General features: G+C 33.2%; 3 protein-coding genes across 6 annotated transcripts; 1 reads left to right on the top strand and 2 right to left on the bottom strand.

Moving 5' to 3' along the window:
* Nucleotides 1–24900: 24900 nt before the first annotated feature.
* On the bottom strand, nucleotides 24901–51213 carry LOC143246826 (treslin-like). 2 transcript variants are annotated; one of them, XM_076494009.1, is made up of 12 exons: nucleotides 50118–51213; nucleotides 48667–49016; nucleotides 47782–48070; nucleotides 40067–40298; nucleotides 39218–39332; nucleotides 38320–38438; nucleotides 36077–36322; nucleotides 35665–35807; nucleotides 30999–31108; nucleotides 29602–29683; nucleotides 28877–28959; nucleotides 24901–25120 (listed from the first exon to the last, which is right to left on the bottom strand). In XM_076494009.1, the coding sequence occupies exons 1-12, from the start codon at nucleotides 50868–50870 to the stop codon at nucleotides 24916–24918; spliced, it is 2727 nt and encodes a 908-aa protein (XP_076350124.1). In that variant the 5' UTR covers nucleotides 50871–51213; the 3' UTR covers nucleotides 24901–24915. The 2 variants fall into 2 exon arrangements, with proteins under 2 accessions (XP_076350124.1, XP_076350125.1); XM_076494010.1 differs by having other exon boundaries at nucleotides 40124–40298; nucleotides 50118–51064.
* Nucleotides 51214–51217: 4 nt separating this feature from the next.
* Nucleotides 51218–60957, top strand: blw (ATP synthase subunit alpha blw, mitochondrial). Its single transcript, XM_076494011.1, has 10 exons — nucleotides 51218–51397; nucleotides 53051–53126; nucleotides 54402–54571; nucleotides 55961–56134; nucleotides 56364–56530; nucleotides 58072–58220; nucleotides 58889–59040; nucleotides 59673–60005; nucleotides 60139–60283; nucleotides 60486–60957. The coding sequence occupies exons 1-10, from the start codon at nucleotides 51326–51328 to the stop codon at nucleotides 60716–60718; spliced, it is 1671 nt and encodes a 556-aa protein (XP_076350126.1). The 5' UTR covers nucleotides 51218–51325; the 3' UTR covers nucleotides 60719–60957.
* A 556-nt stretch (nucleotides 60958–61513) lies between these two features.
* Nucleotides 61514–99028, bottom strand: LOC143246825 (uncharacterized). 3 transcript variants are annotated; one of them, XR_013026181.1, is made up of 12 exons: nucleotides 98731–99026; nucleotides 92904–95886; nucleotides 73792–73877; nucleotides 73210–73274; nucleotides 70722–70792; nucleotides 67793–67856; nucleotides 67090–67219; nucleotides 66084–66234; nucleotides 65517–65574; nucleotides 64978–65109; nucleotides 63173–63389; nucleotides 61514–62652 (listed from the first exon to the last, which is right to left on the bottom strand). XR_013026181.1 is itself a non-coding variant. In XM_076494007.1 (12 exons), the coding sequence occupies exons 2-12, from the start codon at nucleotides 95879–95881 to the stop codon at nucleotides 62572–62574; spliced, it is 3921 nt and encodes a 1306-aa protein (XP_076350122.1). In that variant the 5' UTR covers nucleotides 95882–95886; nucleotides 98731–99025; the 3' UTR covers nucleotides 61514–62571. The 3 variants fall into 3 exon arrangements, 2 of the variants coding, with proteins under 2 accessions (XP_076350122.1, XP_076350123.1); XM_076494007.1 differs by having other exon boundaries at nucleotides 63285–63389; nucleotides 98731–99025; XM_076494008.1 differs by lacking the exon at nucleotides 63173–63389 and having other exon boundaries at nucleotides 98731–99028.
* Nucleotides 99029–116819: the final 17791 nt, after the last annotated feature.

The raw sequence follows: 116819 nt of genomic DNA, 5'->3' as shown, positions 1-116819 counted from the left end.
GTTTCTAATCTGGGTAAATGTGTATCAGTGTAGAAGTTTACAAAAGCATGTAATAAGGTATGCTGTGTCACTAAGTTTCTAATCTGGGTGAATGTGTATCATCAGTGTAGAAGTTTACAAAAGCATGTAATAAGGTATGCTGTGTCACTAAGTTTCTAATCTAGGTAAATGTGTATCAGTGTAGAAGTTTACAAAAGCATGTAATAAGGTATGCTGTGTCACTAAGTTTCTAATCTGGGTAAATGTGTCATCAGTGTAGAAGTTTACAAAAGCATGTAATAAGGTATGGTGTGTCACTAAGTTTCTAATCTAGGTAAATGTGTATCAGTGTAGAAGTTTACAAAAGCATGTAATAAGGTATGCTGTGTCACTAAGTTTCTAATCTGGGTAAATGTGTATCAGTGTAGAAGTTTACAAAAGCATGTAATAAGGTATGGTGTGTCACTAAGTTTCTAATCTGGGTAAATGTGTATCAGTGTAGAAGTTTACAAAAGCATGTAATAAGGTATGGTGTGTCACTAAGTTTCTAATCTGGGTAAATGTGTATCAGTGTAGAAGTTTACAAAAGCATGTAATAAGGTATGGTGTGTCACTAAGTTTCTAATCTGGGTAAATGTGTATCAGTGTAGAAGTTTACAAAAGCATGTAATAAGGTATGGTGTGTCACTAAGTTTCTAATCTGGGTAAATGTGTATCAGTGTAGAAGTTTACAAAAGCATGTAATAAGGTATGCTGTGTCACTAAGTTTCTAATCTGGGTGAATGTGTATCATCAGTGTAGAAGTTTACAAAAGCATGTAATAAGGTATGCTGTGTCACTAAGTTTCTAATCTGGGTAAATGTGTATCAGTGTAGAAGTTTACAAAAGCATGTAATAAGGTATGGTGTGTCACTAAGTTTCTAATCTGGGTAAATGTGTATCAGTGTAGAAGTTTAGCATGTAATAAGGTATGCTGTGTTACTAAGTTTCTAATCTGGGAAAATGTGTATCAGTGTAGAAGTTTACAAAAGCATGTAATAAGGTATGCTGTGTCACTAAGTTTCTAATCTGGGTAAATGTGTATCAGTGTAGAAGTTTACAAAAGCATGTAATAAGGTATGGTGTGTCACTAAGTTTCTAATCTGGGTAAATGTGTATCAGTGTAGAAGTTTACAAAAGCATGTAATAAGGTATGCTGTGTCACTAAGTTTCTAATCTGGGTAAATGTGTATCAGTGTAGAAGTTTATAAAAGCATGTAATAAGGTATGGTGTGTCACTAAGTTTCTAATCTGGGTAAATGTGTATCAGTGTAGAAGTTTACAAAAGCATGTAATAAGGTATGCTGTGTCACTAAGTTTCTAATCTGGGTAAATGTGTATCAGTGTAGAAGTTTACAAAAGCATGTAATAAGGTATGGTGTGTCACTAAGTTTCTAATCTGGGTAAATGTGTATCAGTGTAGAAGTTTACAAAAGCATGTAATAAGGTATGCTGTGTCACTAAGTTTCTAATCTGGGTAAATGTGTATCAGTGTAGAAGTTTACAAAAGCATGTAATAAGGTATGCTGTGTCACTAAGTTTCTAATCTGGGTAAATGTATCATCAGTGTAGAAGTTTACAAAAGCATGTAATAAGGTATGGTGTGTCACTAAGTTTCTAATCTGGGTAAATGTGTATCAGTGTAGAAGTTTACAAAAGCATGTAATAAGGTATGCTGTGTCACTAAGTTTCTAATCTGGGTAAATGTGTATCAGTGTAGAAGTTTACAAAAGCATGTAATAAGGTATGCTGTGTCACTAAGTTTCTAATCTGGGTAAATGTGTATCAGTGTAGAAGTTTACAAAAGCATGTAATAAGGTATGCTGTGTCACTAAGTTTCTAATCTGGGTAAATGTGTATCAGTGTAGAAGTTTACAAAAGCATGTAATAAGGTATGGTGTGTCACTAAGTTTCTAATCTGGGTAAATGTGTATCAGTGTAGAAGTTTACAAAAGCATGTAATAAGGTATGCTGTGTTACTAAGTTTCTAATCTGGGTAAATGTGTATCAGTGTAGAAGTTTACAAAAGCATGTAATAAGGTATGCTGTGTCACTAAGTTTCTAATCTGGGTGAATGTGTATCATCAGTGTAGAAGTTTACAAAAGCATGTAATAAGGTATGGTGTGTCACTAAGTTTCTAATCTGGGTAAATGTGTATCAGTGTAGAAGTTTACAAAAGCATGTAATAAGGTATGCTGTGTCACTAAGTTTCTAATCTGGGTAAATGTGTATCAGTGTAGAAGTTTACAAAAGCATGTAATAAGGTATGCTGTGTCACTAAGTTTCTAATCTGGGTAAATGTGTATCAGTGTAGAAGTTTACAAAAGCATGTAATAAGGTATGCTGTGTCACTAAGTTTCTAATCTGGGTAAATGTGTATCAGTGTAGAAGTTTACAAAAGCATGTAATAAGGTATGGTGTGTCACTAAGTTTCTAATCTAGGTAAATGTGTATCAGTGTAGAAGTTTACAAAAGCATGTAATAAGGTATGCTGTGTCACTAAGTTTCTAATCTGGGTAAATGTGTATCAGTGTAGAAGTTTACAAAAGCATGTAATAAGGTATGCTGTGTCACTAAGTTTCTAATCTGGGTAAATGTGTATCAGTGTAGAAGTTTACAAAAGCATGTAATAAGGTATGGTGTGTCACTAAGTTTCTAATCTGGGTAAATGTGTATCAGTGTAGAAGTTTACAAAAGCATGTAATAAGGTATGTGTGTGTCACTAAGTTTCTAATCTGGGTAAATGTGTATCAGTGTAGAAGTTTACAAAAGCATGTAATAAGGTATGCTGTGTCACTAAGTTTCTAATCTGGGTAAATGTGTATCAGTGTAGAAGTTTACAAAAGCATGTAATAAGGTATGCTGTGTCACTAAGTTTCTAATCTGGGTAAATGTGTATCAGTGTAGAAGTTTACAAAAGCATGTAATAAGGTATGCTGTGTCACTAAGTTTCTAATCTGGGTAAATGTGTATCAGTGTAGAAGTTTACAAAAGCATGTAATAAGGTATGCTGTGTCACTAAGTTTCTAATCTGGGTAAATGTGTATCAGTGTAGAAGTTTACAAAAGCATGTAATAAGGTATGCTGTGTCACTAAGTTTCTAATCTGGGTAAATGTGTATCAGTGTAGAAGTTTACAAAAGCATGTAATAAGGTATGCTGTGTCACTAAGTTTCTAATCTGGGTAAATGTGTATCAGTGTAGAAGTTTACAAAAGCATGTAATAAGGTATGCTGTGTCACTAAGTTTCTAATCTGGGTAAATGTGTATCAGTGTAGAAGTTTACAAAAGCATGTAATAAGGTATGCTGTGTCACTAAGTTTCTAATCTGGGTAAATGTGTATCAGTGTAGAAGTTTACAAAAGCATGTAATAAGGTATGGTGTGTCACTAAGTTTCTAATCTGGGTAAATGTGTATCAGTGTAGAAGTTTACAAAAGCATGTAATAAGGTATGCTGTGTCACTAAGTTTCTAATCTGGGTAAATGTGTATCAGTGTAGAAGTTTACAAAAGCATGTAATAAGGTATGCTGTGTCACTAAGTTTCTAATCTGGGTAAATGTGTATCATCAGTGTAGAAGTTTACAAAAGCAAGTAATAAGGTATGGTGTGTCACTAAGTTTCTAATCTGGGTAAATGTGTATCAGTGTAGAAGTTTACAAAAGCATGTAATAAGGTATGCTGTGTCACTAAGTTTCTAATCTGGGTAAATGTGTATCAGTGTAGAAGTTTACAAAAGCATGTAATAAGGTATGCTGTGTCACTAAGTTTCTAATCTGGGTAAATGTGTATCAGTGTAGAAGTTTACAAAAGCATGTAATAAGGTATGCTGTGTCACTAAGTTTCTAATCTGGGTAAATGTGTCATCAGTGTAGAAGTTTACAAAAGCATGTAATAAGGTATGGTGTGTCACTAAGTTTCTAATCTGGGTAAATGTGTATCAGTGTAGAAGTTTACAAAAGCATGTAATAAGGTATGCTGTGTCACTAAGTTTCTAATCTGGGTAAATGTGTATCAGTGTAGAAGTTTACAAAAGCATGTAATAAGGTATGTTTCTAATCTAGGTAAATGTGTCACTAAGTTTCTAATCTGGGTAAATGTGTATCAGTGTAGAAGTTTACAAAAGCATGTAATAAGGTATGGTGTGTCACTAAGTTTCTAATCTGGGTAAATGTGTATCAGTGTAGAAGTTTACAAAAGCATGTAATAAGGTATGGTGTGTCACTAAGTTTCTAATCTGGGTAAATGTGTATCAGTGTAGAAGTTTACAAAAGCATGTAATAAGGTATGCTGTGTCACTAAGTTTCTAATCTGGGTAAATGTGTATCAGTGTAGAAGTTTACAAAAGCATGTAATAAGGTATGCTGTGTCACTAAGTTTCTAATCTGGGTAAATGTGTATCATCAGTGTAGAAGTTTACAAAAGCATGTAATAAGGTATGGTGTGTCACTAAGTTTCTAATCTGGGTAAATGTGTATCAGTGTAGAAGTTTACAAAAGCATGTAATAAGGTATGCTGTGTCACTAAGTTTCTAATCTGGGTAAATGTGTATCAGTGTAGAAGTTTACAAAAGCATGTAATAAGGTATGGTGTGTCACTAAGTTTCTAATCTGGGTAAATGTGTATCAGTGTAGAAGTTTACAAAAGCATGTAATAAGGTATGCTGTGTCACTAAGTTTCTAATCTGGGTAAATGTGTATCAGTGTAGAAGTTTACAAAAGCATGTAATAAGGTATGCTGTGTCACTAAGTTTCTAATCTGGGTAAATGTGTATCAGTGTAGAAGTTTACAAAAGCATGTAATAAGGTATGCTGTGTCACTAAGTTTCTAATCTGGGTAAATGTGTATCAGTGTAGAAGTTTACAAAAGCATGTAATAAGGTATGCTGTGTCACTAAGTTTCTAATCTGGGTAAATGTGTATCAGTGTAGAAGTTTACAAAAGCATGTAATAAGGTATGGTGTGTCACTAAGTTTCTAATCTGGGTAAATGTGTATCAGTGTAGAAGTTTACAAAAGCATGTAATAAGGTATGGTGTGTCACTAAGTTTCTAATCTGGGTAAATGTGTATCAGTGTAGAAGTTTACAAAAGCATGTAATAAGGTATGGTGTGTCACTAAGTTTCTAATCTGGGTAAATGTGTATCAGTGTAGAAGTTTACAAAAGCATGTAATAAGGTATGCTGTGTCACTAAGTTTCTAATCTGGGTAAATGTGTATCAGTGTAGAAGTTTACAAAAGCATGTAATAAGGTATGGTGTGTCACTAAGTTTCTAATCTGGGTAAATGTGTATCAGTGTAGAAGTTTACAAAAGCATGTAATAAGGTATGCTGTGTCACTAAGTTTCTAATCTGGGTAAATGTGTATCAGTGTAGAAGTTTACAAAAGCATGTAATAAGGTATGCTGTGTCACTAAGTTTCTAATCTGGGTAAATGTGTATCAGTGTAGAAGTTTACAAAAGCATGTAATAAGGTATGGTGTGTCACTAAGTTTCTAATCTGGGTAAATGTGTATCAGTGTAGAAGTTTACAAAAGCATGTAATAAGGTATGCTGTGTCACTAAGTTTCTAATCTGGGTAAATGTGTATCAGTGTAGAAGTTTACAAAAGCATGTAATAAGGTATGGTGTGTCACTAAGTTTCTAATCTGGGTAAATGTGTATCAGTGTAGAAGTTTACAAAAGCATGTAATAAGGTATGCTGTGTCACTAAGTTTCTAATCTGGGTAAATGTGTATCAGTGTAGAAGTTTACAAAAGCATGTAATAAGGTATGCTGTGTCACTAAGTTTCTAATCTGGGTAAATGTGTATCAGTGTAGAAGTTTACAAAAGCATGTAATAAGGTATGCTGTGTCACTAAGTTTCTAATCTGGGTAAATGTGTATCAGTGTAGAAGTTTACAAAAGCATGTAATAAGGTATGCTGTGTCACTAAGTTTCTAATCTGGGTAAATGTGTATCAGTGTAGAAGTTTACAAAAGCATGTAATAAGGTATGCTGTGTCACTAAGTTTCTAATCTGGGTAAATGTGTATCAGTGTAGAAGTTTACAAAAGCATGTAATAAGGTATGGTGTGTCACTAAGTTTCTAATCTGGGTAAATGTGTATCAGTGTAGAAGTTTACAAAAGCATGTAATAAGGTATGCTGTGTCACTAAGTTTCTAATCTGGGTAAATGTGTATCAGTGTAGAAGTTTACAAAAGCATGTAATAAGGTATGCTGTGTCACTAAGTTTCTAATCTGGGTAAATGTGTATCAGTGTAGAAGTTTACAAAAGCATGTAATAAGGTATGCTGTGTCACTAAGTTTCTAATCTGGGTAAATGTGTATCAGTGTAGAAGTTTACAAAAGCATGTAATAAGGTATGCTGTGTCACTAAGTTTCTAATCTGGGTAAATGTGTATCAGTGTAGAAGTTTACAAAAGCATGTAATAAGGTATGGTGTGTCACTAAGTTTCTAATCTGGGTAAATGTGTATCAGTGTAGAAGTTTACAAAAGCATGTAATAAGGTATGCTGTGTCACTAAGTTTCTAATCTGGGTAAATGTGTATCAGTGTAGAAGTTTACAAAAGCATGTAATAAGGTATGCTGTGTCACTAAGTTTCTAATCTGGGTAAATGTGTATCAGTGTAGAAGTTTACAAAAGCATGTAATAAGGTATGGTGTGTCACTAAGTTTCTAATCTGGGTAAATGTGTATCAGTGTAGAAGTTTACAAAAGCATGTAATAAGGTATGGTGTGTCACTAAGTTTCTAATCTGGGTAAATGTGTATCAGTGTAGAAGTTTACAAAAGCATGTAATAAGGTATGCTGTGTCACTAAGTTTCTAATCTGGGTAAATGTGTATCAGTGTAGAAGTTTACAAAAGCATGTAATAAGGTATGCTGTGTCACTAAGTTTCTAATCTGGGTAAATGTGTATCAGTGTAGAAGTTTACAAAAGCATGTAATAAGGTATGGTGTGTCACTAAGTTTCTAATCTGGGTAAATGTGTATCAGTGTAGAAGTTTACAAAAGCATGTAATAAGGTATGCTGTGTCACTAAGTTTCTAATCTGGGTAAATGTGTATCAGTGTAGAAGTTTACAAAAGCATGTAATAAGGTATGCTGTGTCACTAAGTTTCTAATCTGGGTAAATGTGTATCAGTGTAGAAGTTTACAAAAGCATGTAATAAGGTATGCTGTGTCACTAAGTTTCTAATCTGGGTAAATGTGTATCAGTGTAGAAGTTTACAAAAGCATGTAATAAGGTATGGTGTGTCACTAAGTTTCTAATCTGGGTAAATGTGTATCAGTGTAGAAGTTTACAAAAGCATGTAATAAGGTATGCTGTGTCACTAAGTTTCTAATCTGGGTAAATGTGTATCAGTGTAGAAGTTTACAAAAGCATGTAATAAGGTATGGTGTGTCACTAAGTTTCTAATCTGGGTAAATGTGTATCAGTGTAGAAGTTTACAAAAGCATGTAATAAGGTATGGTGTGTCACTAAGTTTCTAATCTGGGTAAATGTGTATCAGTGTAGAAGTTTACAAAAGCATGTAATAAGGTATGCTGTGTCACTAAGTTTCTAATCTGGGTAAATGTGTATCAGTGTAGAAGTTTACAAAAGCATGTAATAAGGTATGGTGTGTCACTAAATTTCTAATCTGGGTAAATGTGTATCAGTGTAGAAGTTTACAAAAGCATGTAATAAGGTATGGTGTGTCACTAAGTTTCTAATCTGGGTAAATGTGTATCAGTGTAGAAGTTTACAAAAGCATGTAATAAGGTATGCTGTGTCACTAAGTTTCTAATCTGGGTAAATGTGTATCAGTGTAGAAGTTTACAAAAGCATGTAATAAGGTATGGTGTGTCACTAAGTTTCTAATCTGGGTAAATGTGTATCAGTGTAGAAGTTTACAAAAGCATGTAATAAGGTATGCTGTGTCACTAAGTTTCTAATCTGGGTAAATGTGTATCAGTGTAGAAGTTTACAAAAGCATGTAATAAGGTATGCTGTGTTACTAAGTTACTAATCTGGGTAAATGTGTATCATCAGTGTAGAAGTTTACAAAAGCATGTAATAAGGTATGCTGTGTCACTAAGTTTCTAATCTGGGTAAATGTGTATCAGTGTAGAAGTTTACAAAAGCATGTAATAAGGTATGCTGTGTCACTAAGTTTCTAATCTGGGTAAATGTGTATCAGTGTAGAAGTTTACAAAAGCATGTAATAAGGTATGCTGTGTCACTAAGTTTCTAATCTGGGTAAATGTGTATCAGTGTAGAAGTTTACAAAAGCATGTAATAAGGTATGCTGTGTCACTAAGTTTCTAATCTGGGTAAATGTGTATCAGTGTAGAAGTTTACAAAAGCATGTAATAAGGTATGGTGTGTCACTAAGTTTCTAATCTGGGTAAATGTGTATCAGTGTAGAAGTTTACAAAAGCATGTAATAAGGTATGGTGTGTCACTAAATTTCTAATCTGGGTAAATGTGTATCAGTGTAGAAGTTTACAAAAGCATGTAATAAGGTATGCTGTGTCACTAAGTTTCTAATCTGGGTAAATGTGTATCAGTGTAGAAGTTTACAAAAGCATGTAATAAGGTATGGTGTGTCACTAAGTTTCTAATCTGGGTAAATGTGTATCAGTGTAGAAGTTTACAAAAGCATGTAATAAGGTATGGTGTGTCACTAAGTTTCTAATCTGGGTAAATGTGTATCAGTGTAGAAGTTTACAAAAGCATGTAATAAGGTATGCTGTGTCACTAAGTTTCTAATCTGGGTAAATGTGTATCAGTGTAGAAGTTTACAAAAGCATGTAATAAGGTATGGTGTGTCACTAAGTTTCTAATCTGGGTAAATGTGTATCAGTGTAGAAGTTTACAAAAGCATGTAATAAGGTATGCTGTGTCACTAAGTTTCTAATCTGGGTAAATGTGTATCAGTGTAGAAGTTTACAAAAGCATGTAATAAGGTATGCTGTGTCACTAAGTTTCTAATCTGGGTAAATGTGTATCAGTGTAGAAGTTTACAAAAGCATGTAATAAGGTATGCTGTGTCACTAAGTTTCTAATCTGGGTAAATGTGTATCAGTGTAGAAGTTTACAAAAGCATGTAATAAGGTATGGTGTGTCACTAAGTTTCTAATCTGGGTAAATGTGTATCAGTGTAGAAGTTTACAAAAGCATGTAATAAGGTATGGTGTGTCACTAAGTTTCTAATCTGGGTAAATGTGTATCAGTGTAGAAGTTTACAAAAGCATGTAATAAGGTATGCTGTGTCACTAAGTTTCTAATCTGGGTAAATGTGTATCAGTGTAGAAGTTTACAAAAGCATGTAATAAGGTATGCTGTGTCACTAAGTTTCTAATCTGGGTAAATGTGTATCAGTGTAGAAGTTTACAAAAGCATGTAATAAGGTATGGTGTGTCACTAAGTTTCTAATCTGGGTAAATGTGTATCAGTGTAGAAGTTTACAAAAGCATGTAATAAGGTATGCTGTGTCACTAAGTTTCTAATCTGGGTAAATGTGTATCAGTGTAGAAGTTTACAAAAGCATGTAATAAGGTATGCTGTGTCACTAAGTTTCTAATCTGGGTAAATGTGTATCAGTGTAGAAGTTTACAAAAGCATGTAATAAGGTATGCTGTGTCACTAAGTTTCTAATCTGGGTAAATGTGTATCAGTGTAGAAGTTTACAAAAGCATGTAATAAGGTATGCTGTGTCACTAAGTTTCTAATCTGGGTAAATGTGTATCAGTGTAGAAGTTTACAAAAGCATGTAATAAGGTATGCTGTGTCACTAAGTTTCTAATCTGGGTAAATGTGTATCAGTGTAGAAGTTTACAAAAGCATGTAATAAGGTATGCTGTGTCACTAAGTTTCTAATCTGGGTAAATGTGTATCAGTGTAGAAGTTTACAAAAGCATGTAATAAGGTATGCTGTGTCACTAAGTTTCTAATCTGGGTAAATGTGTATCAGTGTAGAAGTTTACAAAAGCATGTAATAAGGTATGGTGTGTCACTAAGTTTCTAATCTGGGTAAATGTGTATCAGTGTAGAAGTTTACAAAAGCATGTAATAAGGTATGCTGTGTCACTAAGTTTCTAATCTGGGTAAATGTGTATCAGTGTAGAAGTTTACAAAAGCATGTAATAAGGTATGCTGTGTCACTAAGTTTCTAATCTGGGTAAATGTGTATCAGTGTAGAAGTTTACAAAAGCATGTAATAAGGTATGCTGTGTCACTAAGTTTCTAATCTGGGTAAATGTGTATCAGTGTAGAAGTTTACAAAAGCATGTAATAAGGTATGCTGTGTCACTAAGTTTCTAATCTGGGTAAATGTGTATCAGTGTAGAAGTTTACAAAAGCATGTAATAAGGTATGCTGTGTCACTAAGTTTCTAATCTGGGTAAATGTGTATCAGTGTAGAAGTTTACAAAAGCATGTAATAAGGTATGCTGTGTCACTAAGTTTCTAATCTGGGTAAATGTGTATCAGTGTAGAAGTTTACAAAAGCATGTAATAAGGTATGGTGTGTCACTAAGTTTCTAATCTGGGTAAATGTGTATCAGTGTAGAAGTTTACAAAAGCATGTAATAAGGTATGGTGTGTCACTAAGTTTCTAATCTGGGTAAATGTGTATCAGTGTAGAAGTTTACAAAAGCATGTAATAAGGTATGCTGTGTCACTAAGTTTCTAATCTGGGTAAATGTGTATCAGTGTAGAAGTTTACAAAAGCATGTAATAAGGTATGCTGTGTCACTAAGTTTCTAATCTGGGTAAATGTGTATATCAGTGTAGAAGTTTACAAAAGCATGTAATAAGGTATGGTGTGTCACTAAGTTTCTAATCTGGGTAAATGTGTATCAGTGTAGAAGTTTACAAAAGCATGTAATAAGGTATGGTGTGTCACTAAGTTTCTAATCTGGGTAAATGTGTATCAGTGTAGAAGTTTACAAAAGCATGTAATAAGGTATGCTGTGTCACTAAGTTTCTAATCTGGGTAAATGTGTATCAGTGTAGAAGTTTACAAAAGCATGTAATAAGGTATGGTGTGTCACTAAGTTTCTAATCTGGGTAAATGTGTATCAGTGTAGAAGTTTACAAAAGCATGTAATAAGGTATGGTGTGTCACTAAGTTTCTAATCTGGGTAAATGTGTATCAGTGTAGAAGTTTACAAAAGCATGTAATAAGGTATGCTGTGTCACTAAGTTTCTAATCTGGGTAAATGTGTATCAGTGTAGAAGTTTACAAAAGCATGTAATAAGGTATGCTGTGTCACTAAGTTTCTAATCTGGGTAAATGTGTATCAGTGTAGAAGTTTACAAAAGCATGTAATAAGGTATGGTGTGTCACTAAGTTTCTAATCTGGGTAAATGTGTATCAGTGTAGAAGTTTACAAAAGCATGTAATAAGGTATGCTGTGTCACTAAGTTTCTAATCTGGGTAAATGTGTATCAGTGTAGAAGTTTACAAAAGCATGTAATAAGGTATGGTGTGTCACTAAGTTTCTAATCTGGGTAAATGTGTATCAGTGTAGAAGTTTACAAAAGCATGTAATAAGGTATGCTGTGTCACTAAGTTTCTAATCTGGGTAAATGTGTATCAGTGTAGAAGTTTACAAAAGCATGTAATAAGGTATGGTGTGTCACTAAGTTTCTAATCTGGGTAAATGTGTATCAGTGTAGAAGTTTACAAAAGCATGTAATAAGGTATGCTGTGTCACTAAGTTTCTAATCTGGGTAAATGTGTATCAGTGTAGAAGTTTACAAAAGCATGTAATAAGGTATGCTGTGTCACTAAGTTTCTAATCTGGGTAAATGTGTATCAGTGTAGAAGTTTACAAAAGCATGTAATAAGGTATGGTGTGTCACTAAGTTTCTAATCTGGGTAAATGTGTATCAGTGTAGAAGTTTACAAAAGCATGTAATAAGGTATGGTGTGTCACTAAGTTTCTAATCTGGGTAAATGTGTATCAGTGTAGAAGTTTACAAAAGCATGTAATAAGGTATGGTGTGTCACTAAGTTTCTAATCTGGGTAAATGTGTATCAGTGTAGAAGTTTACAAAAGCATGTAATAAGGTATGCTGTGTCACTAAGTTTCTAATCTGGGTAAATGTGTATCAGTGTAGAAGTTTACAAAAGCATGTAATAAGGTATGCTGTGTCACTAAGTTTCTAATCTGGGTAAATGTGTATCAGTGTAGAAGTTTACAAAAGCATGTAATAAGGTATGGTGTGTCACTAAGTTTCTAATCTGGGTAAATGTGTATCAGTGTAGAAGTTTACAAAAGCATGTAATAAGGTATGCTGTGTCACTAAGTTTCTAATCTGGGTAAATGTGTATCAGTGTAGAAGTTTACAAAAGCATGTAATAAGGTATGCTGTGTCACTAAGTTTCTAATCTGGGTAAATGTGTATCAGTGTAGAAGTTTACAAAAGCATGTAATAAGGTATGCTGTGTCACTAAGTTTCTAATCTGGGTAAATGTGTATCAGTGTAGAAGTTTACAAAAGCATGTAATAAGGTATGCTGTGTCACTAAGTTTCTAATCTGGGTAAATGTGTATCAGTGTAGAAGTTTACAAAAGCATGTAATAAGGTATGCTGTGTCACTAAGTTTCTAATCTGGGTAAATGTGTATCAGTGTAGAAGTTTACAAAAGCATGTAATAAGGTATGCTGTGTCACTAAGTTTCTAATCTGGGTAAATGTGTATCAGTGTAGAAGTTTACAAAAGCATGTAATAAGGTATGGTGTGTCACTAAGTTTCTAATCTGGGTAAATGTGTATCAGTGTAGAAGTTTACAAAAGCATGTAATAAGGTATGGTGTGTCACTAAGTTTCTAATCTGGGTAAATGTGTATCAGTGTAGAAGTTTACAAAAGCATGTAATAAGGTATGCTGTGTCACTAAGTTTCTAATCTGGGTAAATGTGTATCAGTGTAGAAGTTTACAAAAGCATGTAATAAGGTATGGTGTGTCACTAAGTTTCTAATCTGGGTAAATGTGTATCAGTGTAGAAGTTTACAAAAGCATGTAATAAGGTATGGTGTGTCACTAAGTTTCTAATCTGGGTAAATGTGTATCAGTGTAGAAGTTTACAAAAGCATGTAATAAGGTATGCTGTGTCACTAAGTTTCTAATCTGGGTAAATGTGTATCAGTGTAGAAGTTTACAAAAGCATGTAATAAGGTATGCTGTGTCACTAAGTTTCTAATCTGGGTAAATGTGTATCAGTGTAGAAGTTTACAAAAGCATGTAATAAGGTATGCTGTGTCACTAAGTTTCTAATCTGGGTAAATGTGTATCAGTGTAGAAGTTTACAAAAGCATGTAATAAGGTATGCTGTGTCACTAAGTTTCTAATCTGGGTAAATGTGTATCAGTGTAGAAGTTTACAAAAGCATGTAATAAGGTATGCTGTGTCACTAAGTTTCTAATCTGGGTAAATGTGTATCAGTGTAGAAGTTTACAAAAGCATGTAATAAGGTATGGTGTGTCACTAAGTTTCTAATCTGGGTAAATGTGTATCAGTGTAGAAGTTTACAAAAGCATGTAATAAGGTATGCTGTGTCACTAAGTTTCTAATCTGGGTAAATGTGTATCAGTGTAGAAGTTTACAAAAGCATGTAATAAGGTATGCTGTGTCACTAAGTTTCTAATCTGGGTAAATGTGTATCAGTGTAGAAGTTTACAAAAGCATGTAATAAGGTATGGTGTGTCACTAAGTTTCTAATCTGGGTAAATGTGTATCAGTGTAGAAGTTTACAAAAGCATGTAATAAGGTATGCTGTGTCACTAAGTTTCTAATCTGGGTAAATGTGTATCAGTGTAGAAGTTTACAAAAGCATGTAATAAGGTATGGTGTGTCACTAAGTTTCTAATCTGGGTAAATGTGTATCAGTGTAGAAGTTTACAAAAGCATGTAATAAGGTATGGTGTGTCACTAAGTTTCTAATCTGGGTAAATGTGTATCAGTGTAGAAGTTTACAAAAGCATGTAATAAGGTATGGTGTGTCACTAAGTTTCTAATCTGGGTAAATGTGTATCAGTGTAGAAGTTTACAAAAGCATGTAATAAGGTATGCTGTGTCACTAAGTTTCTAATCTGGGTAAATGTGTATCAGTGTAGAAGTTTACAAAAGCATGTAATAAGGTATGCTGTGTCACTAAGTTTCTAATCTGGGTAAATGTGTATCAGTGTAGAAGTTTACAAAAGCATGTAATAAGGTATGGTGTGTCACTAAGTTTCTAATCTGGGTAAATGTGTATCAGTGTAGAAGTTTACAAAAGCATGTAATAAGGTATGCTGTGTCACTAAGTTTCTAATCTGGGTAAATGTGTATCAGTGTAGAAGTTTACAAAAGCATGTAATAAGGTATGGTGTGTCACTAAGTTTCTAATCTGGGTAAATGTGTATCAGTGTAGAAGTTTACAAAAGCATGTAATAAGGTATGGTGTGTCACTAAGTTTCTAATCTGGGTAAATGTGTATCAGTGTAGAAGTTTACAAAAGCATGTAATAAGGTATGCTGTGTCACTAAGTTTCTAATCTGGGTAAATGTGTATCAGTGTAGAAGTTTACAAAAGCATGTAATAAGGTATGCTGTGTCACTAAGTTTCTAATCTGGGTAAATGTGTATCAGTGTAGAAGTTTACAAAAGCATGTAATAAGGTATGGTGTGTCACTAAATTTCTAATCTGGGTAAATGTGTATCAGTGTAGAAGTTTACAAAAGCATGTAATAAGGTATGCTGTGTCACTAAGTTTCTAATCTGGGTAAATGTGTATCAGTGTAGAAGTTTACAAAAGCATGTAATAAGGTATGGTGTGTCACTAAGTTTCTAATCTGGGTAAATGTGTATCAGTGTAGAAGTTTACAAAAGCAAGTAATAAGGTATGATTGCCACTAAGTTTCTAATCTGGGTAAATGTGTATCAGTGTAGAAGTTTACAAAAGCATGTAATAAGGTATGCTGTGTCACTAAGTTTCTAATCTGGGTAAATGTGTATCAGTGTAGAAGTTTACAAAAGCATGTAATAAGGTATGGTGTGTCACTAAGTTTCTAATCTAGGTAAATGTGTATCAGTGTAGAAGTTTACAAAAGCATGTAATAAGGTATGCTGTGTCACTAAGTTTCTAATCTGGGTAAATGTGTATCAGTGTAGAAGTTTACAAAAGCATGTAATAAGGTATGGTGTGTCACTAAGTTTCTAATCTGGGTAAATGTGTATCAGTGTAGAAGTTTACAAAAGCATGTAATAAGGTATGGTGTGTCACTAAGTTTCTAATCTGGGTAAATGTGTATCAGTGTAGAAGTTTACAAAAGCATGTAATAAGGTATGCTGTGTCACTAAGTTTCTAATCTGGGTAAATGTGTATCAGTGTAGAAGTTTACAAAAGCATGTAATAAGGTATGCTGTGTCACTAAGTTTCTAATCTGGGTAAATGTGTATCAGTGTAGAAGTTTACAAAAGCATGTAATAAGGTATGGTGTGTCACTAAGTTTCTAATCTGGGTAAATGTGTATCAGTGTAGAAGTTTACAAAAGCATGTAATAAGGTATGCTGTGTCACTAAGTTTCTAATCTGGGTAAATGTGTATCAGTGTAGAAGTTTACAAAAGCATGTAATAAGGTATGCTGTGTCACTAAGTTTCTAATCTGGGTAAATGTGTATCAGTGTAGAAGTTTACAAAAGCATGTAATAAGGTATGCTGTGTCACTAAGTTTCTAATCTGGGTAAATGTGTATCAGTGTAGAAGTTTACAAAAGCATGTAATAAGGTATGGTGTGTCACTAAGTTTCTAATCTGGGTAAATGTGTATCAGTGTAGAAGTTTACAAAAGCATGTAATAAGGTATGGTGTGTCACTAAGTTTCTAATCTGGGTAAATGTGTATCAGTGTAGAAGTTTACAAAAGCATGTAATAAGGTATGCTGTGTCACTAAGTTTCTAATCTGGGTAAATGTGTATCAGTGTAGAAGTTTACAAAAGCATGTAATAAGGTATGCTGTGTCACTAAGTTTCTAATCTGGGTAAATGTGTATCAGTGTAGAAGTTTACAAAAGCATGTAATAAGGTATGGTGTGTCACTAAGTTTCTAATCTGGGTAAATGTGTATCAGTGTAGAAGTTTACAAAAGCATGTAATAAGGTATGGTGTGTCACTAAGTTTCTAATCTGGGTAAATGTGTATCAGTGTAGAAGTTTACAAAAGCATGTAATAAGGTATGGTGTGTCACTAAGTTTCTAATCTGGGTAAATGTGTATCAGTGTAGAAGTTTACAAAAGCATGTAATAAGGTATGCTGTGTCACTAAGTTTCTAATCTGGGTAAATGTGTATCAGTGTAGAAGTTTACAAAAGCATGTAATAAGGTATGGTGTGTCACTAAGTTTCTAATCTGGGTAAATGTGTATCAGTGTAGAAGTTTACAAAAGCATGTAATAAGGTATGGTGTGTCACTAAGTTTCTAATCTGGGTAAATGTGTATCAGTGTAGAAGTTTACAAAAGCATGTAATAAGGTATGCTGTGTCACTAAGTTTCTAATCTGGGTAAATGTGTATCAGTGTAGAAGTTTACAAAAGCATGTAATAAGGTATGCTGTGTCACTAAGTTTCTAATCTCGGTAAATGTGTATCAGTGTAGAAGTTTACAAAAGCATGTAATAAGGTATGGTGTGTCACTAAATTTCTAATCTGGGTAAATGTGTATCAGTGTAGAAGTTTACAAAAGCATGTAATAAGGTATGCTGTGTCACTAAGTTTCTAATCTGGGTAAATGTGTATCAGTGTAGAAGTTTACAAAAGCATGTAATAAGGTATGGTGTGTCACTAAGTTTCTAATCTGGGTAAATGTGTATCAGTGTAGAAGTTTACAAAAGCATGTAATAAGGTATGGCTGTGTCACTAAGTTTCTAATCTGGGTAAATGTGTATCAGTGTAGAAGTTTACAAAAGCATGTAATAAGGTATGGCTGTGTCACTAAGTTTCTAATCTAGGTAAATGTGTATCAGTGTAGAAGTTTACAAAAGCATGTAATAAGGTATGGTGTGTCACTAAGTTTCTAATCTGGGTAAATGTGTATCAGTGTAGAAGTTTACAAAAGCATGTAATAAGGTATGGTGTGTCACTAAGTTTCTAATCTGGGTAAATGTGTATCAGTGTAGAAGTTTACAAAAGCATGTAATAAGGTATGCTGTGTCACTAAGTTTCTAATCTGGGTAAATGTGTATCAGTGTAGAAGTTTACAAAAGCATGTAATAAGGTATGCTGTGTCACTAAGTTTCTAATCTGGGTAAATGTGTATCAGTGTAGAAGTTTACAAAAGCATGTAATAAGGTATGGTGTGTCACTAAGTTTCTAATCTGGGTAAATGTGTATCAGTGTAGAAGTTTACAAAAGCATGTAATAAGGTATGCTGTGTCACTAAGTTTCTAATCTGGGTAAATGTGTATCAGTGTAGAAGTTTACAAAAGCATGTAATAAGGTATGCTGTGTCACTAAGTTTCTAATCTGGGTAAATGTGTATCAGTGTAGAAGTTTACAAAAGCATGTAATAAGGTATGCTGTGTCACTAAGTTTCTAATCTGGGTAAATGTGTATCAGTGTAGAAGTTTACAAAAGCATGTAATAAGGTATGCTGTGTCACTAAGTTTCTAATCTGGGTAAATGTGTATCAGTGTAGAAGTTTACAAAAGCATGTAATAAGGTATGCTGTGTCACTAAGTTTCTAATCTGGGTAAATGTGTATCAGTGTAGAAGTTTACAAAAGCATGTAATAAGGTATGGTGTGTCACTAAGTTTCTAATCTGGGTAAATGTGTATCAGTGTAGAAGTTTACAAAAGCATGTAATAAGGTATGGTGTGTCACTAAGTTTCTAATCTGGGTAAATGTGTATCAGTGTAGAAGTTTACAAAAGCATGTAATAAGGTATGGTGTGTCACTAAGTTTCTAATCTGGGTAAATGTGTATCAGTGTAGAAGTTTACAAAAGCATGTAATAAGGTATGCTGTGTCACTAAGTTTCTAATCTGGGTAAATGTGTATCAGTGTAGAAGTTTACAAAAGCATGTAATAAGGTATGGTGTGTCACTAAGTTTCTAATCTGGGTAAATGTGTATCAGTGTAGAAGTTTACAAAAGCATGTAATAAGGTATGCTGTGTCACTAAGTTTCTAATCTGGGTAAATGTGTATCAGTGTAGAAGTTTACAAAAGCATGTAATAAGGTATGCTGTGTCACTAAGTTTCTAATCTGGGTAAATGTGTATCAGTGTAGAAGTTTACAAAAGCATGTAATAAGGTATGGTGTGTCACTAAGTTTCTAATCTGGGTAAATGTGTATCAGTGTAGAAGTTTACAAAAGCATGTAATAAGGTATGCTGTGTCACTAAGTTTCTAATCTGGGTAAATGTGTATCAGTGTAGAAGTTTACAAAAGCATGTAATAAGGTATGCTGTGTCACTAAGTTTCTAATCTGGGTAAATGTGTATCAGTGTAGAAGTTTACAAAAGCATGTAATAAGGTATGCTGTGTCACTAAGTTTCTAATCTGGGTAAATGTGTATCAGTGTAGAAGTTTACAAAAGCATGTAATAAGGTATGTGTGTGTCACTAAGTTTCTAATCTGGGTAAATGTGTATCAGTGTAGAAGTTTACAAAAGCATGTAATAAGGTATGCTGTGTCACTAAGTTTCTAATCTGGGTAAATGTGTATCAGTGTAGAAGTTTACAAAAGCATGTAATAAGGTATGCTGTGTCACTAAGTTTCTAATCTGGGTAAATGTGTATCAGTGTAGAAGTTTACAAAAGCATGTAATAAGGTATGGTGTGTCACTAAGTTTCTAATCTGGGTAAATGTGTATCAGTGTAGAAGTTTACAAAAGCATGTAATAAGGTATGCTGTGTCACTAAGTTTCTAATCTGGGTAAATGTGTATCAGTGTAGAAGTTTACAAAAGCATGTAATAAGGTATGGTGTGTCACTAAGTTTCTAATCTGGGTAAATGTGTATCAGTGTAGAAGTTTACAAAAGCATGTAATAAGGTATGCTGTGTCACTAAGTTTCTAATCTGGGTAAATGTGTATCAGTGTAGAAGTTTACAAAAGCATGTAATAAGGTATGCTGTGTCACTAAGTTTCTAATCTGGGTAAATGTGTATCAGTGTAGAAGTTTACAAAAGCATGTAATAAGGTATGCTGTGTCACTAAGTTTCTAATCTGGGTAAATGTGTATCAGTGTAGAAGTTTACAAAAGCATGTAATAAGGTATGGTGTGTCACTAAGTTTCTAATCTGGGTAAATGTGTATCAGTGTAGAAGTTTACAAAAGCATGTAATAAGGTATGCTGTGTCACTAAGTTTCTAATCTGGGTAAATGTGTATCAGTGTAGAAGTTTACAAAAGCATGTAATAAGGTATGGTGTGTCACTAAGTTTCTAATCTGGGTAAATGTGTATCAGTGTAGAAGTTTACAAAAGCATGTAATAAGGTATGCTGTGTCACTAAGTTTCTAATCTGGGTAAATGTGTATCAGTGTAGAAGTTTACAAAAGCATGTAATAAGGTATGGTGTGTCACTAAGTTTCTAATCTGGGTAAATGTGTATCAGTGTAGAAGTTTACAAAAGCATGTAATAAGGTATGGTGTGTCACTAAGTTTCTAATCTGGGTAAATGTGTATCAGTGTAGAAGTTTACAAAAGCATGTAATAAGGTATGGTGTGTCACTAAGTTTCTAATCTGGGTAAATGTGTATCAGTGTAGAAGTTTACAAAAGCATGTAATAAGGTATGCTGTGTCACTAAGTTTCTAATCTGGGTAAATGTGTATCAGTGTAGAAGTTTACAAAAAGCATGTAATAAGGTATGCATCAGTGTGTCAAAACTAAGTTTCTAATCTGGGTAAATGTGTATCAGTGTAGAAGTTTACAAAAGCATGTAATAAGGTATGGTGTGTCACTAAGTTTCTAATCTGGGTAAATGTGTATCAGTGTAGAAGTTTACAAAAGCATGTAATAAGGTATGCTGTGTCACTAAGTTTCTAATCTGGGTAAATGTGTATCAGTGTAGAAGTTTACAAAAGCATGTAATAAGGTATGGTGTGTCACTAAGTTTCTAATCTGGGTAAATGTGTATCAGTGTAGAAGTTTACAAAAGCATGTAATAAGGTATGCTGTGTCACTAAGTTTCTAATCTGGGTAAATGTGTATCAGTGTAGAAGTTTACAAAAGCATGTAATAAGGTATGGTGTGTCACTAAGTTTCTAATCTGGGTAAATGTGTATCAGTGTAGAAGTTTACAAAAGCATGTAATAAGGTATGGTGTGTCACTAAGTTTCTAATCTGGGTAAATGTGTATCAGTGTAGAAGTTTACAAAAGCATGTAATAAGGTATGCTGTGTCACTAAGTTTCTAATCTGGGTAAATGTGTATCAGTGTAGAAGTTTACAAAAGCATGTAATAAGGTATGCTGTGTCACTAAGTTTCTAATCTGGGTAAATGTGTATATCAGTGTAGAAGTTTACAAAAGCATGTAATAAGGTATGGTGTGTCACTAAGTTTCTAATCTGGGTAAATGTGTATCAGTGTAGAAGTTTACAAAAGCATGTAATAAGGTATGCTGTGTCACTAAGTTTCTAATCTGGGTAAATGTGTATCAGTGTAGAAGTTTACAAAAGCATGTAATAAGGTATGGTGTGTCACTAAGTTTCTAATCTGGGTAAATGTGTATCAGTGTAGAAGTTTACAAAAGCATGTAATAAGGTATGCTGTGTCACTAAGTTTCTAATCTGGGTAAATGTGTATCAGTGTAGAAGTTTACAAAAGCATGTAATAAGGTATGCTGTGTCACTAAGTTTCTAATCTGGGTAAATGTGTATCAGTGTAGAAGTTTACAAAAGCATGTAATAAGGTATGGTGTGTCACTAAGTTTCTAATCTGGGTAAATGTGTATCAGTGTAGAAGTTTACAAAAGCATGTAATAAGGTATGCTGTGTCACTAAGTTTCTAATCTGGGTAAATGTGTATCAGTGTAGAAGTTTACAAAAGCATGTAATAAGGTATGGTGTGTCACTAAGTTTCTAATCTGGGTAAATGTGTATCAGTGTAGAAGTTTACAAAAGCATGTAATAAGGTATGCTGTGTCACTAAGTTTCTAATCTGGGTAAATGTGTATCAGTGTAGAAGTTTACAAAAGCATGTAATAAGGTATGGTGTGTCACTAAGTTTCTAATCTGGGTAAATGTGTATCAGTGTAGAAGTTTACAAAAGCATGTAATAAGGTATGGTGTGTCACTAAGTTTCTAATCTGGGTAAATGTGTATCAGTCTAGAAGTTTACAAAAGCATGTAATAAGGTATGCTGTGTTACTAAGTTTCTAATCTGGGTAAATGTGTATCAGTGTAGAAGTTTACAAATGCATGTAATAAGGTATGCTGTGTCACTAAGTTTCTAATCTGGGTAAATGTGTATCAGTGTAGAAGTTTACAAAAGCATGTAATAAGGTATGGTGTGTCACTAAATTTCTAATCTGGGTAAATGTGTATCAGTGTAGAAGTTTACAAAAGCATGTAATAAGGTATGCTGTGTCACTAAGTTTCTAATCTGGGTAAATGTGTATCAGTGTAGAAGTTTACAAAAGCATGTAATAAGGTATGGTGTGTCACTAAGTTTCTAATCTGGGTAAATGTGTATCAGTGTAGAAGTTTACAAAAGCATGTAATAAGGTATGGTGTGTCACTAAGTTTCTAATCTGGGTAAATGTGTATCAGTGTAGAAGTTTACAAAAGCATGTAATAAGGTATGGTGTGTCACTAAGTTTCTAATCTGGGTAAATGTGTATCATCAGTGTAGAAGTTTACAAAAGCATGTAATAAGGTATGGTGTGTCACTAAGTTTCTAATCTGGGTAAATGTGTATCAGTGTAGAAGTTTACAAAAGCATGTAATAAGGTATGCTGTGTCACTAAGTTTCTAATCTGGGTAAATGTGCATCAGTGTAGAAGTTTACAAAAGCATGTAATAAGGTATGGTGTGTCACTAAGTTTCTAATCTAGGTAAATGTGTATCAGTGTAGAAGTTTACAAAAGCATGTAATAAGGTATGGTGTGTCACTAAGTTTCTAATCTAGGTAAATGTGTATCAGTGTAGAAGTTTACAAAAGCATGTAATAAGGTATGCTGTGTCACTAAGTTTCTAATCTGGGTAAATGTGTATCAGTGTAGAAGTTTACAAAAGCATGTAATAAGGTATGGTGTGTCACTAAGTTTCTAATCTGGGTAAATGTGTATCAGTGTAGAAGTTTACAAAAGCATGTAATAAGGTATGGTGTGTCACTAAGTTTCTAATCTGGGTAAATGTGTATCAGTGTAGAAGTTTACAAAAGCATGTAATAAGGTATGCTGTGTCACTAAGTTTCTAATCTGGGTAAATGTGTATCAGTGTAGAAGTTTACAAAAGCATGTAATAAGGTATGGTGTGTCACTAAGTTTCTAATCTGGGTAAATGTGTATCAGTGTAGAAGTTTACAAAAGCATGTAATAAGGTATGCTGTGTCACTAAGTTTCTAATCTGGGTAAATGTGTATCAGTGTAGAAGTTTACAAAAGCATGTAATAAGGTATGGTGTGTCACTAAGTTTCTAATCTGGGTAAATGTGTATCAGTGTAGAAGTTTACAAAAGCATGTAATAAGGTATGCTGTGTCACTAAGTTTCTAATCTAGGTAAATGTGTATCAGTGTAGAAGTTTACAAAAGCATGTAATAAGGTATGCTGTGTCACTAAGTTTCTAATCTGGGTAAATGTGTATCATCAGTGTAGAAGTTTACAAAAGCATGTAATAAGGTATGGTGTGTCACTAAGTTTCTAATCTGGGTAAATGTGTATCAGTGTAGAAGTTTACAAAAGCATGTAATAAGGTATGGTGTGTCACTAAGTTTCTAATCTGGGTAAATGTGTATCAGTGTAGAAGTTTACAAAAGCATGTAATAAGGTATGGTGTGTTACTAAGTTTCTAATCTAGATAAATGTGTATCAGTGTAGAAGTTTACAAAAGCAAGTAATAAGGTATGATTGTCACTAAGTTTCTAATCTGGGTAAATGTGTATCAGTGTAGAAGTTTACAAAAGCATGTAATAAGGTATGGTGTGTCACTAAATTTCTAATCTGGGTAAATGTGCATCAGTGTAGAAGTTTACAAAAGCATGTAATAAGGTATGGTGTGTCACTAAGTTTCTAATCTGGGTAAATGTGTATCAGTGTAGAAGTTTACAAAAGCATGTAATAAGGTATGCTGTGTCACTAAGTTTCTAATCTGGGTGAATGTGTATATCAGTGTAGAAGTTTACAAAAGCATGTAATAAGGTATGCTGTGTCACTAAGTTTCTAATCTGGGTAAATGTGTATCAGTGTAGAAGTTTACAAAAGCATGTAATAAGGTATGCTGTGTCACTAAGTTTCTAATCTGGGTGAATGTGTATGATCAGTGTAGACGTTTACAAAAGCATGTAATAAGGTATGCTGTGTCACCAAGTTTCTAATCTGGGTAAATGTGTATCAGTGTAGAAGTTTACAAAAGCATGTAATAAGGTATGCTGTGTCACTAAGTTTCTAATCTGGGTGAATGTGTATCATCAGTGTAGAAGTTTACAAAAGCATGTAATAAGGTATGGTGTGTCACTAAGTTTCTAATCTAGGTAAATGTGTATCAGTGTAGAAGTTTACAAAAGCATGTAATAAGGTATGCTGTGTTACTAAGTTTCTAATCTAGGTAAATGTGTATCAGTGTAGAAGTTTACAAAAGCACGTAATAAGGTATGGTGTGTTACTAAGTTTCTAATCTGGGTAAATGTGTATCAGTGTAGAAGTTTACAAAAGCACGTAATAAGGTATGGTGTGTCACTAAATTTCTAATCTGGGTAAATGTGCATCAGTGTAGAAGTTTACAAAAGCATGTAATAAGGTATGGTGTGTCACTAAGTTTCTAATCTAGGTAAATGTGTATCAGTGTAGAAGTTTACAAAAGCATGTAATAAGGTATGGTGTGTCACTAAGTTTCTAATCTGGGTAAATGTGCATCAGTGTAGAAGTTTACAAAAGCATGTAATAAGGTATGGTGTGTCACTAAGTTTCTAATCTGGGTAAATGTGTATCAGTGTAGAAGTTTACAAAAGCATGTAATAAGGTATGCTGTGTCACTAAGTTTCTAATCTGGGTGAATGTGTATCATCAGTGTAGAAGTTTACAAAAGCATGTAATAAGGTATGGTGTGTCACTAAGTTTCTAATCTAGGTAAATGTGTATCAGTGTAGAAGTTTACAAAAGCATGTAATAAGGTATGCTGTGTCACTAAGCTCTAATCTGGGTGAATGTGCATCAGTGTTGAAGTTTACACAAAGCTAACGTAATAAGGTATGGTGTATTACTAAGCTCTAATCCGGTAAATGTGCATCAGTGTAGAAGTTTACAATAAGGTATGGTGTGTTACTAATTTTCTATCTAGATAAATATGTATCAATGTAGAAGTTTACAAAAGCATGTAATAAGGTATGCTGTGTTACTAAGTTACTAATCTGGGTAAATGTGTATCATAAGTGTAGAAGTTTACAAAAGCATGTAATAAGGTATGCTGTGTCACTAAGTTTCTAATCTGGGTGAATGTGTATCAGTGTTGAAGTTTACAAAAGCACGTAATAAGGTATGGTGTATTACTAAGTTTCTAATCTGGGTAAATGTGTATCAGTGTAGAAGTTTACAATAAGGTATGGTGTGTTACTAATTTTCTATCTAGATAAATGTGTATCAGTGTAGAAGTTTACAAAAGCATGTAATAAGGTATGCTGTGTTACTAAGTTTCTAATCTAGGTAAATGTGTATCAGTGTAGAAGTTTAGAAAAGCATGTAATAAGGTATGCTGTGTTACTAAGTTTCTTTACCTCCTTTCATGTCTAGAAGTCACACTGTCTGTGCTACCAGATGATACTGAGTCTGGAACATACTTCTCTGGGAAAAGATCTTCTCCCAGAAATTTGGACTGGTTGTTCAGAGGTTTCTCTGGAGAGCAAAGTTCGGGAAAGATTGGGATGTTTAGTTCGTCACCTAATTCCAACAAAATATCTTTCAAGTTGTGGCTGTAACTGGAAATACAAACCAAATTTTAATACATAAACAATTGTTTTTTTAAAACTAGATACCCTTATATATTATTATAAACTTAGATGGACCAGATTAATTTAAGATATAATTTAAAACGGAATATTTATTACACCAAACAAGTAATAAGATCTTAAATGTACCAGGAATCATTCTTCCTTGGTGTAACACAGTTGTGTTAAGGTTATTGCAACATGCATGTCAGTAGGATTAGCTTTTCACATGCACCCAACTGTAATCTAAGGTTGATGAAGATAAAAGATGGAAAACTAGCTTCATTAATACAAGTAATACAAAGTAAAGTTTTACAAATTTGATTCTGTGTCAGCATTATTACATAATATCAAATGGACAGTCAGAGTTAAGCCTAGATATTTAATAATGACCTTTCCAAACACAATAGAAAAGTAACATTTAAAACAATTACTAAAGTCTCAGTGTGAATGTTTGATAATAATACATGGTTTATCTTATTGAATTACAAAAACAACACTGACTGGCAATATTTTAAATTTGAGTTGAATTCATTCAACACCAGATGGATTCTGTAAAATAAAATATTTTTATAAGTGACATTTGTATGAATTCTCAGTTTTAGAAACATTTACATTTCTCTGTAAAATGTTCCTTAAAAACAAATATGATTTCCTGTGGTGAGATTTCATTATTATATATCACGTCTTTCTAGATTAAAGTAAAAATTTGTAATAGATTTTATTTTGTAAAACTGTGTTTTTCATTCTACTACATGTAGTTTATTGTGACTGATATACAGTAAACATAATGCTTAAAAAGTTTTCTAAATAAACCAACTTTATTATTTCTCAATCAAAAGTTTCCATTAATACATTCAACACCTGTTTTTACATTTGTTTATATAAAACTTGATACAGCTGGGTGTAAAATTATCAACTAAACTTGATATAGCTGGATGTAAAATTATCAATTCAACTTGATACAGTTGGGTGTAAAATGATCAATTAAACTTCATACAGCTGGATGTAAAATGATCAATTAAACTTGATACAGTTGGGTGTAAAATTATCAATTAAACTTGATACAGCTGGATGTAAAATTATCAATTCAACTTGATGCAGCTGGGTGTAAAATTATCAATTAAACTTGATGCAGCTGGGTGTAAAATCATCAATTACACTTGATACAGTTGGGTGTAAAATCATCAATTAAACTTGATACAGCTGGGTGTAAAATCATCAATTAAACTTGATACAGCTGGGTGTAAAATCATCAATTAAACTTGATACAGTTGAGTGTAAAATCATCAATTAAACTTGATACAGTTGGATGTAAAATCATCAATTAAACTTGATACAGTTGGATGTAAAATGATCAATTAAACTTCATACAGCTGGATGTAAAATGATCAATTAAACTTCATACAGCTGGATGTAAAATGATCAATTAAACTTCATACAGCTGGATGTAAAATAATCAATTAAACTTGATACAGTTGGGTGTAAAATCATCAATTAAACTTGATACAGTTGGGTGTAAATCATCAATTAAACTTGATACAGTTGGGTGTAAAATCATCAATTAAACTTGATACAGTTGGGTGTAAAATCATCAATTACACTTGATACAGTTGGGTGTAAAATCCTCAATTAAACTTGATACAGTTGGGTGCAAAATCATCAATTAAACTTGATACAGTTGGGTGTAAAATTATCAATTAAACTTGATGCAGTTGAGTGTAAAATGATCAATTAAACTTCATACAGTTGGGTGTAAAATGATCAATTAAACTTCATACAGCTGGATGTAAAATCATCAATTAAACTTGATACAGTTGGGTATAAAATCATCAATTAAACTTGATACAGTTGGGTGTAAAATCATCAATTAAACTTGATACAGTTGGGTGTAAAATCATCAATTAAACTTGATACAGTTGGGTGTAAAATCATCAATTAAACTTGATACAGCTGGATGTAAAATTATCAATTAAACTTGATACAGTTTGTTACCATCTCTATGCAAGTCTCCACTAAACTAACAACCTATCAAAAAGCCAAGTTTAATCACCTTGTTACCATCTCTATGCAAGTCTTCACTAAACCAACAATCTATCATCAAGCCACGTTTTACCATGTCATTACTATCTCCATGCAAGTCTCCACTAAACCAACAATCTATCATCAAGCCAAGTTTTACCACATCATTACTATCTCCATGCAAGTCTCCACTACACCAACGATCTATCATCAAGCCAAGTTTTACCACGTCATTACTGTCTCTATGCAAGTCTCCACTAAACTAACAATCTATCATCAAGCCAAGTTTTACCACGTCGTTACTATCTCTATGCAAGTCTCCACTAAACTAATAATCTATCATCAAGCCAAGTTTTACCACATCGTTACTATCTCTGTGCAAGTCTCCACTAAATGAACAATCTATCATCAAGCAAAGATTTAACCAATGAATATTTTTATCTCGTGAGGCAGTTCTCTAAAGAATGGATTCACTCTGCCATGTGACTTAGGATTAACTTGTTTGTATGTGAACCACAACAAACAGTTTAATGTCTCATAGAATGAACGTACGGACTCCAATAAAGAACTTTACAATTTAGTGTGGTTTTTAGATATGGTCAACCTCACCTGAAACTGTATGTAAACAACCTCACTCAATAGATACTGCCCTAATCTACAGTTCTCAGGTTATCATGGGTTTACTTTTTTTCCTCATGTGAACTAATAGCTTTTAATCTGACAACTGCATGTATATATGTAAAAATGGCTCATTTGGGTTGAGAAAAGATTTTACGTAGAGGAGCGAACAATGTTTCGAACCTTCTTTGGTCATCGGTGAACCTGACAGTGACCAAAGAAGGTCGAAACATTGTTCACTCCTCTACGTAAAAACTTTTCTCAACCCAAACTAGCCATTTTTACATATATTTGTTTCTCTACAAGTGGGTTTTCTTGACATCACTGATGACAACTGCATGCTTATTGGTTATATATCCATAAATTCAGTTAATTTCAAAATTACATCCAATACTTGGTGAACCTGAGTTCACCAAACTCAGTTCACCAAATTATACCAACTCTGGAGCAGAAACAAGTAAGATTAAATAAAATGAAACTCTTTAATTTTGAATATGATTTTATTTTCTAGTTTTTAAAGATATAAATTACTCTAATTAAACTTTAACAGTTTGCTATCTGATAATTTTATCCTGCTACTTGATGTGTGTGTTTATAATAAACAAAACATAAGTATATAATGTCCGGGATTGTCCCTGATGGTAACATGTGACAACTGTGGAATTTTTATCTGAAAAACACCTTTAATAACCTTGCAATATCACCTTCCTGTACAATACAATTTCCAAGATATAAAAGGCTAAACTACTGAAACTTTCTTTGTAAATCACCTCGCATATAACAAACAAAACATATTAAACTGTAAATTAAAGTACAATAATTCATATACATACTTTATTTATGCCAACAAATAAAAACTAAAAAACTTATTTCATTATGAAGCCTGTTTATAAGTTAACATAGTTAAGTGTTTACTTTATCCTTGTTTAATCTGGAGATGGGACAGTGGGTGTAGTTGCAAATACTCGAAGTTTTCAATCTTTATACTAGTGCATGTTTTAAGATAACATTTCACATTTATATACTGTTATTTAATATTTTAGGTAAAACTTTTAGATTATGAAGAATACAACCCTTAAATAACTACTGAAAATTAAATCTACTCACTTGTCTTTCACAGTCTCCAAAAGGAACTCATTTAGCACTGATGGTCCAGAGAGGAAAGACATGGTTCTCAGCAATCCTACTATCTGATATAAAGAAACCAAAACCTAATGAAGTATATGCTTCTTAATGTTCGTAAAGAAACTAAAACCTAATGAAATATACTTTCTAACATACATAAAGAAACCAAAACCTAATGAAATATACTTCCTATCATTCATAAAGAAACCAAAACCTAATGAAATATACTTCCTATCATTCATAAAGAAACTAAAACCTAATGAAATATAGTTCCTGACATTCATAAGCTAAAACCTAATGAAATATAGTTCCTGACATTCATAAGCTAAAACCTAATGAAATATAGTTCCTAACATTCATAAGCTAAAACCTAATGAAATATAGTTCCTGACATTCATAAGCTAAAACCTAATGAAATATAGTTCCTAATATTCATAAGCTAAAACCTAATGAAATATAGTTCCTAACATTCATAAGCTAAAACCTAATGAAATATAGTTCCTAACATTCATAAGCTAAAACCTAATGAAATATAGTTCCTGACATTCATAAAGAAACTAAAATATAATGAAATATAGTTCTTAATGACATTTGCAAGAAAACCACACTGTAAAATATGCAGAAAACTTAACTGTTTGTAAAATAATCACTGTTTCAAAAGTGAGTAATAAAGGAATATTAACATGGTAATAATATCAAACATTCACCTTTTTAACGGTTTCTTCCACTGTACTTTCAGAAGGCATAGCAGCTTCCATTTCTAGAGCAAACAGTGCCTGTATTTTATACCTAACAAGAACAAAATGTGTGTATACATGTTCTAATATGCAAAAACACCAATTTAACTCTACATGTGAAGTAGGCATTTCAACATAATTCTTGAACGTAAAACATGTTTATGTTTTATCTATTTCAAGATATCTTTATTCATAAAATCAATACTAGGAACAAAACTTACTACTGACAATATCATTATTCATAAAAACAATACCAGGAACTGAACTTGCTACTGACAATATCATTATTCATAAAAACAATACTAGGAACTGAACTTGCTACTGACAATATCATTATTCATAAAAACAATACCAGGAACTGAACTTGCTACTGACAATATCATTATTCATAAAAACAATACCAGGAACTGAACATGCTACTGACAATATCATTATTCATAAAAACAATACCAGGAACTGAACATGCTACTGACAATATCATTATTCATAAAAACAATACCAGGAACTGAACATGCTACTGACAATATCATTATTCATAAAAACAATACCAGGAACTGAACTTGCTACTGACAATATCATTATTCATAAAAACAATACTAGGAACTGAAGTTACTACTATGAAATATTCTTCTGCTTTGTTCATTTATTGTGTTAAACTAGTAGAAAAATTGCTTTAAGACCCTTGGTCACAAAAAACAGACCTCTATAGGCTTCATGCTAAGTTTTTTAAATATTATGCCCCAGGTGGTGCTGACTGGTAGAAATAAACTTATGGATTTTATTATTCAGAATATTTTTTTCAGATTTGAAATCCAGAAAGTATGAAAGAGATACAGCTGTATATAACAGTGATGGTTTTAAAAGTTTCACTGTGTCCATCTTCTCCACAATCAATACCATACACCTTACTTTGTTCTAACCTAATTTGATTTTGACTTCTCAGGGCACTTGTTCTCATCACTACACTTTCAGCATCATTTCTTCCCTTCCAGTTAATATGATTTCCTTGATTTGAATCAAAATCTAAAGGTAAACAGCACCTAAAAAAATCTACTTTCTCTATCTTTATATTCTTGGCATTTCACAGATTTAACTAACAAGTATATTTTTTCAATTAGAAGAAGATTTTTAGATTGTATTATCCGATCACAGTTAGGTTGTCTGGCACCTCTGATCTTTCTTTATTTTAAAATTGGGTCAGTTCTTCATGACCAGAGGTCTTAATACAAAATTAAAAAGTGAACAATGTTAAAATTATTGTACTTTATTTTAAATATATTAAAATAGTACATATATGTACTGTTAAAAAGCATACAAGGATTCCTTAGACTAACTAATTATCAGGTTAAACCAGCTCTGACACTCACTCTTTAATTCTTTTGTTCTTTGCTCCTGGTTCTAAGTTTTCTTCATATTTGGTATTAATTTGTTTAGCACTCAATAGGAAGTGTTTGTCCATTAACTCTCGAGCAGCAACCTAAGAACATTTATGTATGAACACACTGAGGTTTCAATACACTCGTCACAACCTAAGAACATTTATGTATGAACACACTGAAGTTTCAATACACTCGTCACAACCTAAGAACATTTATGTATGAATACAATACTTAAACTATACCTAGCTAGGATTTTAGTTTTTCATAAATTGTTGTCCAAAACTGAGAAAAAAAAGTTTTTATTCTATAAAAGCTGATTAACTAGTTACCAGCTTCACCTTCTGCTGTTGAAAACATTTCATGTTAAAATTTCAAACTTCTACAAATAACTGACAAACCAGTTTAACATCACTGATGACAAATCAGGTTATCATCAGTGATGATGTATTTTAAAGAGAGATTCACAGATTTAATATGTGACAAAACACATTAATATCTTCTTTAACTAGAAGTAAAGTATTTTGTGGTAGAGTAAGGGAAAAACAACAAACACTAATATCTTCTTTAACTGGAAGAAGTATAGTATCTTCTGGTAGAGTTAGGAAAAAACAACAAACACTAATATCTTCTTTAACTGGAAGAAGTATAGTATCTTCTGGTAGAGTTAGGAAAAAACAACAAACACTAATATCTTCTTTAACTGGAAGAAGTATAGTATCTTCTGGTAGAGTTAGGAAAAACAACAAACACTAATATCTTCTTTAATTGGAAGAAGTATAGTATCTTCTGGTAGAGTTAGGAAAAAACAACAAACACTAATATCTTCTTTAACTGGAAGAAGTATAGTATCTTCTGGTAGAGTTAGGAAAAAACAACAAACACTAATATCTTCTTTAACTGGAAGAAGTATAGTATCTTCTGGTAGAGTTAGGAAAAAACAACAAACACTAATATCTTCTTTAACTGGAAGAAGTATGATATCTTCTGGTAAAGTTAGGAACAAACAACATTTCAATGTAAAATTGGGACCACGTGACTCTTCCATTCTATGTTAACATTTCACATACCAATAGATATTCAGATATTACACAAACATTTTTTGATATAAATTACTGGCACTTGTGTTATAGTTAAAAATACAACAAATAAATAAAACTATAATTTACACAGTTTAAACCTTTACTGAAGTCATATGATTTCCACTTAGAAATGACACTACATGTACAAGTTTTGACATGATCTTTAGAAGTTACTTACAAGACCTACTTTATATATTTTACCCCTGGTCACATTGCTTCACTATTATTTGCATATTTCATTAATCAAAGTTTATTTTATATCTTACCATATATCAGAATATTGACTTTCTGAACTTTTATCTCCATCCAATCCTTCTTTGGTTTTCTGTATTTCATTATTTCTAATATTTCATGCTATAATACTACTAGGCTGAGATATATTAAAGTTTTTTGCCATAATATTGTATGTTGGATGACTTTCATGTGTCCGTGTTTATGTCACATGACTCTTATATGAATAGTTTTGAAAAGGAAGCTTTCAGTAGAAGATAGAGAGTAAAGAGTTCGACTCATGAGTAAATTTGATGAAAATTGTTTAGACTTACCAGTTATAAATAAAATAGAAGATAACTCAGTTTACAGAATGTTATAGGTTGTTTTTATACTGCCACACATAGAATGATGTCATATAAAACTGTCTTCACACATTTATAGGTTTAACCAATTATTAATTAGCTATATAGTTGTTAAAAACAGATTTGAATATAGTTGACATTAAGAAACTGAACAAAGGTGCACAAACATTTAAAAATATTACATTAAGAAACTTAACAAAGGTGCACAAACATTTAAAAATATTACATTAAGAAACTTAACAAAGGTGCACAAATATTTAAAAATATTACATTAAGAAACTGAACAAAGGTGCACAAATATTTAAAAACATTACATTAAGAAACTTAACAAAGGTGCACAAATATTTAAAAATATTACATTAAAAAACTAGGTTTATCTGATGTTCCAAGTCAATTATATAAAGCATTAGAATTTTGATACTATGCCCTTGTACAAATTAATTGAAACAAGAAGGTAAATTACGATTTTTTCAAGTTTTTGCAATTTATTTCTGAGAATCCAAAAATTACTCGCAAATTAATACGATATGACTGCTTTTATTTTTCAGAAGATCATTAATCCGCTTTCACATCGAGTCCATGAGTTGACTGCAATCTTTACTAATTTTTGGATTGCGGTACCACACCTCAATCAGCTTATCTTTCATAGTACAGTCTTTTCCCCGAAGTCTTTCTTTACAAATCGCCCAAAGATTTTCAATAGGATTTAAGTCCAGAGAGTTCTCAGACCAGTCCAGCACCTTTGTTTGCATTGTAGTCATAAAATTCTTCACAAGTTTCAATGTGTGGCATGGAGCCAGATCTTGCTGAAAAATGCCAGATCCATCTGGAAATCTCTTTTTCAATTCTGGAACGATTCTTCTCTGCAAAACTTCGATGTACTGTGGTCCTTGCATCATACCTTCTACGATAGGTAAGCCTCCGACGCCATAGTAGTTGTGAAAGCTCCAAAACATCTTCTTCAAGGGATGTTTTACAAAGTGATTGATGTGAGATTCTCGAAGTTTCTCACCTGGAGATCTGCGAACATGTAGACTTCTTTGACCCTGTACGAAGAAATGAGTCTCGTCACTAAATAACACCTTCCTCCACTGTTCTTGCATCCAGTTCTTGTATTTCAGACCCCATTGATACTGTTTTTTCTTCATTGAGTTTGTAAGAAGTTGTTTTTTGACTGGTCTCCTTGCCCTTCTAACACAATTTTGAATGATGTAATATTCCTCAACATTTAGTCATATATCCCAAAAATAGATTGACCATTACTGCAAAACACAGCTAATGACGCAATCTGTGTGAAAAAATGACTATTAAAGGAAATCAGCGAGCCTACACCGGCTGCCATGCTGAAAATATTGTAAAATGACCATTTGTTTCAATTATTTTGCACAAGGATGTATCTTCAAACCAATAAATGAGATAAAGATATAAGAGGGAATCCAACATGTAAAATAGAACTCACAGGTATTTACAAGATAAAATGTGGTATGTAATAATATTTATATTGGCTAAACTAAATGAAATTTAAAATACAGATTACAAGAACATAAAGGTTTCAGAGAAATCTCATATATATCCTCAAACATATTAAAGCTATCCAACATACAATATTATGGCAAACTAACTAATCTCAGTCTAGTAGTATTACAGAAATAATGAAATACAAAAACAAAAGAAATAAGTACAGAAAAAACCCAGCAAGTCAATATGTTGATATGAAATAAATGTTGACCAAGAAAATATGCAAATAATAGTGTGACCAGGGATAAAGTAGGTCTTGTAAATAACTTCTAAAGATGACATAGATTATGTCAAAACTTGTACATGTAAGGTGTTATTTTAAACTGTGTAAATTTTTTATTGTAATGTTAGATACGTACGTGTTCAAAAAGTTATTTTATGACAAATATGGAAACATTCATTGAGAAAAATAATTAAGAACTTTTGTAATGACGAAAAACCACTTAAAATAAAAATGTATCCTCAAGATAGGCATGTAAAGGTATTAAAAAACTTTAATTACAATAAAACACAGAACCATCTTAGGTCACCTTCAGGCTAACAAAGAAGGTCAAAATGTTGTTCTGTACTTTATTTAAATAAAAGTTTTAATATCCTTACCAGCTATCTTGGGAACACATTTAAGAACTTTATTTCTTATCAAAAACGTGTTTTAGAGATCAAATATAAATCAAATAAATTTTAATACAATATTCCAGTTCCAATAAATATTTGTTAGAAAAATAGTGTGTGTGTGTTAGTACACATGGTATATCTACTCTTGTGTCAGCTATTTCAACTTCTACTAAAACAATTTTTACACAGGAATGTGACGTATGTGTCAGTACATGTTTAACATGGTGCATCTAATCCTGTGTTGTCTATTTTCGTTCCTAATAAAACAGGAATGTGACGTACGTGTTTAACATGGTGCATCTAATCCTGTGTTGTCTATTTTCGTTCCTAATAAAACAGGAATGTGACGTACGTGTTTAACATGGTGCATCTAATCCTGTGTTGTCTATTTTCGTTCCTAATAAAACAGGAATGTGTCAGCATATTTAACATAGTGCATCTAATCCTGTGCTGTCTATTTTCGTTCCTAATAAAACAGGAATGTGTCAGCATATTTAACATAGTGCATCTAATCCTGTGCTGTCTATTTTCGTTCCTAATAAAACAGGAATGTGACGTACGTGTCAGTATGTGTTTAACATGGTGCATCTAATCCTGTGTTGTCTATTTTCGTTCCTAATAAAACAGGAATGTGACGTATGTGTCAGTATGTGTTTAACATGGTGCATCTAATCCTGTGTTGTCTATTTTTGTTCCTAATAAAACAGGAATGTGTCAGCATATTTAACATAGTGCACAGTGTTATCCATTCCCATGTCATCTTTACTTTCTTCTACTAAAACAGGAATGTGATATATGTATTATCATGTTTAACATGGTTTAAGATATTAAAACAACTGTTACATCAACCAGTGCATCAAAACATACCTCAAACTGTTTCTTGTCCTTCACAAAGTACAAAACCAAGTTGACAAGAGTTTGAACAGATGAGAGAAGTGACGTTTCTCCTTCGATAGCCATGTTATAAACTTCTTTCAAGTGTGATACTAGCTGGTTTTCATCGGTGAAACCTGTATGAAGTGAAAAAAAATGAAATTAATGAACTAAAGCTGAACTAAGCTATAAGGCCCAAATTTTTAATAATTAACTGGAGTTTCAAGTTTAGTATAAGGTCTTAAAATCAGAGACAAAACAAAGTCTCATAAACAATACAGCTATTTGGATGGAAATTTGTACTTAAAACTCTGACTAAATTTCTAATATGTTGTTCATCTATTTCACAAGTCCGACTAAACTTCTAATATGTTGTCCACATACTTATATACTTCAAAAGCCTCACCTTGGCCAGTCAAATCTGTACTGGAGATGATCTGTTTCTTATCTGATTGTCCTTTGGCTACTTCCTGAATCTTTTGAGAACTCTTGCAGAACTCTACATCACCTAGCTGTTTATACTTGGTGGAAATATTTCTTTTCTGAGTGTTGACACTTTTATGCACCATATTTGCTGATCGAAGTGACACATTAAGAGTTACACTACGGCATTTTCTCAGCCTGGGGCTTCTCCGCACTTCACAGAAGGTTGCTTCACAAATAACAATGAAAGTAAAAATGAAATGTCTTATTCAATTTAATTGTACATCTTAATTCAGTATCAATTACATAAATACAGTAACAATATATTCACTCACAAAAAAAAATCAAAACAAGAAAATGTATAACTTGGGTAAGTGTTACACACACACAAACACAAAATAAATAACAAAAATTATTTATGAGGATTTAATAATATTTGATGTTATATTTAGTAAGTAGACACAAGATGATACTTGTATTAGATTACAGTGTGTACATTAGTTAATATTCAAGATACAACATTTACATTAGATAGCAGTGTTTACATTAGTTAATATAAAAGATCACATTTGTATTAGATTACAGTGTGTACATTAGTTAATATACAAGATTACATTTCTATTAGGTCACAGTGTGTACATTAGTTAATATACAAGATCACATTTGTATTAGATCAGTGTGTACATTAAATAATACACAAGACAACATTTATATTAGATTACAGTGTGTACATTACTTATGACAGAATGTTAATAGACACAGCTGTAGTGTGTACATTACTTATGACAGAATGTCAATAGACACAGCTGTAGTGTGTACATTACTTAAGACAATGTTAACAGACACAGCTATAGTGTGTACATTACTTAAGACAATGTTAACAGACACAGCTATAGTGTGTACATTACTTAAGACAATGTTAACAGACACAGCTATAGTGTGTACATTACTTAAGACAATGTTAACAGACACAGCTATAGTGTGTACATTACTTAAGACAATGTTAACAGACACAGCTATAGTGTGTACATTACTTAAGACAATGTTAACAGACACAGCTATAGTGTGTACATTACTTAAGACAATGTTAACAGACACAGCTATAGTGTGTACATTACTTAAGACAATGGTAACAGACACAGCTATAGTGTGTACATTACTTAAGACAATGGTAACAGACACAGCTATAGTGTGTACATTACTTAAGACAATGGTAACAGACACAGCTATAGTGTGTACATTACTTAAGACAATGTTAACAGACACAGCTATAGTGAGTACATTACTTAAGACAATTGTAACAGACACAGCTATAGTGTGTAGATTACTTAAGACAATGTTAACAGACACAGCTATAGTGTGTACATTACTTAAGACAATTGTAACAGACACAGCAAAAATGTGTACATTACTTAAGACAATGTTAACAGACACAGCTATAGTGTGTACATTACTTAAGACAATTGTAACAGACACAGCTATAGTGTGTACATTACTTAAGACAATGGTAACAGACACAGCTATAGTGTGTACATTACTTAAGACAATGGTAACAGACACAGCTATAGTGTGTACATTACTTAAGACAATGGTAACAGACACAGCTATAGTGTGTACATTACTTAAGACAATGGTAACAGACACAGCTATAGTGTGTACATTACTTAAGACAATGTTAACAGACACAGCTATAGTGTGTACATTACTTAAGACAATGTTAACAGACACAGCTATAGTGTGTACATTACTTAAGACAATGTTAACAGAGACAGCTATAGTGTGTATATTACTTAAGTGTTAACAGACACAGCATTACTTAAGACAATGTTAACAGACACAACTATAGTGTACATTACTTAAGACAATGTTAACAGACACAGCTAGTGTGTACATTACTTAAGACAATGTTAACAGACACAGCTATAGTGTGTACATTACTTAAGACATTGTTAACAGACACAGCTATAGTGTGTACATTAGTTAAGACAATGTTAACAGACACAGCTATAGTGTGTACATTACTTAAAACAATGGTAACAGACACAGCTATAGTGTGTACATTACTTAAGACAATGGTAACAGACACAGGTATAGTGTGTACATTACTTAAGACATTGTTAACAGACACAGCTATAGTGTGTACATTACTTAAGACATTGTTAACAGACACAGCTATAGTGTGTACATTACTTAAGACAATGTTAATGCACATTAATGATCAATCACCTTGCTCTGATTTAGCTTTTTCTTTGACTTTCCAAGAAGAACCTTTGAGACTTGGATACTTTGGTCTGTAAAGGATCTGAAGAGCCTGAAGCATCTTACTGTCTTCTCTAGTAACATCCCTGGAAGTAAATAACCAAATTAGTGTCACAAATAATTGTTGTTTTGGAATTTTGCACAAAGCTACTCGAGGGCTATCTGTGCTAGCCATCCCTAATTTTGCAGTGTAAGACTAGAGGGAAGGCAGCTAGTCATCACCACCCACCGCCAACTCTTGGGTTACTCTTTTACCAACGAATAGTGGGATTGACCGTCACATTATACACCCCCACGGCTGGGAGGCGAAGCGTGTTTAGCGCGACGCGGGCGCGAACCCGCGACCCTCGGATTACGAGTCTCACGCCTTACGCGCTAGGCCATGCCGGGCCGTCACAAATAAAATGAAATATGTTATTGGCTTTGATACATATCTTACATGTGTATGAAGAAAGGTCTGTTATTATATGAACAATACTGACATGTTAGTGACAGTACTATTAGAATATTACATGGTTTAAAAACATTGAACCAAAGAAAGGTTTGTTATTATATGAACAATATTGACATGCTAGTGATAGTACTACTAAAATATTACATGGTTTAAAAACATTGAACCAAAATGTTTATTCTTCATTACTGTTAACAATTTATGTGTATGTATATACTGTAGTTGTCTCTTTTCTCAACATAATGGACCTCTATCAACAAAGATCTGAGCAGACTGTTTGGTATAGGAAATTTAAAACACAATAATATTCAATACTCCTAATAAAAAAACAGACTGGAAATCAACCTGTGACTAATGAAATCAACAAAAGGAATACAGAAGTGTTAAATAAACAATCGTTGATAAAATAATAACCTGCATCCACTTAGTTTCTCCTGAAGCTCCAAGTCGATAGGTTGCGAAGGAAACCACGATTCTAGCGAAGACGACTGAAAATTCTGAAACTGTTCACAGGTAGTGTCTTCTTGATCTAACATAAAAATTTACTTTTATATCACAGCTTACTCCTTATAAAACTAAAACTTATGATTACACTACTATTAACTTACATCATTACCTGAATACAATAACTAGTTCTTTAGTGTAGATTCTAAGTATTTCACAGAGCTGTTCCTTTTAAATAGAAATATGTACATATAAATATTGTTTTAAAAGATAATAACTGTCATTTAAACAGAACCTATGTAGTTAAAATATGTTAGAGGTTACATTAGGGATAGAGTTGAGTAGTTACTAATGCTACTAGATTAAATTAGGAATGGTTAAGTTGGGTACTTTGTTATCATCACAGATTAGATTAGGGATAAGGTTGGGTACTTTGTTATAATCATAGATTAAATTAGGGATAAGGTTGGGTACTTTGTTATCATCATAGATTAAATTCGGGATATAGTCGAGTATTTTGTTATCCTTAGATTAAATTAGGTATAAGGTTGGGTACTTTGTAATGGTGATACATTAAATTAGAGATATGGTTTAGTACTTAATGCTGATAAATTATGGATAAGATTGAGTACCTTCTAACAGCTATGATAACAGCACAAACACTGATATTTCCTACTAACTTTATATTTATCAATCAGTAATACATTAAAGTAATTTTTGATTTGACAAAAGAAGCTCTTAAAATTGTAACAATGATCAACCATTCCTACATAGTGTGTATGGGTTTAACTCTGTTACACACAGAAACAATCAGGTTACCTTTCTGGGACTGGTAATTAGTGAGAAGACTTTCTACAACAGCCTTTGTACACTGACCTCCAAATTGGGATAAACTTTCTTCTTGTTTAGCAAAGATGCTGCAAGTTTGTTTGTACATTGTGTCAGTGTCCACTGGTGATAAAATACTCAATGTGGCCGATGAAGAGGTCAGAGGACACAAAACACCACACACAGACACCCTATTGTCCGACTCCTCAGTGCATTCTACAAGCTAAAATAAATTTTGTGTATTCAATACCACTCACATAAATCTAAACAACTATTAAAATGCTAGGATGTCAACATTTTACCTTATAAGAAACAGCTGACTGTATATAAAACATGTAGTTCAAGTTAAAATTATATTACTTTATCATGAAATATCTTCTGCTATCACACACTGAACTAATGTCATTGTTCTTATGAAAATAATACTCAATGTTCTGTGTTTTCCAACACAAAAGTACCTATCAACCTTTTCACACTGTGAAAAAAAATTTCAAAAACAGAATTTTTTACTTAGTTTTCAAAATGTTTAATAAATTTCCAATCCCCAGATTGATTGATTGATTTAGTGTTTTATGGCACAAAGCAGCGAGGCTATCTGCACCAGACATTCGGAAAAAATGTAAAAAAAAATAAAATAAATGTAGTAATAGAGATAGATGGAAATGAAGGTAAAACAAAAAAGTATAAAACCAATGTTGACACCTAGTCTACAATGTTAAGATAGAAGGCAGAGTATAAGAAGTTGTAAGGTATTTACTCTAGCAAAAAGGTAATGATCATAACCCACCAGGAAGACTAATAGGTAAGTTCAAGAACCACCGTCAGTCACCTGAAGTTGGTCTTTCCAGTCCTGGTTCCGGGTTATGTGTCATAGCAACCAGTATCAAAATGTAAAAGAATAGAAGTTTTAAAAGATACATAGCAAAATTGTAATAATGAGTAGCCAAATGTCCAGTAAAAATATAAAAGTTAAGTAAATGGAGTAAAATTTGTAAAAGTAATTGAAGATAAAAGCAAAACGGCAATTAAAACAGAAAATGGCGTAAAAACCAATGTTGACATCCAGTCAACAAAGTTGTAAAGAACTACCTGTAGCAGAATGGTAATGATCATAACCCGCCAGGAAGACTAACAGGTAAGTATGAAAACCACCGTCAGTCACCTGAAGTTGGTCTTTCCAGTCCTGGTTCCGGGTTATGAGTCAATATGGCCAGTACTAAAAAGTTAAGTAGTAAAAGTGTGAAAGGATATGCAGCAAAAGTATAATAACAACTCGCCAGGACGACTAACGAGTAGTTCAAACAGTAGCGTTAGTCACCTGAAGTTGGCCTTTCCAGTCCTGGTGTTGAGTTATTTAATGTTCTGGCCATTGTCCAATGTCAAATTGAAGGAGAGAGATTAAAACTGTAAAAAAGGAACCACAATTAAAAAGGTGTAATGAATAAATATGCAACACTTAAATGAGATTAAAATGATTAATGGCCATTAAAAAATTAAAAACATTATCAAGGTGGACAGTCACCATCACCAATAACTCTGTCCAATGCTACAGACTGACCCTGGGAAAAAATATGTTTAAAATATTGCCGTCGTTGAGAATTGTAACGATGGTAAGAAAGTAAAACGTGGCTGATAGTGATTTGAGTGTTACACAAACTACACATTGGTGCATCAGTTCCAGATAAAAGAAAATGATGAGTTAAAAAACTGTGACCAATGCATAGCCTAGTGAGAACAACTTCCTCCTTCCGAACTTTACGGAAGCTAGATGGCCAAAGTCCAATTTTGGGTGTGATTTGAAAAAGTTTGTTGTCACGTTGCTCACTCCAAGTGGACTGCCAGCTGGCACGGAGCCGAGCCTTGAAGACAACACCATAGTCCATGTACGGAATAGGCATAGGAGTGATGGTGCTGAAGCAGACATATTTAGCTGCCATGTCTGCAAGCTCCTTCCCGCGAATACCAACATGGCCTGGTATCCAGAAAAACTGGATTGAAGTAGCTGCTGATGAGAAATGGGCCAGTCGGTTTAGAATATCAGCGAGAATAGGATGTGAGCTAACGTGTAGCGATTCCAAGGCAAGTATAGAACTAAGCAAATCAGTATAAATAGTGCAATTGGAGTACTGCTCAGCTGCAATATGATCCAGAAAAAGAGATATGGCATACAGTTCAGCAGTGAACACAAAAGCTGTAGAAGGGATTCTGCACGCAACTACTGACCCATAGCAAACCATAGCAGAGCCCACTGAATTACCTGATTTGGAACCATCTGTATAAATGGGAACTGAATGATTGTTTGAAAGATATTCATTGAATAAAAGACAGTACTTCCAATCTGGAGTATTTTTTAGGTGACTGAAAGAAAGGTCACATTTGGGGGCTGTAATAAGCCATGGTGGGATGGGCCAACCTGTGGAATCTGCAATGTTATCAAAGGACAGACCCAATTCATCCAATTGCGCCCGGATGTGAAGGCCAAACGGAGCAATGACAGATCGTCTGTTCTGAAAAAGTACTGCCCACCGAGGAAGGAAAACACATTTCCAGGTGGGATGCTTTGATAAGGAATGAAGTTTCGAAGTATATTGTAAAGATAGTTGCAAACGGCGAAGGTGTAGGGAAGGTTCATGAGATTCAATGTATATACTTTGAACTGGAGAGGTACGGAAAGCCCCAGTGCAGAGTCGAAGTCCTTGGTAATGAATGGGGTCCAGCATCTTTAAGGCCGAGGGTCTGGCAGAGCCATAGATCATTGATCCATAATCGAGTTTCGATCTAATAAGAGCGAGATATACCTTTAACATTGAACAGCGATCTGCCCCCCAACTGGTAGAAGAGAGAACACGGAGGATGTTCAGTGCTCTTGTGCATTTGACCCGAAGCTGCTTTAAGTGTGGTATAAAGGTCAGTTTACGATCAAAGATAAGCCCCAAGAACTTGGTCTCGGGACCACTGGCAGCAAAACTTCACCGATATGAAGTTCAGGATCAGGGTGAATACCCGTCGACGGCAAAAGTGCATGCATACAGTTTTGAGAGAGAGAAATTAAAGCCGTTCGCCAGAGTCCACTTCCGTACACAATTGAGGGCAGTTTGTAGTTGCCGCTCAATATATCTCATGTTTGACGACTGACATGAGATGTGAAAGTCGTCAACATACAGCCCATTCGCAACAGTGAGAGGGAGTTGTTCAGTGATGGCATTTATCTTTATATTGAAGAGTGTAACACTCAATACACAGCCTTGAGGGACTCCAAGTTCTTGTACAAAAGAACGGGAAAGTGTCGAACCCACACGAACTTGGAATCTCCTGTCCATTAAAAAATTTTTAATAAACATGGGTAGATGGCCACGTAACCCATATGTATGGAGGTCTCGTAAAACGCCATACCTCCATGTTGTGTCGTAAGCCTTCTCTATGTCAAAGAATACTGATACAAGATGTTGGCGGTTGAGAAAGGCTTCTCTGATAGATGTTTCAAGACAAATTAGGTGGTCTGTGGTGGAGTGCTGTCGACGGAACCCACACTGGGTGGGTGAGAGGAGGTTGTTTGATTCAAGGAACCAAACAAGACGAGCATTAACCATCCTTTCTAATGTCTTACAGAGACAGCTCGTCAAAGCAATTGGACGGTAGTTTGAAGGAATCTTGGGATCTTTCCCTGGCTTAGAGAAAGGTAAAATAATAGCCTGGCACCAGGCATCAGGAGAAACATTCTCCTTCCAGATCTGGTTGAAAACAATCAGAAGGACATCAAGAGAACCAGGAGATAGATGGTGCAGCATGTCATAATGAATATCATCAGGTCCAACAGACGTACTGGCAGACCGATGAAGGGCCACTTTTAGTTCCACCAGGGTAAAGGGACAATTATAGTCAAAGAAACAGTCAGTTCGAAAGGAAAGAGGTGATCGCTCTGCCCGAGTCTTGATGGCCAGAAAGGTGGAGGAGCAAGCAGAAGTGCTAGATACCCGGCAAAAGCTTTCACCTAGAGTGTTAGCGATGTTCCGAACATCAGTCACATCCTGACCATCAGAGAGTAAGATCGAGAGGGGGATAAAATTGTAGTGCCCATTAAGCTTTCGAATCCTGTCCCATATGATCTTGGAACTAGTGGTAGAAGATATGCTGGTTGTGAACTTAATCCAAGATTCCTTCTGGCTTTGACGTCTTTCCCACCTAGCATGTGCACGGGCCCGTTGGAAAGCAACCCGGTTTGAAAGTGTGGGATATCTACGAAAGGTATCCCAGGCCCGCTTTTGAGCCTTCCGTGCTAAGTGGCAAGCAGGATTCCACCAAGGATGAGGATATCGTGGAAAACGTGTCGAGGTTTTAGGAATACACTGAGCAGCTGCATGTGTAATACAGTCAGTTACTGCTGCTACACAGTCGTCTATTGATAGTTGATTTACGATGGGAGGATCAAGTTCTGCGAGAGCAGTGAAAGTGAACCAGTCTGCCTGATCCAGCTTCCACCGGGGCACGCGGGTAGGGTGGCATCGACCACGGCCAGTCTCTCTCAAAAGGATCGGAATCACTGCCTGGTGGATTACTGTCAACCCTCCATGAAAAATGGGAGAATAATGAAGGGGAGCAAACTGAGAGATCAATAGCGGTAAAGAACTGACTAGGTGCATGAAAGTAAGTGGAAGAACCAGTATTGAAAAGAGAAAGATTGTGATCAGAGAGCATCCACTCTACAGATCGGCCCCTCCCATCAATAATAGCACTTCCCCAGAGGGGATGATGTCCATTAAAATCCCCTAGGATTAGAAATGGAGATGGCAATTGTTCAACGAGAGCATCAAGATCTGATTGATCATATGTCTCTCCAGGTGACAGGTACAGAGAACAAACAGTGATGGTATGACCCAAGGAAACACAGATGGCTACAGCCTCCAAGGGTGTGTTGAGTGACAAAGACAGGGTGGGCACGTGTTGATCAACCAACAGTACCACCCCTCCATGTACTCGACCATCACACAACCTGTCATTTCTGTACAGAGAACACTGCCGAATGGAGACAGTATCAGCAGTTTTGAGAAATGTTTCTTGTAAAGAAAGACAAACAGAATGGTAGGAAGCAATCAGCGTTTTGATATCATCCAGATTAGAACGGAAACCTCGACAGTTCCATTGTATCAAGGTGGCCATTTTTAAGAACGGGTAGGTGAAGTGGCTGGAGAACCCTTCGGTTTACGACCACGTCTTTTTTTCTTTACTGTCTTTAGTCGGAGGAGGTCTATCAACCTCCATGGATCCTGCTCTGGGTCAGGTGGGCAGGTTTTTGTTATTGGAAGGGGAATCCAGTGACTGAGGACGCGAACGAATAATTGTTTTGTCTCTTGTGGTGGGAGAAAAAGATGTATCAGAAGAAATGCCTGTATTTGAAACTGAAGGACGTGGATCTTGAGGTTTGTTGGAAGGTATGGGAGGAATAGAGATGGGTATGGAAGTCGATTCATCAACCTTTTTAACCACGGAGGTCAAAGGGCTTTTCATTTGTTTTGAAAACGATTCTCTTGGAGGCACAGAGAGATCTGTCTGCACTCCCACTGTAGTTGTGGAATGAAGTGCAGCAGCATATGTCCGAGATGGAGTTGTGGACAGCAATTTCCGAGCCTCAGGATAACTAATGTTATGTGTCGTTTTCAAACGCTGCACCTCTTTTTCCTCCAACCATTTTGGGCAAGAATGAAAGTAAGAGGGGTGAGAACCATTGCAGTTTACGCAATGTGGGTTCATGTCACAGTCATAGGCATCATGGTCCTTGCCTCCACAACGAGCACATGTCAGGGAACCACGACAAGATGTCTTTGAGTGGCCGAATCTCTGACATTGGAAACATCGAATAGGGTTTGGTATGTATGGCCGAACCCTGCAAATGAGATAACCTGCCTTGATGGTGGCAGGTGCACGTGGTGAAGTAAATGTTAAAATGAGGGTATTTGTTGGCAGTGTAACTCCATCTTTGCAGTGGAGATGCCTCACTGAAGAAACTCCTTGAGTGGAGAGACCAGCGAGAATCTCTGACTCGGGAACGTTCTTCAAATCTCTTTCAACAATAACTCCTCGTGAAGAATTCAAGGTAGCATGGGGTGTAACCTCAATAGGTATATCCCCAATTGCCTTTGAATTCAAGAGGAGTTCACTGTGTTGGGATGTGGATGTTTCAACCAATATATCACCAGATCGAAGTTTCTTTACTGACTTTGGAGAGCCAGCAAGTCCCTCTAGTCCCTTTTGAATAAAAAAAAGGGGACATGTGCCCTAAAGGTTTTTCCGAAAGAGAATGTAATATAAGAAAATGAGGTAATGCGTGTGTTACTGATGTTGAAGATTGCTGTTCTGAGTATTCAAGACGTGGTCGCTACCCATTGACTGTTTTTTACAATTTTATTTAAATTTTTAGAGGATCCATAGGAAAAAGAAAAAATTTCGGTACCCACTGACCCCACCCACCATGGAGCCCTACAAGGGGACACACTACAAAGTCACGCAAGGACAATGCAGCAACACCAGGGTTTCGTGAGCACTATACCCAAACACCAGCATCAGGCACAATGTCCACAACACCTGTTGAGAACTTCCAACACTGGTACTTGGTTGACTCTAGCCCAAGTGGACCAGCCGAATGACCCAAGGGGGGCCACCCAAAGGCCGCCCATCTACAGGAATTCGAGGCCAAAGTGGTGTGTTAGGGTTGGACCCCTCAACCACCAGGATCCTCTCCTCCCCTTCACAGGTCGCCACGCACGGCAAACACGTGGGTGGATGTTTAGATCCCAGAGAAGGTAACCAGATAGAACAGAACCTTCTCTGGTAGGTCCCGTCACCACGTACAGGAATCCACACCGAGGGGTCCAATCCCCAGCTTTCACTAAAAGTCTTAAGAGAAAATATTTTCCATCATTCCAAACTACACAAGCAACTTTTAATTACTGGGAACATCTTCATAATCTAGGATTGGTAGCCTTTAATAACTGGAAACATCCTGAGGATGTAGAACTAGTAACTTTAAATCAGGAACTTGGACTTGTAATAATTAATGACTGGAAACACCCTGAGAATCTGGGACTGGTAATCTTTAATCACTGAAAAGTGGAATACAAAAAACACCAACTTAAATGGAATAATAAAAAACACCAAGCTAAATGGAATAACAAAAAACACCAACTTATGTGAAATAACAAAAAACACGAAGCTAAATGGACTAACAAAAAACACCAACTTAAATGGAATAACAAAAAACACCAACTTAAATGGAATAACAAAAACACCAACTTAAATGGAATAACAAAAAACACCAACTTAAATGGAATAACAAAAAACACCAACTTAAATGGAATAACAAAAAACACCAACTTAAATGGAATAACAAAAAACACCAAGCTAAATGGAATAATAAAAAACACTAAAGTGTAATGACAAAAATCACTAATTTTTTAACTGATTATTTACATGAAATTAAGACATTTAATAACAATTCTGATTACTCAATTATTGGACCAATAAATAACTGATGTAATATTTGCTTACGGGAAATTGATTGGTCAATAGCCCAGCTCTAACAGCTAGTTGGGAGAATAAATTTTTGTTTTTTTACAATAAAAATAAAAAATGACTTCCCAATAATCTTAACACATGTGATCTCACAACCACTGTGTTGAAATATCCTCATTAGGGTACTTATTAAAACTCACCAGTATTTGTCCACAAGTAGCTAGCTCAACCATTAATGAAGAGAAGCTTGTCTGTTGCTCTGTTGAACAATCAGAAACAGGGTAACATAAAAAGATGCACTTTCCAACTGACAATAATAGTTTGGTGTTTCTTGGTACCAGTCTTTTCACTGTTATAATGTTCCACTGGAAGAGGCCCGTGGTATAAGGAAGAGAGACGCAAGTCTCCATGCTGAGTTCTGGTTGAAAACCTACATCTTTGGTATTCATACACACAAACTCCTTCTTAGGAAGATTACAAAGTCTAATGCTAAAAGAAAACACAAACTTTTGTATGCAGCTCTTATTAAAATCTTGTAGAATTAAAAAAAAAGACAGCCCTAAATGAAAAGAGATATGATAAGAAATGGAGTTAAATTCATTAGAAAGATCCAAAAACTTTGGGATTGTGGTATTTTGACAACAGGTAATTTTATTGTACAGTGATGCATCAATACAGGTTATTGGCTTCAGAAATTTAGGAAGAGACAAACATTTGGAATTTACTGTTTGTTAGTTCTTGTTACAAAATAAACTTTACATTTGTTTCAAAGAAATTGTTTTTTCTCTCTGTCTGTAGTAGCTGAAAATCAGTTGTTCTGGACCATCTTAAATTATTGAAGAACAGCTGTATTTACCTTGTTCTTAAAATAATTCATAGGTCAGCTGGTGTTTAACAATTTGAATACCTCAATATTTAAACCATTAACTTATTTACTTACCAATTGTATTGTGCTTCAATACCAATCTCATTACATTCATAACCTTCAAGTTGGAAATAAAAAATATTGAAATACTCTATTAGCAATATATCACCTCGTACTAAATTAAAAACCACGTACAGAATAACAGTCATGAAAAACTTACTTTACGAGTTCTTGTTTCACGATGTTTAACTTCCAAAACAATGGCCTTTGTGATCCAGAATTTAAAATCAATGAAACAGTTTTGGATTTGGTAGCACTGTTTAGTTGCTCTCTTTGATTCTTGTCTCTGCCTAGGTAAAAAGCTGCAACTGTTGTTATAGGAAGAATTAGACTGCAGTGTGGATTCCAATATCCTTTACCTTCTATTTCATCTCTATAAATACACTGGTTATAAACACTGCAAGTAGGATGGAGGTGGGAAGATGGAGAGAAAGCCTGAAGAGGAATAACACCACCATCCACAAATGACAGAGACTTGTGCATCAAATTAATTCCAAATGATGGATCATCCTAAGCATACAAAAACTGATATTTAGTACTTGTGTCTTAAAGACGTTTTGAAAAAAACAAAACTAGAATGTTTGATACCAAATGCTAGGATCACACTTCAACAGACTATAGATAAACCTCTACATGTTGTATCATAATCTGATAAACAGAATATTAATTGAAGCAAATAATTAACTTTTACTTTCTTCCATCTAACCTCACTCTAGTAAACTAAGTTGTCTTTCCCAACACACCCATCAATATGATTTTCTTATGCACTTTTTTGTGTAGCATATGACAATATTGTTCATGTAATAACAAACCATTCTTCGTGGTTCAACATCAAGATAACAGCATTAATTCTGAGCCGGTGAAAAGAAAGAATTGAAAAGTTTAAAAATGATAGGGCTCCTGAATTAGATAAAGGTTTTGAAGGAAAATTGGATATGCAAGTCACTTGTTATATTTTTTGTCAGTCCTTAAATACTGAGATAATACTAGAGGATTGGCCATTAGCTGATACAACTCCTCTCTTCAAGGAAAGTGATAAAAATTGTCCCAGTAATTATACATGCATTACTCTTACATCAGCTGTGGGAAAAGTTTTGGAAAATCTATTAAAAGATACTTTGCAAAATCATTTAACAAAGTTACTGAGGAATTAGTGGAAGCAAACATCTGACAGGAGGCTCTAGAGTGGAGTCTATAATTTCCTGGAAAATAAATGATAGGTTTAAGTTTTTATTTTTCTTAGGCTTGTATAGGAGTGCAAGGCAGACCTTGAGAAATAAAATAGTCAACTACTACAGTTATTTTTTCAACTGCTAACTACATAAACTGAATCTTGTATTTTAATGAAAAAAGAGGAAGGTTATACTATTACGATAACTGAATTTCCAAGACATAAAAATTTGTATCTTCTTAAGTTAACACTAAGATGTATCAGCTATTGTCAACAAGAAAATAACACACATATAACATTTAAATATGTTGATACAATACATTTAAAATAACACACATATAACATTTAAATATGTTGATACAATACATTTAAAATAACACACATATAACATTTAAATATGTTGATACAATGCATTTAAAAAACATTTAATGTTTAATTACCTCATAATCTTCATTTTCTTTTGTTGATAATTCTTTCTTAAACAGCAATACTGAAGTGTCTAACCAAAATAATCTAACTTTTGCCTCGTTACGTAGAACAGAAAATAAGGCCTTAGGTAAAAAAGAATCTAATAACTTTCTAGGTCCAGAAGATATCTGTAATTTCTGTCCACAGAAACGTTGTACTTCTTGAACTGACAAAGGACACACTGATATTACAAATATATAGTTTTCTTTCGGGCATTCTTCGCAGTACTTTCTGTTTCCCTTGTATTTCACAGGAGATATTATATCAGGGGTGTCCCACTGGAAATCACATAAAACGTTTTTTAAAGCATAATGTAGAACGTTTGCTGTTGTTTTTCCTTCTGTTACATTAAACATTTTACTGGAAATATTTTCCGAATGTGCTATGCCTTCTTCTTTACACTTTATATCAGTATCGTATTTTATTATATTAGATTCCACAGCACACCTGAATTCATTAACAGTGTCAGCTGAAAAAATTCTAAATCCCCGTTTTTCTGCTTGTTTAACTGAAAAACCAAGACTGTTGAAAAACGTATAACCCCACGAAAAAGAACCATTAAAATCCGACCTTCCAAGAAACGTTAACAGCTTTAAACACGCATGCTGTATAATATGTATAGCAAAAGATTTTCGTTGATCCACGAACTGAGGTTGGTCATAATGTAGGCTTAAAGAAGCCTGGTCAATTAAAAACACAATTCGTCGAGGATTTCTAGAAGCCATAATAGATAAATAAGATCACTTCACTAGAAACATACTTTTTTAAAAACTTTGTTGTTGGTAATCTTTACATTACTCACTGCAGTTAAAATATATATATATAAAGTTAAAAACACTACCTCTCATTACCAGTTTCGAATTTGAAGTTCACGGACCCACAGAAACTAGATAAACGGTGGCGCAATCGTCGATTAAGTTGTCTTATTTCAAAAGATACTAATTTAAAAAATTATATTCTCTTTTAATTGTCTGAAAGAAAATTATATTAAATAAAAATAAGATAGTACAAACTAAACTTTATAGAACAGAGAGCATATTTAAGAAATGAAGCTAAATATAGACTGCGGGGTCTACAAAAGTTGCCACATAGTTGTATCGGTAACCTTCTCTTTTGATCAAGGGGACGTGAGGACTAGTAATCGAGCGGTTAGTTGTAATAACTTGGGTTGTATTGAAATATGGCTTTGTTTTCTGCTCGACTGGTCACTTATGTGGCCAGACAAATTCCAAAGCATTCAACAAAAGTGAAGGTATGCATGAAATACAATATTAAATGAATTAATTAATGTTTGTTGCTTTAATTTTAACACCATAACGTAATTGGCGTAGGTTATCTCGGGCAGCGATAAGACGAAGAAGTTAAGCCTAACAATAAAATATTAGCTATGAAATTACTAAGTATAATATTAATAATTAAGTTAGTATTACTTATATTTCTTTAATTTAACACGAGTATTTTAATCTCATTGAGTAAGTGCGTATGTTAATTTATTTCATTTGCATAATATTTGGTGAGGCATGATTACTACTAGTCTACATCTTATATATATGTAAAAACGGCTGGTTTGGGTTAAGAAATATTTTTCTTTACAAGTGGGTTTTCTCGTCATCACTGATTATTAGTCTACATTTTAAATTTTAAGCATTAACGTGGTCTGCAGATAAGAAGGGGTCATTTGGTCGTTCTTGCGCACCCACCTTTGAAACGTATGAGCATTTAAACCCAACCTTTGTTGTTGTTTTTTATTTATTTCAGGAAATAATCAAGTTAAAGTTAAACCTTTGTAGAACGGGGTATTAATGCAGATTATAACAGAAATATGTAACACTAAGGAACAACTTTAACATGTTTTTACTGTCTTTATCAAGTACTTGGGTTGGGTACCTTCCAGTTAATTAGTTTACATATATCCCCCGTCTGGATAGTACTAAACTTATCTGTTAGGTGGGGATTATGGATTCACTGTAAAGGTTTTCAAAGATATTTTTGAGATGACTATAAATGGAATGATATTTCTGATGACCATCCAACTGCAGAAATATGTTTAGACCTCTTATACAAGTGTGTGTATTATGCATATGAGAGAGCTGGGAATACTTATATTCAGGTGGTTTAGGCTTGAAGTCATGATACCTGGTTTTTGATTTACATTTTAAGAACAGAGACTTTAATATTTATTGCCAAGTTAAAGGTTTTATATGTATCTTGATGCCTTATTTGTAACTCTAGTAATTCTATCTCTATTAATTTGAAAGTTTGATAATTTTATATTGCTTTCTAAATGTGGATTCTGTGTTGGTAAACTATTCTTACATATATTACAAGTTGTAAATTATCTCTGAAGTGTACTCTTGTGAAATATCTTTTTGGGAGTTGTATTGGTTTACTTTCTTGACTATACTTGTTACATTCTAAGCTGTTGTAAGGTGTCCAGGATCATCCTTCAATATTGGTTTCTTTTGACAAAGTTAGAAATGTTAGACTGGCAGATTTTCAGCACACTGCACTTGGATTCATTGCTAATATCTATGTTGTAGAAGAATACAGTAGTAAGATTGGTTCCTAATATAAATTGATGTCATTTGTGCTGTAACATTACTGATTACCAAAAGAAATGTTGCAGGATGGACTTTGTAAAACCATATTACAATAGGTTTATAATGTGATAACTTTTCACAAGTTGTCAAAATTTGAATAAAGTTGTATACTTTTGAATAGGACCTGAATGTGAGCTATGTTTTTAGGACATCAACATTCCAGTTAACTTGTAACTTGAAATGGATTACTTTATTTACAGGTGTATGTTATTTAAACAAGGTGTTGTTTTTTATTATTCTCATTTCTTATAAGATTATTATTCTGTGCAACTGAACACTAAATGTCTATAAACATTTCCCTCTAGATATCCAACAGCTATCTGTCCACTTACCTTGCAGGTAGAAACTTCTCAACAACACAGTATGCTGCTGCAGGACCAGGTAAATGTTTTATTTGGTATTTGGGTTTAGAATTTCAAGTTAGATACTTTCTTTCTAAAGCTCAGAATGAATGGTTTTTGTAGTTTTATTATGGTGTCTTGCTGTATTAAACTTAATAGAGGTATAATGTATGTCTTTATTGTTATTTGTTAAACAGTATATGTGACAGTACTGTTTCTTTTGGTTTAACCTTGTATTTAGCATGGTTGTTATTGACCAAACTCAGTGTACCTCCTGCACTGGAAATAATGGAATACAGTAATAAAGGTCCATCTTTCAAAAGCTCTTATGTTGAAAGGTTTTTATTCATTCTTACTTGAAGTACTGTGTACTGTCTACATATCTATTCACAGCAAGGCTACTTGGATGAATTGGTGATAAAATGTTACTTTGCAGATAGGTTAAAAGCTTTCAGCTTTTTTCTTAAGAAAAGAAGTGTAAAAGGTGATTTTAAAGAAAGATTTCTTTGTTTTTGTTGTAGTTGCAAGGTTCAGGTGATGTTTGAAAGCTGTGAAAAAGTAGTTTTAATCTTAACATGAAAACCACCCTGTGGTCAGAGCCTTAGTCACACTCTGACTCTAAATTCATGAACAGATCTGTAATAAAACAATAATTATAAAACAAACTAGTTTACTTGTGTGTGCAGAAGACTTCCAGTATGTATTGTGATGATAGTTACAAGCTGAGAATGTCAAGCTAAAATGAGAAGTTGTTTGTTTCAAATGGTTCTGTTAAACTCCTGCATTGTCTTGTGTTTGTTTTTGTTCTTTGGAAAGTATTATGTTTGTAGAACTACATTAAATATTTACTGTTCAATAATGAATTCTTCCATGGTGTTGATAGGTTTGTGTATTACGTATCAGTTAGTGTGAAATACATTTTAATAATTATTAGTTCCTATAGTCAGTGATTACTGTTCAATTTCAAGTGTTTGGAGTTAGTGTCGATTTCCAGATATGGAATTATTTTCAGAAAGTATGTATGTGTGTAGTGTTATATACTGTGATATAAGAAATAGAGAACTTGTAGTTTCAGTTCATCTGGAATGTATCATTTAATACAAGCATATATAGAAAATGTTTCACATACTTTGTTTATGTGTACTTTATAAGTTTGTTTTTTTTAATTGGTAATCCTTCATATGTGTTGTAAGTTGTATTGTCATGCATATTTTTCTAATCTTTATATTAAAATTTTTCTTTTTAAAGTTTTATGAAATTCTCAGTTTTCTATCATTTCTGCTATTCAGAGACTTGTTCTGTGTCTTTTACTCAGGTTCTGCTGAAGTTTCTTCTATTCTGGAAGAGAGGATCCTTGGCCATGTCCCTACTGCCAACATGGAAGAAACTGGAAGGGTTCTTTCTATTGGTGATGGAATTGCTCGTGTATATGGCTTAAAGAACATTCAAACTGAAGAGATGGTTGAATTTTCTAGTGGTTTAAAAGTAAGTTAGAAGGTTCTGCCTTGTCTTTTTTTAAATTTATTGAAAAACAGTTGTGTGACCTTGAAATACATATGTCCATATTGTTAAAGGTCTCATGAACTTGTCATTGTTCTGATCCTTCTATCCAAAGAACTTAAAAATGTATATTAAAAAAAGTAAGAAGAGATCTAAAGATAAGAACCATACTATTTCTAAAATGTATTTTAAAGGTAATTATTCTTGTACACAAGTCTAAAATTAAGTTTTTCTATCTCAGAATTACAATAAAATAGTAATAATTTACTGTACAAGATTAAAAACTGTAAAAACTTGCTGATACTATAAATCAGTCACAAACACTTTTTGCATGTTTCAGTGTACCCTGATTTGTATAAATACCAGATGACAAAGAATTTCATGTCATCTACTGACATTTCCGTCAGGTCTGCCATCCTTATTGGACAATCAACATGTGAGAAGAAAAATGTAATATTTACAAATTAAATAGTTATAGTAAGAAAACTATAACAAGCAAATATAGGTTAATAGGTCAGCTTGTGGTGAGACAGTTAAATAGTTTTCATGTAGTTAAACTTTTCTATTATATATTCCTCATGGAAGTAACCACAGCCACATTTTTATATGGTAGTTTCAAAAAAGTTTATTATTCATGTGGTGATGTTTTGTCAATAAACACTTCAGAAAGAGTAAAATGGCTTTCTTTCTTTATACTAGTTTATAATGTATGTGAAACGGTCCTTTGTGGGTGGTACCAAGTTTTAAGTTTATGACCAATATTTATGGTAATTATTTTTTACATTACAACATGATTTTTATTTTAGTTTTGTGGGGCTGTCAACAAACATTTTAAAGTAGGCAGAGTTGGAACTAGAATTTTCTGAGTGTTTCAGGTTGAAACTGGTGACTAAACTGTAGATTATTGTAATCTTGGAAGGTTGTATTTACCCATTCCTTGTTCTTATGTAACTTTTCCTGTACTGTTTATTTTAAACATCCGTTTGTGTATGTAAGATGGCAGCTTCTTGACTGTAATACTGAGACCAAATGACTGGTGTGTAGTCGTTTTTACGATAACTGTGGTAACATGCAAATCATTGTTACTCTTTGTAAGTAAGATATTTAGGTGTGTGGTTGATCAGTTTGAAAACTGATTATAAAGATTGTTTCAGAAACTGATTGAATATATTAAATGGAACTTTCCAGTTGATGATATTTGAAGTTGTAAATCAAAAGGAAGTATGTTTATTGTTTAATTTTTGTAAGTGTCTTACAGCATAGGTAAATGATAGGAAGAAAATCATATTGTTTGGTTTGAACTGTGAGAAGGGAAATATCAAGGGATTCCTTTTTCTGGAAATGGTTAATAATATGTATTACTTTGGGTTACAGGGTATGGCCTTGAACTTGGAGCCCGACAACGTAGGTATTGTAGTGTTTGGTAACGACAAGTTGATAAAGGAAGGTGATATTGTGAAGCGAACAGGTGCCATTGTAGACGTACCAGTTGGGACAGAATTGCTAGGTCGGGTTGTTGATGCTTTAGGGAATCCGATTGATGGTAAGGTGAGTGTTTATTTGATAAAATGGTTGGAGCTCCACATGGCAAGATAAGTTTACTGTTCTTAATAGTTTATTACTGAGTTGTTTTAATAATTGAATAGTCTTCTCATTCTGAACTTGTAAAAAGAACAACAACAAAATCAAGACTTTTAATTCCAAAGGTTAATATTCTGTGATTGTCAACTGATCTTCTACGGCACAGAATCCTTAATATTGAAGACATTTCTCTCAGGGTCCAGTTGCTTGCACCAGACGAGCCCGTGTTGGCTTGAAAGCGCCAGGTATTATTCCTCGAATCTCTGTAAAGGAACCTATGCTGACAGGTATTAAGGCTGTTGACAGTTTAGTTCCTATTGGTCGGGGACAACGAGAACTTATCATTGGTGACAGACAAACAGGGTGAGAAAGTTAAAAATCTGTAATATATTATTTTAAAATATACTATTTTATTCAGGTTGCACATGAACAATGTTATTTTTTGAAATAAAGATTTGATAACTTTAAAAAACAAAATGTAACTAATAGTTTTTCTGTTTGCTTATTTAGTATAAAATATGCATGGTTGTTTTGTAAGGATAAAAGATGGAAAACATTGTTCTATTCAAAGTACTGGTGTTGCACAGTAGGTCACAATCCAGAACAGCTATGCAAAATTTCATTCACCAACTTTGGATGTTTCTGATATGACACATGGTTAGTGTGGTTCAACTATGTCTTGCACATATGTCATCATGAGGCAACCCTCCACCAAACTATAGCTTCTCATTAGGCTGTGAAGCAGTGCATGTGTTTTTCACTTATGCTCTTTTTTAGTCTTTTTGTTTTTTTCAATGCATTGATTTACTCTGTTTATTCATTTGCAATAGTTAGTTTTGTCTGGTGGTAGTTTGTTGTCATAACTTTTTGTTTCAGGATTGTTTTATCATTTCTGACTTTGTTTTATGGTCTAAGATGATTTTTGAAGCTTTTGTTTGACAACTTGTGGTATTATTCCTCCTACTTCAAATGCCATTACTGACTTCTGGTTTGGGGGTGTAAAGTGTGGATTTTTCAGCTATCATTTTTTGGGGGAATGATCGTTATATAAAGTCCCCTTTTTCTTAACAGTGTTCAAGATCCTCCTGCATATACTGAATCTATTCATGAAAAGGAGAATTTTGACAATTTTTTTTATCTACCTTCTTGCTTAGCTATGTCTTCCTCGGCATTTCCTGCAAACTTTACTTGTCTTTGCCTTTTTGTATTGTTCCATTTTCATGTGATGGTTGAATGATGATATTGCTTCTTTTTTAACATGACACCCACATATACCATGAGAATAAATGAATCTAGTTTCATGTTACAGTTTGAAGTCATTCTCAAATGAACAAAGTAGTAAATTAGATTTTTTTCTTTTATGGTTATGAGGTCAGTCAATTGATCAATGTTTTATTGAGTTAGGGAACAGAAAATAAAATATATGGTTTTACATGAAGCTCACTTTTTGTACATGGATTATTCAAACAACAGTCAGTATATTAATGGACAAATAATTTTCAGTTTGTGAGAAATACTTTATATTAAAAGGTCAGTAGTACCAAAACTGGAAAGACTGTTTTTAAATGGGTACAAAGAGGTTACGTGGTTGGTCAAATTGACCAAGTTAGTGTTGAGAGTTAATCTGTGCTGGAGAAAACTGAACCTAGTGCTTCAAGTTTAAGAATTTAGTGAGCACTAGTTAGCATAACTATATTATAACAAATTATATGCTTGTACTGAAGCACAAAACAAATCGTCATTTTAGTTGTAAATAAGTACTTCTTGTAGAACATTATTGTGTGTATTTTGAAAGTAGAAATACATCCAGTCAAATAACAAAATCACCCTCATATAATGTTTAAATGATTGTTCCAGCTTCACTGAGACAGTCATAAAGTTTTTACAGTTGTTTTGAATTTTAGGAAAACTGCTATTGCTATTGATGGAATCATCAACCAGAAACGGTTCAACGATGGAACCGACGAGAAAAAGAAGCTGTATTGTTTCTACGTTGCAATTGGTCAGAAGAGAAGTACAGTTGCACAGATTGTAAAACGTTTGACAGATGCAGGTATGTAATTAACAGCCGTCACCTAGTCTAGGTTCTTGTTCGCTTCATGCTCTGACAGGTGCGGGTACTTGTTTAACAGCCGTCGTTTAGTTCTAGGTTCTTGTTAGCTTTGTACTGTGGCAGATGCAAGTACTTGATTAACAGTCGTCGTCTAGTTCTAGGTTCTTGTTAGCTTTGTGCTGTGGCAGATGCAAGTACTTGATTAACAGTCATCGTCTAGTCCTATGTTCTTATTAGCTTCGTACTGTGGCAGATGCAAGTACTTGATTAACAGCCGTCGCCTAGTCCTGGGTTCTTGTTAGCTTCGTACTGTGGTAGGTGCGGGTACTTAATTAACAGCTGTCGTCTAGTCCTAGGTTCTTGTTAGCTTCATGCTATATTTTAATTCATAACTGCTGATATTTCATCTTCTCATCAAGTTGATGTTGGAAAATGCCCTTTATTTATTAATATTTAAAATATAATAATGGGCACTAGTGCTTGGAGTTAATTAGCTGTTTGTTTGCATTTTACTGTGTAATAAATATAACTGTATGAAATCCTAAAGTATGTGAAAAACTGTGTTAATAAAGTATAATAATAAGTAGTAAACATTCACTGCATGCAGGCCTTACAAAATAATCTTATGGTGTACATACAACAGAGTTTAACTTGTTTGAACATTACAGATGCCATGAAGTATACAGTTATTGTTAGTGCCACGGCTTCAGATGCTGCCCCTCTGCAGTATTTGGCCCCTTACTCTGCTTGTGCCATGGGGGAGTACTTTCGAGATAACGGAATGCATGCTTTGATCATCTATGATGACTTATCAAAACAGGTGACTATTTGAGCCGATTTGTTATGTGTCTTTTAGTAAAACTACTAGTTTGTCCCACTGGAGTCAACAGATAAGTCTCCTCTACCATAGGCTATAATGCTTGTAAGTGCAGTCATAACCTTGGATTAGAGAACCTCTTAAAAGAAAATGGTCATAACAAAGAATAAAAATTACTTAGATCATGTTTTTAAAATCATTTATATTCAACTTTCAAGTCTTTAAAGACCACATGTTTTAAAATTTTTTAAAGTTGTGTATACCTCTGGGAAGTATAGCTCCATCTTGTATTGTTTTTTAAAAGTTGTCTCCAGCCAGTTATTTTGTTTCTCACATTGACATTCCAACGGGACAAGGGTAAGAACTTTTTATTTTAGCCATAAATCATTGAATAAGAAGTTTTCTACTGGAATTATTCCCTATGAAGACAGTAAATAGTATATTAGAATTTACAATAAGTTAGGAACTTTTATGTTATCTACAATTTGGTTGTTTGACATTAACACAGAAGTTATTAGAGTTAACTAGAATTTTAACTAGTGGTTCACTCTTATTAATTTTGAGAAATAATTATTTCTAGTAATTAAAAGGCAAACCTGTGTAGTCTTCAGAACCTCTTATCTTTTTATATGCAGGCTGTTGCGTATCGTCAGATGTCTCTTCTACTGAGGCGTCCACCTGGCCGTGAAGCTTATCCCGGTGACGTGTTCTACCTACACTCTCGTCTGCTGGAGAGAGCTGCCAAAATGAATGATCAGTTTGGAGGAGGGTCACTGACAGCCCTTCCTGTTATTGAGACCCAAGCAGGGGATGTGTCTGCTTACATCCCAACTAATGTTATTTCCATCACTGATGGACAAATTTTCTTGGAAACTGAACTGTTTTACAAAGGCATTCGGCCTGCGATCAACGTAGGTCTGTCCGTGAGTCGGGTGGGCTCAGCTGCTCAAACTAAAGCCATGAAGCAGGTACACCTGTCTTCAATTTTTCTCATTCCCTACTTTAGCTGTAGTTGAAGTTTTTAGCTTTAGGTACACTTAGAAGTTGTAAGTTTCACTTCATCAGAATATTTGTGGTACAGTTGTTACTTGTCTTCACCAGGTGGCAGGCTCAATGAAACTAGAGTTAGCCCAGTATCGTGAAGTAGCAGCCTTCGCTCAGTTTGGTTCAGATTTAGATGCATCCACTCAACAACTTCTTAACCGAGGGGTTCGACTCACCGAACTGTTGAAACAGGGACAGTACGGTGAGTAATGTGTGCACGTGTTGCCAGACTGTTGAAAGAAATTTAGTTTAAGGTCTTTACATTTAAGTGAAAAAGTATAAAATTTGAATGTTACAAATATTGCATTAAATTTATTATATGCTATATTAAACACATCTATACTGATGTTAATGTATAACATGAGACAGTATGTTTTAGTAATTGAATTAATCATGTTTTCTAGATCCTATGGCTATTGAGGATCAAGTAGCGGTCATCTACACTGGTGTTCGAGGTTACTTGGATAAACTTGATCCTTCAGCCATCAACAAGTTTGAGAAGGAATTCTTGCAACACATACGTAGCACCCAGCGGGAACTGCTTCAAACAATAGCAACAGAAGGAATGATCAGTGAAGATAGCGATGCCAAGCTAAAGAAATTGGTTTCAAGCTTCTTAGAAACTTTCCAACCATAGAGGGAATTAAAGCACATAGATAAGGCACCATAATTCATTCTCAAAAAGTTTGTTATTTAGAGGGATCAATCCTTTAGTAAGTCTGGTTACTGTAGCTGTAATTAAAGGGAACATTCATATTAAAATGAAATGTTTCCGTAAGCTATTTTGTAATGTATTGTAAATTTTCTAGAGGGTGAAGTGAAACGGAGTTTCATCACACTAACCTCGTTTTAATTAAAGAACACTTTTCAGTTGAAGTGAAAGATTTTGTTTTCTGGAATACATTAGGTAGAGTTGTAAAACTTTAATACAAATTCAGACTAAGTTGTAAACATGAATTAATAAAGCATACAATGGAACTATTCTTAGGCACTACATTCTGTTAGTTTTATCCATGAGCTTGCTCCATCTCAACTGGTAATATTAGTTTGGTGTTTATGTAACCTCCTAAGCCATTGCTGCTAAATCAAGAGATGGTGGAATAAAATACATACACAGTCATGGTAGTGCACAGGGGGCCCCAGGTTTATTAATGCTTCAAATAAGAAATCTGTAAATTAACATGCATCATAAAGCAGGCTCAGTGATAGTTGTTGTAGTAGAAAACGCTACATTACCCTGCACTGGTCCTGTTTTGGTGTTTATAATGTGATGAACATTCATGGCTAAATGTTGTATATAAAGCAGTATCCCACCACGGCCACTTTATTCCAAACAGTGTATGTGTAAATTAAATCTTTAGTTAACTATTATGTAATAGTAAATGACATTCATATTTTACATTAAAGAAAGAACTGACACTGTACAAAAGTGTAGTTACAAATTACCAAAATAAATTTTAATCAAATACAAGACAATTTCTTTGAACTTCAAACTGTATGTTTAGATTGGATATGACCAACTCATCTTTCATGTCTTCCCTATTAAGAAATAACCTCCAACCCAATTCTTTTAAAGTATATGACCCTTACATATTAATAAACTTCTGCTAATATTAGCAACACATGGTACATTTTGTAAACACTATTTACCTTATTCTCATATGACAATATAATTCTAGTAACCCTCCTGCACACAATACTCCAGCTGTACATACAAGTTTAAATCCCATATGCTATTAGCAACACCACACTGATACATTATACCAAGATCTCTCTCTTTCATAACATTAAGGATATCCCCATCCAAATTATAACCCAAACAGCAGCAATCTCCAATATCTTAATGTCATCAGAAAACCTACTGAAAAGATAATGTTCAAATCTGGTACACAACCTTTATATCTCTCAAACCATACACACAGTTAGAAGTACAAAGGTTTTCTAGCTTCTTGTTTGAGGGTGCAAGGTTAATTGCAACTGGTTTTCTCTATTCACCTTACCACAATGTAGGGGCTAGAAGATGGTACAGTCGAAACTTTTAATTTCAGATGAAATATATCTGGTGCTTTTTCTACCTTTAACTAGGTTTATGTTAATCATGTGTTTATTTCTCAAACCTTACTTGTATTTACTGCTTAACTGATTTATTTAACAGAATACAGTACTAGTAATGAAAGATTACATGTAATTTAATAAATGTAGTTCAAGCACCTCTCATTAAGAGAGAAAAAGGCAAGTAGGAAGGTCAGTCAACTTCTGATGGTGGCAACACTGTCCTTACAAAAATAAAGAATTTGGTAAAAAATTATGAACGTTAAATGTATCTTTGGAACACTAGAATTCTCTGTATCTTCTATTCTGTAAAGTGAAGGTGCTTGTGGTAATAACTAGGTGATGTCTCCTACAACCACAAGACTGTCTGTGATCACGACCAATTGATTCAATATTGTTCTCTTCCTTTTCCTCTAAAGACCTGGTAGTTTCTACTGTCTAAAATGAACAATGATTAAAAATCGTCTCTGCTTCTTCCAAAGAAATTCCTTGTTCGAATGACAGTGCTTTAATGATTGCCTATTATGGTAAAAGGCCAAACATTAAATAAACAAGGTTTTCAACTTTCACTGCAGACACATTGTAACCTAACAATAACATCTTGTTTTTAAACCAGTTATTATTATACATTTCAGTATGACATTACAGTTGGGACTTGTGCAAAAATAGGCCACACAAAATTCAAAGTAATATGCTTATGCCTTCTTGTGCCATAAATTAAAATAATTATTTTATTTGACACCACTTTCAAGAAAATCTAGAATTCTCTTTAGTGATCTACTCCATTCTGTCATTAAACTATTCTGAGGTAGAATATTTAGTGAAATTTACATCATTGTTCAAAATTTATTTTATAGTGATAGTAAACTAGAGTAGGTGTCTGGTTCTTTGGGTACAAGTCTTGTCAGTCAAAACAAAGTAAAATTATAACTGTGTAGTCTACATAACTGAAATATCAAATATAAATTATTTATTTGATTGTTATGGCTTTTTAAATAGGTACAGTAGAATAGGTCTATTGGTATTTATCAGCTCCTACCTTATATATTTTTTGTTGCATTTGAAATGAATCTTCAAATTTAAGACAACTAATAATGTTTCCTTTTAATTCATCCTCTGTATTTCTCTTAAGAATTTTCCAAGCACATTACCTCGGGAACCCACACTTCAAAGATGTAAGCCATAACATCCAGGGATGTACCAGGTTCACAACTGGTTTTAAAAAGTTGAAGACAGTACTCAGATACTTCTTCTTGCTGTAGGTTAAAGCACTATTAATGTTAACTATGAATGAATCAAAGAACTTTGTGTGTGTATATTATATATAAAAATTCTACAGTTTCCAAATTGTTAAGTCTTATATTTTAAAGATGCGACACAAAACATTCAATCCACAATTTTTAGATATTTATCCTTCTATAATTAATGGAGTTATTATTGTAGCTGGATGATCATAGTAACTAATACAAAAGAATAAAATGGTTTGAAATAGAATATCTAAACACAACACCAAAAATTACACTTTTATTGTATAAACAAGGGTTAAAAATTTCAAAACTACATGTTTTAAAAACTTGTACACAGTATCCATATTCTGACTTCAATAACACATTCAACCTAGTTTATATCATTGTAGTCAACTATTAAACTGATATAATTATTTATAAGTGATATTTACGTATGGTTAAGTTAGAACATTATTTGTAAGTTCATAAAACTCTTCACAACAACATGTTGGTTAGTGTTTACAATTAATGTCATATCTTCAAACCTCTATCTATATTTGTCCTACACCCAAAACATTCTGACTATAGAATTAATATTATATTTCACCAGCTTCAAACAGCATAATAGGTTTTCAACTTTTGTAAACATCAGAATTTATCCCTATGAATCTATAGTTTAACTATGGGGTTAAATAAAAGACAATCATATTCTCACAGCAAGGATATATTATAGAGTTAAACATTTGTAAAACGAAGACAAACAACGATGGAGGTTTGAAACTTCTGTAAAATAAACTATGCTCTTATTAATGTTATACTTTTTAAATTCCCACAATTGGATGATGTGTATTGTATCCACAATAAAAGGGCAGGTCTTCTATTTACTACTAACCTTTCACCTATGAAACTTTAGCACCTATTTATAGAATTTATCTATGCTGTATTAAAATATCACATTTACGAGTTTGAGGAAGGATTTTCTATGCACTTGTGACCTACACCTATAACCTCAAGAAGGCATTTGTAAAATCAAAGACACCACACAAAGTTGTAGTTAAATAAAACAAACTTTAGAACAGCAGTAAACCATTGGGTCACCTTTAGTGTATAAGGCTGATATTATTAAAGTTAGAAAGGTTGGGCCTGATGTACTAACATCACATTCAACATAAAAAACCCTTGTGACTTAGCAGCCACAAATAGCTCGTTGTGTAGTTTTGAACTTAATAATTAACTTACATGCAAATGTTGGGACAGTGATGTCGAGAAACCTACTTGTTGAGAAATTTATATGCAAAAACGGCTCGTTGGGGTTGAGAAAATATTTTACATAGAAGAGCGAACAACGTTTCGACCTTCTATGTAAAATATTTTCTCAACCCAAACGAGCCGTTTTTGCATACAAATGTTGGGACAGTGAACCAGGTGATTATAACATTGAACATTTGATTTTCATTATCAGGTCATAATTACTTATCAAAACCTGGATACAAAGTAAGTATAGTACATGGTTGAAACATATAACCTGGGCACAAAGTAGAGTACATGGTTTAAACACATAATCTAGATACAAAGTAAGTATAGTACATGGTTTAAACACAGAACCTGATTACAGTACCTCTTCTTCTTCATCTATAGGACCAAACCAAGACACTTGTTTTATCTGGTTTCTCACAGATGGCACCACTGAATGAAACTTTGTGTGTCTGTCACTAGGTATTGTCCCACTGTAAACTCCTAGCAGGTGAGTCTACACAGGTGATATGGTTATGGAGTCAAGGTGTCTGATTATTTATGCAAATTCAAACTGTTAACATACCATACCTGATGTTTGCATTGCATTAACTGTAATCTGTTTTTAAATATTTTATTAACCTCATCTTGTAAATACTGTAGTAGCTGTAACATGTTAAATATTCCTTTCACCCCATAATGTAACATTGTAGTAATTGTAGTGTACTCATTTTACAGAATATTATACAAAATATCCTATTGACTCTAACAAGAAGTAGAACACTTGAATGGATTACAGAGTTTGTAAAAGTATATCATTTATAATTTCCTGAAAGACACATAAAATGTTAATGTTTTATCCAGAAATCAATAATTAGTAGTAAAACATTTTACATAAAAAGGTTTTGGTGTTTCCAAACATACCTGAACTTGGCCAGTTTTGATAAAATTCACTAATTTCAGGCTTTCTTTCTCTTTTGTTCTGTATAACAAAAACTATAGTTAGTTAGAGCAGTAATTCTCTAAACTAAAGAATTAATAAGTATCTCAAGGGGTGTAAACTTATCGGAACTATTCTTGAATTCTCAGACTTAGAGAACTGTTCACTATAGTAGATACAACTGAAAAGCACACATATATTGAGAACTATCACAATCATTTTCTGTAAACAATTTGACGTACAACGTAAGTAATAACATTAAGCTTGAATATTTCAAAAATATGTCATTTCTTAATCCTTAAAAAAAACTTTTATACAACACAGGACATAAACATTTAAGAAACAGAAGATGTTAGAAACTTCTTAATGCCATTTACACAACAGTATGTACATAATAGAAGTAGAAACAAAAAATTAGTAAGTATATAAAACAGTGAAAGTTTTCACAAACTACATTGGTAGATGTACTAGTCTGTGTTACCTCTGGCACAGCAACATCACCTGGTGGGTGAAATATGTAATTTAAAAGTCTACTGGGAAGCAGCACTTGCCTCAGGTTACTTTGATTCTCAGGACTTCCTTCTGTTTCTCTACAAACACAGTCTTCTTCCAAGGATGTAGGACAAGATGGACACAGCACTGATTGAGATTCCTTTCCTAATTCTCTTGTGTTTCCCACTTCCGAGAGGTACTCTGGCAGATCTAAAAAATATTACTTCACTTTAAAATGATCAACTTATGACATTATGTGGGTGGAACTAACTTGAAGACAAAGAGTGGTTTGTTATACCTTTCTAATGATGTTGCTGGGTGTCCACCTCTAGGTGGTGTCAATTTGAAGACAAAGAATATAGTTTTCATATAGTTTTAAATGATGTTGTAGGACTTCTGACTGTCAAATGTACTGACCTTAGTTCCATAATACAAGAAACTTTGGTACATTAATGTACAATATTTAGATATGAACAGATAAGTCTCTTGCAGATAACCTACCATATTTAAAACGTTCACATATAGGTGGTCAGTACATCTATAAGTTTGAAACTTTAGTTACACTAAAAGTAACAACTACTCTCAGACTAAAAACTATTGGTGCAAATGAGATGTGCTAATACATCATGTTATGTAACTAACAGAACAAACTACATACGGTTTTGTTAACTCAGACATGAGAGAACGGGTCACACGGTTATCAAACCTGTGATTAGTTATACATCAGAACAGTTACATGGTTATAATACCAAGGATAAGTTACACATGACAGAAAAGTTACATGGTTATAATACCAGGGATTAGTTACACATGACAGAACAGTTACATGGATATGCTACCAGGAATTAGTTATACATCAGAACAGTTGCATGGTTATAATACCAAGGATTAGTTACACATGACAGAACAGTTACATGGATATAATACCAAGGACTAGTTACCTGTGTCAGAAGACTCTACATGGTTATGGTAAATGTGATTAGTTTCACATGTTCACAACATATGAGATTCACTTTGTCTTTTCAGTGTTTAAAATTAAAAACAAATATTAGCTGAAGCTCATACCTTCATCTCGTGTTTCAAAGAACTGCTGTGCATCAACTTTATATCCAAGGCAGCGTTTCCTCAGAAAATCCTCAGCCCGTTGAACGGCTTTTGCTAGAGCTATGGCATCCTCAGGCTGCTGAGGCAAACTCTTAGGAAAAAATCAAAGAAATCAATTTCCTATGCCAGTTGTAGTTATTCACATAAATCCTACATTTAAATCTTTGTGAAATCAGTTACTACCCTTAAGAGAAAATATCATTGAAGTTATCAAGTATGTGCTAAGGATTCACGTTTGATTTTAATAAGACTGTCACGTCAAACCCGTGTACTATACAAAGGTAGGCATTCATTAATGTTCACTGTCATATATTTTATAATTGTTTTAAAGGATTTCATTCATTCCTTAGCAGCCACTCAAGATCTGATTTCAAAACTGGGATAGCTTAGAATTCACCAATACAGTAAATTTAGTAAAGCAAAATGAAAGAAAAAACCTTAATAACACGTTTGTATCATTGAAAAACAAATTCAACTCTCAAACTTTTTGTTGTGCCTGAAAGTTTAGCTCTAAAAGACAAAAACTTTAACAGCGTTAGGGAAGAATTTTAACCAAAGGAACTTAGGCCAAAGAAGGAGATATGTCTACAATGGTCTTGAGTTTATATTTATTCCTTTGATACACAAATAGTAATTTTATTTATCAAACAAAAGCAGCCCTTACCAAGTACTTTTTATTTTTTTCTGCACTTTCAAAGGTTTTTATCTTCTTCATTGAAACTCTAATTCTGAGAGAAATATTTAAAGAAATTCATTAATAACATTTTAAGATTTTATTATTTGATAAATCAGTAAAATAACCAGAAAATGGTGCATTATAATACAAATATTACAAATATCCTGTAACACACAATATACATTCAAACAGTACATTATAATTCAAATATTACAAACATCCTGTCACACATATTCTACATTCAAGCTACATTATCTGAATTATAAGTAACAGATTCACATATCTACATCACATTTTTCTTATTTCACACAATAAATAAAATAAAAACCTGGTTTCAAAAGAGATTTAATTATATTAGACATTATTATGGTTTTGTTTGTTCTTGAATGTAGTGTGAACACTACATGAGGACTACCTACACTAGAGATCCCTTAATTTAACAGCGTAAGACAAGAGGGAAGGCAGCTAGTCATCACCACCTTGCACCAACTCTTGGACTACTCATCTACCAATGAATAATGGAATTGACCATGAAATTACAATGCCCCCATAGCTGAAATGGTGAGCATGTTTGGTATTATGGGGATTCAAACTCATGACCCTCAGATTACGAGTTGAGTGCCTTAACCAACTGGCCATGCCAGACTATTATGACTATGGTACTGACACATGATTAACTTATTTCAGGCATCAGTAAATACACTGCATGGTTAAGAAAATTGTGTAAAACAGCATAAAAACTATTATATACAATAACAACAATGTTTACAATGTTTCCAGGCCCACATACTCAGAGAGGCCCCTAATGTTGTTTAATAAATCACTGAAATGTCTGAAAATCAATTAATGTATGGAGTTCCTAATTTAAAACACATTCACAGGGGTTATAATCATGTTACCAAACTACCTGTACATACATATCACCTGACCCCCTACTTGTACAGCTGTAAATCTATGGATTCACAACACTAAAATCAGGGGTTCGATTCCCCTCAGTGGGCTCTGCAGATAGCCTGATGTGGCTTTGCTATAAGAAAACATGTCTGAAAAAAACATGGAACATAAAACAGCCACACTTCTGGGGCTCTATATTTAACACATTGAAACTATATTGAGTTTTAAAACAGCCACACTTCTAGGGTTCTATATTTAGCATGTGGTAGTTGTTGGGAGCTATAAGGTCTACTGTGACAATTATGTTCTATGTGGCGAGGTGTACATACACATAAAGTAATGACAAGTTGTTAAACGACCTTATTCATCATTAAAAATAGTTATTAGAAATTGTAAGTAAAGTTTCTCTAACTTTTATTTCTCTATATTTACTGAATACATTCTTGTAATTATACATAGTTTAATAATTTTATTTGAGTTTCTTTATCAAATTCATTAACTATTAATTTTTGATCCAGTATTTCACCATTAATAATAAAATATTGTGTATTACTAGTTTTACAATATATAAATAATTATTTAGTTATAACAGGAGGGTGTGATACATTACTATTAAAAGAAGGTAAAACAAACTAGGGTACATTTTATAATCCCACATTATAGTTTTTACCATGAAATCTTTTAAATTGCTGCAGCATTATTTGTTCAAGTTGTTTTTGTTTTGGTTTGTTTTATAAGTTATAACAAACTAATATACACACACACACACACACACACATTTTTAACTTTAATTACAACTAACTGCAGCTGTTGTCACCAACTTAGATTATACAGTGCATAGAATGTTATGATGAAATGTCTACAGACATAGGAAATACATACATACTTCTCAGTATTTGGTAAATAATCTTGAAACATTTCTTTTTTACCTGTCTTTATATTTTCACATATAATTTATTATCCTTTTCTGTCTTCCAGCACTGTTATTTATTGATATCACTTCAATGGTCTGTCCAATATTTCCATACAGTGGGCAGAAAAACTTCAGCCCTTGGCAGAATTTGTGTTGCTTACATATTACACTATCTCTTGTAACCCAAACAGGCACTGGTTTATATATCAAAACAAGTTTTAACCTTTCATATATGCATCTTAAAATACAAATGACACATAATTAAATAGCATATAAAGCTCAAACCTAAATACAATACAACTGTCTAACTAACACATATCTAGGTTAGAAACAAGGATAGAGCAGTGTGACTAGTTGTCTGTACAATTCTTCACACCAATTTTAAAGTAACAGTTAGTAGCATTCCTTCCATTGGTTATGAACATCTAGCTGAACAAATTAATATTGGTTGAGAAACTGAAAGGAAAAGGTAGAAAGTGGACATGGCAGCTTCAAGAGTTGAGGGTCAGACAACTCCTTTCTCTGACCGTACCCTTTGAAACTTCAAAGGTGGAGGCATAAACAAAGAAATTAATGCTGAATTTTTCTATATGTGTCTAATGTCAAGAACTATCCAAACTATAAACACAAAAGTTTAACATGTTGTGGATCATGACGAAATGAAGGTTTATTTAGAAATAAAACTATAATTTAAATTTTGCAACATTCATCATCAAACAGATTAATTAAATTTTAATTAGTAAAATCTCGTTATATGCACAGGAAATGGTTACTGTAAGAAAGGAATTAGTTTAGAAGATGGGTCAGCCTATATGGATGAATAGGTTCCTTTCTGCCCCTAAACATCATATGTTAGGTTATGAAAATACAATTTGCAAATGGAACAAATACACTTCATAAATGAATCATAGTCAACACTGTTTCTTCAGTGTGGATTCAGAGCATTGGATCAACCCAATGCACATTCAGTAAAACAATAAACAGGAATATGGGAGTCAATAGGTCACCTCAGTGCCAGGCTTACAAAAGACTTACTTGGCCATGCCAGTTTATCTAATTATGTTCTTTTATTATTAACTTTGCCACATTTAAAATAAAGACTTTACATACCCAGAGCTTACTTGGGCCAGGCCAATAAAATGTATCGAAACTTTCTTTAATTTGATATAAATCCGACGAATCTACAGGAAGAGAAACATTCTTTAAATAACTACTATACCCAGAGCTTATTTCTTCCAGGCCAATAAAACACACCAGACTTTACATCACAGAAGACACTTCTTTTCACTACAAGTAAAACTGAAATTATAATCTTAACATAGAGACTTAATGGATTTCTTGGCTCGCCATACCTTTTGCTGTGGACTACACTTTCATATTCAAGACTTGTATCTCACACATTATATTTTCAATTTTACCTTTGGCGACAATAAACCTGTAATATGATTTTTAAAATGGTGGTCTACCTTGCAATATTGAATAATAAATTAGGGACAACATATTATTCATGCACCTGAGTTACTTTAGGTTACTATATAATATGTTAAAATAGACCTAAAAAATCCTACAAACTTTAAGGTTAAACCCAATAAACCTGTGGAAAGTGGAACCTCATTAGATAATTCAATGAAAAGAAGAAAATATTTATCTCCAGGAGCCAGGTACTTTTTATTTAAACTCAAATGAAATATAACACAAGACATTTTCTGAACAGTTTTTGTTAGAGTATCTCAAATGAAAAGAAAAAAAATCTTAAAAATCAGATTTACAGAATGTTGGATAAACAACATAACTTTTAAAAGCAATTTTAATTACAGAAACATTTATTAAATTAAGAGCAAAATACCTAGGTAAGGTATAGATAGCATAGATAACACTGAATAGATAAAGAGAAAAATAACTAGGTAACTATGTAAGGTAACAAACATAGATAACACTGAATAAATAAAGAGAAAAATAACTACATAGGGTAACATGCATAGATAACACTGAATAAATAAAGACCAAAATAACTATGTAAGGTAACAAACATAGATAACACTGAATAAATAAAGAGAAAAATAACTACATAGGGTAACATGCATAGATAACACTGAATAAATAAAGAGCAAAATAACTAGGTAAGGTAACAAGCAAAGATAACACTGAATAAATAAAGAGCAAAATAACTAGGTAAGGTAACAAGCATAGATAACAGTGAATAAATAGAGAGTAAAATAACAAGGTAAGGTAACAAGCAAAGATAACACTGAATAAATAGAGAGCAAAACAACTAGGTAAGGTAACAAGCAAAGATAACACTGAATAAATAAAGAGCAAAATAACTAGGTAAAATAACAATCATAGATAACAATGAATAAATAAAGAGAAAAATAACTAGGTAAGGTAACAAGCATAGATAACACTGAATAAATAGAGAGCAAAATAACTAGGTTAGGTAACAAGCACAGATAACACTGAATAAATAAAGAGCAAAATAACTAGGGTAGGTAAAAAGCATAGATAACAATGAATAAATAAAGAGCAAAATAACTAGATAAGGTAACAAGCACAGATAACACTGAATAAATAAAGAGCAAAATAACTAGGTAAGGTAACAAGCATAGATAACACTGAATAAATAAAGAGCAAAATAACTAGGTAAGGTAACAAGCACAGATAACACTGAATAAATAAAGAGCAAAATAACTAGGTTAGGTAACAAGCATAGATAACACTGAATAAATAAAGAGCAAAATAACTAAATAAGGTAACAAGCACAGATAACACTGAATAAATAAAGAGCAAAATAACTAGGTAAGGTAACAAGCATAGATAACACTGAATAAATAAAGAGCAAAATAACTAGGTAAGGTAACAAGCATAGATAACACTGAATAAATAAAGAGCAAAATAACTAGGTAAGGTAACAAGCATAGATAACACTGAATAAATAAAGAGCAAAATAACTAGGTTAGGTAAAAAGCATAGATAACACTGAATAAGTAAAGAGCAAAATAACTAGGTAAGTTAACAAACATAGATAACACTGAATAAATAAAGAGCAAAATAATTAGGTAAGATAGCAAACATAGATAACACTGAATAAATAAAGAGAAAAATAACTAGGTAAGGTAACAAGGATAGATAACACTGAATAAATAGAGAGCAAAATAACTAGGTTAAGTAACAAGCACAGACAACACTGAATAAATAAAGAGCAAAATAACTAGGTTAGGTAAAAAGCATAGATAACACTGAATAAGTAAAGAGCAAAATAACTAGGTTAGGTAAAAAGCATAGATAACACTGAATAAGTAAAGAGCAAAATAACTAGGTAAGGTAACAAGCACAGATAACACTGAATAAATAAAGAGCAAAATAACTAGGTAAGGTAACAAGCACAGATAACACTGAATAAATAAAGAGCAAAATAACTAGGTAAGTTAACAAACATAGATAACACTGAATAAATAAAGAGAAAAATAACTAGGTAAGATAACAAACATAGATAACACTGAATAAATAAAGAGAAAAATAACTAGGTAAGATAACAAGCAAAGATAACAATGAATAAATAAACAGCAAAGTAACCTGTAAATAAATTAAACTGACTTACGACTGCTGGCCAATAGAGTTTTTTAATAGAAACCCATACAATATCGTCTTTCTTAAAGCCTAGGGCTAAAGAAGAAATAAAAATATTTGTACTGTTTTAATTACTTCCACCAATCATGACTTACTGTATTATAATCAAAAAATAAGAAATAAAAATATTTGTACTGTTTTAATTAGTTTAACCAATCATGACTGACTGTATTGTTATCAAAAAATAAGAAACAAAAATATTTGTACTGTTTTAATTACTTCTGCCAATCATGACTTACTGTATTATAATCAAAAACTAAGAAAAAAAATGATGAAATTTCCCTTTGAATATAAAAGTTAAAAAATAATTAAATTTTTATTTTAAAAAACTCCACTCAGAGCATTGTTACTTTCTTAAAATGTTTATTATGAGAATATTTTAAATTAATTCACAATTACAATACATTAACATAAATAATTACACAGAACTTTGAAATATATTGATAGAAATAGAAAATATTAAATAGTTTTAACATTTAAGATTCAATACATCAATGAGTTCTTGTAAAGACAACATTCAAATACTTTCAAAGAAACACTAGCAAGTCAATACCATTTTTAATTGGGGTATCAAATGCTGGGGGAAGATCATCCTCAGTGTCATCTTCAGTGTAACTGTTCACCTTAATTCCTTCTTGTCTAAAGAGATGGCATTTCTGTATAAGTTTTTTTCTTTTAAAAGACAGTTACCTTAAAAATTATTCAACTAAAAACAAATGGAATGAAGCTACATCTGTCATCTAGTATGAACATGCTCTAGGTTGTCTAGCCTTATTCCAAACTTTATTAACAAATTCCCCAAATGACTATCTTAATTTGAACATAAAATCTGTGTACTACTGTGTGTTTTCTTATATCAAAGCCACATCAGACCATCTGCTGAGCCCACTGAGGGGAATCAAACCCCTCATTTCAGCATTGTGAATCCTTAAGCTTACCGCTGTACCAGTGGGAGGCGCTGTACTACTAAATACATTTTATTTAATACTACAAAAATACTTCTTATTCTCTCCTTTCTTGTACAAGTATCTAAAAAAAATATTTTTCTGCTCCCTTCAGTCTTGTGTAAGTGTTTGAACAAATAAAAAGGTCTTTCTGTTCCCTTCTGTCTAGTGTAAGAGTCTGAAGAAATACAAAGGTCTTTCTGCTCCCTTCTGATTTGTGTAACTGTCTGAACAAATAAAAAGGTCTTTTTGATCCCTTCAGTATTGTGTAAGTGTCTTAACAAATAAAAATGTCTTTCTGATCCCTTATGTCTGGTGTAAGTGTCTGAACAAATAAAAAGGTCTTTCTGTTCCCTTCTGTCTAGTGTAAGTGTCTGAACAAATAAAAAGGTCTTTCTGATCCCTTCTGTCTTGTGTAAGTATCTAAACAAATAAAAAAGTCTTTCCAATCCCTTCTGTCTTGTGTAAGTATCTAAACAAATAAAAAAGTCTTTCCAATCCCTTCTGTCTGGTGTAAGTGTCTAAACAAATAAAAAGGTCTTTCTGATCCCTTCTGTCTAGTGTAAGTGTCTGAAAAAATAAAAATGTCTTTCTGATCCCTTCTGTCTAGTGTAAGTGTCTAAACAAATAAAAAGGTCTTTCTGATCCCTTCTGTCTAGTGTAAGTGTCTGAACAAATAAAAAGGTCTTTCTGATCCCTTCTGTCTAGTGTAAGTGTCTGAACAAATAAAAAGGTCTTTCTGCTCCCTTCTGTTTTGTGTAACTGTCTGAACAAATAAAAAGGTCTTTTTGATCCCTTCAGTATTGTGTAAGTGTCTGAACAAATAAAAATGTCTTTCTGATCCCTTCTGTCTAGTGTAAGTGTCTGAACAAATAAAAAGGTCTTTCTGATCCCTTTTGTCTTGTGCAAGTGTCTGAACAAATAAAAAGGTCTTTCTGCTCCCTTCTGTTTTGTGTAAGTGTCTGAACAAATAAAAATGTCTTTCTGATCCCTTCTGTCTAGTGTAAGTGTCTGAATAAATAAAAAGGTCTTTCTAATCCCTTCAGTCTTGTGTAAGTGTTTGAACAAATAAAAAGATCTTTCTAATCCCTTCAGTCTTGTGTAAGTGTCTAAACAAATAAAAATGTCTTTCTACTCCCTTCTGTTTTGTGTAAGTGTCAAAACATAAAAAGGTCTTTCTGCTCCCTTCTGTTTTGTGTAAGTGTCTGAACAAATAAAAAGGTCTTTTTGATCCCTTCAGTCTTGTGTAAGTGTCTGAACAAATAAAAATGTCTTTCTGATCCCTTCTGTCTGGTGTAAGCGTCTAAACAAATAAAAAGGTCTTTTTGATCCCTTCAGTCTTGTGTAAGTGTCTGAACAAATAAAAATGTCTTTCTGATCCCTTCTGTCTGGTGTAAGTGTCTAAACAAATAAAAAGGTCTTTTTGATCCCTTCAGTCTTGTGTAAGTGTCTGAACAAATAAAAATGTCTTTCTGATCCCTTCTGTCTAGTGTAAGTGTCTAAACAAATAAAAAGGTCTTTCTGATCCCTTCTGTCTAGTGTAAGCGTCTGAACAAATAAAAAGGTCTTTCTGCTCCCTTCTGTTTTGTGTAAGTGTCTGAACAAATAAAAATGTCTTTCTGATCCCTTCTGTCTGGTGTAAGTGTCTGAACAAATAAAAAGGTCATTCTGTTCCCTTCTGTCTTGTGTAAGTGTCTAAACAAATAAAAAGGTCTTTCTGATCCCTTCTGTCTGGTCTAAGTGTCTAAACAAATAAAAAGGTCTTTCTGATCCCTTCTGTCTAGTGTAAGTGTCTGAACATATAAAAAGGTCTTTCTGCTCCCTTCTGTTTTGTGTAAGTGTCTGAACAAATAAAAAGGTCTTTATGATCCCTTTTAGTCTTGTGTAAGTGTCTGAACAAATAAAAATGTCTTTCTGATCCCTTCTGTCTGGTGTAAGTGTCTAAAAAATAAAAAGGTCTTTTTGATCCCTTCAGTCTCGTGTGTCTGAACAAATAAAAAGGTCTTTCTGCTCCCTTCTGTTTTGTGTAAGTGTCTGAACAAATAAAAAGGTCTTTTTGATCCCTTCTGTCTTGTGTAAGTGTCTAAAGGTCTTTCTGATCCCTTCTGATTTGTGTAAGTATCTGAACAAATAAAAAGGTCTTTTTGATCCCTTCAGTCTTGTGTAAGTGTCTGAACAAATATAAATGTCTTTTTGATCCCTTCTGTCTAGTGTAAGTGTCTGAACAAATAAAAAGGTCTTTCTGTTCCCTTCTGTCTAGTGTAAGTGTCTGAACAAATAAAAAGGTCTTTCTGCTCCCTTCTGTTTTGTGTAAGTATCTAAAAAACAAAAATATTTTTCTAATCCCTTCAGTCTTGTGTAAGTGTTTAAACAAATAAAAAGATCTTTCTAATCCCTTCAGTCTTGTGTAAGTGTCTAAACAAATAAAAATGTCTTTCTACTCCCTTCTGTTTTGTGTAAGTGTCAAAACATAAAAAGGTCTTTCTGCTCCCTTCTGTTTTGTGTAAGTGTCTGAACAAATAAAAAGGTCTTTTTGATCCCTTCAGTCTTGTGTAAGTGTCTGAACAAATATAAATGTCTTTCTGATCCCTTCTGTTTTGTGTAAGTCTAAAGAAAAAAAAGTCTTTTGTCCCTTCTGTCTTGTGTAAGTATCTAAACCAGTGGTTCTTAACCTTTTCAGTGTTTGCACCCCTTTCAAATCAGTAATCATTTCTCGCACCCCTGAAACTTAAATATAAAAAAGCTAAAAATACAAAGTTGATGTAATCAAAATTTTTTTCAATCTTCATACATACAGCATACCTTTTGCAAGACAAAATTCAGGGTACATAATGAAAAATTAATTTCAATTTTGTTAATGATGTTTTATTTAGCCTGTAATGCACAGTAAACTTAGTGACTTCGTTGCTGCTGTCTTTTCTCTATGATGGCATCAAATCTTGGCGTCTTTGTACTGAGTGCCACTGCATGTCATGTTCAGAATTCAGCCGATTTCTGCATTTTGTTTGGATGTGAAGTAGACAAGAAAATCCTTGTTCACACAAGTAAGTAGTTGCAAATGGTACCAGCACTTCAAGAGCTTTCTTCGCTAATGCAGGGTATGCTTCCAGCTGAGAAGCCCAGAAGTGTTCCAGCTGACTATTGGTGAACTCCATTTGGATTTCACGATTGTGTCTTAGGTCGATGAGATCTTCCTTGATGGCGCTGACATCTTCCAAATTCTGCATGAAAGGATTCAGGATCCAGTTGTCATAGGTGATGGAGAGACTGAAATACCTGGTTTAATCAGTAGATTTGTAGGCATGACAATACATTCTATGAAAATATTGTAACGGCTACACTGCTACAGTGATGATGTATGTTATGTAAACAACCCATCGCTCATTTAAATAAATGTGTAGAAAGCAAAATCTGAAATAATACATAACCAATCTTCCACCCTACTGTTATGCATCAGAAAAAAAAATAACATTGAAACAGGGAGACCATAACTCACGTGTTGATGGCACGGATGGGTGGTGTGGACTGAGACGTGATGATAACCTCCCTCTCTCTCCGTGTTGCACACGCGTGTCCTGTCTGCGTCCCTTCCTCATCTATCCAAATGACATACCCGTTTGTTTACCCTGTATTGGAATCTGATGCAACTTTACCACTTCATTAGGAAATCAGGTTTAGGTTTATCTTTATCTCGAACACTGCTGAAGCAAAATGTTTCTTCTTAGAAGAAATATAAAGCATACTCTTATGTAAAAATATAGATTTGCTTTAATTATTCATGGGCATCCTCGCACCCCTTGGGAATCATCTTCAAGATTCCCCTAGGGTGCGGGCACCTGGTTAAGAACCCTGATCTAAACAAATAAAAAAGTCTTTCCAATCCCTTCTGTCTGGTGTAAGTGTCTAAACAAATAAAAAGGTCTTTCTGATCCCTTCTGTCTAGTGTAAGTGTCTGAACAAATAAAATGTCTTTCTGATCCCTTCTGTCTAGTGTAAGTGTCTAAACAAATAAAAGGTCTTTCTGATCCCTTCTGTCTAGTGTAAATGTCTGAACAAATAAAAAGGTCTTTCTGCTCCCTTCTGTTTTGTGTAAGTGTCTGAACAAATAAAAAGGTCTTTTTGATCCCTTCAGTCTTGTGTAAGTGTCTGAACAAATAAAAATGTCTTTCTGATCCCTTCTGTCTGGTGTAAGTGTCTAAACAAATAAAAAGGTCTTTTTTATCCCTTCAGTCTTGTGTAAGTGTCTAAACAAATAAAAAGGTCTTTTTTATCCCTTCAGTCTTTTGTGTCTGAACAAATAACAAGGTATTTTTGCTCCCTTCTGTTTTGTGTAAGTGTCTGAACAAATAAAAAGGTCTTTCTGCTCCCTTCTGTTTTGTGTAAGTGTCTAAACAAATAAAAAGGTCTTTTTTATCCCTTCAGTCTTGTGTAAGTGTCTAAACAAATAAAAAGGTCTTTTTTATCCCTTCAGTCTTTTGTGTCTGAACAAATAACAAGGTATTTTTGCTCCCTTCTGTTTTGTGTAAGTGTCTGAACAAATAAAAAGGTCTTTCTGCTCCCTTCTGTTTTGTGTAAGTGTCTGAACAAATAAAAAGGTCTTTTTGATCCCTTCAGTCTTGTGTAAGTGTCTGAACAAATAAAAGGTCTTTCTGATCCCTTCTGTCTAGTGTAAGTGTCTAAACAAATAAAAAAGTCTTTCCAATCCCTTCTGTCTGGTGTAAGTGTCTGAACAAATAAAAATGTCTTTCTGATCCCTTCTGTCTAGTGTAAGTGTCTAAACAAATAAAAAGGTCTTTCTGATCCCTTCTGTCTAGTGTAAGTGTCTGAACAAATAAAAAGGTCTTTCTGCTCCCTTCTGTTTTGTGTAAGTGTCTGAACAAATAAAAGGTCTTTTGATCCCTTCAGTCTTGTGTAAGTGTCTGAACAAATAAAAGGTCTTTTGATCCCTTCTGTCTTGTGTAAGTGTCTGAACAAATAAAAATGTCTTTCTGATCCCTTCTGTCTGGTGTAAGTGTCTAAACAAATAAAAAGGTCTTTTTTATCCCTTCAGTCTTTTGTGTCTGAACAAATAAAAATGTCTTTCTGATCCCTTCTGTTTTGTGTGTCTGAACAAATAAAAAGGTCTTTTTGATCCCTTCAGTCTTGTGTAAGTGTCTGAACAAATAAAAAGGTCTTTTTGATCCCTTCAGTCTTGTGTAAGTGTCTAAACAAATAAAAAGGTCTTTTTGATCCCTTCAGTCTTGTGTGTCTGAACAAATAAAAAGGTCTTTCTGCTCCCTTCTGTTTTGTGTGTCTGAACAAATAAAAAGGTCTTTTTGATCCCTTCAGTCTTGTGTAAGTGTCTAAACAAGTAAAAAGGTCTTTCTGATCCCTTCTGTCTGGTGTAAGTGTCTGAACAAATAAAAAGGTCTTTTGATCCCTTCAGTCTTGTGTAAGTGTCTGAACAAATAAAAGGTCTTTTTGATCCCTTCTGTCTTGTGTAAGTGTCTGAACAAATAAAAATGTCTTTCTGATCCCTTCTGTCTGGTGTAAGTGTCTAAACAAATAAAAAGGTCTTTTTTATCCCTTCAGTCTTTTGTGTCTGAACAAATAAAAAGGTCTTTCTGCTCCCTTCTGTTTTGTGTAAGTGTCTGAACAAATAAAAATGTCTTTCTGATCCCTTCTGTTTTGTGTAAGTGTCTGAACAAATAAAAAGGTCTTTTTGATCCCTTCAGTCTTGTGTAAGTGTCTGAACAAATAAAAAGGTCTTTTTGATCCCTTCAGTCTTGTGTGTCTGAACAAATAAAAAGGTCTTTCTGCTCCCTTCTGTTTTGTGTGTCTGAACAAATAAAAAGGTCTTTTTGATCCCTTCAGTCTTGTGTAAGTGTCTGAACAAATAAAAATGTCTTTCTGATCCCTTCTGTCTGGTGTAAGTGTCTAAACAAATAAAAAGGTCTTTCTGATCCCTTCTGATTTGTGTAAGTATCTAAAATACAAAAATATTTGTCTAATCCCTTCAGTCTTGTGTGTCTGAACAAATAAAAAGGTCTTTCTGATCCCTTCAGTCTTGTGTGTCTGAACAAATAAAAAGGTCTTTCTGCTCCCTTCTGTTTTGTGTAAGTGTCTGAACAAATAAAAAGGTCTTTTTGATCCCTTCTGTCTTGTGTAAGTGTCTAAACAAATAAAAAGGTCTTTCTGATCCCTTCTGATTTGTGTAAGTATCTGAACAAATAAAAAGGTCTTTCTGCTCCCTTCTGTTTTGTGTATCTAAAAAAAAATAATATTTTTCTAATCCCTTCAGTCTTGTGTAAGTGTTTGAACAAATAATGTCTTTCTGCTCCCTTCTGTCTTGTGTTTGAACAAATAATGTCTTTCTGCTCCCTTCTGTCTTGTGTAACTGTCTGAACAAATAAAAAGGTCTTTCTGATCCCTTTTGTCTTGTGCAAGTGTCTGAACAAATAAAAATGTCTTTTTGCTCCCTTCTGTCTTGTGTAAGTATCTAAACAAATAAAAAAGTCTTTCCAATCCCTTCTGTCTGGTGTAAGTGTCTAAACAAATAAAAAGGTCTTTCTGATCCCTTCTGTCTAGTGTAAGTGTCTGAACAAATAAAAATGTCTTTTTGATCCCTTCTGTCTAGTGTAAGTGTCTGAACAAATAAAAAGGTCTTTCTGTTCCCTTCTGTCTAGTGTAAGTGTCTGAACAAATAAAAAGGTCTTTCTGCTCCCTTCTGTTTTGTGTAAGTATCTAAAAAACAAAAATATTTTTCTAATCCCTTCAGTCTTGTGTAAGTGTTTAAACAAATAAAAAGATCTTTCTAATCCCTTCAGTCTTGTGTAAGTGTCTAAACAAATAAAAATGTCTTTCTACTCCCTTCTGTTTTGTGTAAGTGTCAAAACATAAAAAGGTCTTTCTGCTCCCTTCTGTTTTGTGTAAGTGTCTGAACAAATAAAAAGGTCTTTTTGATCCCTTCAGTCTTGTGTAAGTGTCTGAACAAATATAAATGTCTTTCTGATCCCTTCTGTTTTGTGTAAGTCTAAAGAAAAAAAAGTCTTTTTGCTCCCTTCTGTCTTGTGTAAGTATCTAAACCAGTGGTTCTTAACCTTTTTCAGTGTTTGCACCCCTTTCAAATCAGTAATCATTTCTCGCACCCCCTGGAAACTTAAATATAAAAAAAGCTAAAAATACAAAGTTGATGTAATCAAAATTTTTTTTCAATCTTCATACATACAGCATACCTTTTTGCAAGACAAAAATTCAGGGTACATAATGAAAAATTAATTTCAATTTTGTTAATGATGTTTTTATTTAGCCTGTAATGCACAGTAAACTTAGTGACTTCGTTGCTGCTGTCTTTTCTCTATGATGGCATCAAATCTTGGCGTCTTTGTACTGAGTGCCACTCGCATGTCATGTTCAGAATTCAGCCGATTTCTGCATTTTGTTTGGATGTGAAGTAGACAAGAAAATCCTTGTTCACACAAGTAAGTAGTTGCAAATGGTACCAGCACTTCAAGAGCTTTCTTCGCTAATGCAGGGTATGCTTCCAGCTGAGAAGCCCAGAAGTGTTCCAGCTGACTATTGGTGAACTCCATTTGGATTTCACGATTGTGTCTTAGGTCGATGAGATCTTCCTTGATGGCGCTGACATCTTCCAAATTCTGCATGAAAGGATTCAGGATCCAGTTGTCATAGGTGATGGAGAGACTGAAATACCTGGTTTAATCAGTAGATTTGTAGGCATGACAATACATTCTATGAAAATATTGTAACGGCTACACTGCTACAGTGATGATGTATGTTATGTAAACAACCCATCGCTCATTTAAATAAATGTGTAGAAAGCAAAATCTGAAATAATACATAACCAATCTTCCACCCTACTGTTATGCATCAGAAAAAAAATAACATTGAAACAGGGAGACCATAACTCGCGTGTTGATGGCACGGATGGGTGGTGTGGACTGAGGACGTGATGATAACCTCCTCTCTCTCCGTGTTGCACACGTGTCCTGTACGCGTCCCTTCCTCATCTATCCAAATGACATACCCGTTTGTTTACCCTGTATTGGAATCTGATGCAACTTTACCACTTCATTAGGAAATCAGGTTTAGGTTTATCTTTATCTCGGAACACTGCTGAAGCAAAAATGTTTCTTCTTAGAAGAAATATAAAGCATACTCTTATGTAAAAATATAGATTTGCTTTAATTATTCATGGGCATCCTCGCACCCCTTGGGAATCATCTTCGCACCCCCTAGGGGTGCGGGCACCCCTGGTTAAGAACCCCTGATCTAAACAAATAAAAAAGTCTTTCCAATCCCTTCTGTCTGGTGTAAGTGTCTAAACAAATAAAAAGGTCTTTCTGATCCCTTCTGTCTAGTGTAAGTGTCTGAACAAATAAAAATGTCTTTCTGATCCCTTCTGTCTAGTGTAAGTGTCTAAACAAATAAAAAGGTCTTTCTGATCCCTTCTGTCTAGTGTAAATGTCTGAACAAATAAAAAGGTCTTTCTGCTCCCTTCTGTTTTGTGTAAGTGTCTGAACAAATAAAAAGGTCTTTTTGATCCCTTCAGTCTTGTGTAAGTGTCTGAACAAATAAAAATGTCTTTCTGATCCCTTCTGTCTGGTGTAAGTGTCTAAACAAATAAAAAGGTCTTTTTTATCCCTTCAGTCTTGTGTAAGTGTCTAAACAAATAAAAAGGTCTTTTTTATCCCTTCAGTCTTTTGTGTCTGAACAAATAACAAGGTATTTTTGCTCCCTTCTGTTTTGTGTAAGTGTCTGAACAAATAAAAAGGTCTTTCTGCTCCCTTCTGTTTTGTGTAAGTGTCTAAACAAATAAAAAGGTCTTTTTTATCCCTTCAGTCTTGTGTAAGTGTCTAAACAAATAAAAAGGTCTTTTTTATCCCTTCAGTCTTTTGTGTCTGAACAAATAACAAGGTATTTTTGCTCCCTTCTGTTTTGTGTAAGTGTCTGAACAAATAAAAAGGTCTTTCTGCTCCCTTCTGTTTTGTGTAAGTGTCTGAACAAATAAAAAGGTCTTTTTGATCCCTTCAGTCTTGTGTAAGTGTCTGAACAAATAAAAAGGTCTTTCTGATCCCTTCTGTCTAGTGTAAGTGTCTAAACAAATAAAAAAGTCTTTCCAATCCCTTCTGTCTGGTGTAAGTGTCTGAACAAATAAAAATGTCTTTCTGATCCCTTCTGTCTAGTGTAAGTGTCTAAACAAATAAAAAGGTCTTTCTGATCCCTTCTGTCTAGTGTAAGTGTCTGAACAAATAAAAAGGTCTTTCTGCTCCCTTCTGTTTTGTGTAAGTGTCTGAACAAATAAAAAGGTCTTTTTGATCCCTTCAGTCTTGTGTAAGTGTCTGAACAAATAAAAAGGTCTTTTTGATCCCTTCTGTCTTGTGTAAGTGTCTGAACAAATAAAAATGTCTTTCTGATCCCTTCTGTCTGGTGTAAGTGTCTAAACAAATAAAAAGGTCTTTTTTATCCCTTCAGTCTTTTGTGTCTGAACAAATAAAAATGTCTTTCTGATCCCTTCTGTTTTGTGTGTCTGAACAAATAAAAAGGTCTTTTTGATCCCTTCAGTCTTGTGTAAGTGTCTGAACAAATAAAAAGGTCTTTTTGATCCCTTCAGTCTTGTGTAAGTGTCTAAACAAATAAAAAGGTCTTTTTGATCCCTTCAGTCTTGTGTGTCTGAACAAATAAAAAGGTCTTTCTGCTCCCTTCTGTTTTGTGTGTCTGAACAAATAAAAAGGTCTTTTTGATCCCTTCAGTCTTGTGTAAGTGTCTAAACAAGTAAAAAGGTCTTTCTGATCCCTTCTGTCTGGTGTAAGTGTCTGAACAAATAAAAGGTCTTTTGATCCCTTCAGTCTTGTGTAAGTGTCTGAACAAATAAAAGGTCTTTTGATCCCTTCTGTCTTGTGTAAGTGTCTGAACAAATAAAATGTCTTTCTGATCCCTTCTGTCTGGTGTAAGTGTCTAAACAAATAAAAAGGTCTTTTTTATCCCTTCAGTCTTTTGTGTCTGAACAAATAAAAAGGTCTTTCTGCTCCCTTCTGTTTTGTGTAAGTGTCTGAACAAATAAAAATGTCTTTCTGATCCCTTCTGTTTTGTGTAAGTGTCTGAACAAATAAAAAGGTCTTTTTGATCCCTTCAGTCTTGTGTAAGTGTCTGAACAAATAAAAAGGTCTTTTTGATCCCTTCAGTCTTGTGTGTCTGAACAAATAAAAAGGTCTTTCTGCTCCCTTCTGTTTTGTGTGTCTAAACAAATAAAAAGGTCTTTTTTATCCCTTCAGTCTTTTGTGTCTGAACAAATAACAAGGTATTTTTGCTCCCTTCTGTTTTGTGTAAGTGTCTGAACAAATAAAAAGGTCTTTCTGCTCCCTTCTGTTTTGTGTAAGTGTCTAAACAAATAAAAAGGTCTTTTTTATCCCTTCAGTCTTGTGTAAGTGTCTAAACAAATAAAAAGGTCTTTTTTATCCCTTCAGTCTTTTGTGTCTGAACAAATAACAAGGTATTTTTGCTCCCTTCTGTTTTGTGTAAGTGTCTGAACAAATAAAAAGGTCTTTCTGCTCCCTTCTGTTTTGTGTAAGTGTCTGAACAAATAAAAAGGTCTTTTTGATCCCTTCAGTCTTGTGTAAGTGTCTGAACAAATAAAAAGGTCTTTCTGATCCCTTCTGTCTAGTGTAAGTGTCTAAACAAATAAAAAGTCTTTCCAATCCCTTCTGTCTGGTGTAAGTGTCTGAACAAATAAAAATGTCTTTCTGATCCCTTCTGTCTAGTGTAAGTGTCTAAACAAATAAAAAGGTCTTTCTGATCCCTTCTGTCTAGTGTAAGTGTCTGAACAAATAAAAAGGTCTTTCTGCTCCCTTCTGTTTTGTGTAAGTGTCTGAACAAATAAAAAGGTCTTTTTGATCCCTTCAGTCTTGTGTAAGTGTCTGAACAAATAAAAAGGTCTTTTTGATCCCTTCTGTCTTGTGTAAGTGTCTGAACAAATAAAAATGTCTTTCTGATCCCTTCTGTCTGGTGTAAGTGTCTAAACAAATAAAAAGGTCTTTTTTATCCCTTCAGTCTTTTGTGTCTGAACAAATAAAAATGTCTTTCTGATCCCTTCTGTTTTGTGTGTCTGAACAAATAAAAAGGTCTTTTTGATCCCTTCAGTCTTGTGTAAGTGTCTGAACAAATAAAAAGGTCTTTTTGATCCCTTCAGTCTTGTGTAAGTGTCTAAACAAATAAAAAGGTCTTTTTGATCCCTTCAGTCTTGTGTGTCTGAACAAATAAAAAGGTCTTTCTGCTCCCTTCTGTTTTGTGTGTCTGAACAAATAAAAAGGTCTTTTTGATCCCTTCAGTCTTGTGTAAGTGTCTAAACAAGTAAAAAGGTCTTTCTGATCCCTTCTGTCTGGTGTAAGTGTCTGAACAAATAAAAAGGTCTTTTTGATCCCTTCAGTCTTGTGTAAGTGTCTGAACAAATAAAAAGGTCTTTTTGATCCCTTCTGTCTTGTGTAAGTGTCTGAACAAATAAAAATGTCTTTCTGATCCCTTCTGTCTGGTGTAAGTGTCTAAACAAATAAAAAGGTCTTTTTTATCCCTTCAGTCTTTTGTGTCTGAACAAATAAAAAGGTCTTTCTGCTCCCTTCTGTTTTGTGTAAGTGTCTGAACAAATAAAATGTCTTTCTGATCCCTTCTGTTTTGTGTAAGTGTCTGAACAAATAAAAAGGTCTTTTTGATCCCTTCAGTCTTGTGTAAGTGTCTGAACAAATAAAAAGGTCTTTTTGATCCCTTCAGTCTTGTGTGTCTGAACAAATAAAAAGGTCTTTCTGCTCCCTTCTGTTTTGTGTGTCTGAACAAATAAAAAGGTCTTTTGATCCCTTCAGTCTTGTGTAAGTGTCTGAACAAATAAAATGTCTTTCTGATCCCTTCTGTCTGGTGTAAGTGTCTAAACAAATAAAAAGGTCTTTCTGATCCCTTCTGATTTGTGTAAGTATCTAAAATACAAAAATATTTGTCTAATCCCTTCAGTCTTGTGTGTCTGAACAAATAAAAAGGTCTTTCTGATCCCTTCAGTCTTGTGTGTCTGAACAAATAAAAAGGTCTTTCTGCTCCCTTCTGTTTTGTGTAAGTGTCTGAACAAATAAAAAGGTCTTTTTGATCCCTTCTGTCTTGTGTAAGTGTCTAAACAAATAAAAAGGTCTTTCTGATCCCTTCTGATTTGTGTAAGTATCTGAACAAATAAAAAGGTCTTTCTGCTCCCTTCTGTTTTGTGTATCTAAAAAAAAATAATATTTTTCTAATCCCTTCAGTCTTGTGTAAGTGTTTGAACAAATAATGTCTTTCTGCTCCCTTCTGTCTTGTGTTTGAACAAATAATGTCTTTCTGCTCCCTTCTGTCTTGTGTAACTGTCTGAACAAATAAAAAGGTCTTTCTGATCCCTTTTGTCTTGTGCAAGTGTCTGAACAAATAAAAAATGTCTTTTTGCTCCCTTCTGTCTTGTGTAAGTATCTAAACAAATAAAAAAGTCTTTCCAATCCCTTCTGTCTGGTGTAAGTGTCTAAACAAATAAAAAGGTCTTTCTGATCCCTTCTGTCTAGTGTAAGTGTCTGAACAAATAAAAATGTCTTTTTGATCCCTTCTGTCTAGTGTAAGTGTCTGAACAAATAAAAAGGTCTTTCTGTTCCCTTCTGTCTAGTGTAAGTGTCTGAACAAATAAAAAGGTCTTTCTGCTCCCTTCTGTTTTGTGTAAGTATCTAAAAAACAAAAATATTTTTCTAATCCCTTCAGTCTTGTGTAAGTGTTTAAACAAATAAAAAGATCTTTCTAATCCCTTCAGTCTTGTGTAAGTGTCTAAACAAATAAAAATGTCTTTCTACTCCCTTCTGTTTTGTGTAAGTGTCAAAACATAAAAAGGTCTTTCTGCTCCCTTCTGTTTTGTGTAAGTGTCTGAACAAATAAAAAGGTCTTTTTGATCCCTTCAGTCTTGTGTAAGTGTCTGAACAAATATAAATGTCTTTCTGATCCCTTCTGTTTTGTGTAAGTCTAAAGAAAAAAAAGTCTTTTTGCTCCCTTCTGTCTTGTGTAAGTATCTAAACCAGTGGTTCTTAACCTTTTTCAGTGTTTGCACCCCTTTCAAATCAGTAATCATTTCTCGCACCCCCTGGAAACTTAAATATAAAAAAAGCTAAAAATACAAAGTTGATGTAATCAAAATTTTTTTTCAATCTTCATACATACAGCATACCTTTTTGCAAGACAAAAATTCAGGGTACATAATGAAAAATTAATTTCAATTTTGTTAATGATGTTTTTATTTAGCCTGTAATGCACAGTAAACTTAGTGACTTCGTTGCTGCTGTCTTTTCTCTATGATGGCATCAAATCTTGGCGTCTTTGTACTGAGTGCCACTCGCATGTCATGTTCAGAATTCAGCCGATTTCTGCATTTTGTTTGGATGTGAAGTAGACAAGAAAATCCTTGTTCACACAAGTAAGTAGTTGCAAATGGTACCAGCACTTCAAGAGCTTTCTTCGCTAATGCAGGGTATGCTTCCAGCTGAGAAGCCCAGAAGTGTTCCAGCTGACTATTGGTGAACTCCATTTGGATTTCACGATTGTGTCTTAGGTCGATGAGATCTTCCTTGATGGCGCTGACATCTTCCAAATTCTGCATGAAAGGATTCAGGATCCAGTTGTCATAGGTGATGGAGAGACTGAAATACCTGGTTTAATCAGTAGATTTGTAGGCATGACAATACATTCTATGAAAATATTGTAACGGCTACACTGCTACAGTGATGATGTATGTTATGTAAACAACCCATCGCTCATTTAAATAAATGTGTAGAAAGCAAAATCTGAAATAATACATAACCAATCTTCCACCCTACTGTTATGCATCAGAAAAAAAAATAACATTGAAACAGGGAGACCATAACTCACGTGTTGATGGCACGGATGGGTGGTGTGGACTGAGACGTGATGATAACCTCCCTCTCTCTCCGTGTTGCACACGTGTCCTGTACGCGTCCCTTCCTCATCTATCCAAATGACATACCCGTTTGTTTACCCTGTATTGGAATCTGATGCAACTTTACCACTTCATTAGGAAATCAGGTTTAGGTTTATCTTTATCTCGGAACACTGCTGAAGCAAAAATGTTTCTTCTTAGAAGAAATATAAAGCATACTCTTATGTAAAAATATAGATTTGCTTTAATTATTCATGGGCATCCTCGCACCCCTTGGGAATCATCTTCGCACCCCCTAGGGGTGCGGGCACCCCTGGTTAAGAACCCCTGATCTAAACAAATAAAAAAGTCTTTCCAATCCCTTCTGTCTGGTGTAAGTGTCTAAACAAATAAAAAGGTCTTTCTGATCCCTTCTGTCTAGTGTAAGTGTCTGAACAAATAAAAATGTCTTTCTGATCCCTTCTGTCTAGTGTAAGTGTCTAAACAAATAAAAAGGTCTTTCTGATCCCTTCTGTCTAGTGTAAATGTCTGAACAAATAAAAAGGTCTTTCTGCTCCCTTCTGTTTTGTGTAAGTGTCTGAACAAATAAAAAGGTCTTTTTGATCCCTTCAGTCTTGTGTAAGTGTCTGAACAAATAAAAATGTCTTTCTGATCCCTTCTGTCTGGTGTAAGTGTCTAAACAAATAAAAAGGTCTTTTTTATCCCTTCAGTCTTGTGTAAGTGTCTAAACAAATAAAAAGGTCTTTTATCCCTTCAGTCTTTTGTGTCTGAACAAATAACAAGGTATTTTGCTCCCTCTCTGTTTTGTGTAAGTGTCTGAACAAATAAAAGGTCTTTCTGCTCCCTCTCTGTTTTGTGTAAGTGTCTAAACAAATAAAAAGGTCTTTTTTATCCCTTCAGTCTTGTGTAAGTGTCTAAACAAATAAAAAGGTCTTTTTTATCCCTTCAGTCTTTTGTGTCTGAACAAATAACAAGGTATTTTTGCTCCCTTCTGTTTTGTGTAAGTGTCTGAACAAATAAAAAGGTCTTTCTGCTCCCTTCTGTTTTGTGTAAGTGTCTGAACAAATAAAAAGGTCTTTTTGATCCCTTCAGTCTTGTGTAAGTGTCTGAACAAATAAAAAGGTCTTTCTGATCCCTTCTGTCTAGTGTAAGTGTCTAAACAAATAAAAAAGTCTTTCCAATCCCTTCTGTCTGGTGTAAGTGTCTGAACAAATAAAAATGTCTTTCTGATCCCTTCTGTCTAGTGTAAGTGTCTAAACAAATAAAAAGGTCTTTCTGATCCCTTCTGTCTAGTGTAAGTGTCTGAACAAATAAAAAGGTCTTTCTGCTCCCTTCTGTTTTGTGTAAGTGTCTGAACAAATAAAAGGTCTTTTGATCCCTTCAGTCTTGTGTAAGTGTCTGAACAAATAAAAAGGTCTTTTGATCCCTTCTGTCTTGTGTAAGTGTCTGAACAAATAAAAATGTCTTTCTGATCCCTTCTGTCTGGTGTAAGTGTCTAAACAAATAAAAAGGTCTTTTTTATCCCTTCAGTCTTTTGTGTCTGAACAAATAAAAATGTCTTTCTGATCCCTTCTGTTTTGTGTGTCTGAACAAATAAAAAGGTCTTTTTGATCCCTTCAGTCTTGTGTAAGTGTCTGAACAAATAAAAAGGTCTTTTTGATCCCTTCAGTCTTGTGTAAGTGTCTAAACAAATAAAAGGTCTTTTGATCCCTTCAGTCTTGTGTGTCTGAACAAATAAAAAGGTCTTTCTGCTCCCTTCTGTTTTGTGTGTCTGAACAAATAAAAAGGTCTTTTTGATCCCTTCAGTCTTGTGTAAGTGTCTAAACAAGTAAAAAGGTCTTTCTGATCCCTTCTGTCTGGTGTAAGTGTCTGAACAAATAAAAAGGTCTTTTTGATCCCTTCAGTCTTGTGTAAGTGTCTGAACAAATAAAAAGGTCTTTTTGATCCCTTCTGTCTTGTGTAAGTGTCTGAACAAATAAAATGTCTTTCTGATCCCTTCTGTCTGGTGTAAGTGTCTAAACAAATAAAAAGGTCTTTTTTATCCCTTCAGTCTTTTGTGTCTGAACAAATAAAAAGGTCTTTCTGCTCCCTTCTGTTTTGTGTAAGTGTCTGAACAAATAAAAATGTCTTTCTGATCCCTTCTGTTTTGTGTAAGTGTCTGAACAAATAAAAAGGTCTTTTTGATCCCTTCAGTCTTGTGTAAGTGTCTGAACAAATAAAAAGGTCTTTTTGATCCCTTCAGTCTTGTGTGTCTGAACAAATAAAAAGGTCTTTCTGCTCCCTTCTGTTTTGTGTGTCTGAACAAATAAAAAGGTCTTTTTGATCCCTTCAGTCTTGTGTAAGTGTCTAAACAAGTAAAAAGGTCTTTCTGATCCCTTCTGTCTAGTGTAAATATCTGAACAAATAAAAAGGTCTTTCTGCTCCCTTCTGTTTTGTGTAAGTGTCTGAACAAATAAAAAGGTCTTTTTGATCCCTTCAGTCTTGTGTAAGTGTCTGAACAAATAAAAATGTCTTTCTGATCCCTTCTGTCTGGTGTAAGTGTCTGAACAAATAAAAATGTCTTTCTGATCCCTTCAGTCTTGTGTAAGTGTCTAAACAAATAAAAAGGTCTTTTTTATCCCTTCAGTCTTTTGTGTCTGAACAAATATAAAGGTCTTTTTGCTCCCTTCAGTCTTGTGTAAGTGTCTGAACAAATAAAAATGTCTTTCTGATCCCTTCTGTCTGGTGTAAGTGTCTGAACAAATAAAAATGTCTTTCTGATCCCTTCTGTTTTGTGTAAGTGTCTGAACAAATAAAAAGGTCTTTCTGCTCCCTTCTGTTTTGTGTAAGTGTCTGAACAAATAAAAAGGTCTTTTTGATCCCTTCAGTCTTGTGTAAGTGTCTGAACAAATAAAAAGGTCTTTCTGATCCCTTCTGTCTAGTGTAAGTGTCTAATCAAATAAAAAAGTCTTTCCAATCCCTTCTGTCTGGTGTAAGTGTCTGAACAAATAAAAATGTCTTTCTGATCCCTTCTGTCTAGTGTAAGTGTCTAAACAAATAAAAAGGTCTTTCTGATCCCTTCTGTCTAGTGTAAGTGTCTGAACAAATAAAAAGGTCTTTCTGCTCCCTTCTGTTTTGTGTAAGTGTCTGAACAAATAAAAAGGTCTTTTTGATCCCTTCAGTCTTGTGTAAGTGTCTGAACAAATAAAAAGGTCTTTTTGATCCCTTCTGTCTTGTGTAAGTGTCTGAACAAATAAAAATGTCTTTCTGATCCCTTCTGTCTGGTGTAAGTGTCTAAACAAATAAAAAGGTCTTTTTTATCCCTTCAGTCTTTTGTGTCTGAACAAATAAAAAGGTCTTTCTGCTCCCTTCTGTTTTGTGTAAGTGTCTGAACAAATAAAAATGTCTTTCTGATCCCTTCTGTTTTGTGTAAGTGTCTGAACAAATAAAAAGGTCTTTTTGATCCCTTCAGTCTTGTGTAAGTGTCTGAACAAATAAAAATGTCTTTCTGATCCCTTCTGTCTGGTGTAAGTGTCTAAACAAATAAAAAGGTCTTTTTGATCCCTTCAGTCTTGTGTGTCTGAACAAATAAAAAGGTCTTTCTGCTCCCTTCTGTTTTGTGTGTCTGAACAAATAAAAAGGTCTTTTTGATCCCTTCAGTCTTGTGTAAGTGTCTGAACAAATAAAAATGTCTTTCTGATCCCTTCTGTCTTGTGTAAGTGTCTAAACAAATAAAAAGGTCTTTCTGATCCCTTCTGTCTAGTGTAAGTGTCTAAACAAATAAAAAGGTCTTTCTGATCCCTTCTGTCTAGTGTAAGTGTCGGAACAAATAAAAAGGTCTTTCTGATCCGTTCTGTCTAGTGTAAGTGTCTGAACAAATAAAAAGGTCTTGTAAGTGTCTGAACAAATAAAAAGGTCTTTCTGATCCCTTCTGTCTAGTGTAAGTGTCTGAACAAATAAATAGGTCTTTCTGATCCCTTCTGTCTCGTGTAAATAACTGAACAAATGAAAAGGTCTTTCTGATCCCTTCTGTCTAGTGTAAGTGTCTGAACAAATAAAAAGGTGAATCTGATCCCTTCTGTCTTGTGTAAGTGTCTAAAAAATAAAAATGTTTCCCCACAGCCTTCTACTTGGTATAAATATTTAACAGTATAAAACCAGATTTTTTTATCAAGTCTATATAGAATGTATGGAAATGATTTATCAAAAATCATATTAGAGCACAAACATCTTAACAAACAAAATGTAGGATCATTAAATGTTTGTTTCATATTGGTCAATGGTATAGCTAAAGATATTAAAAACTAACAATTATTTACATTCTCACAACAAATTAATGAGCCTAAGTAAACTTGCAATAACATATACATACAAATCAAATTGACCCTGAATGCATTTAGTAGCTATCCCAATGGTAAGAATATTAGTGTTTGGTTAGACATCAATACACTTTATAACTATCACAATGATAAGAATATTACAACAGTTATACAGTAACACACTTAATAACTATATGTTATATTGGACCTAAATACACTTAATAACTATATGTTATATTGGACCTAAATACATTTAATAACTATATGTTATATTGGACCTAAATACACTTAATAACTATATGTTATATTGGACCTAAATACACTTAACAACATGTTATACTGAACCTAAATACACTTAACTATAGGTTATATTGGACCAAAATACACTTAAATATATGTTATATTGGACCTAAATACACTTAACTATACGTTATATTGGACCTAAATACAGTAATACACTTAATTATTAAGATACGGCACTCACTCTTTATAGTACTCTTCACAATATTTTTCTCCGTTTACAACCGTCTTTTCTTCTGATTTATCCTGAGAAAAGAGCTTCCTACTGGTATGGGTTTTAGTGGAAGTTCTTTCAGTTGAAGCTGTGATCAAGTCTCTTGATGGGCTTTCCTGTGGAACCACTCCATCAACAGAAAATCTAATCTGCATCTTTTTCTGAATAGTATCTTTCCTCAACTCCTTCTGGAAGAAGACTGGACATACTTTATAGTGATGTATGAGATTGCACAAACGAGAGGTTGAGAAACCACACTCAGAACAACAGTGCGTTACTGAATCATGAGGAGGGGAAATTTGATACCTCAATCGTACATCGTACTTCTTTTCAAGTGGTGCTGTTAAATTCTGTCCCAGTTTATTACCACCTGCTTTATTCTCATTGTCATCCACTTTAGATTTAGTTAACTCAATTTTTTTAGTTTTTTTCCTTGATTTTAAACATGACAATCGTCTACCAGTTATGTGTGCCCACTGTTTTTCTAACATTTCACTCATAGTCTTGTTTAATTGTATTTTATTTGTACATCTATATACTGACAGACTGGGTGTATGTTTTCTTCTCTCTTCATGTGTATTTCTATTTTTCAGTCTATGACCTGTAATACCTTCTATATCTGTGTGATTTACTTTATGTTTGTATACTTTAAGTCTCACATCAGTTCCCATTTGTGAAATGATTGATGGATCACCTGCAATCTCATCTTTATCATTTTGGTTTGTATATAATTTTGAAATGCTCTTTACAAGAGAATTATGACTTTCTGAATAATTTTTTATCTTTCTTACACTTGATCTTAAACAGAATGTTCTTAATCCAATAATATTTGAAGTCTTTCTTTCTTGGCTTGCACGAGAAGTCATATTTTCCATTTTCTTATTTTCCTTTACTTTATCCAAAACTGTAGCTTCAACTATTTTTGACTGTTTTCCACAAGTGCCAGAACAAGCCTCTATTTTCCGTTTCCTTGTTGTTTGGGACGTGTTATCTGTTACAGTCTCATAAGTATCGCTGTATTTTGCTCCATTTTTAAACACTGGTGGTTTACACATACTTGTTAGCTGTTCACTCTTATTCTTTATCAAAGGTATAATGCAATCATTTTCTTTAGCAAAGAATTCCTTGTTAGTTTGACTAAAATCTCCTATAGAACCATTAGTCCATTCACTAAAGCTCTTCTGCACATTGGTTAAACCACTGGTCCATTCACTACAGCTATTCTGTACACTGGTCTTCAGTTCACATGGCACTGTTACTTGTATACTGTTGTCTCTATTGTTTGCTATTAGAGTTTTGAGCATTTCTTTTGGTGATTGAGGATTGTGCTTCACACTAAAGTCATAATTATAATCTTGCAACTTTATATTTTTCATTTCTCCACATTCAGGCACAGGCAATATATTGGCTTTTAGTGAAGACTGATGAAAATTGGAACAGGGATCCTGAAATTGAACTAAACTACCTTGTTCATTTAACTGTTTTTTTGAACAATAAACTTGAATGATATCTTCTTTGTGACACTCCTTTTCATCAGATGAAACATGGATGTCATTTGGTTTAGATGTTTTGACAGATATATCTTCTTTGTGACACTCCCTTTCATTAGATGAAACTTGGATGTCATTTGATTTAGAGTTTTGGACAGCTATGTCTTCTTTGTGACACTCCTTTTCATCAGATGAAACTTGGATGTCATTTGGTTTAGATTTTTGGACAGCTATGTCTTCTTTGTGACACTCCTTTTCATCAGATGAAACTTGGATGTCATTTGATTTAGAGTTTTGGGCAGCTATGTCTTCTTTGTGACACTCCTTTTCATCAGATGAAACTTGAATGTCATTTGGTTTAGATTTTTGGACAGCTATGTTTTCTTTGTGACACTCCTTTTCATCAGATGAAACTTGGATGTCATTTGATTTACATGTTTGGACAGCTATGTCTTCATTGTGACACTCCTTTTCATCAGGTGAAGATTGGATATCAGAAATCTCAGTTACAACTCTACCTTGATTGCAGTTTTCTACTTTAACATCCACTGTTTCCTTATCTAAGATATTTAAAACCTGATATGAAATGTCATTTTTTTCTATAGGCAGATTCTCTTTTAAAGGAGAGTATTCCCTTTCAATCCTAATAATGATCGGCCAATGTTCATTTTCGAAGGATTTAGCAGATGATGATTTTGAAGTACTATACATGTTTTTATCTTCTGATAATTTGGTAAGAGATTTCTCACTGTCCTCCTGTTTACAGTCCCCTACATATTCAACCTGATCCAAACCAGACTCATACATATTAACACAAGTGACATAAAATTCAGATATTTTGTCAATAGTAGCACCAGGTTTAGGGATATCTCTTTTCTCTGAAGACTCTTCTTTTTGGAATCCTTTTGATATACACTTGTTATTTTCTACACCCTGAACACTGCTATAATCTTCATCTTTTATTCCCTTTGGAGTTTCTAAACAAGTAAATCCCTCAATGATGGTCTTCGACTTAGCTTCTTCTAAAGTGTCATGTACAGTTCCTGAGACATCTTCTTGTACTTTTATCATCACTTTCTGTTTAGAAGTTGAATGTAAAACATGAGAAACATCAACAGACAGAGTACAGGCACTTCCATCCTTCAAAACATCTGACTCAGAAGGCAACATATCATAACTGCCATTGTTTTCCTTTCCACACTCAGTTCTATTTGAAATTTCTGCCTTCACAGCACCAGTGTCTAAAATTACAGGTAAGTTACCAACAGCAGTAACTTCAGTATTTCCAATTTTCTGGTTCAACTGAACATGTTCACCATTTAGCTGAACCTGTTGAGGTAAATATACCTTTTCACTGTCTTCATAAGAACTATTGCAAAATACAAAACCTTGTTCTATGGTAACCATATTTGTGGGTGAAGTCTTTCTACAACCACTATTCTCATCAGTAAACTCCATTGTGGCTGTTAAAACAATTAAATAATATTTGCATGAAATAGAAATAAGTCATTTGACAATTAAATTTATAAACTTTTTGTAAACCATTATTATGCAAATTTCATCAATATACGACATCTTAATTTCTTACCCGATATGTAATTGTTACAATACACATACACACATGAACAGGTAAAAATTCCCAAAGTCCATATTAACTATCTATCATAAGCATTGTTCCTTACTTTATTGGTCCAGAAATAAACAAGTAAAATAAATTTATTACAATTAGAATAACCAAGAATATCAATTTTGAACACCTTCTATGTTTCTATCCTACAGTAAAAACAAATTCAGCAATTTAAGTCTTTCAAGTTACTTAAGACTTCCTGATGAAATTAAAGTCTTTGCTGTTGATGGCTTATCAGGGGGACACTTATTATATTAGAACTTAGACCATTTTGTTAGTTCAGCAAATAAGTTAAAGATAATTTTTAATCAAAATAAATGAAATTAGTGTGCATGGGTTATCATAAAACTTGAATTATAATTTTATGAGAATAAACATAACAGAGTTTTGAAAGAAAAAGATCTTGGCGTAACGACTGAACAGTCTCTAAGTCAACCAAGCAGCGTGACAAATAGCATTTTAAACTAAATTTACAGAGATTTAAAACAAATTTAAACATGTTATAATTCCACTGAGTCGGATGCTGGTTAGGCTACATTTGGAATAGTAGGTTCATTCTTGGGCTCCTTACCTTGGGAAAAATATTAAAATGTTGGAAAGAATTGAAACACTTAGGATGGAAAGGTTTTCCATACAGCTTGAAGTTGGTGAAATTGTCTTCTTATGAAAAATGAAGAATTACAAGGAATCTCATTGAAGTATTTAAGGTTTTTAAAAAATTAAAAGCTTTGATGAATCATTGTTGTTTTGTACTTAATTGTGAGAATAAAATGTTTAGGGGATAAAAATACAAATATTGGCAGGTTAGGAGTCATCATAAGCTAATACATTTTCATTTTTCTAACAGGGTGTTTGACCTTTTGGATGGGTTGCTTTTAGATGTCGTTTTTAGAGACAGAAGATTTAGGTGAATTTAGAGGAAAGCCTGATAAACACTGAATAATGAAGAATGGGTTTGAATTGTTTTTTTAATAGTTAAGTTTAATGAACGAAACAAACTAGGTGAACTAAATGTAATGTCAATATTAAGTGTAAGTTGTGCACAGTGATTTGTGGATGACAAATTATGATGTAAATGATCATTCGAAAACAGGAACAAGTTTACAATCTGAAACCGTATGTCTTTAAGAGAAAACAGTAATGGTTAAATAGGAAACAGACTGCTTTGTTACATTTCTACCTAAAAAGTAACATAATTTTCACTTGTTTCATTACAACGTAATCACTGCATAGTCATAAACAATTTTTACATTTGTTTTTCAACATTCATTTGAACATTAATGACCACAGTAGTAGAATAAACAGATCAAAAGTGACAGGAGCATCTGATTAGTTAAGTGAAGATTTAGTAGAACAAAACATTAAAGTACCATATTTTTTTTACAACAAACTTCAACCCTAAATCACACAGTACCAATTATCTTATTTACAAGGTTTCAAATCTACATCACATAATACCAATTATCTTATTGACAGTACTTAACCCTACACCACACAGTATCAACTATCTCACTGACAGGGTTTCAACCAAAGCCTCCCAGTAGTACAGTAATATGTCTGAACGTATAATGCTAGTAAACAGGTTTTGTTTCCTGTAATGGGCTGAATAGAGATAGCCCACTGCATAGCTTTGTGCTTAACAACTACAATACTTTAGTTCTATGCCACATTTACAATAATTCTTTCATTTGTAAAGTACTCCTGATATCACAATAAATGTCTCTTATGTATGCACCTTACACAACAGTTTCTTGCTCAGTAAAAAGTTTATTTTATTTAAGAAGATAAAAATAATAAGCAAAACATAAACATAAAACGTAATTTAAAAATAAAAACTCCCCTACACCATACAAAATGATTATTTTATAAGACTCTTCAATAATTCACATCCAAAACCAGTGTTTACCTATAACAAGCCTACAGTTGTAACTTCATGATATATCATACAGACATCTGATAAGTAGTAAATAATTATTAAGAATTGCCATATTTAGAATTTTAAACGTTAACAAACTTATTTTCATGAATGTTTTCATCATTTAAAGACCTTCCATTATATTTTGACTAAAGGTACATTATATGCGTTACTTAATTTTCTTTGCTATTCTATATTAAGAATAAAAATATTCTAAACAAAAACACTTAAGAAAAAATTAACGGTTGTTTTTATTTATATTTCTCAAAAGTTTTCAGTTATGGCAAAAGTATAAAACTATAACTGCATTACCTTGGTAGCTAATTATTGGAAAAGTTCTTGTTTATAAAATTAAGACTAAAGTAAACACTTAAATCATTTAATGTTAATAATGAAATTCATTTGGAACTGTTCCTCAAATTTCAATATTCAAACTAATAAACCAAGAAACTTAAACGACTCTCTTTTTTTCACCACTAGCCCTCAATAAAGTTAAAATAAACATATTTAATACGTTTAAATAAAAATCGAAGTGCTTCTAACACTAATGGCAAATATCTAATAGTAATACTAATAATACAAAAATTCTGAAAGTACGTAACTGTTAAGTATCGCACAATAATCTCGTTATCCTTAGATTCCTTGATTATGAAGAAACTGAAATATTCAACTATAATTCTTAATTTTCTAGTTATTAATTTAACATAAAAGCAATAAATTTCTAGAATAATTTAATAACTTTCGATATTATTTTGTTACCCTTACCAATATCAATAATTCTTTCGTTGGACAAAACGACGAAAATAAAACACGTCACCTACAACAACCTCATTCAGCAACATAACAGTTTATGTTATAAATAACTGTTATCGTGACAACATTGTGAGTTTCAACAAGAAAAAAAAGTGAGGATTCCATTTTTTATGTAGCGTAAAGGTTATCTTAAAAACGATACACACGGTTCATATTTATTGGCTTTATTAGGTTTAGCTAGAATTTGTTACGGACCACCAAATGATACTGGTGAAATTAGTGAGAATCTTTATAATGAGATTAAATTAAGCCGTTAATGAAATCATAATTATGGGTAAGCTTAATTTCAGATTTGGAAATACTGGAATTAAACCACGAGAGAAAAAGTTTTTAGACAACTGTTCAAAATGATATTCTTCAGCGATTAATCAAGTAACCTACTAGAAAAATAATATTTTAGATTTATTGTTAATTTCAAAAAAAGAAATGATCGAGATGGTGGAAATCAGAGAACATCTGGGTGCTCTGTTATGTTTGTTGTTTTGCTGCATATGAAGATATGTAATAATGATATTTTGGTTACATATTTTAAAAAAAAGAGCAAATTCTGAAGAGATACGACAAGAATTATCTGTTGTGAATTGAGCGGCTAAGTTATTTAAAGACATTGATCGAATGTAGAAAATTTTAAAAGGTAAATAATTAAATATTGAAAGTAAAGATATTCCTTATAAAAAGAAATGGGCAGCTTCAAGTAAAAAACCAAGTTGACAAAAAATGTAAAAATGAACAGCAAGGATTTATTTAAATACATTATGGTAAATACAACATTAAAATGGAGGTAGGAACCTTGAGGGATGATAAAGGAAGGCTATTACATGATGATTATCAGATGGATGGTTTATAAAATTTTGTGTTTTTTTTTGTTCTTACTAACGAAGATTTAGGTCATATTCCACATTTGAACAGTTGATAAATGGAAACGAGATCAAACAAGATGACTGCATTAATTCTGAGATTGTTTTAAAAAAAGTTGGGAGTTTAAAAAACGATAAAGTTCTTGGGCCAGATAATATTTCCCCAAGGGTTTTGGAGGAGGTTAAAAATTTAACATTTTTTGTTAATCCTTGAATAGTGAGTAGCTATCAAAGGAGTGGAAGTTAATTGATGTAACTCCTCTTTTTAAGGGAGGTGATAAAAATTGTCCCAGTAATTATTGACCAATTAGTATTAGATCAGCTGTGGGAAAGTTTCTAGAAAATCTGCTAAAAGATGTTTTGAAAAGTAATTTAACAAAGTTTAGAATTTTACTTGATAATCAACATGGTTTCACTAAGGGAAATTTTGCCTTACAAATCTTCTGACATTCTATGTGTAGATGACGGTAAAGATGTACATTTGGTATATCTTACTTTTTAGAAAGCATTTGACAAAGTGCCACATAAAAAGGCTTGCAAAAACATTATCTTTGTGTGTGGAAGATAAGTTAGCCAACTGAATAGAAGTGTAGCTGGATGGAAGAAAGCAGAGGGTTGTTGCAAATGGAATTCAGTCAAATTGGATTGCTGTCAAAAGTGAGGTTGTTTGTTTGTGTTTTGGAATTTCGCACAAAGCTACTCGAGGGCTATCTGTGCTAGCCGTCCCTAATTTAGCAGTGTAAGACTAGAGGGAAGGCAGCTAGTCATCACCACCCACCGCCAACTCTTGGGCTACTCTTTTACCAACGAATAGTGGGATTAACCGTCACATTATAACGCCCCCACGGCTGGGAGGGCGAGCATGTTTAGCGCGACGCGGGCGCGAACCCGCAACCCTCGGATTACGAGTCGCACGCCTTACGCGCTCGGCCATGCCAGGCCCTCAAAAGTGAGGTACCTCAGGGCTTAGTCTTAGGACCTTTGATCTTTTTTTATTTACATCACTGATATAGAAGAAGAAATTGGCAATAAATTACTTAAATTTGCAGATGGTATTAAGGTCTTGTGTGTTGCTAGCTGTGAAAAGAATGTTGCTGATTTACAATAGGATTTAGATCATTTAATGAGTTGGACAAATAAATAGCAGATTTTTTTTTATTTGTGATAAATGCAAGATATTAGCTACAAACCCTTCTTTTCCAAGTTTACAATATTTGTTAGAAAGATGTTTCAAAATTATTCATATCGATTATGACATTGCTTCTACCAATACACATATAAAAGGATTAGAGTTATTTTTACTTTTATCTTATGGATTTTTAACATATTTTATTCTATAAAAGTTGGAATATGTTCGTTACAAGTGAGTGTAGGTAAGGTAGAGGTGAAAAACTACTGAATCTACTTTTGAAATAACCTTAGTTTTGTGTAAGTATCAGGATATACAAACTGATTTCTTTTAGGGTTAGCTCTACTAACTGTTGCTACAAGTTAAATGTCTATTTTAGGGTTAACTATTAACTGTAGCTATAAGTTAAATCCCTATTTTAGGGTTAGCTCTATTAACTGTCGCTATAAGAGTATTCTATTATGATTTCGTATCGATTCTATGTTGAAAACAACCGATTATTTAGTTTGTTGAATTGCAACACATTGTTCCAAGCACGTGAAAGGCAATTGTCCCTAGAACGCACTTTCAACGTTTACTTTTGTTGCGCATTTTTACTGTTAGTATGATTTTATTAACTGTACACATTTTAAGTAAATAAACATGGCAGACATTTTAACTCATCATTTATGCGTATTTGAACAGTTTTTCTGCAACTGTCTATTGTCAGGGCTGAGCTGTCATCAATCAAACGATTTACGCCACTTGTTCATCTCCAAAGGTTTAAATAAGTAGAAATTTACTTTTTAATGTGTTCCTAACGTGCCGGCTCCTTGAGTATAGGAAGAAAACATTTCGTTCACTGCAGTGTTCGTGCAAAATATGGAAAATTTACTGCTTTCACGAACAAAACTTACATTAAGGTTTTAGGGAAAGTGGCGTAAACCGAAAATCGTTCATGTCCATGTCAAAGGACAAACGCCTGTCACACCATGTAAGTACTAAAGAGCAGTATTAACTAACGTCACAAAGTATGGGCGAAAGGTAATGGTAAAGCTACCGTTTCGAAAGTCTATCCGGTCTTACATCACATTTATGTACACTAATTCTAACACTAAAACAAATTATAACACAGCTAAACATTTCTAAAGCCAACTTCTTTAGTTGTTTATTCGATTCAAGAGCTTCTTGTACTAGGCGTTCCTAGGAGGAAGTCAGTAAACATTACCCATCGTCAACTCTTAAGCTACTCCAATTAAATAGTGGGAATAATCGTCACATTATAATGTCCCCACGATGAAAGAGTGAGTGTGTTTGTGATGAAATTCAATCCTACAATCTACAGCTTGAGAGTCGAGTGCTCTGACCATTAAGCCATGCAACGCCGTAGCCCGTAACTTGAGAGTCGAGTGTTGCATGACCTAGTGGTTACAACGCTCGATTCTCAAGCTGCGTTTAGACTTGATAATTACTGAACTTATAATCAATGCGTGACCCGAACTGTTCATAATTATAGAGTTGATGATAAAAATTCTGTAACTCTGTCGATAATTACAAAGCTGATAATCAATGCGTGACCCTAACTGTTGATGATAAAATTTATGACTGTCAATTTGTTAGCTGACCAGTAAGTCCCCTTTATGATTCACAATATCGATCAAGATCCTCCATACTCTCTAATTATTTTTGTAGTTACTTCAAGGGAGGTCCATACCCCCACTTCCTGAAGAAAAAAGGAAGGTTGGTACACCCACTCGTGGCACCTCAGCCACTTTTGGTCACCTTAGCTTATGAGTAGAAGTTTCAACACAGTTTCAAAAAAAAAATGATCCTGGGACCCGAGAGGGGACAACAAAACAAGTTCTAGGTTAGTGGACCTGAAAACCTACTCTTGTATTTCTATCATGCCTGTGTGATCCGTGGGGGCGCGTCTTAATTCTGTTGGTATAGGAACTAATCCATACATATAATGACATCGTAGAAAGATTTCGCTGATAAATAAATTCACACACAACGTGAATTAATGGAAGATATCTAAAGTTAGTTATTTCACATGGCATGTTGCGAGGCTACTATATTAGACTAGACTTTATGGACTTCTCACGATATGATTTGCATAAAGTAATACTCTCATCAGAGAAACACTGCGAAGCGGTAGCAGCGTCCCCTTATGTTTATTTATTATAAAAACCCAGTATGCAAGGTTTATGTACACATACGTTTAGTAAGGTAACGCCATGTAATGTATATAATTATGCACACGAAAATATATTATGATACGTTAACAAAACAAGGTCAAACACTAGAAATTTTATATCAATACGACACGCGATGACACACTATGAATTACGCCTCTATGTTCAGTAAGAAATTCACAGTTTACATCAGTTCGCGGCGTCGATATTTTAGCTGGGCAAGATGTATTTATTTTTATTTATTTATTTTATTTATTTATGTGATTCTCATGTAATTTTCTAATACCATGGTTTCAAACATTTTGATCTCCTAACTTAATGCAGTTTGGTTTTCTGGTGTCGTCTTTTTAAGTTTCAAATATTTAAAACGTCAAATGTTTCTAAAGTCAATTGGTTCTTTTAATTTGTTTGTTACTATTCGCGATTGTTATTAGGTTGATTAAAAATAATCTGAAATAGTGTGTTATGCTAACAAACACCAAAAATATCTAATACATATTTCTTACCACATACCATTTACCTTTAACCAATAACATTTCAAGTCATCTTCTTTGACCCCACTAAAATAGGCTTAAAAGTAGAAACCTCACTAACTTATACAATAAAAAAATTGGTGCTTTTTGTCTAATCTCCATGGTGTATCAGTAGAAGTTAAATTTAATACGTGACCAAATAGAAGAACAAACAGTTCTGTTAGAGGAGTGGTGAAGCATGTTAGGAAATAATGTTGCTCGTATTTTGTCCGTATTTACGATCAAAGTTACTAAAATATTATACGTTATAAGCTTTAGGGTAAACTTTTCACTTGAGCTCCTTTATACGCACGCATCAGAATTTCGCTTTGTAACACGACATAGGTTAGTTTTAACAATTGTCCGCTGTGCTTTGTTTCTATTTGTGGTGATTAAAAATCGAATTGAAACTTTGTTTTAATGTAAAGCTACATAAGCTATCTGCGCTATGTCCACCATGGGGATTAGAACTCCGAAGTTTGAACTTACCGCTGACGAACTGGAAACTAGAAGTAAGAGGTTTCTGACCAGGAAGTAAAGAGAAACTTTCCAAGATAGTAAATAAATGTATGGATGGCTAATACAACCCTTCAAGAACGATTTCATCATTCCTACATAATAAAATGTTGACAGACAAACATTAAACTTAATTGGAGCTAAATAATACATGTTAATTCTTGCCTGTTCTATTATGTACAAATGATACAAATGCCATCTTTATTGCCTTGTCTGCATTATTTTTGAAAGACCGATGTTGACCAACCAGACACTTCCTTTTTTGGTAAAATGTCTTTACTTGTTTGCATATTTTTAATTCAGTGTTTCAGCAGACGTAGGAAGCTTGTATCTATAACAAGATTCTAAATATAGTGAAGTTCCAACTTTGTGTGTATTTAATATTGGCTGGTAATTCATACCTGCACTTAAGTTTTTTTAAAGAAACATCTGATTTCTGTAAGAAAACTAACTTTAAGGGATAACTATAACATCGTTTACACCAGAATTATGATTATTGGAATTATTATTAGTTAATAATGCTTAATAAAAACAGATAATCCGTTTGAACCTGCGTCATCTTGGTTCAACTGGTTGACATTATTGTTTTTTAATCATCACGTAATGAAAACGAAGAACAAGAAATTGAAACTTTTTACTGTGATTTTGACAGAACTTGAGACTTACTGTACACTCTTTGTTAACCTGAAGACGACCTAAGATACTCGAAACGTTGTTCTCTACTTTATTACCCATACCAGCAGTCCTGAGATACAAACACTGTATAGTATTTTAAGTATTTTAAAGTTTAGATGATCCGCTGAGTAGATATATAAAACACTATTTATATAAACAATCCGAGCCATCCTTACATAGGTAGTGCTGTCACCTGTCTGATTATATATCAAAATTCAATTTTCGAGTCGTTGTTATTTTTTATAAATTAAGTCTTCTCGAATTAGTATAAAAAAACAGTGTAAATTACCTTGTTAAAAACTAATTCCAAAGATATATGGCCACTTTGATGTAAGATATATTATTTTCAAGTATGATTCACAGAGCATTAAATTAAACCAATAACAAAAGAAGGTGGAGTAAAAAAAAAAATTGCGTTGTTCGATTGGTTGACGAGCTGAAAGAGGTAGCCAATAAGAACTTTACTGTTAATTACAACATGGTCTATGAAAGCATGAACGTTTCGACCTACGGCAGTTGTTATAAATGCCATGTTTATTACATTTTTCTGTTTTTCAGTTTCTTTAAGTGAATTTTCTGAAGGACTCCGAAATGAGCCTGGACTTAATTAAAAGTGTCCAAGATGCAATCAGGTAACCTTTACAGAAGTAGAAACTACATTTAGTTATTCGACTTTACGTGAGATATTGGTAATTAGTTCAGTTTATTTTTATCTACTAGGACTAAAACATTACTATAAAAGCCAAAACGTTACAATGATTAAAACATTACTATAAAAACTAAAACGTTACTAGGATTAAAACATTACTACAAAAACTAAAACGTTACTAGGACTAAAACATTACTATAAAAACTAAAACGTTACTAGGACTAAAACATTACTATAAAAACTAAAACGTTACTAGGATTAAAACATTACTACAAAAACTAAAACGTTACTAGGACTAAAACATTACTATAAAAACTAAAATGTTACAAGGATTAAAACATTACTATAAAAACGTTACAAGGATTAAAACATTACAATAAAAACTAAAACGTTACAAGGATTAAAACATTACTATAAAAACTAAAACGTTACAAGAATTAAAACATTACTACAAAAACTAAAACGTTACTAGGACTAAAACATTACTATAAAAACTAAAACGTTACAAGGATTAAAACATTACTATAAAAACTAAAACGTTACAAGGATTAAAACATTACTATAAAAACTAAAACGTTACTAGGATTAAACATTACTATAAAACCTAAAACGTTACTAAAACTAAAACATTACTATAAAAACTAAAACGTTACTAAAACTAAAACATTACTATAAAAACTGAAAGATCACTGGGATTAAAATACGTTTGGCTGTGTACATGTGTAGAATACAGTAGTGAATGCTTTATAAACGTAGTGAACAAGTGTAGAATACAGTAGTGAATGTTTTATAAACGTAGTGAACAAGTGTAGAAACAAGTAGTGAATTTTTATGAATGTAATGAACAAGCGTAGAAACAAGTAGTGAATGTTTTATGGACGTAGTGAACAAGTGTAGAAACCAGTAGTGAATGTTTTATGGACGTAGTGAACAAGTGTAGAATACACTAGTGAATATTTTATGGACGTAGTGAACAAGTGTAGAATACAGTAGTGAATGTTTTATAAACGTAATGAACAAGTGTATAAACAAGTAGTGAATGTTTTATGGACGTAGTGAACAAGTGTAGAATGCAGTATTGAATGTTTTATGAACGTAGTGAACAAGTGTAGAATGCAGTAGTTAATGTTTTATAAACGTAGTGAACGAGTGTAGAAACAAGTAGTGAATGTTTTATAAACTTAGTGAACGAGTGTAGAAACCAGTTGTGAATTTTTATGGACGTAGTGAACAAGTGTAGAATACAGTAGTGAATGTTTTATGGACGTAGTGAACAAGTGTAGAAACCAGTAGTGAATGTTTTATGGACGTAGTGAACAAGTGTAGAATACACTAGTGAATATTTTATGGACGTAGTGAACAAGTGTAGAATACAGTAGTGAATGTTTTATAAACGTAATGAACAAGTGTATAAACAAGTAGTGAATGTTTTATGGACGTAGTGAACAAGTGTGGAAACAAGTAGTGAATGTTTTATGGACGTAGTGAACAAGTGTAGAATGCAGTAGTTAATGTTTTATAAACGTAGTGAACGAGTGTAGAAACAAGTAGTGAATGTTTTATAAACTTAGTGAACGAGTGTAGAAACCAGTTGTGAATTTTTATGGACGTAGTGAACAAGTGTAGAATACAGTAGTGAATGTTTTATAAATGTAATGAACAAGTGTAGAAACAAGTAGTGAATGTTTTATGGACGTAGTGAACAAGTGTAGAAACCAGTAGTGAATATTTTATGGACGTAGTGAACAAGTGTAGAATACAGTAGTGAATGCTTTATGAACGTAGTGAACAAGTGTAGAATACAGTAGTGAATGTTTTATAAACGTAGTGAACAAGTGTAGAAACAAGTAGTGAATTGTTATGAATGTAATGAACAAGCGTAGAAACAAGTAGTGAATGTTTTATGGACGTAGTGAACAAGTGTAGAATGCAGTATTGAATGTTTTATGAACGTAGTGAACAAGTGTAGAATGCAGTAGTTAATGTTTTATAAACGTAGTGAACGAGTGTAGAAACAAGTAGTGAATGTTTTATAAACTTAGTGAACGAGTGTAGAAACCAGTTGTGAATTTTTATGGACGTAGTGAACAAGTGTAGAATACAGTAGTGAATGTTTTATGGACGTAGTGAACAAGTGTAGAAACCAGTAGTGAATATTTTATGGACGTAGTGAACAACAGTAGAATACACTAGTGAATATTTTATGGACGTAGTGAACAAGTGTAGAATACAGTAGTGAATGTTTTATGGACGTAGTGAACAAGTGTGGAAACAAGTAGTGAATGTTTTATGGACGTAGTGAACAAATGTAGAATGCAGTATTGAATGTTTTATGAACGTAGTGAACAAGTGTAGAATGCAGTAGTTAATGTTTTATAAACGTAGTGAACGAGTGTAGAAACAAGTAGTGAATGTTTTATAAACTTAGTGAACGAGTGTAGAAACCAGTTGTGAATTTTTATGGACGTAGTGAAAAAGTGTAGAATACAGTAGTGAATGTTTTATGGACGTAGTGAACAAGTGTAGAATACAGTAGTGAATGTTTTATAAACGTAGTGAACAAGTGTAGAAATCAGTAGTGAATGTTTTATGGACGTAGTGAACAAGTGTAGAAACAAGTAGTGAATGTTTTATGGACGTAGTGAACAAGTGTAGAAACCAGTAGTGAATATTTTATGGACGTAGTGAACAAGAGTAGAATACACTAGTGAATATTTTATGGACGTAGTGAATGTTTTATAAATGTAATGAACAAGTGTAGAAACAAGTAGTGAATGTTTTATTGACGTAGTGAACAAGTGTAGAAACCAGTAGTGAATGTTTTATGGACGTAGTGAACAAGAGTAGAATACACTAGTGAATATTTTATGGACGTAGTGAACAAGTGTAGAATACAGTAGTGAATGTTTTATAAACGTAGTGAACAAGTGTAGAAATCAGTAGTGAATGTTTTATGGACGTAGTGAACAAGTGTAGAAACCAGTAGTGAATGTTTTATAAACGTAGTGAACAAGTGTAGAATACGCTGGTGAATGTTTTATACACGTAGTGAACAAGTGTAGAAACCAGTAGTGAATGTCTTATAAATTTCTAAAGTTTTTTTCCTGCTCTAATGAGAGCATCATAAACAATATCTCTTGGATGTAACATCTCCGAATTTGAAGCTAGTTAGATTTCAGACAATTGGTTTGTGTCTACACATTTACAACATAATTCAAAAACTAACTTTTGTCATATGTGTGTCTACATATTTACAACAGTATTTAAAAACTAAATGTTGTATTTTTGTCGTATGAGTGTTAACACATTTACAACATAATTTAAAAACTAACTTTTGTCATATTTGTGTCGTATGTCTGTCTACATATTTACAACATAATTCAAAAACTAACTTTTGTATTTTTGTTATATTAGTATTTACATATTTACAACATAATTTAAAAATGTCGTATTTTTCTGCAGCATAATTCCAAACTATTTAGATCGCAAGTATGTTATGATTGGACGAGATCTTCGCCGAATAGCAGATGAGTTTGAACATAGTGTGAGAACCAAAAGCCAAAACAAAAAAGTAAGGAAGTTTAAAGCTTGTATATAGTTTATTTAGTGATAATACACGAACCGATATTTATAGTTTGTATATAGTTTATTTAGTGATAATACACGAACCGATATTTATAGTTTGTATATAGTTTATTTAGTGATAATACATGAACCGATGTTTACAGTTTGTATATAGTTTATTTAATGATAATACATGAACCGATGTTTACAGTTTGTATATAGTTTATTTAGTGATAATACATGAACCGATATTTATAGTTTGTGTAGTTTATTTAATGATAGTACATGAACCGATGTTTACAGTTTGTATATAGTTTATTTAGTGATAATACATGAACCGATATTTACAGTTTGTATATAGTTTATTTAATGATAGTATACGAACCGATGTTTGTAGCTTGTGCAGTTTATTTAGCGATAATACATGAACCGATGTTTACAGTTTGTATATAGTTTATTTAATGATAGTACATGAACCGATATTTAGAGTTTGTATATAGTTTATTTAGTGATAGTACATGAACCGATATTTATAGTTTGTGTAGTTTATTTGATGATAGTACACGAACCGATGTTTACAATTTGTGTATAGTTTATTTAATGATAATACACGAACCGATATTTACAGTTTGTATATAGTTTATTTAGTGATAATACATGAACCGATGTTTACAGTTTGTATATAGTTTATTTAGTGATAATACATGAACCGATATTTACAGTTTGTATATAGTTTACTTAGTGATAATACATGAACCAATATTTATAGTTTGTATATAGTTTATTTAATGATAGTATACGAACCGATATTTACAGTTTGTATATAGTTTATTTAATGATAGTATACGAACCGATGTTTGTAGCTTGTGCAGTTTATTTAGCGATAATACATGAACCGATATTTACAGTTTGTATATAGTTTATTTAATGATAGTACATCTGTTTATATGATCTTAAGTTTTTTATCTAAAGTTTATATTATATAAAGTTTATATTATCTAAAGTTTATTTTGCCTAAAGTTTATATTATCTGAAGTTTACATTACTTAAAGTTTATATTATCTAAAGGTTATATGTTCTAAAGTTTATATTATCTAAAGGTTATATGATCTAAAGTTTATATTATCTAAAGGCTATATGATCTAAAGTTTATTTTATCTAACGGTTATATGATCTAAGTTTATATTATATAAAGCTTATATTATCTAAAGTTTATATTATTGAAAGTTTATTTTACCAAAAATTTATATTATCTGAAGTTTACATTATTTAAAGTTTATATTATTTTAAGGCCATATGATCTAAACTTTATCTGTCTAAAGGCTATATGATCTAAAGTTTATTTATCTAAAGTTTATATGATATAAAGTTTATATTATCTAAAGGGTATATGATTTAAACTTTAAATTATCTAAAGGCTATATGATCTAAAGATTATTTTTCTAAAGGCTATATGATCTAAAGTTTATTTATCTAAAGCTTATATGATCTAAAATTTATATTATCTAAAGGGTATATGATCTAAAGTTTATTTTATCTGAAAGTTATATGATTTAAAGATTATATTATCTCAGGTGCTTTTGATTTTTAAATTCATAAAACATATTATTTAATTTATTTTTTCTTATAGCGGTGATAGTAATCTGCAGAGGTATCGTAAAGTTCAAGTAAAAGCAATCATTCGACCTTTTGGACAAAATCTTGTTCTTCTGACTGGTCAATTTTTTGGAATAAAACACAGTTTTGATGAAGAAATAACGAGTCAACCGTTAGGACGATATTCCAACCTTGGTTACAATCGATCATCCTAATAGATACAATTAAGTCAGAAATCTGGCTGATACTTAAACAAATACAGGATGTCATGGAACTTTGCGAGTGTGAAGACACTTGTTTATTGATAAGATGAAAACTGGGAAAGAGTGGATCTATTGATTTTGATCGCCCAAGGAAGAAGTTAAAAAAATACACCCAAAACTATTACTTTTTACTGATCAATTATTCAACACAGCGTTTCTCGAAAATACGTGGACTAAATTACTAGTTGTAAGATGTGTAATACTAAAGGTTAAAAAAGGAATGTTTACTACAAGTTGTAAGACGTGTAATACTAAAGGTTAAAAAGGAATGTTTACTACAAGTTGTAAGATGTGTAATACTAAAGGTTAAAAAGGAATGTTTACTACAAGTTGTAAGACGTGTAATTCTAAAGGTTAAAAAGGAATGTTTACTACAAGTTGTAAGACGTGTAATACTAAAGGTTAAAAAGGAATGTTTACTACAAGTTGTAAGATGTGTAATACTAAAGGTTAAAAAGGAATGTTTACTACAAGTTGTAAGATGTGTAATACTAAAGGTTAAAAAGGAATGTTTACTACAAGTTGTAAGACGTGTAATTCTAAAGGTTAAAAAGGAATGTTTACTACAAGTTGTAAGACGTGTAATACTAAAGGTTAAAAAGGAATGTTTACTACAAGTTGTAAGATGTGTAATACTAAAGGTTAAAAAGGAATGTTTACTACAAGTTGTAAGACGTGTAATACTAAAGGTTAAAAAGGAATGTTTACTACAAGTTGTAAGATGTGTAATACTAAAGGTTAAAAAGGAATGTTTACTACAAGTTGTAAGACGTGTAATACTAAAGGTTAAAAAGGAATGTTTACTACAAGTTGTAAGACGTGTAATACTAAAGGTTAAAAAGGAATGTTTACTACAAGTTGTAAGACGTGTAATACTAAAGGTTAAAAAGGAATGTTTACTACAAGTTGTAAGATGTGTAATACTAAAGGTTAAAAAAGGAATGTTTACTACAAGTTGTAAGACGTGTAATACTAAAGGTTAAAAAGGAATGTTTACTACAAGTTGTAAGACGTGTAATACTATCTAGTATTTAGTATAATATTTTAATTTAGTAAAATGATTTAATCACTAACTCTTGTATATGATATATTTTTAAAGTGCTAGTATAGTTTTACTGACTTGACTTTAATTTTGAACATTTAAGAAAAAAGTGAATAAAAATGTTTTTTCTTGTTCTTATAAGTGTGTATTCAGTTACAAACGAAACATTAGAACATAGCCACACAGTGATGTTCCAAATGCTTACTCTTGTTTCCAGAAAGAATCCCAGCAGAATAAAACAAATTAGCTTTTCTGTATATCATTTTATTCAAACTTTCGTTGAGTTGTGGAAGTAATTTCTCTAATGTCAAACTGCTGTAACGAGATTGTAACTCTTCTAATCTAAACAACAGCTTTCCAGAAAAAATTTCAGTAAAGTATTACAAATATCGTAAAGTACAAAACCTTAATCCTACCTAATATCAACAAAGCCAGGCTGATTAATATATTGGTGAAGTGGTTATCACAAACTCGACTGCATCGCATTTTCCCTAACATTCTATGAAATATAGTACCTATGTACTAGATTGCATGACAGTTTTCTTAACTTATAAAATACTCCCCACATACTAGACTGTATCACAGCTTCCCCAACCTACTATAAAGTTCTCCTCGTATATTAGACTGTATCACAGTTTCCCTAACCTTCTGTAAAGTAGTTCCAACATACAAGACTGTATCAAAGTACCAAAACCTTCTATAAAGTAGTCCCCACATACTGAACTGTATCACAGTACCATAACCTTCAATAAGGTAGTCCCCACATATTAAACTGAATCACACTTTCACTAACCTTCTATAAAGTAGTCCCCACATATTAGACTTTATCACAGTACAATAACCTTCAATAAAGTAATACCCACATATTATACTGTTTGACAGTACCATAACCTTCTATAAAGTAGTCCCTACATACCAGACTGTATTACAGTTCCTTAACCTTCTATAAAGTAATCTCTACATATTAAATTGTATCACAGTATCTTTTAACATTCTACAACGTAGTCCCAACATATCAAAGTGTATCACAGTTTCCTTAACCTTGTATAAAGTGGTCCCCACATATTAGACTGTATCACAGTTCCCTAACCTTATAAAGTAATCTCCACATATTAAATTGTATCACATTTTCTTTAACATTCTACAAAGTAGTAACCACATATTAAACTGTATGAGAGTTTCCCTAACCTTGAATAAAGTGGTCACCACATATTAGACGGTATCACAGTTTCACTAACCTTCTCTAAAGTAGACCCCACGTACTAGACTGTATCACAGTGCCATGACTTTCTATAAAATAGTCCCCAAATATTAAACTGTATCACAGTATCCCTAACCTTCTATAAAGTGGTTCCCCACGTACTAGACTGTATCACAGTACTATAACTTTCTGTAATGTAGTTCCTACATACTAGACTGTATCACAGTTTCACTAATATTCTATAAAGTGGTTCCCCAACATTAGACTGTATCACAGTTTCACTAATCTTCTATAAAGAGTTCCCCACATACTAGACTGTATCACAGTACTATAACTTTCTGTAATGTAGTTCCTACATATTAAACTGTATCACAGTTTCACTAATCTTCTATAAAGTGGTTCCCCAACATTAGACTGTATCACAATTTCACTAATCTTCTATAAAGAGTTCCATACATACTAGACTATATAACAGTACTATAACTTTCTGTAATGTAGTTCCTACATATTAAACTGTATCACAGTGCTATAACTTTCTGTAATGTAGTTCCTACACATTAAACTGTATCACAGTTTCACTAATCTTCTATAAAGTAGTCCCCACTAGACTGTATCACAGTTTCCCTATGACATGATTCTAACATGTTATACCAGAATCTAACTGTAATCTATTCACATTTCGCACTAACGTTTTTTAAAGCTCCATTTAGACTGTCCAGATCCTGTATATTACATTACCTGTTTAACTTTCTCATCAAGAAGTCAATGGTTATTTAGTGTTCGTTACCTCTATAATTAATGTTTTGAATTATTAATAGTGTGACGATGTTGATTACGTTTTGGAGATAAACAGTCATCATGTATACTAAGAATCCAACTATAAAGATTATTCTGTTACCCGTCAAAGTAGGTAATCACGTGACCAACGACCGGAAGTAGCAAGGTGGTTACACACAGGAGCAGAGAACTGTGTTGGGGATAAGAAGTTTGTATGAAATAGTTTCAGGTGGGTTAAATAGCACGCAAGATTACGTTAACCCATGGATGAGGTGACAGCAAACAGTGGATTAGAAACATTTGTTTATTAAGTTCATTTCTGAGAAAAAAAACACGAGCTTCCTGGGGGGATAACCTGCTATTAAACATTTGTTGTTGATGTTTTTTTTATAATCTGTGACACAACTTACGTTGTAAAAACCACGGATGATAAATATTCAATACGTATAAACATGAGGACATGAAACATCAGAAAACATGATGACATTGAATATATAAGTTTGAGGGCATGGAACTTTATACAATATGATATATATTGCATTTATAAATGTGAGGACACGGAACATCATACAACGTAATAAATATGTTCAATATTTACCATGTTGTACATATAAATATGAGGGCATAGAACATTACATGACATGGAAAATATTGAATATTTTAATATGAGGGCACGAAACATTATTCAGCATAATAAATATTGAATATATAAACATGAGGACATGAAACATTAAAAACATGATAAATATTTACTATACATAAATATGAGGACACGGAACATTATACAACATGATAAATATTGAATATATATAAATGTGAGGACACGGAACATCATACAACGTAATAAATATGCTCAATATTTACCATGTTGTACATATAAATATGAGGGCATGGAACATTACATGACATGGAAAATATTGAATATTTTAATATGAGGGCACGAAACATTATTCAGCATAATAAATATTGAATATATAAACATGAGGACATTGAACATTAGAAAACATGATAAATATTCAATATATATAAATATGAGGACACGGAACATTATACAACATGATAAATTCTGCATACATAAATATAAAGACATAGAACATTATACATCATGATGAATACTGAATGTATAAAAATGAGGACATGGAACATTAGAAAACATAATAAATATTGAATATATAAACATGAGGACATGAAACATTAAAAACATGATAAATATTTACTATATATAAATATGAGGACATGGAACATTAAAAAACATGATAAGTATTGAATATATAAACATGATGACATGAAACATTAAAAACATGATAAATATTTACTATATATAAATATGAGGAGACGGAACTTTATACAACATGATAAATATTGAATACATAAACATAAGGACATTGAACATTAGAAAACATGGAAGATAAAAGATGACATGATAATATATGATGTTATATCTGATAACTAAATAAAGATATACAATTAAAACTACACAAAATCTACACATTGAATCATCTGAAATTATACTATTCAAAATTTTTCAAACTAAATACACCTAAAGTACCGAAAACTATCCAGTGAAATTATTCATTGTTCTACTCAGTAAAAATATTGAACTGGTATCCATCTATCTCTGAGCCTGTCTGTTTGTCTTTCTATATACACAGGCACATGTGTGTATGTTTGTACATATAGGCGACATATTTTAGAACTTATGATAATTAAAGAGTGAATATTATGTGATTCCAGTAATAGACTGAAATCATGAGTTAGATTATATTAGAGACTAACAAAATGGCGAATTAGAGTTACTAAAAATGAATTCAAAATGTCGACGGTTTATTATAAAAATGATTCTTCATTAGTAATAATTTTATTACACCTATTTTCTCCTACGTTATATGAGTATTCATAAATATGATTACGACGTCACACACTGTATTAAATAAATAGTTTTGTTAGTTTCGACAAAGTTTTCTAAATCATCCATTAAAACAATATATAATTATCGATTTGATAGTTTAGATAATGAACAAAATAAATCGTTATTTTCACATGTTTATTCTGATATTGTAGCGCAAGAATTAATGTTTATTGTTGTACCGATAGTTTGTTCAACTTGTAAAACTCTGGTTTAGTCATTTTAATAGAAAGTATGAAAGGATGAACTATCTTTAACGGTCTATTCTCTGTTATACACTTCTCACGATGTCAGATTTCATAAGATTATTTTTAACTGAATATTTAATGTAAGGTATAGGTGTGAACGTAAATTGATTTCAGTGTAACACGAAAGCGACAAAATATATAAGTTATGTTAGCATCGTTTTTAGTAATAGTCAGAATATTCTGGTAATAATACAGCAATCGGTTAAATTAAAGGTGGCAATGTCACGGTCAAAACGAGTGACAACGTGATACAGGTGTTCTACGCAAGTCCACTCTCAGAAATGGGTTTGGCTGGATCCGTCGTTCTCAAATTATCGATTCGTACAAACAATGCCAACTTCACGAATGACTCTCAATTTCCGGAACTGAGCCAATAGCAGAAGTATAAGACAGGCTGGCGTTAAGAAACACTAAACCAAACCTAGTGAATACGTTATGTTTTAACTGGTAGTTTATTATGTTAGGATTTCAGACGATCATTTAACAGAAGACTCGAAGTGGTCTACAGTGACTAACGACCAAGCGAGAACTCTTGTTTTGTTCCTTTTGAGAAATGTAAACATGCCCAAAAATATGAAATTCAAAACACAAAAGAAGTCTCGTTATAGCTTGCTACATCTACAGATTCTGTTTATACGCTGTTTAAAAGATTTTATTATAATGTATTTTAAAGTAAATAATGTTTTCACTATGTTGAACCAAGTTGCATGGCACAACAATAACAAAGTGAATCATTGTAATAAAACCTTTGGAAATAGGCCTAAATTATACACCGGTCTTCCGAGATGGTAACAAAGAAACAGGCTAAATGTGCATCGATTATTTTACAAAACTTTAGCATAAGAATGGAAATATGTATAATAAGATAGTGCGCCCGCTTAATTATAGCAACGGCCGTTTCCGTTACAAAGCTAAAGCGTTTCGGAACGTAC

Source organism: Tachypleus tridentatus, chromosome 3 (genome assembly GCF_004210375.1).
Source record: "Tachypleus tridentatus isolate NWPU-2018 chromosome 3, ASM421037v1, whole genome shotgun sequence".
NCBI classification, from domain to species: domain Eukaryota; kingdom Metazoa; phylum Arthropoda; class Merostomata; order Xiphosura; family Limulidae; genus Tachypleus; species Tachypleus tridentatus.
This window is presented reverse-complemented; position numbering and strand designations above follow the sequence as displayed.

Bases quoted from the DNA above. Each gene is read 5' to 3' on its own strand.
- LOC143246826 (XM_076494009.1), bottom strand. From the start codon at position 50,870: ATGGCTTCTAGAAATCCTCGACGAATTGTGTTTTTAATTGACCAGGCT. The intron at 36,323-38,319 runs GTGATTGATCAT...TTATTTGTGAAG, and splicing joins AAAAGCTAAATCAGAGCAAG to CAACCTTCTGTGAAGTGCGG. The intron at 28,960-29,601 runs GTGAATGTTTGA...TCTTTATATCAG, and splicing joins TGGAAGAAACCGTTAAAAAG to ATAGTAGGATTGCTGAGAAC.
- blw (XM_076494011.1), top strand. From the start codon at position 51,326: ATGGCTTTGTTTTCTGCTCGACTGGTCACTTATGTGGCCAGACAAATT. The intron at 56,135-56,363 runs GTGAGTGTTTAT...CATTTCTCTCAG, and splicing joins GGAATCCGATTGATGGTAAG to GGTCCAGTTGCTTGCACCAG. The intron at 60,284-60,485 runs GTGAGTAATGTG...CATGTTTTCTAG, and splicing joins GTTGAAACAGGGACAGTACG to ATCCTATGGCTATTGAGGAT.
- LOC143246825 (XM_076494007.1), bottom strand. From the start codon at position 95,881: ATGGAGTTTACTGATGAGAATAGTGGTTGTAGAAAGACTTCACCCACA. The intron at 65,110-65,516 runs GTATGTTTGGAA...TCACCTGTGTAG, and splicing joins TCAAAACTGGCCAAGTTCAG to ACTCACCTGCTAGGAGTTTA. The intron at 62,653-63,284 runs GTAATGTGCTTG...TTACCATAATAG, and splicing joins TTGAAGTGTGGGTTCCCGAG to GCAATCATTAAAGCACTGTC.